The following is a 140,505-nucleotide window of genomic DNA, read 5'->3' as shown; positions in this document are numbered from 1 at the left end:
TTTTTTATTTAAAAAATAATGTACCTATTTACATAATATTCATGTGTTGTATATTAATAGGCTCACACTAATTCAGAAGTCTAGCAGATAAAATACGAAAGCTATATATAATCTGTAGTTTGGCTTTAATATTATGATCGACACGTCAGAGCGCAGTGTATGAAATGATGGAAGTGAGGATGGTATTGGAGATACGTACGTGAAAAAATCGATGACTGATATATTGGCCACAATAATAGAAATCATGCTGTTGATGAACGAAACTAATTCAATTATTCAAGTTTGAAAATCCTTAGAAACATACTTTAAACGTACGTAAAAAAACAAAGAAAAAATAGTGCATAAGTGGAATTCGTACTTCCATCTTTTTTTATTGATATCGTTATCGATCCGTTTTTTATTCAAATTTTATAATATTCAGAGATTTTTTAAAACAAAGAATATTTGGGGGAAATGTGTGTTGATGGATGATGATGCTGAGGAGATGAGTGAAATACTGACGACTGGTTGTTGAGAGCGCTTGCGTCTTTATTTGACGGATTGACACAATATGTACAGTGGTACAATGATACAATGATAAAAATAACAGCGAGGTAGATATTTTTTCCCGAGGCACGATGATAAAGAGTGACAGTTTTCTACCACGATAAAATGCGGAGTAAGATATTCAATCAATCGTGATAGCATATTTATTGAACTCCTCACAATTGAATAATGCTGATACTAAGTATCCCATGCCTTCGGTGAGAAATGCATTTTATTGAGGTGAAAGTTCTTATTTGTAATTGATAATTAGGTTTGTGTGACATTTGTATGCCAAAATGTATGTACTAAACAATTTTAATTTTCGCCGTCAGCGTTTCTTACTGAGTAAGCAATAAGCATTCTTCATTCTGTAGTAAAATTTATAATGAGTTTAACATTATAGTAAACATGTATGCAATTGAATCTAATCGCAACCACGATGGACATGTTGTAGAATATCCACTTCTGAAGCCGTGTGTAGTGGGTTAAAATTTCACGTCTGGATACTTTTTCAATGTGTATTTGGACCCAGACCAGGGACCTAATGTGATGAAAAATAGGTATTATCTAGGTAGATCGAATGGTTAATAATACTTAATACTTTTTCGTAAAAAAATCTGTTAAAAAATGTCTTTGGGAGGCGGCCAAGATCCACGTCGGCTTGTAGAGTCAGTGAGAAAATAATGTGTTGATTTTATTTATGTTAAATGTAGGTAGATAGTACTTATGTAGATTTCACCTAACATGAATGTGATGTTGGCGCCGAATGCTCGAATTTCTTGGACATAGTACAGGATGAAACAGTCAATCATCCAGAGACTGCAAATAAAGCAACGGCTCTCGACAATATGTCTGGGATGCATTCTGAAGTTTTTTGGACATTTTATTTGGCGCAGACTAGATAACCTGGAGAGACCGGTGGTTTTGGATAGCCTCCAGGGAAGCCAATGCAGAGGAAAAGCGTCGGCGCGCTGGACCAACCAAGTGAAGGAGCTGATTGGGGGAAGCATTCACTCTGGCCTGAGAGAAGCAGAAGATCGAAAGAGGTGGAAAGTCTTAGTCGCTCAAAAGATGAAAAAAAGGTGGTCACGATCCTCAGCCATAAAGAAACTACCAAGAAAAAGACCTAACATGAAACTCTAGTTTTTAAGCAGTCAAATGGATATAAATATATATTCAAAACAATCCAGTAGATAGTATCAAGAACTAGTAAGGACATTTCGTCCCCTTAGAACAGAACAAGCCTAACTGATTTTTTGTGAAAATATTTTTATTGTACTAAAAAAATCCTTTTTTGATTCTCTATATAGAGTCAGAACAAGCGTACATATCTGAATTATTATGGACATAAAAAAGGTTATCAGTTTAAATCATTCCAAGCTTAAGTTTAATCTTAAAAAAACATTTTCGAACAAAATTAACTTATCTGACGTTATCTGACGACATATTATATAACAGAATATACTTTTTAATGTTTTTTTTTATAAGCAATGCTTTTAACTAATGCATTATCGTATATTCAAATCAATATTCTTATATTTACAGTTTTCAAATTAATGACAAAAAAAAGTTTAAAAGTGCTCTCCTGTAAAATGTAAAAAAAATCAGTTAGGCTTGTTCTGTTCTAAGGGGACGATTTGTTTAATTAAATATTTATGTTTTATTGAACATCAAATCACAGGCACGCCACTGGCGAGTGGGGTGGTGCAAGGGCGGTGATGGGAGTTTGCGAAATGAGACCTCTAACATGGGTGGATTGAGATCGCCTATTACCACATTATGCGGCCTCCGACACAACAATCTGCGGACTCAGTACATTGCTATATGTAATATCGCCTAATTAGATTATCCATGGCTGCGAGTCTGGCGTCCGGGAAAGCTTCGTGAAAATTGCGGAACAATATATTAAAATAATGTAGTAAATAGTTACGTGCATGACTTACACGGAATAGGCGCATAAATAGTACATATACAACTATATAGATAGTTAAATATTGTTTAATTAACGCTTGAGCGAGAAAAAATATTCTAATATATCAAATGTTAAGATTTTTATACTAATAAATTCCAATAAAATCAAATTGAAATAATAATGGAATTTTATGCAATCAAGCAATACAAGTACGGCATTCGATATTTAGTTCATTTTACTAATTTTAAAACTAGACTTATAGATTTGATTACTTTAAAATTAATTTAATAACTTTACAAGAGTATTTATTATAAAATATAAATGGTATTTATACAGAAAAAAAATACTCTTTGACACACTGAATTTTCTCTGTTGGATTTTTTTAAAAAAATATATTGATTAGATTGCGACATTTAAAGTTTTTCTTTAGAAAGCTGCTTAAGTTATTATTTTTACCGAATGAATGAATAACATAAACTAATAAATGTATTAAAATAATATATTTACTGTAGATAGGAAAAAAGAGGTATCCTTCAGTTTTTTTAAAAATAGGTTTTATTGGATAATAACATTGAATACGCTGTGTCCAAATGATACTAGCTGTAAATGTCGAATTAATATCTAAATTTAGCTTATATTAAAAAAAAAGGAAGTGAAGTGGGGAAAAAGACTTAACCATCGTTTTATTGGATTTTATTTAATTAACTCAATAATTAATATCAGATTAGGAACATAAAACACAATAATAACTATGTTCATGCACTTAAGATTTATGTATATTATGACCGAAAACCATATATAACAAAAACGTTTTTGTGTCTCCTGTAAAATTTGATTTGTGTGGGTTACGTCTTTTTCTCTTTCTACAGTCGATATTTAATAGTGTGTTGAATTCGTGTTTGTGAAGTTTAGTTATGTGGCTCTTTGAAGCGTACGTACCTATTTAACAATATCTTATATAATTATATATATCACTGATACATGCATTTTTTTTGTTTTTGTTATATTTTAATATTGTATTATTGGCCCACTCGGCTGGGTTGGCAGATCGCCTGTTTCTTAAGACACTGGATGAAATTAGAATTCCGCGTCTGGAAAATATAATATAGGTACGTTGTTTTTTTCAATGTGTGTTTGATCCGATACAGATATCATTTCTCGTGAAAAAGATTGTTATGAGCCAAATGCTATTTTCAAAAAAATACGAGTATATTATCTTCTATATACTTATAAATCATAACTAAAAGAATCAGAATATAATACATTAAGTGAATATAGTTTGGGTCTATAATAATATGAGGTAATAAGTATATTTCCGATGCTGTCATAAATGTTGTATATTCAATTAAAATTTTTAGTTTATTTTAAATGTGTTGTTTTTAATAAAAAAAGACTTTCGTCTTTTAAATGTCTTTCGAGGAAAATGTTATCCAATAAATAATGCGTGCTAATAGAAATGATATGTAGCAATTTAATGAGAGTGTAGTGTTAATATCTTATAAATAAAATTGCTTCTAACTCCTAAACCAACGACCAATTGCCTCGATCAATAGCCATTTGAATTACGGAAAGCGTCGTAGCAACATATTATCTGTTCTCTATATGTCTAGTTCAGTGATTTCAAACTTTCACTTAAACAAAAGCATTTTTTTTTAAATTGATTATAATTACCCTCAAAGTTGATATTCTATTAAAAAATAGCAGGTTTTATAGGTTACACCCACGATGGGCGCACGGCTTAAGCGTCGGCATATAACGTCGTGGGTCCCAGGTTCGAATTCTGGGCATATTGTTTTTCAATTATTTGTGTATGAGTCAACGTATGGACCTAATAGGTTGAGCAAGTGGTTACATCCATTCATCGTAAAAACAAAATCTGTTAATACAAACCTCTATTCTGTGGAGGCCCGTGTGATCTTAGGTATTGGAATCGGACATGGTCGGCATTTATTAGACATTTTAATAAGGAAAGTATTTGCTTATTGATTTTTGTAGATGAAAAATTAATATGGAGTACAATACGTTTTAAATAATGTATCAATTATTAAACAGATGAATATATTTTTTACCGTAGAAAATAGTTTTAATTTATCGTTTATTGTCCAATTTAATCTCAAATTTTGGTGTATTCAATTTTAAAATAATCAATAAATTGTCTCATTGTTAGACTAGTTGAGATTGTTTGTTTAAGATAAGTGAATACGGTGTTAATATTTGTTAAATTGCATGAATCAAAATGATAATAATGTTGAATTATAATAATATGTATTTTACTGAACCCATTTGGGTGCTTTGCTTATCTGTCTAAATTAATAAAAAAATGCACGTTAAAATTTTATATCGGCATTTCATATCAGCAAGCACATGTAAATTTAAATGTGTGTCATTTGAATAACGTGATATGTAATAAAGGACCCTTATTTACAACTTTCCTGTATCCATATAAAGGTGAATTTGTCTGAGATTTCACACACAAAATTAATTACAGCACAACTCTATTACGTACTATATTTTAACACTCAGTGATCGATTGTGGTATAGAAAAAATATGTAAGGAGGCATCCAATCATAAAGTATAAACATAAATGTCAATATATTTACGAAATTGATTATAATTAAATGCAATAAAACACATTGAAAATTTTATACGAAAAATTAATAATCGTATATATTTACCAAAAGATGATTTGGTACTATAAATTATATAGTACCTAAAGGTCACGAAAATTAGTCAACGTTTTGTCACGTACGTGACCGTCAATACTCTACTCTCCAAAATGAGCCTCCACTGTTTCTCCTTAAGCTCCAGCACTTACTCTTAATTAAGTGTTTCATTTGCCCTGAATCAATCTTAATGAATTAATTACATCTCGAAGCAAATACACTGTGGCTTCGATGTACGTTAAACAATGGTGATAATAATAAAAAAAATGGTATATTTTTCTTCGTCGGGACATCGTTATCCAAATGATTTGACTGTCGGAAAGCTTTCTCAACGACTTAAGCACTTTCGAAATTCAAGGCATTTGTCAGTGTAAAACCTGATTGTTTTCTTGATTTGGTCTGTACATCTGAAGGAAGCTCTTCGTCGCCGTCTCCGACCTTCAACCTAATCCAACATTACAAGTTTTTCCTCTTCTCTGCAAGATTTTACCAAATAGTTAAAGAGTCTGTGCGATTGCAAACCATGCAGGGTCTGTCTTGAATCAAGAGTTTGTTGAAATAATCGGTAAAGCGTCAATTACATTGAGCTACTTTATGAGCTGTTTGTTGGCGAATTTATAATCTGCCTGTAAAGTCGCCTAGTGTAATCATCGAAATGTCAGCTTGTTCGATGATTACACTGGGCGACTTTACAGGCAGATTATAAATTCGCCAACAAACAGCTCGTAAAGAAGCTCAATGTAATTGACGCATAAGTTTGACCATCCACGCGAATCGCAGCATGCACCTCCAGCACTAAGTCAAACCTTTTTGCCTTTATCCTCTCGTTTTAATAATATTTTATCTCGTCTAAATTGGTTGTAGTTTTATATGGGATTGTCGCTGTGCTCACCTTTTTCAGATTGCTCGATCCTCGATAAATAAGTCGCTGACCATCTCTATAATATTATATCTTTCAGCACCAGACGCAGTTGTATTATATTATTATTACGATCAATGACCATCAATGAAAACATCATTTCACTTTTTCAACCAGGTGAAGCAAGGTAGCCATCTCTTCTTGTGATTTTCCAATGAGTAATGTGTCGCTCGCATATATTTAATTGGCGAGCATTTTACCTCAGATAGCAACGCCGTTGCGCAATTCTCAAGTGCTATCCCATAGTATCTTCATGTTTTTACTAAACACGACAAAAACAAAACTATTTCAGAATGAGAACACTTACTGAGAGTATTAATAACACACACAAAGAGTTTTTTGAAAGCAATAATATACTACCCATGAATTATTTACGATAAACGTTTCAAGGACGAAAACACCTGCCCTGATTCAAACTACTCTTTAATTATAATGAATTAACGTTAGACCTGGTTTGGTCACATTGTACAGATACTTTAAGAAAGTCTCATTCAGGTTAACCACTTTTCAAGCCAAGCCCGATTCCATTTCATTTACTCAGATATCTAAAATGTCGACAACTTTAGATACATACCTGAAATTTTCATGTGAAATGGCATATATGTTAGAGGCAAGGGAAATACATCTGTTCGAATCCAATTCGCTCCGACTGTTTCTTAAAAAGTTTTTCCAAGTATGTGAGTCGCCTAGAGTCATAACTCACATCTTGCAATTATGTAATTTTTTAGTTAAATATACCTACCAAGTGATTCTAAAGACAATCTATATAAAGAAAAATAGTTGGCTATCCAAAGTTACTTTTAATCATGTGAAAATCGTTGACAAATTGACTGTTGGTGTCATAACTCACATTTTTCAATCAATAATGAGTTCTGTCATCAAGGCCTTTTTAACCAATCAGGGAGCTATATGTCTCATAGTATGCTGTATGTCTGCAGCCTTAGGAATATTATATAATTAAAAAAAATAATACTTTTCTTCTAATTACACAAAAAAACAGTGCTCTGGTGGATTTTTGCGATTATCTCAAAAGTCGATTTTGGAATATGTGAGTTATGACTCTTACTCATAACAACTCATGTATGCTTTCGAGTGTTTTGTCATCATGTGTTTCGTCAAGAAAGTCATTCGTTTTTTGTGTTATATATCAGCGGGTTTCACTCCACGACCATAAAAAAGTTTTATTTCAATAAAATTATTAAAGCAATTGGTTACTTTTTGGAAGGGTGTATTTTTCTGTTCTATCCATGGCAAGCAGCTCACTAATTAATTGAGAAAGATATCGTTCTCCTTACTTTCCGACCCGATCCCTTCTCTACTATCCCCACATTTTGGATGCTTCAACCCCTCCTCCTACTCTAATGCACGATCTAACTGTATGCGGTCGTAAAGAAACACCTTTTTGCCACCCCATTGGGAAGGCTTAACGCCTGTTAGGGAAACAGGTATCGATTCAATCTAATTTAAAAACAATTAGGTACCTTCCAACTAATCGAGAATTGCCAAATACGACACGTATTACGGTTACTAATGTACCTGTCCCATAGCGTAGTTTTCTCTAATTTAATTTGGGGTAAAATATTGTCGGATAGAAAATGGACGGATACACTCTAGGACAACTAGGTACTCACAATATTTGATACAATAATTTGTACCTATGTATTTTTTAGATTGAAAACAAAAACAATTTATGGAAAACAGCCGTTTTAATAATTATTTTACGAAACTACAATAAGACCAGAGGTGGAGTTGTGGTAGGGTATCTACGCGAGCCACTAAAACCGTCAGTTGATGGTTCAAATCACACGTGTAGAATTTTTTGAAGTTATACTTCTTTTGGCGCGTTTGGGAAATTAGATCAGAGTGTATTTTTGGCGTGTGACATGTAACACATAATTTATTTTTCACACGAAAAAAAACGCACTCGATTGGATTCGAACCATCGATTGTTCGGTTATCAGCCGAACGCACTACCTTTGCGCCACAGTATGATACTGAAATCGTGACGATTATACAGTATAATATTATAGTTTAGAATTGTTCCGTTGCCTAGGCAGCGAATTTATTATTGTCGGCTATTTGCAATTCCTTACGTAGACAAACTATTAAACGTCAGAGTGACAGTTGGTACTTTCAAAATAAAAACAACGAGAAACCATTATATAATTTAGTAATATAAGTCAAAGTGTATAGAAATAAACCAACGGCATTCCAATAAGCGGTCCTTTTTCTTAAGTATGTAATTTAACAAAATAATTAAGAGCTAGTCAAAGAATCTAGTTTATCACAAGTTTTATTTTTGTTTTGTTACGCCAAAGAAGTATAACTTCTAACGCTTGAGACAAAGAAAGTGATTTGAGAGAATTTAAAAATTAGTCTTCGTAAAACGTTTGCTCTAATATAACTATAACCAGAGGGTTGAAGCAGACCCTTTTTTGAGTTTCTCCACTCCAGCTCCGCTCCGGGACCTAATACTTGCTCCAGCTCCGCTCCGGGTAAAAATTATTCATTATTAGGTATATGTATACAAATGTTAAAAAAATAAAAAACAAGTATTTTTAAAATAAGGTTTATTATTCGTCATTTTCATTATTAATTTTATTAAACAAATTTGTCGGCAGCAAATTGTCTTTCATTATCTGCCTCTTCTGTCAAAAAAAGTGAGGTTATTTATCACTTGGTAGTGTTGGCGATTTTAAATAATTCCAGTATTGCAAAGTGTCAAATATAATATTTTCATTGGATTTTAGGAAGAAAATTTAAGAATAATAAAAAAATATCCGGAGCAGTGAAGCATTACAAATTTTCGGCGCTTCAGCTCCGCTCCTGCTCCGCTCCTGCTCCGCTCCTGCTCCGGGTAAAACTACATTACTCCACTGCTCCGTAATCCAGCTCCAAGCTCCACTCCCACACTCTGACTATTAGGCATAAAGCCCATTGACGCAGCGAGTGCGGCGCTCGCGCAAAATTTCTACAAGTGGCGCGTAAATCATCAAAAATACAACGTAATCAAATACGCCAGCGCCCACTGGACTTAACGATGCCTTGCGCGCCTCCTGCCGCATGAGTCACCGTTTTTCGCTTCTCGGCGATACGATTTAATGAAAATACAAAGAAGTCCATTCATTGAACACGGCTACCAAAATTACGCTGCTTGAGGCGTTGTCGATCGACGGGCCAAAAGCAATTATTTAATAACAGAGAACCCATTGTTTTATTTTATTCCGTGTCATTATATCTCGCTGGTTGAATAATGTCGTCGTAAATATTTATTACAAGCCCCGAAATAATATAATATTTTTATTGCTTTGTTATGAGAGACGCTGTAAAACTAATTGTTTTGTGCTGCTTGGGCCGCTTATTACATAGGTGAAGGGTAATGCGCGGCGAGAGACGTGTGATTATGGTTATGAATACGCCGACTTCGCCCGCTCGACGCGTTCTGTGGGCACCATCGCTTACGCTTAGATTTTTACCTTAATTTAAATGATTAATACATAGGTACCTCTAATGATAATAAAATTGCAACATTCAATTTAAAATAATGTCTGTAAGTAGGCACTCTTCTTCCATGAAAGATCACCCAGTCATAGCATATGGACACCGTTTGATGTCTCTACAGTATGCAAAAGATGTTTAGCGGAATTCCGGAATTTGGTCGGCGTGATGAAAAGGTTGGTGTTGATGAGACTCTTGGGGCGTTCGCAGCACGTGGTCGATCCAGGTCCAACGTCACTTTTTTACATTAAATCGTAGCCTACCGCTCACCCAATATCTTTACGCAAGAATCTGCTCAGTATATGGTTGCTCCAACCCTTTGTAAGGTACTATAACAAGTATATAGTGATATTATATATGTTAATTAAATTTCATAATTTATTAGATCGTCCACACTTTAATACACCAATAGTCTATATCCATCAATAATAATCCATCAATCCATGAATAATCCATCAATCTTTTGGTGATGGTCAATTTTGAAAGACATCGCATACGTATTTCAAATAAGAAAAAGCATTTGCAATATTTTTTAATTGTGTAGTATTTTGTAATTTATATAGATTTGTTTCTATATTAATTACCAAGATACAGTTATGTCCCTTGGCAAAGTGCCACCCTTAAGCCATCCTCTTTCATATTTAGTATCGAGTTGTCTGCAAATTCGTTAGGTACCTACTTACATATTTTATTATTTATTTTCGGCTATCTTACACAAATAAATTCACCATTAATCTTAAAATTTATATACACTCTATTAGAGCATTTCTATAATACCTACTCTCAAACAGTGGTGGCTGTATGTACGCGGAGGTGTGTGACGCTGGCAAGTATGGAGGCACAGAAATTTTCCTCGCAACCACCCAGCGCTCGAAATGGAAAATTTTACGAACCGGAGCGCTCGATAATTTTCAGAAAGTATTAACATAGGTATTTACCTAATTTTACGTATAATATTATACACAAATAATTAAGGTAGATTTTTTTTGTTATATCACTACCTCTCACCTATCTCAGACAGTCAAATGGAATAACAGTCTTTAAACTTATCGAATGTACCTAAATGTTATCAGCACCGTAGGATTAAACGGGGTTTACGTCACGTCATTAATATTTTTTTTATCACAAAACCAAAAAGTTTCGTATTATACTTTAAATATCACAAAGTATGTGAATTTAATTACTTTTTAATAATTCACAAATCGGGATGCAATATTTAATTTGTCTACGAAATTTTGGGGATTTCACTAATCGGTGCTGTGTTCCGGTGCGCTCCGGTCCATTTCGAGCACTGCAGCCACCATTGAAATATATACTATAATACGATAATAGATATATTATCAGGATTTTTAATGCATCTTTTGTTTTTATACTAGTATGTCGATAGTAATGAAGCGACAACATCATCCACCTCTACTTCATCGCGACTGCTCTCAAAAGTTTTCATATTTGTATAAGTTCCTTCATTCGTCGCCCTTTATAATGTGCCGCCCCTTTGCAACGTATGACCTGCCTACCCCCACGGGACGGATAAAATTATTGTTTTCGCAGAATTATTTGTATCAGTGTTTTTACATTACCGTATCAGAATAGTATCACCACAGAACAGATAATAAATATAATACCGATAGGCAATATTCAATACTCCGCATGGTGAAGCAGGCTTTTGAATGTGTGAGTGTCCTACGAAAATGAAGCACGCATTATGCACGTGCAATAGTGTGTGTAATACACCAACATTAAATGAGCGTAAATGCATAAACCGAGAGCAGTTTTTAGTATTCGACGTAAAACGTATTCTTAACACGTGTGTAAGTTTAACCCGGATTCTTCCTTACTCGAGTCGGTTACCTGCTATCGCCTTACCCGTTGTGTATTTCAGTTCCCATTATTTCTGAGTTCCCTGAGTATCACGTTGGAAAAGTCATAGATGCTACAAGAACAAGCATAGATAAAATGTTTTGATACCAGTGACGTCCCGTGGGGGTAGGCAGATTGAGCGGGGCTTGGGGGGGCAGTTACTCGAAGGGCGGCAAATCGAGAAGAATCATTAGGTATATTATATAGAAATAGGTACCTAAACTTAGTAATCACGAAAATATCTCTCAATCAAAAAATTCAGGTCACTGATTGGAAACTTGTTGGTTATTAATTAACATTGACTGTTTAACCGGAGTGTATTTTTTTTGTCGGGTTTGCGAAGCCTAGTTTACTTCCGTTGTCCTTTGACGTCACATCCTTGATGGCCAGCAATGACACGTGCAGCTTTGAGAATTATATTTGAATTATAGGTAGTTACATACTTACCTAATTAATTTATCCAAATATTTTTGCCAGTCACTCGCGAGTTTTGAAAGTTGTCAAGTGTATATTTAAATGTATCTGAAAACTGTGGAGTCGCAATATTGTCTATTGAAGTATAGATGGCATTTAAATTAGATTTAGTGATATATAAATTTGTTAGTAATGTATCCATACAGCACATTTCTTAGATATTGGAGTCATGAAAGGATGATAAAAAATACTGTATAAAAAAATGGGTGGCATTTTGACACTGCCTAGGGGCGGCATTTTGTCTAGGGACGTCACTGTTTGATACCTACTATAGACTTTTGAATTAAGAAGATTTACCTATATATTTAAATAGTACAGTGGCGAAGGGTGGAGATAGGCTGTGGAAATCCAACATAAATAGTCAGACATAATTATTTGCTTTCATTGAACTACATAATGCAAATTACTGCAGATAGTATTGGTTAGTTTTCAAAATTCAATTAAACGCTGCGTAAAGGAAACATATATAATAGATATTAGATAAAAAATATTGTTCCATAAATAAAATATCTAAAATTATGCTATTATCGTATGTGTAGAAGAATATTGTTATCTATTCCGGTTTGCTTCGGCAGGGTTAAATGGAATTTTTATATACTTACCTACAGGTTGCAATTTGTATTGTTGGCAGCGCTCAAAATGGAAAAGTTTACGAACCGGAGCGCTCGAAAATTTTCTGAGGATGTTAACATGGTTATCAAATTTTATGGGTATTTTATATACATAAGTGTGCTAGATTTTTTTGTTATATGGCATATCTAGCTCAGATGGTCAAAACATTTTAACTACGAGACGGAGCGATATCTTTACAGATTCGAGATTTACGGAACGGCGCTCCGGTGCGCTCCGGTCCATTTCGAGCCCTGATTGTTGGTTCAATGAAAACAAAGTTTAATAGGCACTATTTATGTTGGATTTTCACAGCCTAACTCCACCCTTCGTCACTGCTATAGTAGTTTTCTTTGTAAGTTTTGTGCAATGCCTATCATTTACTACCTGCAATAAATATTTTTAACCGCCAAAATTGGTCTCGATATAAAATAAAATCCATGAAAGAAGTACAAAAGATATTTTATTACGTATCAAAATATATAATTTATAAACATAATCTCACAAGACTTAAAAACACGACAGAAATATTGTTTTTCAAGGATTTTATAGCCATATAGGTATTTAAATAATTAAAATTGTCCTTCGATACCAGCGCCGAGTAAAAAAGTATTATTTGGATGGTTAAAAATACTACATAGAGTAAAGGCAAACAGTTTATCTTCAGTTCGAACTATAGTTCGACGAAACGACGAAGATGCTAAACCATGTGTGGATATAGATGCTTTGGCTGTCAGACTTTCATGTTTCCAAGAACAGGCAATGGTTGCTGTTGGCGAGTTTTTGTTCCAATACAGGTCTACAGTTCCTGCTAGTTCAAAACGTGGCGTTAGTCTTCTGTGCCAAAAAACTTCAGCTCGATTGCTATCCAACATAATTCCTGTTTTACCGTGTGATGTTCGCTTACAGATGACCATTTTCAGATTATTATTAGACATCACATCACAGCCAATTGACCAAAAATTATTTATTTTATGAACATGTTCTATTCCCCAATTTCTGTAGTATTTTTTAAGATGCCGCAGGGATTGTATCCCAGAATCTCTCACGAGCAAGGCAGATTGTATACCAGGAATACCCATGGGTAAATAACAACCGGCATAATTAAATGCTGTCGTATGTCGCAAACCGACGTACGCTAGAGATACAAGAGCAACTGATATATGATTGGCGTGGATTTGTGAAGTGATATTAACAAAACTTCTTGTTGTCAGGTGATATTTAGATGCTGCAGCTATTGCTCCGTTTGGAGATATTGTTACAATTCCACTTCCTAATTCATTTTTATGGACTAGAGCAATTTGTCCACCACTTGGTGTTATTGTACTGAATACCACGTTGCATCCTAATTTCGATGTATCACTTATTTTGGTTCTTATTTTTATATGAAGTCCTTCAAAGCATGTCGGGAAGACTTCTCTTGTCGATAGAGTTAGATCTTCCGTTAGACCAGGCCCCCGACAGTGCGTTGATGTTGGCTGGGATACTGTAAAGTTTTTGGGAAATTCACGACGCTTCCCGAACGATTGCCCCATTATTAACAAACGTCAAAATAAATTGCATATTTGAATTGCTCGTAAACAATTGAGCATCAGAGGATTCGAAGCAGATTTGTATACAGCTATTATGTGAGAATTTATTCGCCAATAAAATAATGTAAGAACGGTGAAATATTTTACTACTTATTATATAATAAAAATGTACACGCAAAATACATTTTATTGGATATGGAATTATTATGGATATGGAATGGATTAAAATATTAAATAAATTCTCTTCATCTTTTTGGTGCTGCAACGCTATGTGGGTTCAGCTTCTGCCTCCCTAGTTTAAAACGTCAATTACATTGAGCTACTTTACAAGCTGCTTGTTGGCGAATTTAAAATCTGCCTGTAAAGTCGCGCAGTGTCACTCGTCATCGTGCGCAGTCATCGAACAAGCTAACAAGCAGATTGTAAACAATCTACTGAGAAAAGTTGAAAGCCGGTAGAGCGTAGTAGTGACCTCCCGGTAAAAAAGGTACTACGTTCCGTCAAAATAGTCGCTAGTTTGTTGGCTTATCAGCGAATGGAAAGTTTAGTGTGTCATCATCACAATCGCAGTAGCTGAATCGCCCGCTTTTAAATTCGCCAACAAACAGCTTGTAAAGTAGCTCAATGTAATTAACGCATAAGACACCCAATGTCATTAAATCCAATCAGACCTGTTCATATTATTGTACGAGAACGACAAGGTCATCGTTTGTTTTCCGGCTTCACGAAGCTCAGTTTATTTGTCATGTGTGACTCTTCCATCCTGTGACATGGCTCAGGCAACAATACAAAGCGTACAGCTCATTTCATTGCATCTCCGTATAAATTTCGATTGTGCATCAATGTAGGCCCGAAGACACCGCAGCACCCTCAATACTATTTACACGACAACTGGTCTTATTAGTTTTTTTTAGAAGATGCATTTCAAGTGTCATTTCAATACCCTGGAACGAAACTTTTTTATTAGACCGAATCAACATTTATCTTATTTGCTAGCACATTTACAAAAAAATATTTCTACACTATATTCACTGTTAAACGAAATCACCCAGGTATAAGCAATTGTTGATTCTTTTAGAATACTGTTGGGCGCCGTGAAAATATCACAAGATCTGTCAGACCCATAATGTGGCTGTAGCGTGTTACATTAGTCCTAATTGCATTTTCCTCAAACTTCACACATACTTATCAGATAAAATTTTCATTCCGCCGTATGATGTCAATGTTGTTTGCATATTTTTCGAATATTTGACGCGATTGTGAATGTGGCAATAACGATTTATTTGGAATTTACCATTTGACAATGTACCCCAATAAAAATATTCACATGGCATTCCAATAGTTAGTTGATTATAAATGATTCAAAATAAATCGGTTAATTTGGTTTCGGCCAGTTTGCGACCGGATACAGGATGTGAATGCTAATGCCACCATACGGCCGGGAGTCAGGGCAGTGTGCATCCACTAGTCGCCCGCGAGACATAGCCTACTCCACCAACCCCGCCCACCAGACCTATTCCGCCCTCGCGCAGCTGAAAGCGTAACTCATTCCAGCCCTGGCGGTAAATCATGACTGCCCGACGCGATCTACAACAGTGGCCAGCAACAAATGGCCAATAGACAGATAAAGGATTGCAGTATAAAAGTTTTGTAATACAACCAGTTTTTTCAAGCTAGGAACGTTAGAAAAAAATACGTACGCCTTTATTGTCGTTTTCGGAAAACTATAATTAAGGTCTTGTAAGCGGGCATGTATTTAATTACTAGGTAGCCACAGTGATGTCCCGTGGGGATAGGCAGATTGGGCGTCGCTTGGGGGCGGCAGTTACTCGAAGGGCGGCAAATCGAGGAAAATCTTTTGGAATATATAGAAATAGGTACCTAAACTTAATACTAACATAAATATCTTTCCATTTCAGATCACTGGTTTTGTCTGGTTTGCGATATCTAGTTTACTTCCGTTGCCCTTCGACGTCCTTGGTGACCAGAAACGACACGTGCAGATTTGCGAATAAGTCTGATATTTTGTTAGTAATGTATCCATACAACACATTTCTTAGATATTATGCCGTGTCCACACTGGCAACAAGTTGCTGTCAACATCATTAAATTTTACGATAATTATCAAAATTTGTTTGACCAAAAATTATTTTAATCGAAATTTAATGAGGTTGCCAGCAACTTGTTGCCAATGTGGACGGTCTCTTCGACTCATGAAAGGATGATAAAAATAATGTATTAAAAAATACGGCATTTTGTCGCTGACTAAGGGCGGAATTTGATCTAGGGACGTCACTGGGTAGCCAACATTTCTTCTCAACTCGATTGTCACCATTTCCAGGCGTTTGCACAATATTTAATTATTGATGTTAGCTACTATAACTATTACTATATGATAACAAAAAGCCGTTTCAGACGTGTCATAACTTTATTTGGTAGTGTAAAATTATTATTATAGAAAATATAAATTACTATAAAATTATTAGTAGTGTAGTATAGTATAGTAGTAGTGTAGTATTACGTTATAAAAACCTTACGAACTTATTTAATTAACTAACAATTAAACTTGGCTTTATATATGGCGAATAATTTATAATGGACATGAAATAGCTGATGCTCTTTTACATTCTGCGTTATTTGCATTTTAATATTGAAAACAAACGAATTTTTATAATAATTTTGTATTTGTTCGATATTTAAAATTTCCATATTATTAATAAAATTGAATTGACGTTTAGGTGGTATCAATTCGTTATAATGTACATAAATCTGTTGAAAATACCCCATATGTTATGTACCTACCTACTAGAAAAACTGTGAGGTGATTATAAATTATGTATGTTTTATCCTATCTCTAATCTTGTGAATTATTTGTTGAATGAAAAAAGTTTATTTAATTATAACGGCTTTAAAACATAGTATTGTTTATACATTATACGATGATCGAAAATAAAAAATGTTTTAAAACCATTACTTCCATAAAATTTCTATTTTAGACTGTGCTTTTAATCTTTTATGAAACCTCGAACATTCAATAATTGTTCTCTAAAAGTAAACATAATATAAATATATACAAATTAATAATTAACACATATATTTATATATATATATATATATATATATAATATATACAGATGATTTAAAAATACTTGTCATTAAATCGGTTACATATTATTATTATTTTGCTACGGCGTAGAAGCGTAGACACATAATATCTTTGTACGGGCTGTAAAGTTGGTGACCTCTGCTATAGGCGTCCGCGCCTCACTGGCATTAAAGTATTCATGTTAATAGCTTCTCTAATACGCTGATGTCTTTCTTATACTCGATTCTACAGCGTCTCGTGGAAGGCGAGAGAATTTTTCTGGTCAGAATGTTAAACCTAAACAAGACTATATTTTTGGAGAAAATCCACGGAATATTTAAAATGTTTCAGACGCGATTATTTGAAAAGAAATACGCATTTCTATATCGTGTATGTAGTAATGTATAATATATGCCGCGCCGTGTTACGTTCGATACAATATCATACCATTATTCAATGCATATTTATATCAATGCCTATTTCCAATAGAAAGAGATTTAGATTTTATTTTTTATTTAGATTTTAGATTTAGAAATAGATTTTTTTTTAAATTTCGGTCTCAAATAGGCATTGATATACTAATAGATGAGAAGTTCCCATACAACTGTCATTTTAAAAATGTACCACAAAAGATATTAAGAATATCGTCTTATAATATTTCCTTGTAGGTATAATGCGTTAAGACCGTTAACATGGATTCCCGAATTTCACCCGTATTGCCCTGGCTGTAAAACTAAATTTGCGTTCTTGGAATAGTGACCCTAATGGTGCTGCAACCCAAAGCTTGCAAGCTACCAAAAATTCAAGTCTGAGCGGACAGAGCAAGTCGTCATGCGCTGACTATTAGTTAGAGTAAGATGCAAGCTAGATCGGGCTTACTCATAATTATTGCCAGGTCGTTTTCGAGACAAATATTAAGTGAGCTTATATCGAGTTAAATCCACTGATATTAAAACAGTAAGTTTTAACACTGGCCGAGTCGCTGAAAATCGGGCGTCATTTTAAGAAGCATAATATGATTCATCCAGTAGTATATCGATGCAAATAGGTCGGTTTTTTAGTTTCACCAGAAGTTCGAGAATTTTTGTAATGTCTTCCGGAAGAAATCAAAACACAGGCTTCTAGATGTCATTTGAAAAATATCCTATCAGAATTAACTGTGTCACAATAGGTCACTGTTATTTTTATGATCGAGATCGGTTAATTTTTCACGTGGAACTTCATACATTTTATTAGTATTTTATAACTTTATTTTCTTCTCGATAAAAATTTCTGAAATTTTCGAGAATCTTCGATTTTTCACAATAAAAATAATATATTCTCGAGAAACGGAATAATCAGAATTATTATTCATAATTTGTTGATAATTCTCGATAACAATATGCGATTATTATGTCTGAGCTTTAAGATTATTAACGTTGTAAACATGGTTTTTTGTGAATAAAATATATATAAATATATTTTAAGTACTAAAGCCGGTTTAAAACATAATGCATGTAAATACTATTTGAGACCCACGACATGCAGGAGTATAAATAAATACCCTTTCATACTTGAGGGACTGATAATTATTCAAGGGATTTTAATTTTGATATATTGGAGCTCGGTTAGATGTAAATAAAAAGGATGTCAATTTATACATATTTTTATTTTTAATATAAGTACTTAAATCGATGTTTTTTAATATATACAAATAACAATAAATCTTAATAATTCGACAAAAATCGTATTAATATATTATTAGAGACAATTAAAGTTAATAATCTAAATTTTAGTGATAAATATTACCATAAAATAATGTGTTATACAAGATTGGACTCTTTACCGAATTCACATTTTACAATGTTTTTTTATAATTTTAAGTTTATTTTTGATGTTTAAGATACGTATATATTAATTAAAACACTCTAAAATGTAAATTATCAAAAAAATGTCTCAAATTGCAAGCGTCGTATTTTCTGCTAGGCGCATCGGGTAGGCGGCGCATTCACCTTAACACATTTCTTTACAATTATACGTAAACGTTTCATTTTTAATAACCGTTCTTCATCCAGTCTTTGTCACTGGTATTTTTAAGGTAAGTGCTAAATACTCGCTAGGTAGGTGGTTTTCGGAACGGTTATTTTCACAAAATACTAATAAACATAAAGAAATATCAATATAATATTTAATTGGAGCAATTGGAATTTTTTTCAAAAGCAAGACCTTATTTACACCATATTGAAAATATTTATGTAGTTATCTAGAAGTTATAATCGCAAATTGAACTTTAAAGCATCAATGATAATAAACTGATAGTACCTACTACACAATACGTCGGTGACTTGGATCATTTTAAATTCTCAGGCTCACCGCCAGAACTAATTTGATTAGTAGCAGTATTCTCTTTATCTAATTATGTATTGTATTCTTGAATATCAAATTGTTGTAGCAACCCATGCGTTACTTTCCGTTTTAACAACGATATAAAAAGGTTGAATTGTTTTCACTCAGTGTGTAATTAGGATTCTAGAAGAAACGTGATGCGGTGGGGTACATGTGGGCTGCATAAGTACATAATACGAGTATAATATGTAGATATATAGGTAAACATAATTATTATTATAAGGTTTTTATGTTAATTGTGTTCCCGCCTTTTTTATGAATTTGAAAATTTATTATATTGCGGGAAACTTAACAATTTATTTGTCAATCGATGCCTTAGCGTTATCAAACTAAGCTTCGGTTAGTTCAATAAAATAATGTATATTTTAATTAAATATTTAAATAACTTATGGACCTTTTGTGAACCCAGTTAGGAAGCTTTAAGTAGGACTCAGTGGTTTTCAAACTTGTTCATTTCACGGTACGTACGTATAAAGAATTTCTCGCCGCCAAAATTACTAATTAGTGGAATTTGTGATTCTGTTCTTCACAACACAGTTTTTCATATATATTATAATCAAACTAGAGACAGTTATCTTCATTTTCCATTGCACATTGAGATTTGAGCAATAGGTATTTGGTTTTTTATTACGGCTACCACCGAAAACCCAGTAATGTAGAAGTAAGCTGTCGCAAATGAAACCAGTGGGTCTATTCTATACTTATCGACCGCTAAACTGATAAAGTGATAAATATTATCAAACTTAGGGTAGGTTTGTATCAAAATATTAGCACTTATTGTAACAATTACACGAAGTTGGTTTTTATTGTTGCAATAAGTGTTATATTTTAACAGCACCTATCTTGCTGCTGTTAAAATATCGCACTTATTGCAACAATAAAAACCAACTTCGTGTAATTGTTACAATAAGTGCTAATATTTTGATACAAACCTACCCTAAGTTTGATACTATTTATCACTTTAGTGTTCGATAAGTATAGAATAGAACCACAGGTGACTCTCAACAATGAATGTTAATGTTTTATTAAACTCAATCAAAATCCAACCAGTTGACACATTTTGTTTTTAATGTCTGTAACAAGACAATTCAAATAGACTCCCTTCTGTTCATGCAAGTTCTATGCAAGTTCTGGTATGATATTTAAAAAAATAAAACAAAAATATCGTTAACTTTTTGCGAATATATTTATTTCAATCGATAGTTATTTGGTCTTTGCAATTACACATTATCATTAAAATGACCTCCCCGGGTCATCTTGCAGCCAGGGCTCGAAATGAACCGGAGCGCCGTTCCGGTTCATAAAATCTTCGCTCCGTCTCGTGGAAAAATTTGAAAATCGTCTGAGCTAGATATGCCATATTATATCAAAAAAATCTAATACTTATTTTTATAAAATACATATAAAATTAGAACAATGCATTAGAATTAAAGCTATGTTAATATTTTCGTAAAATTGTCGAGCGCTCCGGTTTTTCAAATTTTCCAATTAGAGCGCTGCGTGCAGCTCATGATCCACTTCCCTTTCACACATTTCGTGCTCTAGTAACCAGTAACTTTCGCAGCACGTAACGACCTCTCTTGAATCACTTGAGGGATTCCCGTTATTTTCTTGAAAGTATTTTTGAGGCTAATTTCTAAGCTGAAATGGGTGCAAAAGTATATGAATCTATTTGGGTAAAATTTTCGAATACCCTGGTCCGTGCGCCTCATCGGATAATTCACCGCAGCGTCCCACTTCTTATGCATAATTATTTGGAATTTATATTTGATAGGTATAACTACCTAACAATTAGTAAGTAACATTTGTTTTCCTTATTAGAATTTAAATAAAAGGTGTAATTCAATATTCTTTTAACGCAGTATGCAAAACATATTTATAAAGTAAACGAAATCCTGGCAAAGCACTCAATTGAAGAGATGTCATTTAACAGTGCCTCCATATTCCCCCACAGGAGGTCTGGAGAGTCAGTAATCTGAATTAGACACAAATCGCATTATGCACAGTTAGTTTAACTACAAACCTCGGCTAAATTTGTAGCGTATCTTCTCCCTTTATTTGATTTCCATTGCCACCCCCATGGCCCGACCCACCCCTGCTGTGTATACCAAATAAATTATTCAAAGTATGTTAAGACCGGGCTGATAATTCGATTATGACGTGCATTTTATAATGCCGGGCCATTCGCATATCGCAATGTTGTGGAATAGAGTGTATCATTGCAAAATAAGCGTGTGATCGTATATTCGTAAAAGAATACAATTTTTACAAAAAAATAGATAACTGTATTGCCTGCTACCTATTTGATACTCGAAATAGAAAAAAATGCGAAAATAGTAAAGTCTGCTCATTTTTTATAATATTATGCAAGTCTATTCTATACACAAGGCGGCAATCGACGGTAATTTATCATATTTATGTATTGACGTATTATAATTGTTACAATAAATTAGCCGTCTAAACTGTCTATCTCGCTCTAAAAGTTCACACAGCCAAGAGAGGGGCTGTTAAAACATACCTAGCACTTTTTGATAGTTTATAGTTTAGACGGTTAGCTTTTGTAACAATTAACCGCATCAATACATAAATATGATAAAATCCTGTTGATAGCCACCGATAGTCGCCTTGTGTATAGAATAGACCCACTGATAGGTACGCACACCCACCGAAGATTTGGTCAGGCAACTTTTTTCAGTGCCGCGGGTGAAAAAAATTATTTCTACGAACATTTGTATTATTATATTATTTTCTTCCTATATTATTTACGATTGTTTAATTTGTTAATTCAGTAATAACATTCAATATATCCACATAAATTGAAGATGTCGGCAGGCGAGACCTGTAATACTAAACCAAAATCGTCTGGGTGCTACAAATCTCTCTATTACTAACTTATTATCAATTAGGTATAGCAACTAATATTAAAGTACATACATTCATACCTACCTATATTAATATATATATATTTTTAATTACTGTTACTAGGCTATGTAACGCTTTAGTTAGCACACGTTGATAAAATAGATGTTGTGTATTATATGAAAGACACTAAAAAAAAAGAAATTAACTGGCGGTTCTTCCAATTCTCACTGAAACTTTTTCTAAATTGCGTTATTGTTTTGGCAATCGGTTTTTGTATTTTAAAGTATTAATACTTTGATTTAAAATACAAAAGTTGATTGTCAAAACAGTGAGAATTGTTAGAACCGCTAGTTATTTTTTTTCCACAATTAGATAGGACACACAAAGCTTATCGGTCAGAGCACATGGGCGCGGGTTCGAATCCCACCGTCGTATATCATCTTCTTCTTCATTGATAAAAGTCAATTTATGTTCTATTATTTTAGGTAATGCGTCCTTTTCGCATTCACGTGCATAATATGAATGTGTATTCAAATGTTGCCAAGTTGAAATTAAACTTACCGACTGGGTTCGGCGATTTATAACTACGTCCGCGGTCGCAAGCTGCGGGGGGCGGCGCGGCGCTTGTACTAGTATGATAATTTTGATATTTTAGTTAATATTTATCGTCTCAAAATAATGTTACGATTTGTATTAGAACTGTGTTCATTAAGCTTGAATAATTTTCAAATCGGATTACGAAATATTTGAACAATACCTATTACGTGATAGTAGGTACATAATTAGGTAGGTAGGTTGGTACATACCTACTAAATATTATATAGGTCTGCGGAAATCAGTGACGAACCTAAACAAAATGCCTCCCCTTGGTAGCTAATCATCCTTTTATGACTCCAATAACTAAGAAATATGTTGTATGGATACATTACTAACAAAATAAATACCACTGAAATATACAAAATTAAATTTAGATATAAAAAGCGAATAAATATAATATAGGTAATTATGTTAGACACTCAAATCAGCAGAAGTCTGAGGTTCTATTTGGTGAATATTTCTGACACATTTGGTTTGTACCATTTGGCAATACACATATGTATTATTTTCACATCATTTTTACTATATTATTCATGTACCTACAACATGTAAACAAAATAATGTTAAGGCTATACCTCAGTTGAGGCATGGTCTAAAAAGATCGTGGCTAGGTGATGCGCGGATTGCGGGTCGCGGGTGCAAATGACGCATGCCGAACGAAATATAATTTGTCATATAAATCCAAAATGCGTCCATTTAATGTTCTGTTTATTGTTCTATTAGTGACAATAATAATATATTCATTGACATGTTTTCTTTTTCAGGTAAATGGGTAACGTTTTTAGTCATCTTTACACGATTTAAGAATTAATACCCCCGTCGCCATTACGAAACAAATTGACGTATTCACACCTCGATGTTCGGTCTCCGAATGCCAGCGAGTCCAAAATTTCGTCGTGCCTATAGTTGAAAATTATTTGCCGTTTCACTGATGTATCGTCTTAAAGTATGTCTTTTGTAATAAGATCAGTAGCTATTTCTATATATACCAAATGATCCTCCTCAATTTGCCGCCCTTTGAGTAACTGCCGCCCCCAAGCGACGCTCAATCTGCCTACCCCCACGGGACGTCACTGGCGGAAATTATAAGCAAATGTGATGGAAGGATAGTAATAATCAGGGCTTTTTTTTTAAAAAAAAAGGTTCCGGAACTCACTTCATGTCAAGCTTTTTACTAAATAAAATTATATTCAAATGTCACTTAAATGAAATTTAAAGGAGCTATGCCACGAAGCGAACAAAAAAAGGTTGATTTTTACGATAATTTTTTATTTTAGTCAAAACAAAGCTACAGAAACAATAAAATACATACATTATATTTGAAATATATTGTACAAATAAGACTAAATAAGACTAACTTTAAAATATAATTGTAAATACATATGTAATGTATTTATTTATGAACTTGAATAAAAGTTTAGAGTGATTTCCAAAGTTTTTTCCAATTCTCGTCTGATACATCATCTCGATTCCTTTTCTTAGTGTTAGAGTCTAAGGCCGAATGTCTTCCTTTAAGTAACCACCTATCAACATATTTTGAAGGATCGAAAAGTGTCAAGGGTGGTCCCACGAGTTTGATGAACAAGAGTGCCGAAACTGTTTTAGTGTTTAACGAAGCTCTTGTTGGGGTAATAATAAGATTCATTTGCGAAAACCCCCGTTCACATTCACTTGAAGAAATGGGAATAGAATTCAGAGCATATACCAAACGCAAGAGTTTTTCAGAATATGTCTTTTCGAGAATGTATTCGCGAAATCCACGAATCATTTCTCGTTCATCTAGTTGTAGCCTGATCGAAATGTTTCTAATTTCCATCTCTCCAAATGTCAACCGATTATCAATGTCTTCAGGCCAATATTTTTGGTCAAGTACGCGAGCCCAAAGTGCAAACTCAACATCTTTATTATCTAGCAGCCTTTTTTCAATTGACGTTTTCAACGTGGAATAAAATATTTTCGGATCAATAGGAGGATCATTTTTAGAAACTTTTTCGTGAAGTAAAACTCCACGAAAATGCAGATTGCTTATAGCAGCTGCAGCACATTTATAATAGGGTCCAAAATTCTGTTTTCTTTCTTCAAAAACTTGAACGAGTTCATTTATTTTTCGATTTGCAATGTAAAGGTTCACATTGCGATTTTGTAGGTCCAAATTAAGTTCCGACAATTCTTGGAGAGCGTCGCACATCAATGCTAGATCCAATAAAAATGCTGTTGATGTTATTTTGTTCTTTAAGCCACTGTAAGTACACTTGTCATTTTTATCTCTTGTAGGGTCATTCATCGCTTCTTCAAAATGACGCACAAGGGATTCATAATTATTCCACACAGCCGAAACTGAACGAAAACTAGATGCCACCCATCGGGTACTTAAAACTCTTCCGATTTTCAGTACCTCAACGCCTAGTGATTCTGCACATAAATGCAACTCTCTATTATTTTTCGGCGACGCGTGGTATAAAACATAAAGTTTATCAATAAATGATTTGAATCTATTGATCCCTGAAATTTTTTTTACAACATCACTTACTGATCTGTGATTAGTACAATGCCAAACTATAATTGAAGGAAATTTTTCTGTCAGCAATTTTTTCACTCCATTTTTAGAACCTAACATCACAGCAGCGCCGTCGCATGCAACCGAAACTAAATATTTTTTTAAATATTCTTCTGTCATCCCATATAAATCAAGAGATTGGAGTAATGATTCAAATATTCCTTTTGCCGTTACGTCTTTAAGTTCAATCAAATCCAAAAACAAATTAATTGGTGAATTCATTCCAACACTTTCGACACAGCATCGAACATACACAATGAGGGTGGTTTTTTGGCTTATGGTGGTAGACTCATCAATTATCAAAGAAATTATATTTTTCGATTGAACAATTTCTTTGAAAACATTTTTTCTCATTTCATCACATATATGATTTACAATGTTAACACATGCGTTAGTGGAATGGAGAATATGACCCATTTCGATCCCATTTAGTTCTTGGAGATTAATTTCACTTTCAAACATATTGAATGATTGATTTTCCTTAGCTACTTTATATGCAGTTCGAAAAATGTTTGCTGTTATTACCTTTTCGCGAGATAACGATTTTAAAAAAGTATTTTCAATCTGCTTTTTTTTGGCTTCAGAAATGATTTTTAACGCTGCTTTGTGTGCAATAGATCCTCTGTGATCGAAATTTTTTTTTCGAAGTGACCCCAATTGTAGCTTCCTCTCTTTCCCAGAATACGTGATTTCATTATTGGCCCATTCTTTGGATATTTTCATTCCCATTGTCGTTTCAGTTCCAAGAGTTCCAACGTTTCTGCAAATTGTGCAGCCAAGTTTCATTTTGTGTACGTTCAACCATTCGTTTTTTGAGCAAAAATCGTTTTTTTGATCTAATGACCAGCAGTCTGGCCAATCGTTTTGAGTTCGACCTTGATCCCCGAGATCAGCTAGAGATGATTCAGGAACATCTACATGTACCGATATTTCCATATCTTCTGTCATCGTTTCTGTTTTGAGCTTTTTATTTGCGGAATCGGCGCCGCTGCCGGTGGTTGAGAAGTAACAGGAAATTTTTTTCATATTTAAACTTGGGGTTGCACTAAATAATATATAAAATAGTTGCACAACACGTAATCGTAACACAAACTGACTAAACAAACGTAAATAACAATATACGCAGATGCTGCCATGCGATAAACGTCAAACTGTCAAAATCATAATACGCAGCATACGTATGAAGCTAGTTACATACGCATGTTTGCTATTTAAACTATACGGTTACTTCACTAACACTAACACGCCAACATTCAAAATGGCTTCCACCTGTACCTTATTTTATCATTTTAACGAATTATTATTGTAATTACTTAAGCGCAAATATTTTTTCGTTTAATTGATTTTGAAATAAAACCGTGAAAAAAGGTGCCGGAACGCCGTTCCACCGCGTTAAATGGAAAAAAAAGCCCTGGAATAATAATAATCATAAAGGCCTTGCAGCCATAAGTACATAATATTATGTGCAATTAATTGAGCTTTGTTGTCAATTCTTTGTATGGTATGGATAATAGATGTATGAACAGAAAAACAAAGATCCGGCTCTATTAAACCGGTATACGCACAGTGGTATACACAGCACGCATGCGGGTGCGAGTCATGGACGCTAAATATGAAAGCAGCTGAAATGGTGGACTGCTTTGAGAGAAAGATCCTGAGGCGGATATACGGAGCCATGAATGATGGTGGGGAATGGAGAAATAGGTACAACACGGAACTATTATACCACTTATACCAAGATTCAACTCTCCACCTTCATAAAACTCCAGAGGCTAAACCGGGCAGGCCATGTCCAGCGCATGCCTGAGTCACGGATACCGAAGAAGATCCTTGAAGGAAACCCAGGGGGGAAAAGGCCAGTGGGAAAGCCACGCACACGATGGGGTGATAACATTACAAAAGATGCCAACCAGCTGTTAAAAATCAGGAACTGGAAAAGACGTGCGCAGGACCATTCCGGCTGGAGGACGGCGGTGGAGGAGGCCAGGGTTCGACTTGAGCTGTAGCACCATCGAAGAAGAAGAATGGATGTATGAATGCTAAACACATAATATCACGGAGATTTGAGACCGCCAGGACGTGGCTATACACGCCTGTAAAAATGCCCTGTACTGATAGGGTGACTAATGTTCCCTAAACCGAATAGGATGAGAAGTTCTACATACTGTCAAAATTAGAAAACTGTCATACATTAGGTACATTCATTCAGTAAGTGGTGTAGTGCGAAATAAAATAATGCCAGGTTAATGGTTTTTAAACATCCTAATAAAATCCTGACCCCCTACATTTTATATGGCACATATTTAAATATTTCGACCGACACGTCGGATTATCGATAGACGACAAAGCCAAAGCTTATGGGTTGCTAATGATCAACACATTTTTCCATAATTACTTAGGAATTTAACTGACTGATCGCTTCCCGTGGGTTTTACGCCAATTTTACTGGCTATCGATTGTTTGCATGTTCAAAATAGCTACACAATAATTACTCTCTATTTACGTGACTCTCAACTAATGCGAGTAACATAATATTGATGAAACTGTCTGATAATCCTGGGTCGCTGGTGTGAATCCTATTAAAAATTAAAAATGTGTTATTTCCACGTCTGGTTGAATCAACACTGAAATATCAAATTCTGACCTACTTGAATAAACAGATAACATACTTAATTAAATAAATTTATATTAAATCTTGTTAGAATTGCAAAGAATTATAATTTTAACAGTTCATATATTATACATATCTACAATATTGTACAGTACCTACTTCAAGTTTGTGCAGGGTTTATTACTTAGGTAATTGGAAAACTTCATAAAAAAGTCAATAATTGCAGTCAGCTTTCAGATTTTATTTGTTTTGTATAGAGAATTTATTATTCACATGGCTTAGTACCTACCTACTTATAATACCTACCTAAGTGTTTCTCAACCGGGGGTCATGTGGCCTTCTTAGGGCCGTAAAATAAGGATTCACATTCTATTATAAGCGTTATATAAATGCCGAAAAACCCGTTTCTTATGTTGGCGTCCTGTATCATAGGGTGTCACAGAGTGTAAATACGGTAGCATAGCTGTCATACAATAATATGTATGTATTAAAGGTTCAAATAGACTATATGACGACCGGGCACATATATATGCTAAGAGCGATTTAGTGTCTATGATCAAATCTATGCCATTCCGACATAATATACATACATATTGTATGACAGCTATGACATCGTATTTACACTCTGTGACACCCTGTGACACAGGACGCCAACATAAGAAACGGGTTTTTCGACATATATATGACCGATCGTCGTAGAGTGTATTTGAAGCATAATAATAATATGTCGGAATCATAGACTATAGATACATCTAGACGCCACCCGTTGCATTGCTAAATGAAGCTACGTGCCGTGCGTTTGGTTTGTGGGCGAGCGAACGCATTCGCCTACAAAATGTTCGAGACCATAGACCATTTCGCTAGTGCTCGCCCAAAGTGCTCGCACTAGACGCTCAGAATTAAAATATAATTTTCTATTTTTTTACGTTATATAGTATTTTTAAGCGGTCAAAATGCAACCATTAGGTAAAGATATCCATAATTTAAATTATTTTAAAGAAACACTAGGTCACTGATATTAAAATAAATAATAATATACAAATAAATTGTCACGAACATGTATCAACTTACCTATGAAACGTAATACCATCTTCTTGCTTATCAGTACGGCTACCATATTTTTATACAACACGCAGAACCACCTTTCCTACTTAATTAACTAAAAATATATACCACTGACTTTATGTTTAACACAAAAAATAGCAAATTTAGCAACGCGAACTCGCAGATTATCGATGCTACGTGAAGCGATTCACCAAGATTTGCCAGCGATACTTTTGGAAACTGACTCAAAAATATGTAGACCTTTTATCTTACTCTAGCGCGTGTCGCAGAGATTATAAGGATGCCGAATACTTTCTCACTCGCACTCATGCATCGTTTTTGTTCAGGCCTTGGTCGGAATGGCATAGATATGATCATAGACACTAAAACGCTCTTGGCACATATGTGCCCGATCGTCATGAGTCTATTTCAGGGGAGGGCAAACTGCGGCCCGCGGGCCGCATGTGGCCCGCCGGGTATTTTTTTGCGGCCCGCCATCATTAATTGTACTTCTGATTACGAATAACTTTTTTTATACTTTTTTAAAAAATATTGACAATAGATTAAAATTTGAAGAATTTGTTGTTTCGTTAATGTATTATCTCAGTACGTCTTCCTTGCGTCTCGTCTCACACTATGTTACTACTTACTATTTTCTATGTTGAACATCGTGACACATTTTAATTCTTTTAACTCTGCGTTGCAAGGAAAAAAAAATATATGCCCACGATATGGTGAAGAGTTTGAATGGATTTCAATTATTAAAACTCAAGTTGTTCCTTCGACAAATATCGAATAACAACGTGGACCACTTTCCAACTTTGAAGTTGCTGAATATACCAGAATATAAATTTGAAGAATATGGTAAAATTATTAAAGCTCTGAATGACGATTTTTTCAACCTATGTATGTGAACAAACATTTTCGATCATGAACCTCAATAAAAATTCTTTACGATCAAATATCTCCGATGCCCATTTACAAGCAGTTTTGAAAATATCAACCACAAAATTAACACCTGAATTTGAAAAAATGTTGAAAAATGTACAACACTTTCATTCTTCTCATTAATTTTTTTGTAATGTTTATTTTTCGTGATAATAAATAGTGTATATCTAAAAATGCTAATTTACTTGCGGCCCGCCGCTCATTTTGAATTCTTGAATTTGGCCCTCCATCCAAAAAGTTTGCCCTCCCCTGGTCTATTTGAACCTTAAAGTATATTATTAAATTTTCGTTTGACATAATATCACAGAACAGATAATGTGATAACGATAGGCCATATTCAATTCGCCGCAAGGTGAAGCAGGATTTTGAATGCGTGAGTGTCCTAGGAAAATGAAGCATGCATTATGCACGTGCAATGGTGTGTGTAATACATCAACATTACATGAGCGTAAATGCATAAACCGAGAGCAGTTTTCAGTATTCGACATAAAACGTATTATATTTACCTGCTATCGCCTTAACCGTTATGTATTTCAGTTTCCATTATTTCTGAGTTCCCTGCATAATATATATTATGACAGTCTATGACAATATGACGTCGTATTTACACTCTGTGACACAGGACGCCAACATAAGAAACGGGTTTTTCGTCATATATATGCCCGATCGTCATTGAGTCTATTTGAGCCATTGAATTTGAATTCGTAGATATTATTATTATTATGTTTTTATAGTATTTATATTATTATAGTAGGTACCTAGTCTGTTTATAGTATATTGGTCTATGGTACAATCGTACTCATAATATGCTCATATAGACATACTTTTATCGTACTCCATAGACTAATATTAATGTCGTACACGTTGGTAGCACTGAAAAATGAAGTTTAATGTTTAACCTCAAATATGCCATAAAACAAAAATGTATGTTAATAGATTGTTATAACGTCCGTTGAGTGTTTATTTATTTATAAACAATGCATAATTCTTAAAATTTATTACGTTGCAATTAAAATAGATAACTTAACATACCAGTAATGTTATTATAACGTGTAGTTTGTGAATTCAGTAAAGTCAAAAAGTTGTTTTTTTATTTGTATTACTGCTTTGTTTTGTTCCATTCATTGCTCGAGAATGATAAGAAAAATAATACCGCAAAAGTGAGTTATGTACATGTTTTCTTTTACCGAGTTGATTTATGAATGTCTGTTATTGTCGATTTTAATTGTTGTGTTTGTTTTTATTGTAGGTTTCCTGTTAAACGAGTGCAATGCAAAACAGTGACACACCTCAAGGAGACCCGTCGTGCTCCCTCGAAAATAAGAGACCAAACATCTTACGCCGCAAAACAGCATTCAAGTCTTCCGATTCAATATCTAACGGTGTAGAAATTACATCATTGTTGATTTCCGATGACGCCTATCAAACTTCAGAGACACAATCGGAGGCCGGCCGACAGGATCTTATTGTGTTGAAAAGCAGGGAAGGAAAAGTTTTTCCGCGCCGCAGGAAACCCGTCGAGAGAATCATTCTTGATACATATATATGCGACAAGTATCGCTCGGCACAGAAAGCAGCAGAACAGGAGAATGTTAAAATTCAAAGCAATTCATTGTTGTTTCATGAAAATCAGTTGTCCGGAGATATCTTCACCTTGGATATCAAAAATGGTAAGCTTTTAGTACAGTGCGATTTCTATATCATGTTTTGCGGAAGGACGGAAACGGGAGTTGGGGCAATATATCTATGTACATGCTCCAGCGGCGAGATTTTTAGGTAATTTTATAGCGCTCCATATCATCATTGTGGCTAAGGGAAGGTGTTTTGAGACCAAAAACTAAACTAAAACCTAACACAACCTACTTATATTTGGGTTACAGTGGGTTGTGTTAGGTTTTTGGTCCTCGGATCACAAAAACGATATGGAGTACTATAAAATTTTACCAGTAAATATTTTAGACTTACTGTTATTGTGACACCACAGAATATGTAAGTGATCCATACCTATCACTACTTATTCGCATATGCAAGAAGTAGGCAGGGTCAATTTATATATTGTCTTAAGCGCGAACCAAACTGAGCTGCATGTCACTTGTCGCCTACTGTCACGGGCTGCCGCAACGGGAAAAAAAGTGTGTAATATCGTTGTTCTTGGTGATTAAATTGTTATCAAACTGATGCTGCTATCCCGTAGAACATTTTGAACCTTTAAACGAACATTGTCAGTTGGCAAAATCTGCCGTAATCACCAAAACAACAATGAGGGTACTTCACGTTGAACTGCATTGCATCGGCACCTGTATGACGTTTGAACGTTTTTATCATATTCCACATGGCTGCACTTTTCGAATGTCATGTCAAAATGACGTTTTTTGTTTTTAGTGGTTGGCACTATGTATTTTCTATGAGAATGTTGTCTATTATCTATGGTCTGCAGGTTGAGTTCTATTATCTATGAATGTCATGCCGCATGTATTTTAACGTACGCACACGTAGAAACTGTTAAAATTATTTGAAATTAGCATGAATAATTAATAATAATTCAAATTACTACTACATTATAGTAGGCACTCTTCATCAGTGTCATTCTTCAGTGAATTTACGAGATGGTGCATGTTTAAAATATTCTGCAAAATGACGAAACCATAGACTAAATTTTCTACTAGGCACTTATTTTTTGAGATCACAATTTAAAATTTTTTCCTTGTAATTTTCAACATGACAAGATCGATAATGTACGAAATTTCCTTATACTTTATGATGTTACTATTCAAACTCCAGATTACAGTCATATCATGAAAATGCTAGCAATATAAGTTGCATAATTATATACCTATGCTTGGTACTTATAAGATAGATTTAAAAAAGAAATTGTCAGTTTTGCGGAATGAATTCCTTGTGCAGCCAACATTCATAACTTGGATGGATCAACTGGGTTGGTTTTGTTCAGCGGTAGTGTAATGTCACAAAGTTGAGATTAAACTGAAAGTACACATGCCACTACTGTGTCTGTATCAGTGAGGATATATACTTAAATGAATATTTAAAATTAATATTGCCAGATACCTATTGCTTATTTTTGATTATATTTATATTTTCACGAGAAATATTGTAGGCCCTAAAAGGTTTGCAGACCCTAGACACCAGTGGCGAAGGGTGGAGGTAGGCTGTTAAGATTCGCTATAAATAGTGCACATTAAACTTTGTTAGTCATATTTTTTTGTTTTTATTGAACTAAGACTACAATTTACAGATCGTGTTAGTTAGTTTTTAAAAATCAATTAAACCCTGCCTAAACGAAACCATAATAGTTTTGGTCTAATTTGGGCGATACGACAAAATTGTGCGCACTTTTTCATTCATAGTTATTTGTTTTCGTTGGATTAAAAATACATATTACACATATTGTTGGTTAATTTTTTTATTTCATTAAGCCCTGCCTAAACCAAACTATAATAAATAAAAAATATTTTTCTATCTATAAAATATTCAAAGTTATGTATGATTTAATTGCATAATTTTAGATATTTTATAGATAGATATGTATTTTTTGACTATTATCTATTATGGCTTGGTTTCTCAGGGTTTAATTGAATTTTAAAAACTAACCAACACTTTCTGTAAATTGTAGTTTTATTTCAATGAAAACAAATGTGTATGTATGAAAAAGTTTAATGTGCACTATTTATGGAGGATCTTAACAGCCTACCTCCACCCTTCGCCACTGCTAGATACTGCCTATTGTGCCTTATGGATAAGGCGGCTCTGCAAGTCAGTACCTACTTAAAGAAAGTTGGAATAATTTATTGTGTTATAGGTCCCCAATTGCTGATATTATTTGCTATCGTCTCATGTGTGATTAGATATCTTCTTTAGGATTGTACTGCAAATATTGTTTTCAAGTGTTCTACGAGGCGTCCTCAAAATGAATATTTTTTCTTTATAGTACTTTCCTATGTTGAGGCTTCAATCGGTTTATCATGTTATCGATGTGAGGTGTAGTGAAATTTTTATTTGAAAATATATATGTATAGACATTCTCCAAAGGGTGTCGCCCCCTAAGGATCTAATTCCACGACAACCCTAAAAAGCCGTGACCATTATCGGGTCGACTCATACTAATATGACCAACGTTGATTGCGATGCATTGTATTGCTAATCTAAAAATGTACCTAATTATTCATTATTAAATAATATAAAAGTTTGTTTCGCTCCAAATTCTGTTTGATTAATTATATTTTTGCCGCGATCTGAAGTGATCGACTGCAGTGAACAGCTTGGGTATTTTTAGATGTGTGCATTTCACACTCATACCTAGGTTGCGTCACTGACGTATTTGTTTAAAAACTCGACAGAATTCACCCCTACTTGAATCTGAAAACATCTCATTGTTTGGTCGCTCTGATAGCGGCCACCAAATCTTTATAATGTAAATTCAAATGTAAAACAATGTAATTATAATCTCTGTAATAAATATCTAGTCTCTTCACAAACATTCCGATGTTCTCACTTATCCACCCAAACACCAAATACTCCAGACGCCATCATTTCATCATTAACACTACATCAAAGTAGAAAGCGCGCCAATACGACCTTTCTCCGTCACCACTCCGGGGTGGTAGTAGGTAAATTTTCAGATGGACTCCTGATTCTTTATGTATATAATTGTTTAACTTGTTGCACGCGGAGCATTTAATTACTATTTCATTACCGCATTTAAATAACATGCTAATTATATCGAATGGCCAATTAATTAGTGTACAACTGGTGTACCGTCCGTGTGGAAAGGATTAGTACTTCTGAGTTATTTTTTTACTTTGTCATACACCAAATATTTATCGCTAAAAATGATATCTATGAATTCTCCAGGAAGTGATTTTCACACTACTGGTAAGACAGATGGTACCTATATTAATGTGAAGATATATATATTTTTTATGACAAGACGCAAACATAATATATTATTAGCATGTTTATCAAATTGTTGATAACATTCATCAAAATCTAACGGGTTTTTAAGACGTGTAGTAACATTATTTTACACTGTTCTAGATAGCTACAAAGCCAAGTATAAATTGCTATGCAGCTGGCTTTTGAATTGTAAATAAGCACTTATTTATTTTATTGCAGTTCTCATCGATTCCTTTTCATTGCTGCCTTAAGGGTGTGTGTACTTATGTATGCAGCATGTCGGCTTACGTATTACATTTCCGCATAGAGCACAAACACAAAAGCCATGGAATAACAATATCTTACACAATATTATTAGAATATTTTTTTGTTCAGGTATTTATTATTTAAACGAGAAGTCTTTTTTAGAACACTTAGCATATTTGACTGACACGAACACTTTGATGTTTTGAGGTATAAAATTTAAAAAACGGTAGTATTAATCATTAAATTGGTGATTTTAATGTAATCTTTCTGTGGTCCGTTCCCGGATAATAGAAGTTTAAGAAAATTGTAGGTTCTCTGATTTTTTTTATAATTCAAATGTTTTTTATCGATGGGGCTCTACAATCCAATGTGGATCCGGGCGACCAACTGAGGAGTTTTCTTAATAGATGTTTTTTACGATGAATTGTTGTAAGCTTTTTACTCAATCCATCATGGCCGTCTCTGCTCATAATAAATGTAGAATTTTGATTGCATATTTTGTTGCTCTGCTCATAATAAATGTAGAATTTTGATTGCATATTTTGTTGCCAGATTGCGGTATTCAAACGTGCTCCTCACAGCTTCAAAAACAGTCATTCTATCATTAAGCCAATGCAGGAACCTGTTGATTACCTATACAAAAAGATTGTTATTTTTTTCTTACGCTATCAATGGTTGCAATTTTTATGATCAATATTATGAACGTAATATGATGCAATTGAAAATGCCGTCTTGAAAGACACTAGACTTTTCTTCTCTTGTCTGTGAAAAGAAGGTAAATCGTCATTTCCTTTCCAGCACAAAGCATTTGGACCTTCTCAATGAGGAATTTTTTTTTTTATGTGGATTGGTAATTAATTGTCCATCTGCTAAGTCTCTTCGCTTCAAGTCTATAAATAGCATAGTCATTGAATAATAAATGACATGCAATTTTGCCCTATCGGAGGGATTCAAGCCCATGACACACCAGTCAGAAGAACAATACACTAACATTTGCTTACTGGTATGAATCTCTTTGTATTTATTCGGAATTATTTATTCCGGGTTTAATTAATAATGTGTACCTAATTTTCTCTAAAGAAAATAGTTACTAAAAATAGAATACAGCTGACATAAAGAAATAAAATGCTGTTTTTTTTATTGACCTGTTCTGTATTAGACAGTTACATAATAAAATGTGCATTAGGTGATTTTGCTGTGAGCCCTATTCATGTTTTGTAGAGAATGGCAATCAGGAAGGGTGGGGGTTGTGCTAAGAGCTGCAGGCATCCTTTGCTCAGCTGTGAGACAGTTGAGACGGTCCACTCAAAACCTGTTTGGCCCATTCATTCCCTTGCCTGCCCTTTGTGTTGCCTTCTATAAAAAAGGGAGGTCAGCAAGGGTACATTGTCCATACAAATTATACAACGAAAGCAAAACAAATTCACATCTCCTAGATTTATATCATTCCGGCTGCAGCTCTCCCCGCGCAAGCATTGTACATGTCAATTGGTCTTATAAAATATTTGTTGTAAAATATATATAAAATAACTTGTTCTGTATTTACATTTTTTTTTAATATTATGTAATTGTCAAAAAATAGCTTTTACATTGTTAGATAAGTTTACATTGAAAATCTGGATAAATATCAGTTGTCAGGTATGTTAGTGACCTCATATCAAAAGTCGAAAAGTCAATAAATTAATCATTAGGCACAAGATACAAACGATGGACTCTTTACTTTTTATCTGTCAATATTTGTGCCATTGTAATCTGTTAGAGTTGTACTTGTGTGTACACGTCTGAAGTGTATCATTATAGTTACAATTGACTCGATTTATCTCTAAATATATTCTCTGTCTGACACCGAAACCATGATCTCCCCCCTACTCGTCGTCAATCCTTCGGCCATTTAAAGTTTTTATGACACATGGATCATTGCAAAATTTCCTTTTTTGTAAAAAAAATGTGTATAATAATTATGAAATTTCAGAATTTTCAGGGCAGGGCAGTGTCCAGAATGAAGGTGCGCAGAATCCGTCGGAGATGGAAGGAGAAGCTCCCCAGCCAGAGATGTTGATAGATGCAAAGAGAGAGGAGGAAGGTGAGGGGGAGGTGAGCGAAGAGCAGATGGCCGAGTTGCTGCGGGCGGCTGGGCTCACGGAGGAGCGGCTGGTGGTGGTGGAAGGACCTCCCGCTCGGAAGCTGTGGCTCTGCCCCGTTAACGGATGCAACAATCTTTACGGAGACAGGCCGGCGTTACACTCCCATGTGCTCCTGCATTTTAATCTTAAGTCTTACACGGTAATGATATTCATGAACTCTATTGTTTATTTTGGAAGTATTTGTCACTTATTGGACATTAACTATATAATATGTGATTTAATTGATATTCACAAAACACAATATGTAGCTTGCAACAAAGTGCTTAGCATGCATGCCACTGAAAGGGTAGTTTAAATACTCACCACCATTGTTCTATCAAAAGTCATCAAATCCATCCTATTCAGTGCGCGAGTTGCTCTTAGTTCAAGTAGCCACCGCATCGACCTATAAGATTGCACAGAGCACGAAAACGACGATGGATGGGGATCGTGATGACATTTCAAGTATCCTTCCAGCAATTGAAACACTTCATTCATATGTTTCTAATTGATAATTGTACCCAATATTCCTGTATATTTGTTAATTTTCTTAAGCACTGATACAAAATCTTTTTTTTGTTTTGATGTACAATGATATCTGTTTTGAATATTTTGACAGTTGCCTTATTAGGATAAAATCGTGTTCATAATAAATGTGGAAGTGGGAATGCAATTTTGTCTGTGTTTCTGAATTCTGATTATGTTGGCGAGCATCAAGTTGCAACCAAATATGATTTCCGTCATTTTTATCACTTATAGTTATGATATTGTGTATATTTTCAGTGCAATAATGAAGACCAAAATGAAGTAGGTCTTCAGGAAGAAGTGAAGCAAGTAGAGCCGCCTTCCGTTTCGATCACCTCACTGGAGGCGGCCAATAGCGAAGTGTCGAAGGCGGGACTGCGGCATGTAGTGACAGCGGCCCTCGCCTCTGTGGGCATCTCCGAAGAGCAGATGTTCTCTGTTCTGCTACCTGATGGGGCTCGCTGCTGGCTCTGCCCTCGCACAGACTGCGAGCTCACGTTTAAGACGCAGTACCAGCTCAAGAATCACATCTTAGGACACTATGATCTTCGACCATTCAAGGTCAGCATTATTTATCTAATCTCAAATTTATGCAACTGTTGACGTGCGGTTAAATATACAGGGCGATACATTGTTGCATATCTATTTGTATTTGTGTAGATATCGTTATCGATGTCAACACAGATGTTTTTGCAATAAATTTGCATAAAAACCAATTTCTGTTTGGCAGTAATGTTCTTTGTATGTACATAGTACCTAATAATATTGTTTAAATTTTATGAATGAATCAATGTATAAATCCAAAGATGTTTAAAAAATATTCTATAGAAATGGAGCCTAAATGTACAGGGTGGGGCGTGGAAACTTCCTCTTTTGAAAATGAAATAAAAAACTGCATGTTTGAAATTTTTTTATTCTTATTTTTCGCCTATCACATGACACAGGAGATTTGATTTTAGACCGTTTTAAAAATAATATCTTGTAAATATCGCCCTACCCTGTCAATACACCGATTCAGTTGAATTCGGCAGTTTCTGTTCACTCTTTCAAGCATGCCGACTGGTACATTGGCATTTTCAGCTCGGATGTTGTTCTGTAGGTTTTCCAGGGTCCGTGGACGATCGTTATAAAACCAAGGATTTGAGATAACCTCACGGGAAATAATCACAGGGGGCTACATCAAGCGAGCGCACAGGCACAGTTTACATCGCCTCAAGGAGATCAGCCGCCTGTGGAAAGCTTGTCTCAAAAAATCCATTGAAATCCTGGCGGTGTGGGCTGTGGCCCCATCTTTCTGAAACCACACATTATTCAGTTCCTTTTCTTCGAGAGCAGGCAAAAAAACTCCTGGATCATTGTTAAATAACGTTCTGAATTTACGGTTACAACACAACCATTTTTTTGAAAAAAGTAAGGGCCGATGATCCCTACTCTTGAAATTGCACACCATACCATGACTCGATCCGAATGAAGGGGTCTCTCATGAAGTACCCTGAAATTTTTTTCACTCCAGTACCTGAATAGAAGCAAAACTTCTGGTCTACTTATTAAGTTAGCCACAAATGATTTTGCATTGCAGTTTCATTTGAAGAGAACTTCACACTTCTACTATGACTTCTTGTTTGCCAATTTGCAGGGCCGACCTCAGGCATAAAAACGCCTCGTAGAAAGATACTTCCTCGTCAATATTATGTCGGCAGCCAAAAGCAATACATTCATTTTTAAAATGAATAATCTTGTAGAACACCGAGAAATGTAAACAAAAATCAAAGAATTGAGAAATTTTCTATATTATGATAACATCTATAATTTTACAAACAATATGACTTACAGAAAAAATAACATGTACCCACAGAACGTATTAATAAGATAGAAATGTGAAAAGCCAGTTGCCATTGATCAGGGCTTTGAAACCATTTTTGGTTTATGACTGTCGGGTCATAAAATGCAAGAATACAAAGCCTACTGAATGTCCTCAAATATTAACAATATTGTATGCGCATTTCGTTTACATGCAAAACTTTAATGCATATTATGATACCAGTGGCGAAGGGTGGAGGTAGGCTGTTAAGATCCGCCATAAATAGTGCACACTAAACTATGTCAGTCCATACGTATTTGTTTTCATTGATATAAGACTACAATTTACAGCTGATATTGTTGGTTAGTTTTTAAAATTCAATTAAACCCTGCGTAACCAAGCCATAATAGATAATAGTGAACAAAATACTCGTCTATCTATAAAATATCTAAAATTATGTAATTAAATCATACATAACTTTAGATATCTTATCGATAGAATAATATTTTTTTTATCTATTATAGTTTGGTTAGGCAGGGTTGAACGAATTTAAAAAAATGAATATATGTACTCTTAATCCAACGAAAACAAATAAGTATGAATGAAAAAGTGTGCACAATTTTGTCGTATCGCCCAAAGTATACCAAAACTATTATGATGCGGTTTAGGCAGGGTTTGATTGATTTTTAAAAACTATCCAACACCATCTGTAAATTGTAGTATTGGTTAAATAAAAACAAGTACGTATGACTAATAAGTTTAATGAGTGCTATTTATGGCGGATCTTAACAGCCTACCTCCACCCTTCACCACTGTATGATACAGACGTCAATATTGAAAAATGACATCCTCACATTTGAAATATTTTACGGAAGTGTTCTTTGAAACATCATATTTAAGTTATTTATTATTTATATAGACACATGCATAATTTTTTTCATCAATAATCCTACTGAAATATGATGTATACATTTATCTATACAAATAATAAATAATTTAAATAGCTTGTTTCAAAGAACTCTCTTCTAAAATATTTCAAATATGAGAATAGTTCTGCATTCAGCTGACAGACAACTTGTTAATCCCATATTTCTCCGCACTCGAGAATTGTACCTTCTTACACCCACATCCAGAAGGTAACCGACTTGCCTTATTTTTGTGTCCCTGTGTGTAACTAGCTTGTGTATGAGGGACTGGCGATGGATGTAATCATCGAATGAATCCTATTTTGTGACAACATGGACCAACTGCGTGACATCAGTTATTATGTACTCTGTTTAAACTTCGGATATTATTTTCTTCTGTTTTACGACTGTTTCTATAACCTTCGTCTTATCCGTTGGAGTTTAGTATAACTCACCCTTGTTTTGTATTGTAATATTGAGTTTGTTTTATTTTTAGTGTGGCAATACTGGCTGCGGTTGGGCATTCTCTTCGTTGGGTAAACTTCGAGCTCACTTGTCTCATGTCCACAGTGGCTCCCTCGCCAGTAAACAACACGCTTGCACGCATCCCGGTTGTCGGAAAATATTCACCACTAAGTACAACCTGACTGCGCACTCTCGCCAACACGAAAAGGGTCGCGAACGCAAGTTGGAATGTCCAGCGCAAGGCTGTACCAGTATTTTTACGGCACGGCCGGCTTTGGAAGCACATCTGTCCGGCGATCATGCGCCTCATGATGCTGCATTCAGGTAACAATATGTATTCACGATGATTCACATAAAGCAAAAGTATATTACAAAATCGTTGCTGAGCCGAGAAAATACGCCTCCACAGGTTGAAGGTTATGTTAATAGACTCTTTTACCAAGCATATTGTTGGTCATGTGCCCAACCTATCGGGACCCGAAGCCAAGCCAAGAGAATTTATAGCTACCATCGAGTACAGAAAGGCCGCATATTTCGCCATATTCTCCACACTGATAAGATGATGTACTTCCGCTCATGATGCAGGATAGGTAGAGGGCAACAAAGGCGTAGGCATAAGGATTTTCTCTTGGCTATGCAACCTACATAATATGTGACTTAATGTCTAAGGCAATAAGGATCTGCAATTTGGTAGATAGCAGTAGCACTAAAAGAATGAGATTAGGTCCTTGGTTTGGATCAAACATACATTGAAAAAACAACACCCACTTTTTGCCAGACGCTGGGTGCAAGTTAACTTCATAGACGGGTGTTCTACAAGTGGATGTTTATGCTAAATCAATTATGTAGCCCTGTAAATATATAGAAATATTTGTGTATAACTTGTAGGTATATTATCCACGCTGGTCAAATAATGAATTCAATAAATGATTTCATGTTGCTGCTAAAATGAAGACATAACTTTATATGTGAACATTGCTATGGTACATTTAAGAAGGTTATCGTTGACTATTTGTTTTTGATTAAAACACTTTGAATTTGATGACAGGTGTGGCATTTGCGGCAAAGGTTTCTGGTGGATGGCGGGGCTGGCAGCACATGCTCGGGCACACGCGCACACTCCGGGAGAGTTGGCGTGCGCGTGGCCCGGCTGTGGACGGCGCTTCCCTCAACCCTGTCGACTCAGATACCATCTCAGGTCACATACTGGGGACAAGCCATACAGATGTGTTTTTCCTGTAAGTACTGTCATCAGCTGAAATATTATTTGTGGCCGCCTCTGCGTGGCTATTTTAACATATCACTTAAATCTCAAAAAGTGATAAATGTGATGAATATATCACATTTATCACTTTATGTATTCTGGCAGTTAATTATCACAAGAAGTTAACTATCAAAAATGCTATCTTTTAACACCCCCTCTCTTGGCTGTGATAACTTTTAGAGCGAGATAGAGTACGTCAATTACATATTCGAAATTGAGATGCGACATTCGATATAAGAAGTTAATAAGAACACGGATAATTCGAAATTCGCCGTAATTAGAAATTTTCGCAAAAAAAAAAGTCTGCAGTTTGCCGGCCATTGATCTAGTGGAAGGCATATCGTTTATTGTTTGAATATTTTTGTCTTGTTTTCAAAATTCTCAAAGAGATCGTGGAAGTATTTGTAACACTCTTCTTTCATATTATATTCTCCATCATTGAATGGTTTTCCATTTTTAGAGATTATGTTTGACTCAAAATAACAAGCTGTTATTATATTATTTGAATGACTGCCGATAATTAATTTCATAAGGTTTGTTGTTGAATATTTGTATTTTTAATTGGCCGATCCTAAGGACCAACCTATACAATAGTATGTTTACATTAAACGTAATGATTATCTTGTAAAAGATTTGCCTGCTATTTTTTATACAATGCGATTTGTCATTTATGCATGAATTTCGTCGTGTCCGTATGCGCATTGATTGGTAAACATAATATGAAAAACCGAAGAAAATAGACATGGCTATGTCATCATTACTTTTTAATATTATTATTATTATTATATAAGTAGGTACATGTACTTAAGTAAGTATATATTTATTTGTAAAACTTTTTTTAAATAGGTATAATATATATAGTAGTAATTTCGTTTCTTTTCAATATGAAACATTCGCGTGCCATGCAAAATCATCTTGCCGGAAAGGCCAAATCCGGATTGAAAAAATATTACTCAAATGAAATAGTGCAAAAGTTCAATCAATTAGAATTACAATTAAAACTTCATTAACTACCTACCCTCAGGCGATAGTATTAATTTTTTATAACATAATGATATTAGCATGCCTAAATAATAAATCACTTTGCAAGTAAAATGTCTGATAATTGTATTTAATAGAATAAATGTGTCAGCTCAGACAAAAATTTGTGCAAATCATGCGCATTCTTTAATTATTTGTCTTCCTTTGTGTCTACCCTCCCGGCAAAGAAAGACATGATCATCTGTCTCTCTCTCGTATATCAAATAATATAGCAGTAATTGATGTATTGGTTAATTTGACTATCTTGACTTAGGGATGCAATTGGGCATTTCCATCGGCAAGTAAACTCAGTCGTCATGCGAGAGCTCATGCCGGGGTAGGCGAGAGGCGTCACGTGTGCACAGCTTGCGGAAGGGCATTCCTGCGAGCTGAACATCTCAGGGAGCATTTGCCCAGACATCTTCCTCACAGGCACCATCGCTGCGACTATCCAGGTTTTAAACTTTCCCATTCAACCAAATGATAATACATATATCATAAAATCATAATTAAACCAGTAATATTTAGAATATTTCTAACAAGTATTTCATTGTCTTGACAGTATTCAATGTAATGTAATGAAAAAGTGAAAATATTTCAAAGAAAATGTATCTAGTAAAAAAAGATTTTGTATGAGTTTTCGATAATCTAAATGTATTGTTATCTGGACTATCATTTCCAATCAGTCCAGATAATCGAGATTCATTCGATGTTCACTGATATATTCACAAACATGAACTACTGAAAAACTTATGCATTTTATCAAGTGACATAATATTTATTTGTTACACCTGAGTTCTTAGTCACAAGTTTTCATTATTCTCCAGCATGATGAATGAACAAAAGTCTCTATCCAATATCGAAACATTTTTTAATAGTCATCATTCAAAGAATTATGCAGTAGTGAAAATATATTATGTACATATTATTATTAAGTCAATGATTTGGTTTTTCCCTTCAATAGAATGATACTTGTTACAGGATGTGAGGAGAAATTCTCCAATAAGAGTTCGGTGTATGTGCATAAGAAAAGAGAGCATGGTGCTAATGCGGGAACCAAGACGACCAGAAAACGAGCTGCTAAAGGAAAAGAAGTTCTACAGGAGGCATCGCCAATTTTATTGCCACAGGTATGGTCCTCATATTCATACTGCTTTCATATTCTTCACTCCATTACATCTATCTTAGAGGTTGTGATCGACAATTTCCGAGAAATACTAAGAACAGATGAATTCTTGAAAAAAAAATATTCTTGAGAATTCCCAAATCTAAATCTCAGCTCTAATCTAATTCATGTTATCTAAACAAAGTGTATGGATGAGAACTCTTTTGAAAATGATTCATATTTATTATGTTTAATTGTAAGAATAACATTTTTTTAAGTTTAGGTCTAAGAAATAAGAGACGAAGTACTCATATATTTTTATTACCTATATTATGCTAACAAGATATTGTAAAGTATGAATGCCAATATCTTTTTTTTTTTTTTTGATTTGTGTGAAAATGACTTGGTTGAGCGAGTTAACATTAATAATATGTATGTAAAAGCGCCATACAGTATGTGGCCACATTTTTGCTATTCCTTCATGTTGTTTTGCTACCTGGGGCGCAACTTATAGGATGGTTCACTCACTTACAATGCCATCTTGTTGAACAAAAAAAATGCATTCTTTATCATGTTTCCAGGATTGTGATGATGAGTTGTTATCTTTGCGAAGTGCCCGAACTCATGTCCCGTGGGCTCCGTGCTTGAATAGAGACCGAGATCAAGATCCTCACATCGCCCATCATCCCCATTTGCTTCAACATCATTCTGGGTAAATAGACGTCTAGCAATACATATTATGTACACGCCAATAAAATATTCTGGGTGTTTCATCTTATTCATTTAGATCGTTTCCTAAATAGTTTATCATTTAAATTTTTTTTTCATGCTCAGTATTCTTGTATTCAGTTACGAATAGCTCAGAGGAAGCTGAATCTCACACCGCGATTAGTCCTTTAGATTTTTTGATTTCATTTTGTTATATTATTAGGAGACATTTTTAGCTAATTTATTGGTTTCAAATATAATAGTATGTGACATTAAAGGCAGAGAGAGACTATCATCTCGTCATGACGTGAGCACACGCAGGTTCATGGTGAGTTCTTGCTGTGTGGAATGTTGCTTTACTTGGCATTTAAATATATCAAAACCACACTGAAGTCACCCCATTCGTATCACGTCACACCACCGGACCTCACGCATGATTGAACATTTTTATTTTCTGTAAATTTACATATTTTTCAGTAACATGATTTCACATATATTTGTTTTTAGTGGCTTGGAAGGAGGTTGCTATAAATGACAGGTGCTATTTTTGGCCTTTGTTTGAAGCCAATGAGGTTTTATATCGCTAAGTTGCTGACGGCGAGTCCACTGTGATTGGACTGTGTACGATTTTCGCCATGAATGCAAACATTGGTTTTGATAATAAGTTAGTTGGAATGATGTAATCATCATCACGGAAGTTGACTGCAATTGCTTGGATATTTAGTTTTTTTGTTGAATGAGATGTTTCTTTTAGGTGCGATGAGAAGCAAGGCAATCCCCTTGTATGTGGCATCCTGGTTCCTGAAACCGATAGTTCGGTCTCATCAGGCTTCGCTCTCGGAAGGCCAATGAGATTAGAAGTGGAGTCGGAAGTGGATGCTGCTGATGGAATTTCGAGTGGAAGTAATTGCTTGCCACAGCTTGGAGGTGATCTCCTCGCTGCTGATCATATCAATAGCCTTCTTCTCCAGGTAATTTATTAGTTTTCATTAATGGAATGGAATTATATATAATGGTATGTTTTGATTGTGAAAACTGCTCCAATCCTCAAGTATGTACCTCAATGTGTCGGCAATCTTTACTAATAAAATCTGCTTAGAAACCTCTTCGGGAGGGCCCTGTTAACCACACTGGATTGTTAAACCAATTGAAAACAAAAATATAATCACTCACTCAAAGGATGCTTTTTATGTTTTTGAATAAAATGTGGCTTTTTTTAGGAGGAATTATCGGATAGTATGCTGTACACTGCGGAAGATGAATCTGATCTCCAAATTTTGCTTCTCAATGAACATACGGATCCTTAATCAAGTTATCATAAATTTACTGATGGAATAAAATAATATTAACATTTAACATTTCTGCCATTAGACTTATAATATAATAACTGAACTATGTATTATGTTTCTAAATAATTATTGCTTTCATTTTATAGGCAATCATATTCTAAAGAAATATGTTATGTTTGGAAACTTCAGCTTTCTTTATCAGTTTTACAATAGATATTGCATATTTTTTGGAGTATGCGTCCCAAATTATATAATCATAATAGGTAATGATTGTCCATTAATATATTTTACTGTTGTAAAAAAATATTGCACACAGTATTTATACTATGGCAATAAATTCCTTCAGGGAGGTAGTCCTCGGTTGCAGTTCTTAGAAAATGAATGCAATATGAACATAAATTAATTAGCAAACAACAGGTGTTTAGAAAATAAAATGCACTATGTATTAATGTTTTAGAAATAGTAGAAATATCCATTTCTCAGTAGTGTTTTTTTTTTTTTTTTTTTTTTTAAAGAAAAGAGAATGTAAAATAATTTTCATATTTACATAGAAATACAGTCGAACTTGGTTATTATGAGGAATATGGGACCAACTGAATTTGCTCGTTATAAGCATTACTCATTATATCAGAGAATAGGTATTTTTAAATGAGCAGTCACATAACACAAAAAGTCACTATTCAAACAAAAATACACAATTAGAATTTTTCCCCGAAACAAGCATGGCATTCATAAACTACAAAAGAAGTTGTTTATTGTAATGAACGCTGGTAGGTACCTACTGACTTCAGCTTGGAATTTTTACATGAAATTTCAACCATATGCGTGGATACTTTTTCAATATTGTTGGCGAAAACACCAATTAGGTACTTAGATACTTAGTGTCATAAACGTAATCCGATCCCGGCGGCATCGGTCTACGGTCAAATTTTATTGCTTAGGGCCGAAAATGTTTTTAAACGATGACACATTAACAGTTTTAAGAAAAGTTTTGACGATATTTTTACTCAGTATATCTGATAATTAGCTCGTTATAAAAGTGAATAAATGTATGGAGAAAATCATAAACTAAAATTTCAACAAATGAAAATAATTCCTCATGACATCCCAGATCTTGCTATGTCCATGATCGTAATAACCGAGTTCGACTGTATTATTAAAATACATACATAGCAGAATGCTATAATTTATGTACATTCAGCATGTCTATTCCAACTTAACACTTAACTCTGAAATTATGAAAATTTGTGATAAAAAATACTTTGATTTATGACATGCATTCAGTTTGAAACGTCAACATACATGACACTTTTAACGGCGGTACCATCGGGCGCGTTACTTGGGTAACCCTTCAAACTGTTATTTATTATGACGTTGGTGCACTGCGAAGGCGTGACATCACACGACTTCGCCCAAAGCAGACACAAAACTCGCATGAGTTCAAACGATAGATAAAACATCGGTACCAACTCAAAGATTCGCCTTTAAGATACCCGGGTGTTTTTCATACAGAATACATCCATAACACGGATCTTGTAAATATAACGAAAGGCTGATTTAGGTGTTTTGGAGTTACATAGTTGGAATAGATCTGCAGGAATATTTAATTCATACCTAGATTGGTTGTAATTCATTTTGAAAAAAAAAATGTTCAGAGAAAAAAGAATGATTTTTTGCATAGATTTATGATAAATGAAATCTTTTAGTTGCAATTATAAATTTGTATTTGCGGAAATATAAGACTTTCGCACCTCTCATCGATAATTGATACAGCTATATGGGGATGGGGTAGAGACCAAATGGAATCATTGTGTTGCCTACTTAATTGTTGCATTTAAAAAAGCACATACATACATACTAATAAAACATGCTTTTGTTTATGTTTAAAAACTTCATCCATTCACATACGTATTGTTAAACAATTACACCTACCTATTATAATATTAGGACTGTATAACCTGTGCCTAGATAATATTTTTAATATTCAAATTCCATGAAGTGTTAATATTATGTTAAACATAAAACTTCTCTTGAGATTTAGCTTTTAAGATAATCAAAGAGCATCATTGATCTCCAGCAAATTACTGCTGAAATATTTATTATAATTTCTCATTTCTTTGATATAAAACTTACCCTAATTAGAGTTAACTAATAAGTTTTTCAATATCGGTTCAACGTATGGACTTTAATATTAACAATTTAATACCTAATTAAATTTAATTAAAGAATATTTTTATACACTAAAATATTAATGTAGGTACTCATCATTCACGACATAATAATTAATATTCACACTTAAAAACTATTTCTTTTATCAGCAAAATGACAATATAGATAAAATGGAAGTACTATGAAACCTTGTTAATTCGAAATTTATGTCATCAAAATTTCGAATTACGAATTACAAATAAAAAATGAAATTTCGAAGAATAGGAAAAAGTTGAGCTTTGTTATTCTAAAATCAACAATCAAGAGTAATAAAAAAATATATTTAAAGAAGTTGAATATTGACACGGCATTGTCTGATTGCATTAGATTTTCGTTATATTGAAATTATTGGTGCTCATTGGGTTAAAAACAATTTTGAATTACGAATGTTTAATTAAAGGTAAAAATATTGTATGAAATTATTTTGGGAGATTATAATTAGAATTAACAGGGCTTGAATTGTCCAAGCCTTTATTACTATATTGTTTTCCAATTCTATGTGCCACCTGTTATTTTCTTACGAGTGTCGGGTACCAAGATTTTGGTAAATTTCCCATTAATTAATTCACTTTTTTATTTTTGAGCGTAACTTGTTTTTTCAAGTTTATTTGATATCTTTTAATTTTGCTTAAATTCGTGGAGTTGTGTTTGTAATATAACATATTATTTTTTGTTTCAAGCTAACTTTACTGTGAATTTTTATTAATTCATTTGTCTACTTTTCACCACTGTTGAATCGAAAATGTTTATTTTAACTGAATTAAGTTTTTCAATGTCACATAAAAAAAAAATATTGTTTGTTTTTATTAACTCTCTTGATGTCAAATTGACTCAAATATATATAGTAGTGAAATGTGTTATCAGGTATATATTATTGTATTCATTTTTTGTGAAATGTTGGCTCATATCCTGCATTACTAATTGTAATAATCAACTTTTAGTCATTGATTCGTTATTATCTGCTATGTGCATATTTTGGCGGTTTGAAGATTTGATAGTCATCTGCGAGTGTGCATTTACCTATATTTTACTTTTACTGGATAATAATAATATGCATTTATTCACATAGCAAATATTTTAGAATCAACGTGATTTATAATATTATTTTTATCAGCAATAATAATTAATAACATGACTTGTACACGGGGAGAATTGTGAGTTAGATTAAGTTAAGAATGGTGAGCGAGATGTTTGTGATGTGATCACGCACATTTTCTTTGGCACTCGCGTGCATTCCACGTATTTTTAATTTTTTTAACGCTTTCATCGCTGCAATATTACTTCGCTTTATTTAGCCAAATATATTTAGAATTTTAAGGTTTTTGCATAATAGTTTATTAAGAGCTAGAACTAGGCGAGCTATTTTGGTTTAGTGTCGAGTAGCATAAACTGACATTTTTGTATTAATTCCGTTATCTTTAATAAACAAACAATGGTAAAACTTACCATTACTTGAATGCAAGCGCTTACCTTTTTTAAATTAAACTATCCATACTGCATGGTTACTTTTCACATTCATGTATCGAATATTTTATCTGAATTTGGCATTCAATATTTCCATATTATTTTTTTGTGTAAAATTTTGATAATGCTAATAATCTTTTTTTATGTATTGGAAACGTGCAGTAGTAAGTGCCTTATTTGAAAAAAACTCTTTTATAGTTACCATCTTATTAGATCGGTTATAATGATTGTTTAATAAACTTGTATTCAAAACAAATGCTATTTTTTACATGAAATGTTATTTTTGGTTCTTTAGACATCAATTTAGTCAATAGTCCTTTGTAGATGGATAATAATGCCCCCCACCTAGTTCTGCTCTGTCTGTTTTCTTTATTATCTTCGGACTGTTGCTATAATGTACATTTTTTATTTATTTAATTACTTATCAATATTGAATTTGACTGCTTAATAAATCAAATAACTTGTTTTGTTAATCTATAATAATTTAGTTTTTGTCTTATCATTATTGTAATATTAGATCTGCAAAATAATAATAATTACTGCGTGTGTTATAATACGATTATTTCTATCACAATATTAACGTATCAAGGAGGATACATTTTTGTTTTATGTTACTTTATGTCTTAATATTTTTGCCATTTCGTAAATTTAAATGACAAGGTGCCATTTTATGTTTATTCCGTTCTGATAATCTGAGCACAGAATTGATATGCGAAATCATATAAAAATAAATAAAATTATGTTTTGTCTGGAAATAAATAAAATTTGTGATTATATTTTTTTTTCATTAATATTCGTTTCTGAAGAATATTGATTAATAAGACAATCGACTCAACGAACGGAAATTATTTGTTGAAACGTGTTTTATTGTACTACATAATTATAAGGAATTCTTTATGTTTTTTTCAACATATCTTTTGGTCCATCCATCCATTTAATCTATGTATATCAAAAAAATATTAAATCATTGTTGTACACAAAAAAATGTGTTTTTTTATTTATTAATCATTTACACTTCTAAATATTGTCATAAACTAATGGAAACTTGTCTAAGTGGGAGGGAGGCCAAAGCTCGATTCCAGATGTTATGGGATAAAACATATCATCTTAGGAAATTTTTTGTGATAGAAAAGTGTCTTGGATGGCAAATGAAAAAACAACTCAAAATACAATTATCAATATGTAAAATAATTTAATTCAATTGTTTTAAAACATAATACCTACCATCTAGTTTACATAGCAGGTATGTATATCATACTTATAAATAATATAATACATATTTCTTAATATGGAATTTCTACATTATAATAATATTGTACAAAAACTTATTTTTTAACCTTCGTCATAGCTAGCCTTCCTTGATCATTTTATTTTGTGATGATCGATAAAAAATTTTAGTTTTTGTTCCACTTAGGAGTGATTGTAACATTTTCAGGATCAGAATACATTTATGAGATTATGTACTAGTTGTCTAAATGAAAATGGCAAGAAAATTAATATAAGACAAGATTTAAATATATACATGATTAATAGTGAAAAACATAATATTGCCATTATTCATTTAATACCTAGTCCTTCTTCTTTCGACCACATCCGATCCTAATAGGATCATATGGGCCTACACAGAGTGGAGGTTTGTATTAACAGATTTTGTTTTTACGAGAAATGGATGTCAGCCACTTGCTCAACCTATTAGGTCCATACTCTGACCCGTACACAAATTGAAAAACAATATGTGTACTTGCCAGACCCAGGATTCGAACCTGGGACTCACGACGCTATAGTCCGAAGCTTAAGCCGCGCGGCCATCGTGGGAGTACCTAGTCCAGGCCAACAAAAATTTGTTCGTAAACAAATTACACAGTGGCTTGTAAATTTTTGCTTCTACACGCACATAATTATTCGCTCGAAGTCAATGCATGCATACCTGCAAATATTGCTATTAAATTGGATGTAGTTTGGGCAGTTCACATTCTACAAAGATGTGCAATTTAATTAAAACAATATGCCGCGAGTTTGCATTTATTTACATGGTCATTTGAATAAAAAAAATCATTGGTCTGGGACTAGGTGTTAAGTTTTGTTACGAAATAAATATAAACATTTAGATATTTTTACTTAATTAAGTGAAAACATACAAACATTTTAAAGGAGGTACTATGTAATATATATTATAGCTTCTAAGTTTTAGTGTCAACTGGATTCCTGTTATGTTATTATTGAAATTTCTATTACGAGAGATTTACACAGTTACCCGAGAGACGTATTCCACCTCATCCAATCCATCTACCTTGTTCCACCTTATCGAGTGTATTCATAGGAAAGGTACTACATGTTCTCAAAAATGTTCACAATTCCCACGGCCTCAATTATTGCATTTGGTTGTCCGAGGATGACTGTCGGCTATGATTATTTTTCATTACACATCAGCCAAACTAGTGAACCAAACATAGTAAATATTTACATGATTAGGCGTCAGGGTATCTTCTCTTCTTTAATTTATTTTCGTATAACATGTTTTATGGTTAGTTTTATTTTATAGACCTTTAATAGTGGTTGTCAATGAGGCAAGTAAAAATATTAGTTTCTAGTTAATTAAATATTTACATTTGTTTCATACTTAATAACGGTTCATAACACTATTAAATCACCTTCTAAGAAAATATAATTTTAAAACTATGAAATAAAGATTAATGTTCAATTATCTTGATCTTTTTGATTTGTCACACTGTCGCTTTCAGGTAGTGAAAATGTAGTATATTATCATAAAAATTGAATTACAGTCAAACTCGGTTATTACGATCACGGATATAGCGAGATCTCGGATGTAATGAGGAAACATTCGTTGACATTTTAGTTTATGATTTTCTCCATACATTTTTATAACAAGCTAATTATTGGATATACCGAGTAAACATATTGTTAAAATTTTTCTTAAAACTGTTAAATGTGTCGATCGTTTAAAAATATTTTCGACCCTAAGCAATAAAATTTGACCGTACCGATGCCGCCGGGATCGGATTACGTTTATGACACTAGTTAAGTGTCTAAGTACCTAATTGGTGTTTTCACCGACAAAATTGAAAAAGTATGTACATATGGTTGAAATTTCATGTAAAAAATTCAAGCTGCAGTCAGTAGTTACCTACCAGCGTTCATTACAACCAACAACTTCTTTTTTAGTTTATGAATGCCATGCTTGTTTCGGGGAAAAATTCTAATTGTAGGTATATTTTTGTTTGAATTGTGACTTTTTGTGTCATGTGACCGCTCATTAAAAAATAGCTATTCTCTGATATAACGAGTAATGCTTATAACGAAAAATTCAGTCAGTCCCATCTTCGTCGTAATAACCAAGTTCGACTGTATGTTTATAATACAATATGCATATTATAAATTCATTTAATATTTCATACAAAAACAATGATAATCGTGGCGCTAGAAGTTTCTATAAAGTCAGTTTGAATTTTAATAGTAGACATATATAGTACATAAATTATAATACTATTAATTAAATCTTACAACGAATTCCTGAATATTTTAAAACATCACAATGAGAGAATATTAAATTAATATGGATAGAATACATATCCATTTATGTTCATAGGCCAGTCCCTTCCAGTTACACTGAACTCACCATTTACACGGTAGATACGTTCCACGCTATACCGTGCTAAAAAAAAACGTGTAAAAAAAATATACACTAAAATACTTAATCAATAATATCTAAATAAAAAATCAAAGGTTACAAAAATTATTCACTATGTTTTAACACATTCTGCCCAAATTGGTCTCCAACATGCATTCAGAGTTGATGGCTTTGCACTATGCTATTTCGAAATCGTGTAAAAAAAAACCATGTAAAAAGGGAGTTCAGTGTACGTATTAAGTATATGGGTCGATTATGGATTTGGAAAAATGCAGTCTGTATGTATAAAACTTAGTTTACGAAATAAATTTTAATATGATGTAATAATTTAACCCACCTGCGCATCCATTAAATACACAAGGCTGCTCGCGGCGGCTATCGAGGGTAATTTATCATATGTATGTATCGAGGCGGTTAATTGTTACAATAAGTTAACCGTCTGAACTGTCAAAAAGTGCTATGTTTTAAGAGCACATCTCTGGGCTGTGTTAACTTTTAGAGCGAGATAAGACAGTTTAGAAGGATAACTTATTGTAACAATAAATTTTATTGTAATACCGCAATACATAAATATGATAAACTATCTTTGATAGCCACCCATAGCAGTCTTGTGTATTGAATAGGTGTGCTGTTCTCGACCACAGTTTACAGTTGTATATAAAATTACCATTCAAAATTAGTGCTTATTTTCGATATACAATTTAAATAACATAATTAAGTGTTATAGTCTTTTTTTGTTAGTGGTGCAGAAATTTTCAATTTTGTATTGGTGTTACGCATTTAGGTTCATCAAATATTTATCAGCAACCAATAGTTATTTTAATATTATTTTGACTAGCATCGGCTAATGAAACTGTTGTTTCGGGTAAGTTTACAACCGTGCAGATATTAATAGCATCAGAATAGATGTTAAATAGATAATTAATATATTGGATGTCCACCGATAGGCATGTGTCTCCATTAAAGTATAGTAAATTCGACATAGGAATCAAAGATAGCCAAAGACACTTAACCCAATGCTTACGGGCCACACAAAATTGTGTTTTTGCTAATTGCTTTTCAAATGCAAATTAACACGTTAATTACAAAATTAATTAAAAGGGCCCGTAAGCATTATGTCATATGTTGATACACAGAAGATACCAAAGTCTTTGTTACTACAACCATTTTATTTATGCTTATTCCACTAAAACAGTTGTTTATGAAACCAAAAGCTCACTATTCTCTGTGTACACTCATAAATCACATGATTTGCTAGCAGCACAAAGCGAGGTGAGTATTGATAAAGTGATCCTAAGTCAGTATAATATTATGTCTAATCTCAGTGTTGCCGCATACTGAATTTATCATGCTATGGGCAATGACATTAATATGGACGAAGCATCTGGAAAAAAAAATGACACTCACTTTTTTGTTGGGTCTGCCGAATGGCATAATCTGTTCTAACGCCATTACAATAAAGGTAATATTGCTATAAATTCTCGATGCTTTTTGTCGAGTCTGCCGAATGGTTCAGTTCGAACGGGTTCGCTCAAATGAACATTGACACTAGATATATATCGCATAATGGAAATTTTGTGATGTCTACCTATACATGTGCGAATGTTGCTATACACGAATTTACTTGCTAGCTACTGTATTGAGTGCATTGTCCATTAATAATGTCATTGGCTATGGGTATATAATTAAATACGTACTTAATATATTATGTAGTATATATATTTTAAAACATAATTTATCAGTCAATTTAAAACGAAGACACAACTCTTATTTAGGTGTTAGAAGCTTATAATTTTAAGTAGTGAGAGCCTGTGGTCCGACCAAGGAATAAAAACAGGGACCGGCCTATATTTTTATTTGAACGTATAAATATATTTAAATCTAATCTAAGTATCTATAAATTTATATAGTACGCTTCACTGGCTGTGCCTTTAACATCTTCCCGGGCAAGTTCGCAGCATTATTTTAATTAGAATCGTACAATGGTAAATGTCTGTCATCTTCACGCCGCGTCTCCAACAAAAGCCTTGTTGAATTTGCCGACTGTCAATGTGGGCGGTTGAGTGGTGGCTAGGGTTTTTCTGCGGTGCACTTTGTGGGCAGCGTGGCTGCGAGCAGCCGCCAGTAGGCAACTGAAAGTGTGGAGTATTATAATGAGGAAGGCGCTTCCAACGACGATACCAGCAGCGGATGAGGGTTTATCTTGCCAATTCAGCACTGGGTATACCCACGGGTTGCCTTTGCTGGAAAAAATAAATCACCAATATTGTTAGCTTAGGTATACCTTTTCAAAACATGTTCCTGACATGGAAAATTAATGAATGATCTGCTTATTAGATCTTATTATAGATGGCACTTAGTGGCAGAATGCAAAACATACAATAACTATTTAATATCATTTATTGATAATTTTCATTTTCAAGAAATCAATATTTTAGTTAAAGATAAACTATAAAAAAATCACTATAAAATTTGATTTTATTATTAATTATTGTATGGTTGTATTTATCATTAAAATGTGGTTTATTAAGTTTTCTCAATGGTTTCTAAATTTTTAAATGCTCATACTTTTAATGAATTTGATTATGACCATACTGAAACTAAACTCGATGATTTTTTTAACAACTGATAAAAACGAGACAAGTAATATTAAAGGTACAAAGAAATGCAAAGAAGCATTGGTCTAATTTCAACTGATTTCACCATATACATATTTTAATATTATCTATGATACACACTTACTTCATTATGCATTCAAAAATTGTTCGTGTTACTCATCACATATCGTGGGGTCAGATGTTTTTGAGACATCAACAACTGTCAATAATAATTAACTTAAACCAGTGTATTTATAGATCGATATATTATTTATGATATATATTGGCTAACAACAATAAAGAATATTAAAATGAAACACTTTATTTTGTATATATAATATATGCTCCATCTGTGGCAAAAATGTCAAAAAGTTTACGCTGGCAACAATGGCTAAAATATTGCAAATATTTCAATGCTAGGTAGTCACCATTCGGTATTTAAATATTCCAACTATAAATAAAATATCGAGTGATCCGATTCTCCAATAATAACAAAAAAAAAAATAGGGATTGATAATTTTTTGATGGTCCTAGTTTCTTATACAATTGGATTTTGCTTGTGGAGTGGAACGAAAATGAGAGCATCCAAAATTAATGACCAGTAAATTGTGTAAATTTAAGAAGACTTAAAATAATATACCTACCATTGCAAATAATTTGTTGCTTGGGTTAGAAATCCAAAAAAATAACCTAAAACCCTTAGAGCGCGATGCAGAACCGTTGACCGTTCTAACATGAATGTTACATGTTCTTTCTCTCTTCCACTTAGGCGTTCTAATAAGAATTATATATTATGTTTTTCGCACTGAACTTAGGTCGTCGAAATATGATCCTTAAAGTTAGGCATGTATCTTAGGGACTTAGTATGGTTCTGCATCGCGCTCTTAAACAGTCGGACACATAGCTCGTAGATAGGATGGCTGTTGGATGAATGCGACAATCTAGTGGTACCTGAGAGATATAAGGCGGTGAACAACAAGGAATTGGAAGGAGTGGAGATAGTTTGAGGAGTCATTCGTATAGCAGTGAATTGAAACATGCTGATGGTGATGATGATTATGATGAAGCTTAAATTGAAATACATTGACTTTATCAGCATATTTTCACTTAACTCATAAAAGGGGGCAACCAATTCTCAGATATAGACAGTATGACTATCGGCAAACATGCAAAATGGTGGTAGGTACAATTCTGGTAACTGTAGCAGTAGAGAAATGTCAATAGAGACGGCTTTCAATCATAAAAAGGTTAATCACTATTTCCTTTCCATGATGCACCACAGCGTGGAGGCACATCAAACACGTATAATGAGAAATCTTTTGTATCCATATTATGGATTTTTGACTTACGGATCTGTCCCTCCGGCTGCCCAGTAGATGAGATTAAAAGCAATGTAGATCGCGGCGAATATGAGAGGTTGAATGAAGTGCAAGAACTTGGATGGAGGTCCACCGATCAACAGTTCCAATAAGCTCAATATCGAGTTTAATCCATGCGTTATGATGTTCAAGGCGAATGGGGCGTCATTGCTTTCTGGGTTGGCTGCAAAAAATATCAAACAATTATGGTTTAATATAAATAATTTATTGATTTGTGAGTAACAGTTTACTCATTGTTGCACATATTTATATTTGAGGGTTCCTTATTTATTAGTCGGTAAGCATTTGGGGCGGTAAAAAGTATTGATATAATCATTAGGTACACATACAGTATATACCTAAGGGGCGTCCACATATGATGTCACGCTCTAGGGCGGGGGGGGTCTAATATAATGTGGTGATTTGTAACAATGGGGGGGGGGGGGGCAGAGAAAATGTGACGTCACAAAGTAAACAAAAACCTTAAGGAAATTAAAGGATAAATATAGAATATGTGATGTCAAGCTTAGTGTTACGAATTCCTTCAGTGGAATGCAGCGGCGATCGATTCATCAGAAGATTTCAAAGAGAAAAAAACTTTGACATGTTACGTATTTCTACGTAACCAATACCGGTATTTCTAAACCAGTATTCCAGTATTTTTCGATACCGAAATACCGGTTGTAAAAATCAGAGAATACCGATATATTCGGTATTGAAAGTGGAGACTAAATGCATTAATTAACATAAAAGGTTTAACATGATTGTATTTTTGTCGGGTTACGCGATGTCTGGCTTACTTCCGTTACCCTTCAACACCCTTGGATACCTGCAATGGGCACATGCTATAACATATTAATATTTTAAAGATAATTATATATAATCTGTACCTCAGAGGCAGACGGATGCAACTCCGTTTTTGCGGAAAATGAGTTTTTTTAAGAATCGTCATGCTAAAGGCTTTATCTATTAGTGGCAGAGAGATGAAAGTCCTAGTCCAAGATATGCATAGAATAAAGATGCAAGTGCCATACCTACCTTAGAGGCAGAAGGATGCAAATCCAATAATACACTAAGATAAAATTCTCTCAAACCGTCTGCAATATGTACTAGACGAGAACCAGCCAGGAGAACGAGCTTTAGAGGAGGATACAGCACTATGGACCATATTATCTAAGTCATCAGAGAAATCAGAGCGGTAACAGGAATACAATCTGCCGCTATCCATGGGTTTTATAGACTATGAGAAAGCGTTCGATTCCATAAAGAAATTTTCAATACTCGATGCACTCAGAAATCGAGGAATCCCCAGGCGCTATATAAATATTTTCAATAATATATACAGTAGCGCAACAACAACTCCATAAACCATCGCGCATTTCCTATCAGCAAAGGAGTCCGGCAAGGTGATACAATCTCACCTAAACTATTTACAGCTACATTTGAAGACTTATTTAGACAACTTGACTGGAATGACACGGGTCCCCATAAATGGAGAATACGTGAGTCATCTACGCTTTGCCGATAACAATAAATAGTAGTTTGCAAGACTCAGAAGGCCTCCAAAGCAGAATGCAGTAACTCGCTGGTGTAAGCAACAAAATAGGCTTGCAAATAAATGTATCAAAGAATAAAGTCATGTTAAACTGCTTTGCGGGCCAAGAAGAGATCCTCATCAATGGCATTCAGCTCGAACAGGTGAAAAACTACATCTATCTGGCACAATAAGTATCTAAGGATGGATATATATTTGATGAAATTGTTCGCAGAGTAAAGCTAGGCTGGAGTGCTTTTGGCCGCCTGAATAATTTCTTCGAAAATGCCTAAAGTGCAAAGTGTTCAACCAGTGTGTACTTCCCGTAACCACATGCGTGTGAAACATTGAGCCTAAGTAAAAGAGAGATCCAGAAACTTAGAGTAGCACAACGTGGTATGGAAAGGTGCATGCTGGGCATAACGCAAAAGGACAAAAAAGGAATGAGTGGATAAGGGAACAGACAAGGATTAATGATGTGATAGAGTTTGCTAAAAGCCTCAAATGGAAATGGGCTGGAACATGGCTCGAAGAAAGGACAATCGTTGGACAAATTTAGTCATCCAGTGGTATATCCAAGAGGTAAAAAACATCCGCAAGGTAGACCTAGAGGCCGCTGGATCGATGAAATGATAAAGTTCTGCGGAAAAACTTGGCAACGCAACGCACAGGAACGAGAGAAGTGGAATCAGCTTGGAGATTAGCGAGGCCTTCATCCAGCAGTGAATAGATTCAGGCTGGTGAGGATGATGATGACATAATAAAAATTTAAAAAAAAATGTGTTTTGCTTTGTTATATTTATACCTATAAATTTTTTTAACTTATAAATTGTTTTATTTTGGCTAGGTAAATAAGATGCAAATCCACATTAACAAAATATCTTTAGAGGCAGAAGGATACAAATCCACACTACTATTTTTATTTTATTTTTATTAGATATAAAATTGTATTATATTTATTTCTTTCTTACATATTCCTGAAGTACTTTAATTGAATTAGAATAAAAAAAATAATGATCATTATATGTATATTTTCTTAGAAGTTTCGTTTAAAATAAAAATTGTTTTTTGGCTCTCCTGAACAATTGGGTATTTGGATTTGCATCCGTCTGCCTCTGAGGTACAGATATTATATTGGTAGATACTTCTGTTTTTTTCTATATTATATTTCACAAATACCGATATTAATACTGGTAGTCAATAAGAAATACCGGTATTAGTATTTTTCTTACTCTTTACTCTTTATTGTGTTACTATTTTTGTGAACGTCTTGAAGTTTTGTTTTGATCACTCATGTAAATAAATAAATATGAATTTGAATATGTAAACTATTGCTTAGAGCTTAGAGGTATACCCAGTGGCGGCTTGTGGATAAGATATCTGGGGGTGCAGCGGGTGATTAAAAATAAAAAAATGTTTATTTTTTATTATATTTTACTATTAACATCAAAATTAAATATAAATTATTATTAAGTAATTAAAATAAAGAACTTTGCATAAATTGTTTGCGGAAATAAATTTTAACAATGTTAATAAATCATTAAAGTTATATTTCTTTCCTCCGCTGTTCCCATGCTCACGTAAAAACGCAGAAACAGCGATATTGGGCGATATACTGTCGGGCCCGCGCCCCGCAGTACCGATCAAGCTCCCATCTGCGTACCCCGCTCCCCGCACCCCTCCTCCGCTCATTCGAGCATATTCGTTTGAAAACAGTACTGCAGTACCGCGGTGTATGATAATTATTGGATATATCGGTGTACGAGCAAGCTTAATTCACGCTTAAATAATATTGATATTTTCATATAATATACATAAATATATATTATAATATTCCATTTTCTCAATTTGATTGGGGGTGCTGCAGTTCCGCAGTGCATATGGACGAGCCGCCACTGGGTATACCTAAACAGATATTAGCAACGTTTTGTGTGTTCATAAATCAAATAAATGTCACCAATTAAATACATTTCAATATATTATATTATTGTAGTCATCGCATCGGCATATAAAAACATTTGCAAAATGTCAAGGATGCTTATTATTTAGAGGTCGTCGATCTCTTTCAGGTCAACGTTTTGCAAAATCGATTTTATGAGAATCTGTCCAAATATTGTTACAAAATGGTGCATAATTTAACATTCATGCAGCCGCGAATTTTGCTTTCACTGGTTGGCAGATTTTTGAACTTATTATGATATGATTGTCGGAACATTAATAATAATTATTAATTAATATACTATAGATCATGGCCCCCACATCAGGGGGGCTGACAGGGCTCTAGCTTGGGGGCCCAGGCTCTGGGGGGGGCCGCGTGGCGGGTCTACCTTATATAAGTGAAATAAACACACATCACAGATTTGCTCTAATGGTAAAAAGTCGCCTGCGGCGCTATTTTTCTTTTAGATTATAAACATAAAATATGTGATTGTATGATGCAAATTTTGATTATTGTATGTTAATATTCGAAAACTTCATAACTCAAGTGGATTTGTTGAAAAAAAAGAAAAAAATCGCTGAAAATACACTGAATACCCTTAATTTTACCTGGAACACAATTAGGAAAACGTTTCTGTAGTGTATAGAGCGTCACGCTACTTTTAACCATAGCGATAGGTAATGGGGGCCGGCAAAGATCCTGGCCTATGCCATGCCATGCTATAGATATACCGCAGCAAGTGGATTCAAAAAAAAATAAGCCGGAGTGCAGTGCTACACTGAAGGTATGTTGCGACAAAAAATATGAATGATAGAATTTAATACATTTGTATGATAATTTAGATTTTAAATTATCAAAACATATCTAAAACCAGAGTTTTTGTTTTAAAAAAAACAAATGTGCCGGAACTGAATTTTTGCCAAACTTCTTACCTACTAAAGAAAATTATATTCAAATATCATTTAAAGCAACTTTTCATATGCCATGAAGCGCGTGAAAAATAAACAAACAAACAAATACAAATAAACAACTAAAGTTGTAAAAAATAAAATTGTATAAACATCATATCATATTTGAATAGAAGTATATAAGTAGTGATTTCCATGGCCCCCACATCCTGAAGCGGGCCCCCAGTCCAGGATCTTTGGCGGCCTCCCTACCTATCACTAAGGTTAAAGGCAGTGTGATGCTCTATAGTATCTAGCGTTTTTAAAATGGTGTTATAAGGGTATTCAGTGTATCAACAAACATTAACCAAAAAATGCAATTACACAACCACATATTTTAAAATGATTACGATTAGGGAAAATTTGTGATGTGCGTTTATCTCACTTATCTGGTCGATCCCACAGGCTAGAGTCCTGTCAGCTCCCCCTTTGTGGGGGCCATGGTGATTTCCAAAGTTCAGTCCAATTCTCGCCTGGAAAATCGTCTCGATTCCTTTTCTTAGTATTAGAGTCTATTATAGCCGAATGCCTTTCATTGAGTAACCACCGATCAACGTATTTTGAAGGATCGAAAAGTGTCAAAGGTGGTCCGACGAGTTTGATGAATAAAAGTCCCGAAACTGTTTTGGTCTTTAACGAAGCTCTAATTGGAGTTATAAATAAAATATTTACACCCATAATAATATGCATTTAAATATTTAAAATAACCAAGAGACAGTGACGTCCCGTAGGGGTAGACAGATTGAACGTCGCTTGGGGGCGGCAGTTACTCGAAGGGCGGCAAATAGAATAAATATAAATAGCTACTAAAACTTAGTAACAAAGAAAATATATTTTCATTAAAAAAATCAGTTCACTGGTTGGAAACAAAGTGTATTAATTAACATAAAAGTTTTAACAGGACTGTATTTTTTTCTGGTTCGTGATGTGTAAGACTGTATTACCAAGGTAACAAAACCCACTTTTGGTAAAAAATAATTTTGTATATTTTAGTGGTAAGTATCTATATATTTTGTTAGTACCTATCTAAAATGTATCCATACAACATCTAAGATATTGGCGTTATGAAAGGATGATATTGTATAAAAATACTGTATAACAAAATGGAGCGGCATTTTGGCGCTGCCTAGGGGCGGCATTTTGTCTAGGGACGTCACTGCCAAGAAATCATTATTTCATAAAAAATAGAACTAGAAAAAACTATCTATGTGTCACTAATGCATATTGAAATATTGTCAAAATGCGTTAAATTATTTAAATCGTCAAATGTTGACCATGACGGTTTCTCAACATCCTCCGTGGTTTCCCAACTATAAAACAAAATAAAAATAATCACCTGTTGAAATTGCGCTACCTTTATGAAAAGTGCAAGATGAATGTGAATTAGTAGTAATATGTAAGTATGTAGGTAGATTGTAGGTCAATTTACTTTGTGGGGGCGAAAAGATCACGTCGCATAATATGGAAAAAAAGATACTGCTCTAGGTTGACCGGTTACATGTAAGTTGTACGTATGCAGTTCATCGTGGGACACTTATTCGTGCGCCGCAGTACGTGAAACATATAACATTTTATCAAATGACGAGTTCTTCGTTGAACATTTCACCGTGGAATACATTTGTACGTATCTTACAAAATGCGGCGATAGTTTGCAAATAGTACTGTTCCAATTAGATTAACCCTAACCTAACCTAACCTTACCTAGTAAAGACATCTCATAAAATTTGCCACATGTTGTAGCATACGTACAAATATACTCCACGGTGAAATGTTCAACGAAGAAGTCGTCGTGTGATTAAATGTTACACGAACTCATGTTTCACGTACTGCGAGGCACGAATAAGTGTCATGCGGTGAACTGTTTACGTACAAATTTCCGGATATGAGATTGACCACGTACGAATCTTGGAAGAGTAGTTACCGGCGAGAATATCTTGACGGTTGAAACTGATATAGCTGGACTGCATCACGAAGTCCGGATGATTTAAGAATGCTTGGCCAAAGTGATCGAAAAGCGGCGACAGTGGATAATTTGGGATAGAGAAGACCACTACCCTCCAAAAACACGATGATGAAGTATCCAAGTAAGTATTTAATTTGATACTAATTATTACTGAATAGGTAAGCCGGTCAAACGATTTATGATATGAGAAATGTATACATACAATAAAACTGCGCTATTTACTCACTCATGACCTCATGACTGAGGATCGTGGCCCGGATGATTTGGCTGTCGAACTGCCTTCTTAAGCCGCATTTAGACCAAGCGAGTGAATGTTTGCTCTTCCCCCACTCCAGCGAAATTATTATGCTCGCTCAACAAAAAGCGTTTAAATCAAAAGAATTTCGCTGGAATGGGGGAAGAACAAACATTCGCTCGTTTGGTCTAATGCGGCTTTAGTGGAAGTGGATTAGCCTCAATCCTCTGCATATTTTTTCTATGACTATCTACAAAATTACAAATAATAATGTGGGATTAAATGTAATTGTATAACAGATATGAACATAGCCCCCACATCCTGAAGCGGGCCCCCAGGCTAAGATCTTTGGCGGGCCCCCCTATCTATCGCTAAGGGTAAATCGGTGTGACGCTTCACAGTAGTGTTTTCTAAATGGTGTATTTTCAATACATCCATTTGAATTATGGAGTTGCCGAGTATCGACACACAATGAAAAATTGTATCACACAACCATATATTTTAATATAATAACACTATTGAAGTAAAATAGTGCCGCAGGCGACTTTTTTCACTATTAAAGCAAATTAATGTGTGTTCATCTCACACATCTGGTCGACTCGCCACGCCGGGCCCCCAGGCTAGAGCCCTGTCAGCCCCCCCCTTGTGGGGGCCATGGATATGACACGTGAAAAGAGTACTAAAACAGATGTTATGTTATTTTTAATCGCCATAGCTTTCCACCAAAGATTAGTAAGTAACAAAAAAAATATTATTTTTGATGAATTTTTCGATTCTTGATTTATAATTTATTCTAATATGCAATGCGGTCAAAATTTGATTCACTTAGCGGGATTTTAAAGTATCGCGTTTGACACTATTTTATTTAAATTCACGGTCAGATGTTAAATTCAAATTTTGCATAGGTACTTTTATTTGAAAATGAATTAGATGAGTAAAAAATAGTATTTTTAAATTATATCAATGATCCCAGTCCCAGCAGGATATCTAGTTCATAATCAGGATGTAGTATTTAAAATCAAGTGAACTGTTAATATTCACCAAGTGATCGCAAGTATTACAACGAATAATGGCTTAAATTTATTTAAATTTAATTTACATTATCACACTTACTCATAGAAATTGATGGCCGCGCGGTTTAATATAGCGTCGTGGGTCCTAGGTTCAAATCCTGGTTCCGGCAAGTTCACATAATATTGTTTTTCAATTTGTGTATGAGTCAGAGTATGCACCTAATAGGTTGAGCAAGTGGCTGACATCCATTTCTCGTAAAAACTTAAATCTGTTAATACAAGCCTCTAATATGTGGAGGCCCATATTATGATCTTATGAGATCGGACATGGTCAACGAAGAAACAAGAAGAATAGAATTTACTTGAGAAACAAAATATTAGTTTAGCATTGTTTTTACAAAAAAGTTGAATATTTAATTATTAGGTAATTATTATCATAATGTATTTTACCATCGAACTTATTATTAGCAGTTGGGTGTTATTTTGAGATTTATTTTGTCGGTTGCCGTGTTTACGTTAACTTTAATAAATGCGTGTGCATTTTAGACACTGTTTTACCCGCATTCCTGCATATTCCCACGGTACGGTACAGTGTTACCATCTTTTCTTAAAGAAACAATAGTAATTTTCATAACAAATTATAGTATTTACAAAAAATCATAGTTCCTACGTGTTGTTTGCGTCGGTATAATTTTTGTTGTCGTTTTGAATGCATTTTCCTGGTTCCGCCGTAGTACTCGAAGTACAATAGCGAGTCTGGAGTGAAAACCGGACGACTGTTCGAGGTATTGTGATTTAATGTTCGACGTATTTTCCTCATTCTGACTGAGTACATATTCACCGTACTACAGTGAGGTATGTGACACCGGACTGTATAACGAATGATTCGTCTTCCTTTTATACATTGCTTCAAATATTCAAAACTGTTTTTATCTTTCTATTGTATTAAATAACTAATAAATACAAATGAACTATGTCCGTTGTCAATGTGTATTTCCCATTGGTGAGTGCGCATAATTCCTGAAGATGTCGAAAGGCGAATAGTACAAAACTTAAATCAATTGGAATTTAAGTACCCTCAGTCGATAGTATTAATTAGTTTGATGATTGACAAATTAATAATATGGCGGAGACAACTTATTGCTACATTTTATTGATAAACGAATGAACATTCATTTTATACCGTTTTTAAATATTTACAATGGATTATTGATGTTTACTCATATTTTTCTGAATGTTTCTTGGTCCCTGTTGAATTTAATTGTACATCAGATAATTCCATCACTAGATGGCCTCTAATACATATAACACTCTCCCTTAATGCATGCAGTTTATCTAATTACATGATTAAGTAATGTACCTAATAAAACTTCATTGGCAGGTACATTGAGTCTAAGCTTTCAATTACATAGTTTGTTTGAAGACAGTGTCAGGGATGGTTTTTCATGGAGCTGATGAGGCGGTCGCTTCGTCAGAAAGTACTAAAACCTCAATTGGAGTGTAAACAATCAATCAAAACGTAAAAATTACGTTTTATCGCATATTGTACAACATTTTCGCAAGGTGAACTTAAGCCCTTTCAGTTCCTTAGGGTGGCCTTGTCGCTGAAAGTTGTCGGAGCTTTGGGGACCTTCACGTACCCAAAACAGTCAATGGATAATCTTCCCAATCAATGTTTTATGATTCAAATATAATCTATGCAATAAATGAGATATTTTTGTGATAGGTACATGTGGCGTAAGTTTGCTCGTGTTACATGCAGAATTTTATTGATAGACCGATAAGTACAATAAAATGTGTTAAACATTAATTGGCTATTTAAATAATTGCGTTTATAATATTGTTATTCTACTTTTTTGTTATTATTTCTACATATTGTGTTTTTACTGAGGGCAATAAATTAATCAATGCTTTGGTTATACTTCTATATTATATTCTATCCTGTTACAGATTACTGCAATCGTTACCTACCAGTTTTCTACTGTACAAGCTTTAATTTTTATAATATAACAATATGTAGGTCGTAGGATCGAATTATTTATGACATTAATAGATCAATATGTCCGAATCTAATATTATATTATGTTGTATGTTACATTATACAAACTAAGTAGCAATAGTACCAAATTCAAACACGAATTTCATAATATCTCGACAAAACGTCTTGTATAATTTAGCGAATTTCGTAGGAAACCTTGTACTTAATACAAAAGATGACTGGGTTGCTTTGTGGTTTGCTGTTTACCTGAAACGTTGTCTGAATACAAAACAGTATAAAATGAATAAAAACAAACTGCCGATTAGTGCTGCATTCCATTTTATGCAGGGGCGGCTCTTCCTTTGGGTACCTAGGGGACAGACCCCGGTCCCCTCATCATTCTATAGTCAATATTCAATTGAATATTCATGTTATACGTTCCTACCATAATACATTGATTTTGTATAAATTAATTAAGTATATATTTTATTTGTACTGTTTGCCCATCCTTGATTCTTGTTTCTTGGCCCATCTCTAATGCTCTATGTGAGTTTTGGCACCACCTACATAGTACAATACAACGATACTGCCGGGGTCGAAATTCGGTGGTCCCTTTAAAATCAAAGCAATGTTATTCTCAAAATTCATAAGGAAGCTGAACAATGCGTACATCTGTAGGCCGTTCTGCACGTGCTATGCACGTGCTATGCACATTTTATCCGCATGTGCCGATGCTGGACCGGGGACACTGTAGTAAATACCTGGTCTTGCATAAGTGTGAGTTTATAATATATTATCAAGTTATCTTGTCGGTCGGCTGTAAATTCATATCCCATGACCCATCGGTTTAGTTTATTAGTTAGTTTGCCAGTAAGTGATCAAATATGTCATCTATCTCCTTAAGTTTTAAAATATATTTGTTAATACATACTATAATAATTTATAATATTATCTTGAATGCTTAGATTATATTGAATGATAATAAAAAAGAGTAGGTAGGTATGTGCTATTTCAGTTAATTAAATCAATATTAATTTGTATTACCTACCTACCTAAATATTAATAATTGTAATGTACTAGTTGTGGATAGATGAATTTCACGTTAGTAAAATAATTTTGATTAATAATATTAGGTATTATGATGAATGAGGTGGTTCATTTATTGAAATATAAGTTCAGTACATTGACATTTGAAGACAAACTAGAAGTGAAACAATTAGGACCTCATCAACCAGTCACCAACAGATTTAGTTATTGTGTATGAACTAATCAAAACAAAAAAAGCATTAACCTCCGAACAGTTTACCAAAAAACATGGTTGACGGCAAGTGTATCCTTCAAAAAACTATGTTGTTTTTCTTGTAGCAATAAGATTCTTTCGAACGCAGGAGGCATATGACGATGAAGTAATAGCTAAAAAAGATATGTTTTTTACGCTTTGATTAATATTGATTAGGTAGGTACTTATTAGATATTTCACGCCATCTGACCCCACTTACTAAAAGATGCTAGAGCCGCCACTGATTTTATGTATGTATCTACCTGCTTAGAAGCTAATTATAAATTCATGAACTTGTTTAAATTCCATGTACCGATTTACGACGAATCGATATTACTTTCACAAGTCCCTTGCACTTGCAGATTAGCAATATTAATCTGTTCTGTGTCAGAAAAAATAGGGGAGTTTTCCGATAGTAATTAAATTTCCGAGTCCGGCTTTAGCGAGACCTACCTCGATAAACCGTAACGCGGCGGTGTGACTTATCTTTTTTGTCTACAATAGTGTGCTTTGCAACGGATAGTATGAATAAAGAATAGACCAATATGATTCCATATTTCAAAAGATAGAAATATTTTTGTGAATGTATTCAGTTATTTTATAACCTAACGTAAACAAAAAAGTTTGCTTTGAAATATCGAAGAAATAAAAGCGGTAATCGTGAGGTTCTTTTTATATCTTTCATATTGTAATAATCAGAGCGTTGGAGCAGGAGCACGGAGCAGTGGAGTAATGGCATTCTACCCGGATCACCGAAAATTTGTAGTGCTCCACTGCTCTGGATGTTTTTTTTTTATTATTGTTAAATTTTCGCCCTAAAACTAATTCTAAGTAAGAAGAGGTAGATAACAAAAGACGATTTGCTGTCGGTTTTTTTAAAACAGGATTAACAATGAAAATGATGAATAATAAACTTCATTTTAATACTACTTATTTTTTAATATATACCTATTTTATAATACATATTAAGACATTTTACCCGGAGCGGATCAGACCTTGGAGCGGAGCGGAGCTGGAGTAAGTAATAGGTCCCGGAGTGGAGCAACCCAAAAAAGGGTCCGCTCCAACCCTCTGGTAATAATATTTAAATACCTACTGATAAGCTGATAAGCTATTTTGTTTTTTTCATTTACCACGAAGTTTGATCTTTAAAATATAAATAAATAATTTCAGATAATATCGGGATATTTTACAATAAAAATATTAATCCGCGAGAAGTCCCTCAGAAAATAAATCAATCCAGGGAATTTTATCCTAAAGCGAAAATAGTTACAGAAAACCACAATACGAATCTATTTATTTTAATCAATGAAAATTCAAGACGTTTGGGAAATCACACAATATTGTGTCTGTTCTTACGTTTGCACCGCCGCGCCGAATTACTGCAAGTAGTAATATTATATAGCCTGTATTATGTGAATGTAGTATAGTGTACAAATTGAATAGAACATCGAGAAAATATATGTAAACACTTGGTAAGTTACAAATTTAATTACTAACGGCTGGATGATGTTAGTTGATACCCATTAGAAAATTACGATAGTGTGGTATTACGGTACGATCGGCTACAATCTACCGTGTTTAGAAATAATAATTAGAGAGTGTGCAATAATGCACGCATGTTGGTTCGCTCTGATAATTTGGCCTAGGCGCCCGTTCGCTCTGGTAACGGAAGACATTAGGTTCGGTGCTATTTAAGTCTGCTTTCAACAACTGGGACATCATAAAGAATTAATAATTTATAAATTATTCCACTGTAAGTTTATCTATTATGATCAACTTGGGTCTAACTACTCCTGCGCATATATTGTATACACAAGGCTGCGATCAGCGGCTATTGAAGGTATTTTATCATATTTATGTATTGAGACGGTTAATTGTTACAATAAGCTAACCATATAAACCAGAGTTAGTCAACCTGGCTCTACCGACCACTAGTGAGCGTTCCAGCTTTCATGGTGGGCGGTAGAGGTTTTAAAAACATATTCATTATGTTTTATGAAAACCTATGGCAAAATAAAAAAAATGCCTGTCTTATATCCAAATATGTGGAAATTCAGTTTATTGATACCTTTCCCTATATCGTAGCTTGTGGAATCAGGCTTTAGTGCTGTTAATCATATTATGACCAAAGAAAGTTTTACTACTAACAGAGATACAAAAGTGGGCGGTAGGTATAAAAAGGTTGACCACCCCTGATTTAAACTTTCAAAAAGTGCTATGATTTAAGAGCACCCCTCTCTCGCGAGATAGACAGTTTTGACCGTTTAGATGGCTAATTTATTGTAACAATAAATTATAATCTGAATTCATAGATACGATAAACTACTCTCGATAGCCGCCGATAGCAGCGTTGTGTATAGAATATATGCGCTGAAGACCTATCCATAGCTTTATTCAATCTTCTCGATATCTAGATAAGAGTAATGATGCATCCGGTTAATTTTTAGAGTTCGAAAGCTGATCAGGTAAAGTAATGGAAAAAGGCTAAAATTTGGAAAACGCGTTTTAAAATAAGCTTGTTTAAATTTATGTGTTTTATAAAATAAAATATAATAAAAATACGAATGTTTTTATCTTCTATTCATAATTTACAGATAAAAGAAATGATTTTTTTATTCATGACTATGTAAGTATGTCGTTTGATCTGAAGGTAGATACATAATATAGCAATTATTTTTATGCATTATCATGGTTTAATTGAACATTTTCTACTTACGTGTGTACAGTATTGCCCAGTAGAGAAGTGAAATGAAGAAAGCCAACGGGATGGAGATGTTGTAAATGAGCCAATATATTTTGTAGCTCGTGGGCATTCGACCTCCGCTCCCCAGGGTGTCTGCAAAACAAAAGAATACGCGATTACTGACATGGTTCAACCAACGAGTTACTTCACTATCATCTGATAGTCACAGTTATGATCAACAATCTTTGAGGAGAGAGGAAGAAAAAAATATAGATGTGGTGATAACGAAGCTTATAACAATAATATATTATATTAGTTACAAACGCAACATCAGCAACTTTTATCAATAATATTGTCGTATGTACGTGTTGAGGTCCATGCAGTGGTGTCCTGGGTAAAGTAGCGTCTTGAGATTTAAAAAAGTGGTTGTACGGGGTAAGAAGGGATCAATATTCGTCGAAAACGTCTGGTGGTTGGCCCACCCACAGGCCGTTACGACGCGTTTCAGTGGTTGATCGTCGTAGTGGGCGCAAGCTTTTACGCTGATTCTTGGAAAGCGGTAAAGTACCTAACGGCAGCGGTAATATAACCACCATAAAGGACTGCGGTTACTAATATTTGACAATTCTAATACATATCGAAGTAACTACTTAAAATTATATGTAGGTTTCTTGGATATTGCAATGAATTTTTTTGTACTGTTCGGTTATCAGGAATACAGCGGAAAATACATTTTGAAAATAGCCGATAAACTGGATTATTTGTTAGGTTAATCTAACCAAACCGAACCTAACCTCACCCAACTTAACCTAACCTAAACTAACCCAAACTAACAAATAATCCAGTATATCGGGTATTTTCAAAATGTGTTTTCCGCTGTATTCCTGATAACCTAACAGTACCAAATTTTTAAATATGTAGCTACTTAGTTTAAAAACATAGATTTTTGTAAAAAAAATGGGATTAACTTGAAATCCTTTTCATTTATATAAGATTGAACTTCAGTGTTGTCGAGCCGAGATTCGGTAATCATTGTCAATTTCGAGGTCTTAATGTCAAACAACACTATCTACAAAAGTGCAACATTACAGGAGAGCCAAAAAACGTTTTTTTAGTTTTTTGTAACTCAGCAAGTATTTATCTTGCTTACGGTAATGTTAAATTTTATAGATATGGTTTAAAAAAAATATGAAAACAAGGGTAACTTTATCTAGTTAACGTTAAACACTTATATGACTTACTGACGATTTAAGAAGAAACTAGAAAAGATTGACGTAAAGTTGTTCGACTATCATGTAGCCGAGAATGTAAAATAACGTTACATAAAAAAAACACTTTTTTGTACATAACGTTGTTTGACTTATGGTCTAATATACAGAGTTTACCAAATGTTTTCGCACTAACGTCCTCTTTTAGAGTATGTATTTAATCGTCGGATTTAATCGACATACAGTCAATCAATATTTTAAAAGTAAGTGTATAATTACATATTATTATAATAGTTGATATTATGAACTATTTGTTTTATTCAAGTTATAGCAATAAACTATCACTACCCAAAAATGGATAATGTTAGTGAAAAGCTATTTCAATGCGATGTTTATTCTTATGTAAGCAGAATGTTTGAGGAAGTTAGCATTATCGATCGCAATCTGGAAAAAGTTTACCCCCGTGGCAATTATTTTAAGGACCCTGCAAATTTGGGGTCCTGGATTATAACACCTTTACCCTGATATAAATCCAGGCCTATTTAACTATTTATATGAGTGTTTCACAAGCATAGTGAACCAAGTCCAATCTGGTTATTTTTGAGTAAGCTAGGTTCAAACATAATTTTTGAGTATTTATTATTCTGTAAGGGTATGATATCCGATAAGTTAAATGTACTCTAAATAACACTTCAGAATTGCAATCACACCCTTACAGGTTCAGAAATACTCAAATATTATGTTTGAACCTAGCTTACCCAAAAATAATCAGAATGGACTTGGTTCACTATGCATGTGAAACACTCATATAACGCATTTATATAAAAATATGAGCTTCGTAAAGTGAGTTATATTTATTTTAAATTTGAATTGCTGATTCTGTGATTGATGTTTTTCTATGATCGTTATTTGAATATGTGATAAGTTTAAAAAAGATAGTTTATATATTATTATCTAATAAACATTCGTGTTTTGTAGGTACCTATATATCTTTATCAATTGTTTTGTTGTAAGTGATTAAAATGTATAATAATCATTTTTTTTAATGGAAAAGGTTAGTTTATCACGTTATCAGAATACAATTAAAGTAAATTGGAAGATAAAAAGAGGCGTATGATATTGTCAAAATAATCGCCCTCATTCATTAATTAGATGGCAATATGAATTGGATTATGAATTATGAATTATAGGTACGTTTCCGATTCAGACGAACCAAAAAAGTAATCTATCACTATCATCGATCAGTCAATAATAATTAATCAAAATAATAGTTTTGAAAGTGTGGCAATCGATTACATACAGTGGCGTGCGTAGGATTTCCAACCGGGAGGATAAAAATATGGCAAACTAGCGGCAGGTAAAGTTTCCTCGCCATATTGAGTATTATTTGTTTGGTCAATATTACCAAAATTATACATTGTATAACAAGCTTTAAACTTATATTATAATTTATATATTTAGACCCATCGTTCAACGGGTCTATATTACAAATTCATAAAAGCAAGGGGGGTGTCTATTACTTTATTATAACGTGTATCTACCGAGGTGATTTTATATGATTTTCAACAAAAAAACTTAATATGTATCTTTTTTAATATGATATTATGTTCTCCAATGTTTTTTCATCATATACTCAGAATATTTTAGATATATTAAGTAAGTAAGTACCTATACAATATTGAATATACCTATACACAAATTATTACATACAATTATTTGTGTGGATTGATAAAAACATTATCGATATAAATGTGGCCCGCCAAGTATTCCTGTAGGGACCGCGAGCTTTAATCGTATTTCTGAAAAAAGTTTACTTTTTTATACTTTTTAACGCCTTTTTAAAAATAAAATTTGAATATACATGAATTGCTCCATCGAGAAGAAATCTGCAAATTTGACAACACTCTTAATTCGGAAGAATTCGGGAAACTTAAAGATTCTGCTCGAAAAATATTAGTTATTTTTGGATCAACCTACAAGTTAGTGCACAAACATTTTCAATTATGAATATCAATAAAAAAAAACTCTTTACGATCAAGCATCACCGATGAACATTTACAAGTAGTTTTAAGAATCTCAACTACAAAATTAACCTGAAATTTAAAAAAATGTAAAACAGTTTCATTCTTCTCATTAAATTGTTGGCTATTGGAGAATCATTTACTTATTTTTTTATCTTGAAATTGCCTTTTCATGATAATTATTAATGTATTATGTATGTCTAAAAATAGTAACCTATTTTACTTGCGGCCTGCCGTTAATTTTATGTTCATAATGTGGGCCTTCATCCAAAAAGTTTTCCCAGACCTGATATACATTAATTATTAGGAATTAATACCAACGACTGAGTTTGATTGGTGAAATAATAAATTTAAATTCTAATGGGAATCGATTTGTATATTAGCGGAAAACAAAAACATATAACATAGCTACATATTATTATATCGAAACAATTGGCACTTTTTCTTCCGATATGGCACAACGAAATAATATATTATAATAATATGTTTACAAAATGAAAATTTAAATACTCCACAGTAATCACACTGAACACGTAAGAATGTACCATTAAACATTAAACTATGCTGTGTTTTAAAATTGGTGCCAAGTATGTTGAAGCACTGGCAGAGAAATCGAAGTAAAACCACAATATACTAATAATGTATCAAGCCGAGTGCAATTTTTCAAACCGTTTACTAATGTAAGTTGATTTTTATACATTGCAAAAATAATATGAAGCTATTAAAGTTTGACACACCGGAAATCAATTTTTGAATATAAACCAGGCGTTTAATAAATAAAATACGATATAACGCGTATGACTTCATATCAAATCATTTTGTTACATTATATAATCGACCGCAGTACATACAACAATGACACACTTTTTAGACATTTTATTGATCCGTTATCATTTTTGTTAATTATTCTTTACAACTCGTGGCTGAATTCGCCGGCATAACGTAATCGCCTCGCACATAACATAACATAAAATAAAATAACATTACCGAGGTTGTTAAGCCAACGGGCATATGCAAGATTTTGGCGAAGATGAGTTACTTACGAGATTAAATTGTTTAGTAAATATTAGTACGACCAATGTAAAATAGTCGTAACGCGGGGGTGTCACGATTTTGGTTAACATCTACCTACAAACGATATTATTTTTTGGTGCTGTCGCAGGGTTTCAAAACGGTGTTCACAGAAAGCCACCAGCGTCGAAATCGGTCGCTCTTCCTTTAGACTAGCGGCGTAGTTGGGTACAGAAAAAAATTAACAAAGTTATAATAATATATAGCCCGGAAAAAACAAAATATTTTTAAGGCTCTTGACGGTTTAAGGGAAGCCAGTAGCAAACAAATTTTGAAAATAGCTGATAATATACTGGATCATTTGTTAGGTTAGGTTAGGTTTTCATTCTTGAATTCATAAATTTTGCCAAAATCGGCTATGAAAATTAGCGCGGTTCTTGCCTGGCTTCCCGTAAACCAACTTGAACCATCTATAATAATATACTTAGGTTTTTTTCGTGAACCTTGGTGGTAAGATTAGTGAAAAAAAATGTACTTAGAACTACTAGAAACCAATCAAATTAGTATTACCGCATTTTACTCTTTGTAAAGTTGTCAACAATAATAACGTCTTTGGTATTAGCACACTCATTAGATTTAATCTAGTGTTTAACGGTCTGTTAGACAGACTACGGATTAACCGTGTTGTAAAAAAGATAAAATACATTTGCCATCACAATTAATTTATTACTTACCGATGTAACTGCCCAAGTAAATAATTTGAAGGGTCACTCGGTTGAACGTTTTTTTTCGAAATACTATTTATATGGAATGGTACAAAACTTAAATCTGTTAGAATTGAAATACTATTTGATTTATTGGTTGTTTGAGCAGTATTTCCAACCGTTAAAATGGACTCATAATACGTTGTCAAAGTGGGAATTCCGAGATATTATCGTGTAAGTTTAAAAAACACTGTACCAAAGTATATCTAGTTAAAGTATGTCTTTTGTAATAATGTATACATATCAAATGATATCATACGTTTCATACAATTTGCGTGGTACTTACTTAATTAGATTTTATCCCGAGAAAACCAATATTGATCGGCTTCATTCTAGCTTCATAAAGTCGATTATTCATAATTTTTCTTCTATCTTACAACGCATATTGCGGAGATCATAACATGCGAGCTGAATTCTTTTCGTTTCGCATTAAAATTTAAGGTTAGTTTTTGCTCAGACCTTGGTTTACACCAGGGCTCGAAATGGACTGGAGCGCACCGGAGCGCCGTTCCGGTTCGTGAACTCGGTAAAATTATCGCTCCGTCTCGTGGAAAAAATAATTTGACCGTTTGAGCTAGATAGGCTATACAACAAAAAATCTAACACACATATTTTTATAAAATACACATACAATTTGATACTTATGTAAATATTTTCAGAAAATTGTCGAGCTCTCCGATTCGTAAACTTTTCCATTTCGAGCGCTGCTTTACACACAAAAATGCTAATTATTGTCATCAATCTCATTTTTAATGCATGTTTTCTGTGCTGTGCGGCGTAGTTCTTATTTTTTCCGACAGTTTTGCCAATATCGTTGTACTGCGCATGTCCAGATGTCGCGCAAGTTGCAACTAGCCGCTTAACTTTTTTTATATGCATGAAATCTTAACTTGTATTATTTTATTGTTATGGTCCCGGCAATACGTACTGCCAACAATAAATCCATACATTTGTAAACGGGCTATAACTCTATGTAGGTAGTATAATACTAATAATAATAATAATATACTGTAATTATTTTAATAACATGTGTTTAAATTGTCAAAAACTATTTGTTGGTAATTATGTATCATTAGGATGTTTCAAAGTCGTTTTCGTACTCCATAATGAGATGGGGAGGCCCACGAGAATGAATTATACACACATTTTAAATCATTGAGGTTTTTTTTCTGCATGCCTTGGATACTTCGCATTTACTATCAGGGTTTCTTTAAGGAGTTCGGCACGCAAACTACTCTACTTGTCGTTAATACAAAAGGAAAATTTACTGGCTATGAAAAATGTCTTATTAAAAACAATTATTACCCGTTGATTAATAAAATTGCTGATTTGACTTTGGCCGTGGGCCATGGCATATGAAACTGCCTTGCAAAAATACTACTGGAAAGGCGGTGGTGATTCTAATGAATGTTTTGTCGTATTGATTGGGAAACGAAAACTGTTTCCTTCAAACTACGATTTATAGCCGGATATGTTAGGTTAGGTTAGGTAGGTTGCACATAGGAGTGCCATCTATCAAAAGATGATCAGTGAAAGTCTCAAACACCTTTTGAAAACAACGGAAGTAGTTACAGCATAAAGTGCGCGAACGATAATATTTCAAAAAGATTGGGTGATGATTTTAGTTATGTTGTATATTTTACATAATATTTAGTATGTCCCATATCGTGATATTTAATACCGGTCGGTATGCGATATCTAGTAATTGGGTATGCGAAATCTGTCTCCATTAATTAAAAAATAATTACAAGATGAAAAGAACTTTTTCTATACTTACAACGTTTTTAAATTTTCTGTTGAATCATATAAATTTGACTACGATCAAAAAAATTTGTACTTGATAGAAATAATACTGAAATGTCATTTTGACATGTAATATTGATTTCCATAGTAACGCATGTATATATTAATAATTTAGTTACTAGGACCCGAGACACCTAGAAACCAATAATGGTGTCGAAATAACTTTTCATACAAAACAGAATTAACTGAAAATTAATTCAATTATACTTAAAGATGGCTAAAAGTATTAAAAATGCATTGGCATCGTGTTCTGATATATTCTAAAAGTTTTAAATGTCTAGCTAGTCGGGAAGTTAGTTAAAAATCGATTGCAAGATTTGTACCGGACAAAGAACCACCGGACAAATACGAATACGAGCTAAGAAAAACGTTGTAAAATAGTCTGTAGTACATGTTTAATTAGTATATTATGGCTCTGTGCCATAAAGTATTTGAATGTAAACTCAAGCAGCACGTACTTGACGAGTTTACGAGTCAACTTCATGTATTTTGCTACTATCACGCTATTAAAGATATAATATACCAATTACATGGCTAGTTTGCCAGTAACTCCATATTTAATGAAAAACCTGCTCATTAAAAATACAACATCAATTTAAATCTTGTATTTATAATCGCTTCCAATATAATCAACGTGAAAATTATTCAATAATTTCAATTCAGCAAATAATTTTAATAAAATTATAATCATTATCAGTCGGAGTCAGAAAGAAAAGAAGACGATTCGCTGATGGACGATAGCCTTCTTTAGTTTGATATTCGGTATATTTTTAACGATATCTTTCAGATTGTCGTTTTTGGATGACCTTATAGCTGATTGATTATGTACTACCAGGGATTGAAATACCGGTATTAAATTATTTATCGATATCGAGAGACCGGTTTCAAAAATCTAAAATACCAGTATTTTCGGTATTAAGAAAGTATACACGTACCTATATGTAATTTTTTAATTACTTACTACTGTATTGAATATAAAATTTATTGTGTAAGTTTTCTGATGCACAAAACGCAGATATATTGACTGAAACCAACAAAAGTTCTTCTTCTTATTGTGCCGTCCCCTAGCGGAGGTCGGCCACCATCAAGGCGATTTTATCTTTGTCATCTGCTACCCGGAACAGTTCAGTGGAGCTGCACTCGTACCAATCACGGAGGTTCTTAAGCCACGAAATGCGGCGCCGTCCTCTGCTACGCTTACCGTTGATCTTTCCTTGAATAACAAGTTGGGGAACGCTGTACTTTTGTCCTCAACAAAAGTTAAATAATATTAAAACAAAATCCCTCAAATATACCTACTTGGCGGTAAATATTGAAGGTATGCGAATTGGCCTGGATCATCAATTTGGTGCTCTCCGACTTTACAATCTTCTGGGTATATAATATAATTATCTTCTCAACTACCAATGATATTTTATAGGCTAGCCAGAGCACGAGCAAATTTGATTTCATATTTTAATACTATCTTTATCATTATATAACACCATGTTTCTATATACTTCGTGATAAATGTGGTTATTTATGTTGAAATAGTTATCATGCAATTTGAGAAAACTGTTCGCATGGCAAAATAAAAATCGCCAAACTAATCTTACCGTACAAGAGTCTATGTAGGTAGGTCTTTAACAAATCCAGTTTTTTAACGCATGAAAATAATAATATTTTTATCATTCACGCCTAGTGCAATACGGTTGAATGGTTATTTATTAGAGATTTCCGGGTTCGAGTCCTAGTTTATTTTTTCGCAATATGTACGAAATTTATTGTTACTACGCTTTAAACTTATTGTCTTGAAATATGTCGAGACCTCTCGAAGTAAATTGCTAAACATCTGTGTATGCTGTATATTTATATTGATGTGTTAGATTTATGTGAAGTTTGATTGAATGTATGCAAACAAGTGATTATTATAATTGCTTAGTAGCGAATACTACCAATATACATTTGGAAAGTGAATCACGGTGCCATACCTATACCAGTGGGTTTATTCTATACTTATCGACCGCTAAAGTGATAAAGTGATAGATATTACCAAACTTAGGGTAGGTTTGTATCAAAGTATTAGCACTTATTGTAACAATTACAATACGCTAACAGCGCCTCTCTTACTGCTGTTAAAATAGAGCACTTAATGCAACAATTACAAACATCTTATTGTAATTGTTACAATAAGTGCTAATACTTTGATACAAACCTACCCTAAGTTTGATAATATTTATCACTTTATCATTTTAGTGGTCGATAAGTACAGAATAGACCCGCGCATCGCGAATCTATAACCACCCGCATATCACCGTTGTGTATCACGCGGGCAATGTTCGAATTTTTAATGCACCCTTTAAAGTTGTGCTTGGAGCACCCCACAAAACCTTGGCTATGAATGGCGTGCATGTCATTTCTTTAACTCGCATACGGAAGCATTATACCTAGTTAAATATTATACGGTAAAAATCGAGAACTTTTCCCCCATAGAGGGCACAACACAACATTTGAAAATTTTATACTATTAGGATCGGACATGGTCAAAAGAAGTTTCGATTCACGTTGTCCTCAAAAATTCTTCCGAGGAAAAAGTGCTGTGGTACCCAAAAAAATATTTATAGATTCCCTTTAAAATTATATCCGACAGTTTTTCCAACTTTTCTTATAATGGATATATTCTCTCCAGATTTAGATTTGTACCTTTTTTGTTAGATTATAAATATTACTAAAAAGAACTGTTCTCTAAAAAAGGACTAATGATTACCATAGCATTAAGGGAAGAGCAGTATATATTTTGTTTTCGCTTGGAAAAAATGCTATATGCTTACTATAATTATTAATCATCACTGTGATCGTATATCGGCTTATTGAATTAATACTGTTTGGATTTATTTCCCGGCACGCTGTTTGAATAAATAACTAGGGGCTAACTGTGATGCAAATGATGCTCCCGATTCATCAGAAGATTGGAAAGAGGGTCTCGAAACAGTTTAAATCAGTCGTGTAATTATTAAATTATTCCGAAATCTTAAAAAAACGTATTTGTTTGTCATAAATCGAGAATAAAATATTACCCAAAGGATAACTAAACTTAAAGAGCTTATACTCTATAATATAGATACTCAAACAGATACGTAGATATACACAAAAAATAAACCACTTATAGCAGTGACGAAGGGTGAAAGTAGGCTGTTAAGGTCCGACATAACTAGTGCACACTAAGCTTCGTGTAGATAGTGTTTGTTAGTTTTTAATATATAATATCCAAAATTATGCCATTAAACCAAACATAGTTTTAGATATTGTATAGATAGAAGAATATTTTCTTTCAATTATGGTTTCGTTTATGCAAGGCTTAATGAATTTAAAAAAACTAACCAACATAATCTGTAAATTATTGTATTCTTAGTTCAATGAAAATATGACTGACAAATTTTAGTGTGTACTATTTATGTCGAATCTTAACTGCGTACCTTCACCCTTCGCCACTGACTTATATTATTATGTGCCATCTATAATAATAATTAATTTAGGAAGGAAGTGCATTGATAGTTTTACTAGGTAGGTTCGTAGATAAAATTGATGGTTTTTATTTTAGTTTATATCGTGAGGGGTCCCAAAATCAATCAGTTCCTCTGGATTCCACGTGTCAAAATCCGCCACTGATAATAACTGTATTACATCATTGTATGCCTATAAATACTAAGAACAGTTAAGTACTGATAACATAATATCGTCGCCCCAAAAGCAATAGGGCACATGTGCAATTTTGACGGCTTTGAGTTATGAATGCAGTTTTCTTCGTAATTTTTTCTCTACATTATGGGCAAAACGGCATTTGTGAAGCAAAACCCATGAATTCACAATTGAGCAAAGAAAATAAAGGTTACTTGTGTATTTGAAAACTGATCTTCATTTAATGTATAGGAAAAGGGTAACATGTACACGATTTTAGGAACTATCTGCAATGTTTACAAAAATAATATAGGAAAAAGGTAAAAGTGTAATTATTTAAAAGTGAGTAAAGGTTTTTGTACAAAAAAACTATTTCATTGCAGAAAAAGGGCACTTGTGAAATTTGTGAAAATTTTTAAACATGTTGGCAGCGGACAAAGAGGCCCAAATAAGCATTTTGAAAGATCACAATAAGCGTAAAGTGGACGCTCGCAAATCGAAAGATGAAGATAAAGCTATTCATAAATGTATATAGGAAAAAGGTAACATGTGACTTAAAACCTCTTAAAAATCAAAAATTGACAAATTATAAAAAAGATAAAAATTGAATTGTAAATGTAATTAGGTCATAGGTGTTCCAAATTTAATTTCAAAATATTAAGTAATAACCTCTCCACGATTTTTTTTTCACTCCAAAAACACTTAAAATGCGTTTTTCTCAAAACTCAATTTATGCACAAGTGCCCTTTTGCTTTTGGGGAGACGATTATGCATAAGATGACCTGTTAATACTTTATGAGATTGTTTCACGGATCATTGACCATCCAATTTATTATTCAATTGAATATAATAAAATCTAACTGCTCGAAGAGTTCTGTGACTCCCCATTTTCTATCTGCATTATGCAACTAAACTCTATTCTAACTGGGGTGAATGGTAAGAGAAATTTAAATTTTATAACGGTGTTGACGATTGAATTGCAGATAATAATATGCACTTACATCATCCGTGGCGCAATAAATTGACTGGGGTGGGCCTGGCCTCTTCTGGTTGCCGCCGCCATTACTATCTATTTTCCGCTATTGAAACAATTGACACTTTCACCGCCCAACTCCCAACTAGTGGCGAATTTGAGGAAGTGGATGCCCGAAGAACTGACTGATTTCGACCCCCCACGATAAAAAATAAAATATCAACTGCATTTTTTGCATTTTTCATAAACATTGTATAATTTTTTTTTTTTTACATATCAACGCAAATAATATTCTTAACGTATTATTGCCTATTGAATTTGTAATAAATACATTCTGTGATATTATGTTTAAGATTTTAGAATAATCTAATAATTTAATGACTTGAATTGGTTGGAACTGTTTCGAGCCCCTTGATTTTTTTGACGAATCGATTGCATCAGAAAAAATCGCCACTGCCCGCTATTAAAAACTTTGACCGTCTGAGCTAGATAGGTCATATAACAAAAATCTAACACACTAATTATTGTTATAAAATACATATAAAATTTGATAACCACGATATTCAGAAAATAATATAGACGGAATAGAGGAAGAAATCGCCACAGGTCGACGAGTTTCAAATGCATTTTTGCAAATTCTGAATCACGAATAAATTAAATAACATAATAATATAGATTGAAGATTCTAAATTCAACATCGCAAAAATTATAAACTATTGAATTATTGTCGTGTTATGTTTAGTACATTTTTATGATCCTCTCAGCTGTTCTGTTTTCAACAATACGGTTCATTCAGTATAATGTCAAGATTATTTTGATAAACATATTGTATTTTCAATGGTCATTTCAGTGTTGTCTGCTGATGTTTTGAAGTGGCCTAGTAGGCCCTAGTAGACGTCGTATCTGAGGTTTTCAGTCGTAGGTTCGACACTGTTGTCAAAAAATGCATGTTGTTTTCTAACGAATCAAGGAATAATTAATGGTTGGGAGAATTATTTGTTGGCAGGTATACATTGGCAGCATTGATTTGTTTGTGTATGTGTATGCAAAGAAGAACATCTTGCCTCCAGGATCTTCTATACTGATTGGAACTCTACACTCTATCTTAGTTTAGGGCAGCGACAGGTAGGGAACATTATAGATAGCCAATATCACCAGTATAACAGATATATCACATAATGAAGAGTAGATATACATTATTATGTTGAATTGAAAGTTGGGTCGATTGACTAGAAAATATCCTGGGGCTCTTAATCTGCTCCGTGTAAGGACGTACAGTAGAAGTACCGTCAACGCGCAATTTAAGATTTAAGAAATAGCAGATAATTAATAATCATCAAAATATTCTTCTCTGGTTGAAATTTTTGAGTGGGTTATTGTAAATATGTATCTGACAAAATAACTGTCAGTTTTCAATCAAAAAACCTATCATGTATGCCGTGATATACGGCTTACATAATTGCGTCAACACGTATATTGTAGGTAAGCAATAATTGCAAAAATAAATCGTGTCCAATTTAGATTCTTGGTTAAGAAGAAAATAACAAGGAAGAGAAATAATGTTATTTTTTTTTGTTGTTTAAAATTGCGTAACTATTTTGATGAATCATTACTGGTATTCAAATATTTTATTCTTGAAGGCGAGGCCTAGATTACCGGCGAAAGTGGTCAAGCTATGTTTCAATACTAAATAATAGTATTTTTAAAAAACTAGTTCAGTTGTATTCTTTATCACTGTTGAGGACGTGGTAGTTTCGCTGGCAGACTCTATGACAGTCTATGAGCTTGGTCTTGTTACCCGTTCAACATGTCCGTGTTACGGAGAAATACAGTATGCAAACCACATCTTCTAGGAATGGCTTAAAATGTGTACGAAAATGGAAGTCGGTTCAAACAGCAAGTGATTTTATGCTTCTCGCACCGCGTGCGTATCGCACGGCCACTCGCAGTGTGCTTGGTTGCTTAGGCTCATCGAACCATCCGATCTATCGCCACCAAGGCCATATTTGTTGCATTAAAAAAAGATATAGCGTCATACTAATAACGTGAAGATCTCTTTACTTAGATTGTTCGGCAGTTGTGTATTAGCTTTTGTCATATACCAAATTTTTAATTTTGCTTTTATATGCTTCTATTTTCAGTGGGCACTTATAACTTAACGTCATGTTGATTCAGTCAAAGCACACTGGAGAGTATCGCGACCTCAGTATTGGGTAGCTGCTCCTGAGACATTACCAATCATAGAAAATACTGATACTTCACATCCAAATGTAGGGTCCTTTGAAACGTATCCGTGGCTCAATATTCAAAATCTTCTCACAACGATCACTGTCTACTGTAGTATCCCAAGGGCTGGCGATATCGATGCCCAGCTACGATACATATAAAGAAAAACAATCGTTATTGTAGGTAACTGACTTCTTAAAAATCTCAAAAATTATTTTAGTTTGACCAATGATCGTTTGGTGGCGAAGACTGAAGGAAAGCAAATTGTTTTTCAACGAAAAATCAGTACATAAAATACACTATTGACAAATTATTCATAGAACGTAACACAATATAATATTATGACATGACACACGAAACCGGCAAAGTTTTAAAAGCTATCCGTTTGTATAGTTTATATAAACAGATACATACATGTGACACACACCTGAAATCAAGGCGATGTTGGCTTTGAAAAATTCAAATAGTCTAAATATTTCGTGAGTACTCTTATTTTCAGGAAACTATTAGTCAATGTACTGCGAACACGTGCTCTCTCATTTCTCATGCTTACAAAAATATAATCTCGTACAAAGTCCTCATCATTATGCTTACGTAGTACCTGTGGGTCTATTCTATGCTTATCGACCGCTAAAGTGATAAAGTGAAAAATATTATCAAACTTAGGGTAGGTTTGTATCAAAATATTAGCACTTATTGTAACAATTACACGAAGCCGGTTTTTATTGTTGCAATAAGTGCTATATTTTAACAGCACCTATCTTGCTGCTGTTAAAATATGGCACTTATTGCAACAATAAAAACCGGCTTCGTGTAATTGTTACAATAAGTGCTAATATTTTGATACAAACCTACCCTAAGTTTGATACTATTTATCAATTTAGTGTTCGATAAGTATAGAATAGACCCACTGATAAGGACACATTTAGTGGCCAAATTATATTTCATTATTTCTGGAATTAATTGCAGTGTTGTGGTTAATAAATGGTCGCAATTAAATTATTTCTTCGACGATAAATGATAAATAATCTCATTTATCGTCGAAGAAATAATCTTAATTGCGACCATTTACTTAACCACAACACTGCAAATAATTCCAGAAATAATGACATATAATTTGGCCACTAATCGTGTCCTTATCAGTGGGTCTATTCATATACTTATCGAACACTAAATTGATCAATAGTATCAACTTTGGGTAGGTTTCTGTATTTTGGGATGAAGGTGGATAATTATGACACCGGAATTGTTATGGAAAACGGCGAGTTTATTTAAGTTTATTAAACTATATGGTTACATTTTTTAATAATTTAATTCTACGGAGGGCGAAATGTACGCGTTCGCGATTTTGCTGCTTGTCGCGATCTCCGCGCCATATTGTGATTTTTTCCAACGAAACCGTCGTCGAAAAAAAGCGACGTTGCAAATCGTCAACGGTTATATTATGGCATTGTTGCCATTCAACATATTATAATCTACTCTAAGGCATTACCGGCTCGGCTCTGTTATTATTATTTAATTTCGTAATCAGCGCTTTATTATTTGTTGGCTTCGATACCGATTCGGGCGTCTCCAGATACACAAAGACATCCCCAAATGGGGACCATACGGGGGTGTCACAGAGCGCACCGGAGAGCAGTTCCCGTTCATGAGATCCCTGAGATTATCACTCCGAAAAAAAATTGACCATCGGAGTTAGATATGCCACCATATAGAAAAAATCTTTATAAAATATACCAACATAAAATTAGAAAAATATGTAAATAATTTCGGAAACTTATCTAGCGCTGCAAAGCGCTGTAGTTTTCTTTTACCACGCCATTGACTTGTGGTCGTTTGTGTGTAAGGAATTTTAGAATATTTAATTAGTCGCACCATTGTCAATTTGAAATTAATTTAGTGTCACCAAAAAGCCTTACAGTAGTGGTACACTTCACCTGTGTATTTAACGCATTTTGTGACAAGTAGCTACCCACAGTAAGTGTTGCCAACTGCAATCTAGTTCGCAAAAAAAAAAAATGCTTGATTTCACAAAATTAAAAAGAAACTCACATTTCAAAAAGTAATTCATAATTATATGGATATTGTTATCACGAGACCAAACATATTGAAGAAGTTAGGTCAGCATGTTAATTTTTAAACAGATATAGTGTAAAATTCCAGCCTTTTATAAGAATTTTCAAGCTGTTATCGGTGTCGAAAAACACTAAATTTAACGCTATATGTCAGATAAATATTTTAAAAACTACTGTTTGTAAAATATGTTAGATATGGCAAGAAAAAACTCTTAAAAGAAATACTATTACATATTTGTTAGAACATCTTTCTATATCTAGTACCGGTCTAAGGTAAATAAATAAAATTATCGCATGACAGAGCCTAATTATGAAACTCGAAAGTGCGGGAATCTTAACAGACTGCTATATTTGACTGGCACCTGACAGTCAAATGATAAATCTATTGGATTCAAGATCTGAAATCAAATTTGTAAATTAGCCGCAAACACATAATGTTATTGTTATATAATTATTATATAATATATACTTCTAGCCTCCGAATTCCAGTCATGAGCCTATCGTTCTAACCTTTGCTCTACTAATGGTCTACTTACATTATAACGTCAAATACCTACTGGTTATATATAGTTTGATAGATGTGACGTAAATTCGTTTGTATTATATGAATATATTTTTGCAGAAATGGAATCGATGATATTACTATTACCTGTCTTGTTCTTTAACTTCAACTACGTAAGAGAAAGAAATAGTAATCGAGTAAGTATTATTGATTCATAGCTTTGTGATACCTACATAAAGATGGAAATACTATGATTGTTTAAGATTCCAACTGGGCATACAAAATACATGTAGAAAAAATAGCTTAAAGATAGAGGGATATAATCACCCTCTAAATTGTTTTAATGTGATATACGTACAGTGTAGGTACTTGTAGGTTATTTGCTCAGTTTATGAAATTGAATGCAGATATTTAAAAAAAGAACGACATTATTTAAAAAAAATAACACATGACATTTAGTAGCTGAACTGTTTTAATCTATTTTTAATATAAAAAAAATGTCTATAATGCCAAGATAATAATTAAGTTTTTGTTTAAATATTTGGCACCAATTATTATTATTATTGCATTTTTTGTTATGCAAAAGTACGGCGCAGGTAGGGATTGCAATATCGGTATTTCAAAATCGGTATCCCAGTATTTTTAGATACCGAAATACCTGTTTTAAATATCAGACAATACTGATATATCCTTAATTGAAAGTGGGAACAAAACTTATTAATTAAAATAAAAGATTTAGGAGGACAAACATCAGCATCTTTACCATAATATCTTACCTTAGGTTTACATAATATATGTAGGTACTTATATATTTTTGCTATAAAACAATAATATTTTAAAGAGATTTTTATATCTATGTTTATTTGTAGGTATAATATACTTCACGAATACTGGTTTTAATACCGGTATTCAATAGAAAATACCGAAATACCGGTATTGATATTTTCATTCGGTATTGCAATCCATAGGCCCACGTAATGATGTAACACTAGGGTGCAGAACATGCAAAATGTATATCGAGTGGCCTCACTCAACTGATAACTATAGTGTGATGTCAAAAATTCAAGAGTAAAATTTACATGGTTAGTGTATTTTTTGTATTAAATATAATATAAAATCCGTTTTAAAGATTTTAAACAAAATTAAATAAAAAAGATTTTATCATTCATATAACAATACAAGGCCAAATCTAATTGACAACTTTATTGTCTCGCGTAAATGAGGTGCTGAGGATTGAAGGAATATAAGTGCACTGCTGACCAATTTGAGTAATCGTGGTGCAGTGGGTAAGGCGCTGGCCTTCCACCCGAGAGTTCTGGGTTCGATTCTCGGTCATGTCAAAAACACTTATGTGTTTTTCTCAAAGCCTGGGTGTTTGTGATTGTTCAAAATTACTAACAACCACCTTGTACGAAAAAGCAAGGACATGGTTATTAATAATTCAAAAAAAAAAAAAAATTAACTTACATTGACGTACAAAACTATATTCAAACTATGGTTTGTTTTCAAATATTTATGCTATTATATGAAAAAAAAATATTGATATTTATTTGTGTGGACACGCCAGTATAATATTATGTAGTTATAAAACGTTTTTTGGTTACACGAAAGTCAATGTAGTATAAATCTGGTAGGTAATAGGAATAAAATACTAATAATTATGCATTATTAATAGATAAAAATCATCATTGATAATGTACAAAACATTAATCAGTAAGATAGATACAGCTTTGAAACAACATTAAACTTCAAGTCCCTTAAGTATGGTTGTCCAAGTGTGCAGTTGGTTTTTTGTTACCCATCGTTTAACTACATTCAACTTGTCACTGGAAAATGAAGTCAATGGAGTGTACCTAATCAGCGCCATCTTTAGATTAATAAAGCCTGAGCATATCTTTTTGCACAAGTAACGAGTGGTCCACTGTTCAGCTGTCAAAATCAGATCCCAGATTGCTTTACATATTGATTCGCCCTTTCTCGTTTCAAATTGAATTATAAAAAATTCTCAAATCAAATATACTAACTATCAGTGTTTATAAACAATATACATTCCTGTTATTCATCAGCTGTCAAAGTCAGACTAGTTCTTTACACAAAAACTGGTGGTAATATCGATTTCCAAAAAATATGTACCATTGATCTATGCATTACATTTGTAGAAGGTGTGTTAATGCTAGTGTATTATCTATCATGTAACTCATGTATCCAAATCAAACCATTTCCTGTGTGAACACGACAGACGCGTCAGTATGAGCACTCTATAGAACAATGACAGACAATGACAGGTCATCCATAGACAACAACGGGAGGGGCGGAAAAAGTAAGACCAGTCGTTGTGAATGTATCGGCTTTCTATTTGAGTCGGTAATGACCTAATCCAAAGTTAGATATTCAATCCATATATTTATTCTACAAAGCAATTAAATATTTGAATCTTATTTCACACGTATATATTTTTGTGAAATCTGATTTTTCAATTATATGTCACTTGAACTCATGTAATCTTTAGCGTCTCAAATATTTCAATAATCATTTATTCAATAGAGTAATTTAATGTAATTACGGTTGACTTAATGACACATACTATGAATTTATCTGTTATTTAGATTTTAGATTATCTCTGTAATTGTATGTCACGGCATTTTCTGAAACAGAATGAAATTCGCAACGCTGTATTACTTGTTTCCCATACATATTATTATAAGTATGTAAGTAACTATGTTAAAAATGGTATTGATGTTCAATAATCATTACATACTGTACGATTTCCGCAGTTTCCGCGGAATCCTAGTGTTCCCAGAGCTCATGTCCTGGGTTCCACGACATTTTGCAGGAGCTTTCAAAAAAAGATACCACTTACTTCCAAAAACATGTAATAAAATATTATAATCGAGAATCGCGAGTGATCTAGTGTTAGAGCAACATTTTGAAAGTTTGACTTGATTAGATGTTCGCGTGACGCATTAAAAACGAGTTGTACTTGATATTATAATATATGCTATAAAAATAAATAATGAAAATCTAAACATTCACATAATATATAAATCCACCTTTCGCCGAGAGCCTGTTGAATGAAGCTAAATGTTGCCGATTTCAGACAATATATTTTAGAAGAATAATAAACTTAAAAGCTAATTATCAAAATTTTGCAAAAACACGATCAATAAATGCAATTCTTGATTGCGAAAAATAAATGTTTTAAATTCTTGAAAAAGTAATAATTATTACAAAACGAATAGGTATTGATTTTTCTATCATTAAAGAATATTAATTAATAGCCGAGTTATTAATTATTCATGATGATATGATTTATTTTATTATTGAATTATTTGTATATTCTGATTATGGAATAGATAATATGATAGAATCCTTGTATTTTTATCAAATTTCCACTCTAAGAATGTCATTGTTGTAATAGTGGAAAGTACTATTTTATAGAGAAAATCCTCTAAAACCATTGCATGTTAAAAATTATATTGCATAATACCTATGCAGTTAAGTTTAAAATGATTGCAATTATTATTATTAACACATTTCATACTTGCGGAGTAATGATTATAACTATAACAAACCTCAATTAAAATAATTATCGCTGTCTGATCACAAAATAATCACAATGATACGTTCTCTGAAAATTATTGATAACGGCAGGGTTCGAAATGGACCGGGGCGCAGCGGAGCAGTTCCGGTTCGTTCGATTCCCAAGATTATCGCTCCGCCTCGTTTAAAAAATAATTTGACAGTCTGACGAGCTTCACCATATAACACAACATCGAACACACTTATTTTTATAAAATATACTTACATTACATTGAATAAATACCTATGTTAAGATCGTCGGTGTTTTGTAAAAGGGGCGAATCAACCATTTTGGCGAAATCGAGATTTTAATAAAAATACAATATGTACCCAACTAGGTATGTTTTGTAAAAACGGCGAATTTGTATCTCCACAGGAAAGTACTTAAAAACGATAATCGACTATAAGTAAATTAATTAAAATTACGAATAAAAAGCGAATGTGACATATTAGGCCTTTTAAAATATTATATAATAATGCCTATTATAATGACAGTATTCTTTCTAAGCTTTATTATAAACTTGTTAGATATTTATAATCATCCACATGTCGTAAACAAATAAATGTCAATAGTTAAAAATCCTCCTCCTGTAAAATAGCATTTTGGTTAATTCGCCCCTTTTACAAAACACCGACGATATTTTCGGAAACTTATTGAGCGCTCCGGTTCGCAAATTTTCCATTTTTCGAGCGCTGGAATAAGAACGAATGATTTCTGACTCTACTAGATACTTGAGTAAATTTCTTTATATATAATTAATGGAGCATTTTTTTCGATTCCTTCTCAGAAATTATCAGAATTACAAATGTAGGTACCCTTTTTATGTAATAGGTACAAACATTTGTCACTTTCAACATAAATTTCGGCAAACTCTCATAAGACGATGTGTGAATATTTTAGATATTTAGACATATCGTTGTTCATAAATAACAGTGAGAAATGCTTATAATAGTCGTTGTTTGGCGTAAATAATGGTAAATTATTCGTATAAATTAATTAGTCGGTAAAATATTGTTCCTACTGCTCCACTATTAAACCGGTAGTAAATTTGTTCGTTTTACACATTGAATTACTTTTTTAACATTTAGTTTGTAAGTCAGCTGCTTCAGTAGACATTAAAGTTATCTAGATTATCAGCAATAATATAATTAATATAATGGGCGAAATTATATTTTTTCCGACAATGTCCGATCCTGATAGGATTATATGGGCCTCCACAGAGTGGAGGTTAGTATTGACAGATTTTGTTTTTTTTTTTACGAGAAATGGATGTCAGCCACTTGCTCAACCTATTAGGTCCATACCCTGACACGCATAAATTGAAAAACAATAAGTGTACTTGCCAGACCCAGGATTCGAACCTGGGACCCACGGCTTTATAGTCCAACGCTTATGCCGCGCGGCCACCGTGGGCAAATGAAATTGGCAAGTGAAATTATATTACTGGGGATTTATTTTCAATTTTATTTGGTTCCGCTGACAAAACCATTATAATAATATAACTTTGTAAGTCGAGCAAACAAAAAAAAAAGTGTGGGACAAATTATTTAAACAGCGTATGTATAGAGTTAGTTATCTACCCTCAATTTGCAAATTTTCTGACTATTATGCAACCTTTATTCAATGTACTAGTTCTAAAAGTTCTAATTCGATTTTGAAGCAATATTTCAGTATCGCAAATGCTATTGTGACAACTGTTCATCGAGTGATAATTATTGTTATGGTTCATAAATTAATAAAAACTATGGGCTGAAATACTTTGAAATGGTTTGTATTTTTTATTACTAGTGTTGTCGTTATTAGTCTCCCGCACGCAACGCGATATCGCACAATCAATAAAAAGGTAGGGTGATTATAAAATATTACCGTATTTTTTATCAACTATAATTAGGATAGATGGTAGGAATATCTCACAGGGAATTTGAAAAACATGGCATGTAAAGGGTAATTAAAAAGTCACCCATACAGGTTTATATAACCATAGTTCTGTCACGGTTTTGAAAAAAATTGGTATGTTTACTTATGTACGCGCGTTAGAAGTTATAATTCTTTGGCGTAACAAAACGAAAACAAAACTTGTAACAAACTAGATTCTTTGACTAGCTCTTAATTATCTTATTAAATTACACACTCAAGAAAAAAGACCGCTTATTGGAACGCCGTTGGTTTATTTCTATACACTTTAACTTATATTACTAAATTATATAATTGTTTCTGGTTGTTTTTATTTTTAAAGTACCAACTGACGTTTAATCATTTGTTTACGTACGGAATTGCAAATGGCCGACAATAATAAATTCGCTGCCTAGGAACGGAACGATTCTAAACAATAATATTATTATACTGTATAATCGTCACGATTGCAGTATTATACTGTGGCGTAAAGGTAGTGCGTTCGGCTGATAACCGAACAATTCGTGGTTCGAATCCAATCGAGTGCGTTTTTTTTCGTGTGAAAAAATAAATTATGTGTTACATCTCACACGCCAAAAGTACACTCTGATCTGATTTCTCAAACGCGCCAAAAGAAGTATACCTTCAATAATAATACAATTTAAAGGAATGGGTTTCTATCCCATTCTTTTGTTATTCTGTGATATTGAAGAATGCAAATGGAGACATTTAAAACTATATTATTAAAAAAAACGTGATAAAATAAAAATATTTCTGTTTTTTCATTAAAATTGGTTTTTGTTGTAATTTAAAATTATTCTGCGTGTGCACTCTAAAGTTACTCAGTCAATTATAATTTCGTCATGTCAAGCAGCGTAATATTATAATAATACGTTGCCACAGCAGAACAATTAAGGGTAAACACAAAAATAGCAAGGGATATAATATAGTAGGTAATTAGTAGTTACGAAATTTTTACATATTAATAATATTATGAATGCAATTATGCGTTCACTCACACAAAAAATAATCGTGTAAATTTTTTATACCGAGCTAAAAAAGAATCAATGAATTGAATTTATCAGATCAAGGTGACGGCAAGTGAGGTGCCAATCACTTCTGTAGTACACAAATAAAATTACGAAATTCGTGCTCCAACAGCTCTGGGAAAGTCAAGATCAATCAATTTGTATTTTTGTAAAATAGTTTTTACATACAATTATGTGTACACATGAGTGTTTTAGCGTAGGTATTTTGAAATTAAGACGCGGGGCATGGTTAGATTAATCGTTGATTTATAATTTTTTTATCGTTAAGGTTAACATCGTCGTTACTATAATATTCCAGTACTAGATATAAGACAAGGAAAACTGGTGATATAGAAGGCCGGTGATAGTAAAACATAACAAAATTTACTGTACGAAAAACGAAATTTACTTTACCAATAAACCATCGATGTATGCCAGATCAACAAAAGTGTTTTCGATATTTTAAATTCAGTAGTCAATATAAAATAAATACAAGATAAAAAGAACTTTTTATATACAACGTTTTTAAATTATCTGTTGAATTATTATGCTCAATATGCTCAAACTTGTACTTGATATGAAGTAAATAAAAAACAAACAAATATAGAAATATTGAATACTGAAATGTCATTTTGATTTCCATAGTAACGCACGTATATATTATTAATTAAGTTGCTAGGACCACCCACTTAGCAACCAATAATAGTGGATTGGATTACGGATTTCTTCCGAAATAACTTTTCATACAAAACAGAATTAACTGAAAATGAATTAAATTCTATTCTATTATTATATATGAAATATATTCTATTATTATATATGAAATATATTCTATTATTATATATGAAATATATTCTATTATAAGATGGCTAAAAGTATTAAAAGAATGCATTGGCATCGTGTTATGATATATTCTAAAAGTTTCAAATGTCTAGCTAGTCGGAAAGTTAGTTAAAAATCGATTGCAAGATTTGTACCCGATAAACAAGCACCGGACAAAAAAGAATACGAGCTAATAAAAAAGTTGTAAAATATATAATATGACACTAATTTTTTTCTAATAATAAAAAGTTTACTATTTGAAAAAAAATAATGTCTTGGATATATTTTATGTTGTGATATACCAATACAACAACTATCTGGACTTACTATCGAGTATTCGCAGAAAATCCAGGAAAGAATGTACATACAGAGTCATCAGTGGAAAATTACAGGCCAGTAGCTGTTCTCTCTGCACCAGCAAAAGTTCTTGAGATGATCATGCACAAACTGATTTCTCCAAAAATTGAGTCATTTATAATAAATGAACAGCATGGATTTAGAGCAGGCCGATCAACGGAAACTAACCTGATGGTATTTACCAATTATGTGTCATTGGCTCTGGATAGAGGTCACCAGGTTGACTGTTCTTACAATGACTTCTCGAAAGCATTTGACAAAGTCGATCATGATGTCCTGGTGGAAAAACTCCAACTTATTGGATTGTCTGATCGATTTTTGAAGCTATTCGGGAGTTATTTTAGGAACCGTCAACAATACGTATCGTACGGCCTTTATCAGTCACAGACCTTTAACACATTTTCTGGTGTCCCTCAGGGCTCAAACTTAGGGCCGTTGCTGTTCACGATTTTCATAAATGACATAGCATTGGTAATAAAAAATGCTATGTTTTTGTTGTTCGCTGATGACTTGAAACTCTTTTTGGAAGTTGTCACCTTGGACGATTGTCGTCAGCTCCAACTTGATATAGATAATATATTAGATTGGGGCAGGCGTAACAAACTAGAATTCAATATTGATAAATGCAATCTTTTGTCGTTTACCAGAGCCTCAAAAGTGTTGTTTTTCCAATACTCGATGCATGGCAGAGTTCTGTCACGAATATCATCTGTAAGGGATCTTGGCATTACGTTTGAGAGTAAACTGACATTTATTAGCCATATAGTTACCATTTGTAACAAGGCGCTTAAAATGTTGGGCTTCGTCATGCGTACTTCCCGGGTCTTTTCGGATGTTACGGTATTAAAACTTTTATTTAATTCTTTAGTTCGAAGCAGACTTGAGAGTGGGTCTATTGTTTGGGCACCGCATCAGTTGAAGTATGGCCTTATGGTGGAGAGGGTTCAGAAGAAATTCTTGAGACTCCTTTATTTGAGGTTGTACGGATACTATCCGTGGCTTTATCCAACTGACTTTCTCTTAGGCATGCTTACATACTGCAGTTTGCAATTTAGAAGAAATCTTTATTTAGCTATGTATTTTTTTCGACTTATACGAGGTATAAATGAGAACTCTGCCATTCTGGGCAGTGTTGACCTGTGTGTCCCTGATAACTATCTTAGAAATAGAGAACATCAGTTGTTTATTCTCCCAAGGTGCAGAACCAACCTGCCACTGGTAATGCCAATTGGGAGGGCGATAACTATGTTCAACGAAATTGCTTCGGGTGTTGATATATTCCACCTACGTGAGGATGAGTATAGGTGGACGTTATTTTATAAATTTTTAAAATAGGGTCTGCTTAACTCATCCGGTGTATCTCCATGTACCTATATAATTAATATTTTTGTATGTACATATTTGTTTAATACCATATTATCTATCTCTTTTTTATGTCATGTTGTGAACGTCTTAAACTTATAATTTGTAATGTCCACAATATGTAAAAATAAATAAATTGAAATTGAAATTGAAATACGGTGTATTTATTTGTATTTGATACTAACTAATATTAAATACCTACTACTTATTATAGACACAATAATAAAGTATGGTCTTTATACCCACCGTGGAGCAGAGTCATGAATGCTGCGGGCCTGATCGGCAGGTTACTTAGTTAATTATATAATAAATTAATACGTTTTGAATATATTATATAGTATTCAACAAACACTTAAGAATGTAGCATTATTTTATGGAACATACATTATTCGTCGCAGTTAGGTAGGATACTTATAGCTTAGTGGTCATAGAACGTGTGCGCGAATCCCGAGGGATGCAGGATCGAATTCTGTTGTGTGTCGTATTTTTTTCAAAAAAGGTTGTTTCTGGAGGATAACTTAGTGTTTTTAAATAATTATGTAGGTATATATAATTTTGAAAAATCTGTAAAATATCTAGGTACTAGGAAACTCACATTTCCACTCCCTGGTTGGATGTTATTAGGCATTAATCTATCGATTTTTGGGTATTATTAATAATAACTACTTTATCTGAGATGTTATAAATTCCGCCAAAAATGATATCGACTGATTAAAATAAAGATAAATTATATTATTAACACAATTAATTATATTTGGCATCAGTAGTACTCCAAAATTTTAATTGCTTATAATAAACATTATTAAGTATTTGTTTTGGTAAATTCAGTGGTCGGCAAACTCATTAGTCAACAGAGCCAAATATCGATTGAGATTTCTTTTGATAGCCAAATTTCTTAAACTTACTATATATGTAGGCTGTCGACGTGATATCATTCTTAATAATGATCTTATTTATTGATAAAAATTAAATTGTAAGTAAGGTATCCATAAAATTATTATTATTATCATGACAATGACTGACAAACACTTAATGTGAACAATGGCCTTGCATCTCCTTGAAAAGTTTGGATAAGTCAGGTTTGTATGCTGTTGTTTTTAATTGTAGGCACGATTCCAGGTTATCATCAATAAGACGACTTCTCAATTTACTCTTGATAAGGGTCATGCTTGAAAAAGATTGTTCGCATGAATATGTAGAACCGGAAAGGGAAAGAATAGCAAACGCTAGTAGACGAATGATTCTTATATTTCTTTCAAAATAGAAACAACCCCTCTTCTTACGCCGGTCATACTTAACGCCCCGCCCCGCCCCGTCTGTTGAAATTGATATAATTTTATCGAATAGAATATGATGTTTTTCCATACACTCAATTACAGCATTTGCAATATCCTCTCTACGTGTTTTGAGTGGCAATAATCCTACAAGTTCTTCTTTAGGACCTGTAGGTAGATGAAATAAATCGTACAAAAGGTTGACTGAACACAGTGACAAATTAATTTCAGAAATATGTTAAGGCTACTAAAGTACTGATTAAATCAGGGGTAGTCAAAATGGTCCCTACAACCCACTAGTGGGCGTTTCAGCTTTCATGGTGGGCGGTAGGGGTTTTAAAATCATTTTGTTCCTCACAAAAATTGAGCCAGATATCCAGTATTTAGTTTCGCAACATCAGCCTTAGGGATCTCATTAATATTTAATTAATTAAATGTAATGTCATCAGACTTCATGCTTCTATGTATGCAAAGTATGAATAAAGAGATAGATTTAACTACAGTAAGTTGTTTTGTAAAGATTTATTCTGCCAAACTTAGCGAAAGTATGACATAAAGTATTTGGTAAGTAATTATTATTATTATTATTATATGCTTTAACTGCTGTAACTCTGCTTTATAATTTTTATAAAGTAAAGTTACTTCCCTAATTTACAAAACAATATTAATGTGGAACCGATGGGCGGTTAAATTTTATTACTACTAACAGAAATATAAAAGTGGGCGGTAGGTATAAAAAGTTTGACAACACCTGGATTAAATGATAGAAAAATAATGACGTACTCTTTATTCAATTACACATTGCAAATAATATAATGCAGTCATATAAAATAAAACTCACCGAATGATGATAAACTTTGTTCAGCAGATCGTTGCTGAAGAAATGCCATGACCACCAATACTAATCCAAAGGTCGCTTGGATAGATGCCAGCAAGAATCCCCAATGCGTCATGTAGATGAACCACTTTCCTTCGCTCCAATACTCAACCAGAGACCATACGAGAGGTCCGAGGAAGAGAAGCATCAAAGCTATCCGGTAGAAGAGGAATACCACTGATATACGAGATCCGGTTGCTGGATGCCATGGTCCCCTGACAAATCTACCTGGGTCATGATGTTCAAGACTAAATTCCGTTGCCTTGAAGTGACGCTTCCACCCTTTTCCCATGGCTATTTTTCGATAACCTGTATCTTAGTTTAGCGTATATGACGTGTCGTATAGCTTACTCTTTATTACAATATAGCTATAGTCTCCAGTTCTGTCTTTGTCTTAATTATACTGATTCACTTTGTGTATATTTAATATTTAATGACTTATAGGTAAGTTAACTTAGGGAGTATGATGAAAATAATGTAAATAGCATTTATGGAAATTATCACACTTCACTTATTATTCACTTTTTGGAAATTAAATTGTTATTTTATTTACACATAATCTGAAAACCAGAAGAAAAGCATAAAATTGGATGTAGATAAAATGTTTCATTACCTATGACTTTACAAACTTTATGATACTCCTACCCCATATTAAGAAAAATCCCTTGTCGCCCGCCTATTTTAAATGTTTAAAAAATTCGTTTAAAGAATGCATTTTTACACAAAATTTAATACAAGAAGCAATCAAGGATTACAGATTAAACTTTTCACGCCATCTTTAAACTAGTACGACCCCCTTAGGAGAGTGCGACTCCCAGTTTGAAATCCGCTGATCTACGTATTTATAAAATCACTTTAAGGGCGGACATTCTCAACGTAGGTCAAAATGGAGCTTTTATTGTATTTTCAAAGCATGATCCTGGACATTCCTTAAACGTTGTAGATAATCTATTAATATAATTTTGAAGCCTTATTATCCTTTATATTTATTTTAAACATTTGATGACTGCATAAAGTGTTTTTATTACATAAAATAGTATTCTTTTAAGCTTCTCGCTCTAATGTTTTAGAATATAGTCATATTTCAGTACATAAATGTGCAGTGGTGTTAAGATTTAAAAAAAAAAACTGTTTTTTTAAACGGTACATGTTCAAACACGCCCGTTATCATGATCTTACTCCCTACTTCAGTTTTAGTTTGTCAATTTATGGCTACGGCCGTATGTTGTAGCTTAACCACTGGGGAATGCCAAAAGAAATGGCGTATTTCAAAAAAACACTACCTCATTCTTAGGTCAATAATTATTATAAAGCAATGATTATTCGTAAGATGTTTATCACATTTGAATGGTCAAAAACATAGTTTATAATCAGTATCTTTAGAATTATCTTCAAATGCCCAAATGTCAAATTTGGAATCACAGAGATTATCAATATATTTTTTTATCGTAAATATTTCACTATAATAATGTCGACATAAATTATATTGATGGTTTTATAAATGCGTTTAAAAACTAATAAATGTAAAAAATTTAACACCACTGCAGATTTATGTACTGAAATATGACTATATTCTAAAACATTAGAGCGAGAGGTTTAAAAGAATACTATTTTATGTAATAAAAATACTTTATGCAGTCATCAAATGTTTGAAATAAATATAAAGGATAATAAGGCTTCAAAATTATATAAATAGATTATCTACAACGTTTAAGGAATGTCCAGGATTATGCTTTGAAAATGCAATAAAAGTTCCATTTTGACGTACGCTGAGCATGTCCCCTCTTAACTTCGCGTAGAACAAAGTATAATTTACTGTCCTAGGTGACCTAGGTCACAGAAAATATAATCTAGTTACAAGTTGAGCCCTATTAGGAATTGCAATCTCGGCATGTTGGGAATAGCATTCTCGATCCTAATCCAGGTCCTATGGTCGGGGAATTAATAAAAAATAATAATATACTAGCAGAATTACCCGGATTCGCCGAGGTGGCTTAATTGATGGAATAGCAGGTGGAAGAGATAATAGTACATTTATGGTTATCAAGGGTAGTGGTATATTAGTTTTATTGTTTCTTTTAATAACACGATAAACAAAATAATAGTTTGCTACATTACATAGAGCTACGCATCTATTCTATACACAAGACTGCTTTTGGTCGCTACAACAGCTACAACATGTATAGGGTAGGAAAGTATCGAACTATTAGCACTTATTGTAACAATTACAATACGTTAGTTGTCATTGTTGCAATAAGTGCTATGTTTAAACAGCACCTCTCCAGCGGGTCTATTCTATACTTATCGACCGCTAACGTGATAAAGTGATAAATATTATCAAACTTAGGGTAGGTTTGTATTAGCACGTATTGTAACAATTTCAATACGTTGTTTCTAATTGTAATTGGTACAGTAAGTGCTAATACTTTGATACAAAACTACCTTAAGTTTGATAATATTTATCACTTTATCACTTTAGCGGTCGATAAGTATAGAATATACCCACTGGCTATGATAAATTTCAGAGCGAGATAGTCAGTTTTGACTGTTTAGACGGCTAACTTAGTGTAATTACTGTTATATAATAAGTGGTAATAGTTCGATACTTTCCTACCCTATATAGTTGCCGTAGCAGACCGAAAGCAGTTTTGTGTATAATAATAGATGCGCTGGTCCACGTGACATTATATTTTTGCACGATGCACAATTTTACATTATTTATTTTATTTAATATTAATAAAATTATAGACAATTGTAATAATATTGCTAATCAAAAATTATATAATGGGTATAATAGGTAATATTAGGTAGATATTTTGTGATTTGTCAGTTTATTAGTATTTTCTATTTATATAAACCACAAATTTAGCAACGATACCGTGATAAGGATACCTACTTACACATTATTAAATTTGTGAGACAACCATTTCTTGACTTTTATAATTCCGAGTCATAAAATTTGGTAACTAGGCATTACACAATTTCACACATCCGAACCTAACCCAAACAAACATATTATTATTGGTATAACGTGTTCTTATGTAAGGACGAATCGGTAATGGTGCACAAAAAAACATAAATCAACAAGATTTCAAACTTTGCGATTAGTTTATGTGACTTTCATAAGGAACTAATTTTATTGACCGATCAATAATTATTGAACCGTGAGAATCATAGTTTTTTTCAATATGTAGATAAATAATAGGTATTTATCACAGGTAGGTAATTCAAAAGGTTCCTTCCTTTCTTCCTTTTAAAGCATACATTTAATAAAAATATTCACACGGAATAATTTGCAAACTGCAATTTCATATTAAACAATAAAGTACCGCTATTTCGTAATACATTCATATAATCATAGAGTAGAAATACATTAGTATAATTTAAATACAATTAGGGATGAATTTACCAGTGAAGAACAATGGATTAATACGCATTTTCTTCGAAAAATCAAATAAATTTAACATCAAATGCTAAGTACTAGCTACTACTTGTTAGGACAATATCCGTAATCTTGGGGTACTATCAAGGAAAACAGAATTAATGACAACTGAAATATCTAACGGGTGTGGAGTAACAGGCAACCGATATGGATTGTGGAAGAATATGGGAAAAACGTAAACACGTGTCAAGAATATGTCATATTGCACGTCTTATAATGTATGTTTAATTTTCGTAGGACAAGCAGACATTCAAAACCCCGCTTCAAAATGTATTGTATTTGGGGTATAGCCTATCTGAATTATATTTATTAATCTGTTCTGTGGGTACTATCTTGGCATTGCTCGCTCGTTTATTTAGTATTTTTTTTTTTAATAAATTATATTATTGCTCTAATCTTAGGGCACAGGTATTTTATTCGAGCCATGAAACACCGAAATATGTTCGATGGTTTTTGATATTGGTTTATGATATAATCGATGTTTAATTGCGTAAATATTTTTAATTTTTGACAATTATTTGAAAAAAATCCTTTCAGCAATTAATTAATTTTTTAGCACCCTGTCAGTTTGCATCAGTCCACTTAATTGAGATTAGACAACTGCGCCGATTAGTTCCAAGTGCACTGTTTGAACGACAATGAACCTGAAACGAGAGCTATGCCAAGCAATCCATTAGGAAATGGAAGAAGAACCAGCCAAAAAATCGATGGTTTAACTATAAATTTGTTTAGCATGTCACTTGCCAAAACAATGTTTTTATCTCTGGTTCATGATGAGAGCATCTATAAATAATAAAATACTATAGATGTTTTTAAATAATGTAGAACCCATTTTTTGTCTATAAAATATTATATTAAACAATCTGTGGAGGGAAGGCGACAATGACATTCGTGTCCACGAAGTGACTAGCTAGGCTGTGAGAACTATAATGCCGTACACTTGTGGCATCAAATTGGAAAGATGACACTACGGATAGGGGCAGATGGGTCAGATAGAGAGATTTGTTGGAGGAACATTTATGAGTGGAAGCATAGTGAACCAAATACATTCTGAATTTTTTTGAGTAAGCTAGGTTCAAACATAATATTCGAGTATTTCTAATTGTGTAAGGATATGATTACAATTATCAAATGTTATTTTGAGTATATTTAAGTTATTATGTAATAGAAATCCCCTTATAGAATAATAAATACTCCAATATTATCTTTGAACCTAGCTTACTCAAAAATAAACAGAATGGACTTGGTTCACTATGCTTGTGAACCACTCATATGACCCACCCCAGGTTGTTCTGCACCTCATGACGTTGATAATCTGTCAATTTGGAGGGCACGATGACAGTAAATCAATTCTATTTATTTAAAAATATATATCTTCACTCAATTTTATATTACTTATAGATTTCAAGACTGTATTTTTTAGTGACAACTCATAAGACTCCTAAGTAGTTACTTTTATGTGTATGAATTCATCATCCGCTATGTTATTTATAGCTTATCGTAGGGCGACAGTTAATCTTGATTGTAACGATTATAATATCAATATAATATGTAAGGATTAAACGAAACGAGTGGTATTCAATTTATCCTAGAAAAACGCTACTTCATTATGTATTTAAAATATATTTAAATGCACTTGTTGGATTTTATATGCTCCGCCTGAATGCGATAATGGTAAACAAATATTGCTTTCAGTTCTTAGATTAAAAACGAACTTGAAAAATAATATTTATGTATCTCAGCGTTAGTTAATATATTTATAGGAATGAATTTATGTTGTTTACACTGAAAACCGAAATTCACATGAAAATGCAATTATCGTAACTACTTGACAAGATACTAAGTTAATAATATTATTTAAAATTCTAAAATATGATAATATTATGTTATCGGTTTCAAGTATTACTTTAAATCGAAATATTGAATAAGATAACGCACTTTCAAGACCACTTCGGAAATATTAATTTATCCAGAATAATAACATACCAATGTGTTCATTTGCAGATAATAAAATCAGTCTGTTTAATTATTCAGTGATTATTAAAGTTTCCCGAGAAGTCGTAAACGTTTGCGAAAAAAGGACAATCTATGTCTTGGGCACATGTTTATGTTTAGATAATTCACGTCAAAATATTATTTTAATATTTGTTTCTAACGTGACTGTATGAAATTAATTAGCATAATTATACTAATTCTACTAACAGTGACGCCTCGTACAAGTAAGTAGGTTATGTGTTGCTTGAGGGCGGCATATTAAAGGAGGAAAGTGAATAGTATCACATTCGAAAGTCATGGAGATGGCAAATTTTGCCTACAAATTTACTCGTATATACCTACTCATTTTGTCACTTGCCCCACTGGCCCATTGGAGGACAGGGTGAATTTTTCAGGATCACTTAAAAAGGCACACTGATTACTAAAATTGATATAACTTATTTATTACTAATTTAATTCAAATATTTTTTTTAAATATTTATAGGTATTAAATTTTTCTATTATTCATTTATATTATAAGTTAATTTTACGTATCAGTGAAATCAAGAAAACATGTCAAATATAGGGTATTGTGTTTCTTTATGCCTTTTTTATACAAAATGACGTAGGTGAAATGTCTATGGTAGAAGTAAATGATTAAATAAAGATATACTAAAACTGGAGCTAAATATATTACTTTTCAAGATGTTTAGAAGATTGAGGGCCATTATATGTTTTTTACTCATGCAAACACTTCATACCTACCAAACTGATCATTATTTTGACAAATTTAAATAAGAATAGATTTTATAAATCAAATAATTCTTAAAAAATATATCGGACTCTATATAACTAAAACCATAATATATATATAGGTACATATGTTATTAAGTAATTTCAACTTAAATTAAAATATGATTAAAAATGTTAGATTTTCACTATGTACTGCACCCAGTAACAGCGGCCCCGATTGTCTCCAATGGGTTAATCGAGTAACACAATATGTTAACCGGGATTTAAAAAAATGGCTGTAAGGTTTCAAATTGAAAAAGGTAGAGAATCACTGGCATCTATAAATAGGTAGGTAATAATATATTTATATTGATAACGTATCAAAGAAAAATGATACTTTCATGGAATAGGTACGTGAATTATTAAAGTACACTGAAGTCAGGTCTGATGGATATAACAACTTTAATGTTAATCGGTTTACTGATTAAATATAAATTACATTAAATATTGACTGATAACTATTTTCGATATACGTAATGTGATCTAAAGGAAAAACAAGTTATTTAAATGGAATATAAAATTGTTAGTGTCAAACTTGCATTTTAAAAAAAACTATGAATTATTACCAACCTATTTCAAAATAATATCGGATTTTCGTTTACAGTTTTCATCATTTTTTAGTATATGCCACTATTAAAAAATAAGAATTGACGTGTTGCAAGCGTACGTCGCAGGATACTCCTTGGATCCTATGACCCTGGTATAATATGTCTAAACTATTGATATTTCATCATATTGCATGGATTTTTATATCAAGTATGAAAATACGTATATTTATTTAATTTGCTAATCTTTTCGAAGCGTTTCAAAAGCTTTCTGTATCTGGTATTTCTACATAAATATATATTACATATGTGTAAATGTATCGTAATAGGTATTGATGATTAATTTGACGTGGGTATGAAAGTAAATTTCTACAATGTGTCTTCTAGTGTATTTCGAGTATGATTCATCCATGTGTTAAAAATATAAATAAAATATAGAATATACTAATGAGTAATGTATGCTATCAACGCATAATAAATATTAAATAATTATAAACAATCATTATTAATAATTGTAGGTATACATAATATCAGTCAGCCTAATTTTAACCTTTTGTGATGTAGTTTTAGTCTCTCTTCAGTAGGTTTGCCTGCAGCTTTCGGAGTCCTCAATAAATTTCCGAAAATATTAACACAGTTATTTAATCATATGAACCATATTTTATAAAAATAGTGTGTTAGATTTATTGTTATATATATAGCCTATCTAGATCAGATGGTCAAATATTTTTTTTCACGAAACGGAGCAATAATTTTGGGTATTTCATGTACCGGAACCGGTCCATTTCGAGCCCTGTTTGCCTATAAATTTTATAAATTCGCTCAAGTCTTTGTAACCCGGAATTCTACCGCATATATACTAACATTGTATATTCGTATACAATTTAAAATCAATAAATCGTACAGTTACCAGGGGTGTGATCCAGCTGTACCATCGAAAAATTATGAAAAACGTGATTCTCTTTTCTTCTGTTTAATTGTATTTTTTGAAGATTTTTTCTAGATTATTTCTCGAGAAAGTGTAAACATGATTTTGTGAGAATTGCCCAACACACGAATAAAATGAAAATAAAAAAAAAACAAAAAAAATATAGTAGGTACTACATATTATAAGAGAGTTCCTCATTTCAGAACGGTTATTTTAGTAATCACGGTTATCTGTCTTAATCAACATTTAAAATTCATGAGAATGAAATAATCTATATTGCCCGACTTAGATAATCTAATCGTAACTACAACTACCAAACTGTGGTTAAAAAGTACCGTATACGTAGTACAGATATTAATTTTCCAAATAAATTGCGAAAATATCCACAAAGAAAAAATTCTCGACTGAACCACAGCGCCAACACTTCACGGAAGCTTGTGATGGCCGTATAATATAATTGATTTAATTAATAACTTGTCAAATACTTCCTAGTTTCCTTCATTTATATCGCGAGAAAAGCTGTTTTTTGTAAACAAGACGGTTATTAATAATCATAGAATATTGTTTATATATGGGGAATTAATTATACGGGGTTTAAATGTAATACCAAGCCACACATGAAAATAGTTTTTTTTTATTACGGTTGTTGTTTTCCTTGTGACATTTACAAATTGATATTATCAGTCAGGAATTAACGCATTATCAGTTAGATCCGTTATATTGACCGTATAAACAGGAAAATATTTGTTTATAACGTATTGTTTAACTGCAATATTATGTAGATAAAATTTTAACAACATAAAAAATGAAACCGGATTCAAACTCTACGAAATAATTATTTTTTAGGATATTAATGCAGTTGTACCTATAGGCTGACAACCAATGCTTGTAAAAGCCTATTGAGATCTGAAATGTAGATTTTTGTTTTTATGTCGTTATAAACTTGATTTGAAGTAATACTATAATATAAATCCAAAGATGTAATGCAGTCACTGTTTTGGATATTTTTGAGGTATCCAGGGGACTGGAGGAGATATTTTATATACTAGGGAAAACCTTGGATATCAAAGATTTTATAAATATTAGTTTATATATTACATATGTATGTTAATATCATTTAATTTTACACTTTTTAACTGTTATTTTGTTATACTCATTTATTATTATTATTGTGTATCTATTATATTAATTCCCCATGTAGGTATCTAATTCTCTATGCAATATATGATTTTAATAAACTTTACCGTTGTTCTATAATCATAACAGTGGATAATAATCCAAAATATGAAAATCATCAGAATGATTTTACACATTGAAATCGAAAGCCAATAAACTATATCTTGGGCTTAGACAAACAACACGGAAAAAATGATTTGTAATTCTCCAGCACCCTTTTTAGTAAATTTTTTTTTCGTTCCCTAATGACCCTAATCAACCCGTTCCCTAATGAAATTCTCGGTGTCCATCCGAATTCCGGAGTGGTATAGGTCATGGCTGGGGAGTGTTGACAGGGCTCTAGCCTGGGGGCCCGGGCTGTGGGGGGCCTGGCGTGTTGGGTTGACCAGATAAGTGAGATAAACACACATCATAAATTAGCTTTAATAGTAAAAAAAGTTGCCTGCGGCGCTAATATACTTCATGACTGTGAACATTTTAATTTATATAATTGTCCAATATATTTTCTGATTATTATGTGTCGATACTCGACAGCTCCATTATTAAAGTAGATGTATTGAAAATCGCCAATAATTCACTGTACAAGTACCCTCGATTTGAACTAAAACACAATTTGAAAAACGTTAATGTAGTATTTCACACTGCCTTTAATCTAAGCGGTGAATAGGGGGCCCGTCAAATACCCTAGCCCAGTGGTCGGCAAACTCATTAGTCAATAGAGCCAAATATCAACAGTACAACGATTGAGATTTCTTTTGAGAGCCAAATTTCTTAAACTTAAATTATATACGTAGGTAGTAAGTAGGTACACTGTTAATTTACTTAATAAACTTTAGTTAAAGTTTTAAGTCCTAATTAAATTATAGGTAGGTACACTGAATAAAACTGAATATCATACGTAATAATGATCTTATTTATTAATGAAAATTAAATTGTAAGTCAGGTATCCATAAAATTGAATCATGGCAATGACTGACAAACTCAATGTGAATAATGGCCTTGCATCTCCTTGTAAAGTTTGGGTAAGTCAGGTTCGTATGTTGTTGATTTAATTTTAAGCACGATTTCAGGTTGTCATCAATAAATCGATTTCTTAATTTACTCTTGATTTCCTCTCTTGGAAATCTTTTTACTAACCACAAAACTTGCAATATTAACATTGTTGACAGATTTTATTCAGTACCTAATTTATTAAATACAGAACTTTATTTTTATTGACTCTTCTCCTCAGCTACTTTCTTCCTTGCATCATCGACAGAATATTTAGTGCAAAATTATGAGTTTTTAGTTGTATCTTTCTAAATTTCAATGCGCCAATTTTTCCCGACACATAACTACAGGTCGGTAAGCCATTTAAGTTTTGAATAAACGCGAAGTCTCGGTCTATTCAACATTACATTTACGGTTATCCTCTTCCATTTTCTTTGCTTCTTCTTTGTAGCCATGTCAAATATGGCAGAGAGCATCTGTGGCAGAGCCGCACTCAAGAGGCCAAAGAGCCGCAGTTTGCCGACCACTGCCCTAGCCTGAGGGCCCGTTTCAGGATGTGGGGGCCATGGTGTAGATACACCGAGTGCAATAGACAAAAGACCGATAAACGAGATATTAGGCTGTGTTGTATTGAGTAGGTTGTGTATAATTTAAATGCAATAATACTTTTTTGTCCATTTTCGATTAATATCTTGGAACCTCAATATTGAAAAACCAAAAATCTACGATAAACATTCGGCGAAAAGAACGACTACACCCACTACGGTGGTGGTGTAAATCAAAAGAACATTTTTTTCGGTGGAATTCGGCATAAATATTGTAGCTCTCTAGACCAGTGTTCCCCAAACTTTCTATAATTTTCGTAACACTGAGTACTCCCCGTCAAAGAAAAATGCATATAAGTACTTTAATAACAATCAAAATATATTTATATATTCCTTTTGTAGTACATAAACAAAATAATAATAAACGAAAAATAAAATTCATTCATAATAAAATATAAATAAAAGTTATATTATAAAAAATAACATTCATTGGTTATTAATTTTAATCTGAGGTGCGGTTCCACACCCAAAAGGCTGTTTCTTTTTCTTTACGTAATATCTACAAATGCTGAAAAAGCAACTTCACATAGATATGAAGTTGGAAAAGGCAAGATGTATTTCAGGAATGTCTCTGTTAAAACTGGATACACATGTTGCATTTGCAACCTAAATGATGTTTAAGTACACTCCTTATATTTATTTTGCAAGAATCCGTCTGAAGCTAATAATTCCAACAATTGCTCTTCTTCCGCATGCGATAAACCTTCTAGCATGGATATTGTATTAATGCTTGTTGCACCAGGCGTAGCCATAACCCGGTGCAGCGCATACCCCCACCAAACTCACCCCGTACCCCAGTGGGTACGCGTACCACACTTTGGGAAACACTGCTCTAGACCAAGCGGGTAGCACAGCCGATATTATTTAAGTAATCTTTTAGCATACTAGGTACACATGTCCAGCATGGTCGCTGTTCACTTCCAATCCGCCAGTCGCTGATGACACGCTCAACGGTTACCGCCACTATGCCTCCAATTTAATAAAAACTAGGAGAAACTGTACAAATATATCGCCGTGTGTTGTGAAAATATGTAAAAATATTTATATGAAGAAAAAAAAGAGCCTATCGGACTAATTTACATTCTCCTCCTTGCCCCCCCCAATAATAAATCCTGGGTGCGCCACTGAATCTTAATAATAGTATATTTATATTTAGATAATAATTTCTATCATAAAAGGTTTTATTATCATAAAACACTGAAACTAAAGTAAGAAGTATGTAAACACTGAATAAATGGACAACAGGAGACAATACTATTACTTTAATGGAAAAAAACTTTTATTATATTGTCAATGTAAATACCACGTATTATATTATGTATTGTGAGAGTTTATAGTTTAAATACACTGCACAGATTTTAATTTTAAATTTAAATTTCAACCGCACTCTACCGATGATATATTCAAAATAAAGCGAAGTGATTTTGTGTTTGTTAGTAATCGTCTTTGGTTTCTTAATATCATAATAATATATGAATGTAATACTACATTTTAAAATAACAGAAATACTATACCAACCGAATGCTGAAAAAAAGGTGCTAACCGTGAAAACTAATGTGATTTTTATGTTAAAATTGCCATATTGTCAAATTACAAAATTTACATCATTTGATTCGCTGCACGGATGAGAGACATGAGAGAGATGAAATTTGCCATTTAATTATTCATAGAATTTATTGCAGTCCATGCTATTATATTATAGTATAAACAATTCGTGACAATTATTGTAATGGGAAAATATATTACAATAATTAAAGTATTAGTCTCGTGCAGTTACGATGGATGAATGTGATGACAATTATTTAAATGCAGTTGGCAATATTATCGTTTATTTATTTGCGTACCAAGAAGGAAGGAAAATAAAAAATTAAAACACTTGTACACATTGCTACATATGAAAAAAAATATTACTTAATTTTATTTAAGGGTAAAGGTGTTGTGTGAAAAGTCTAAAATGAAGACACAAGGATTATATTTTCATACAATATATTATATACTTAGTAAAATATAATCAGTATTTTTTTCAATGGAGTTTGTAATCGACTCGTAATTTGGGATAAATTGAAACATTTTGCGTTCTGTATTTACCATGATTTATTATCTTAAAAATATTATTATTTGAAGGTGGGTACATTCTTTTCCATTCTAAAAGTGATAAAATAATTAGTAGAAAGAATAATTTTCATTCTAAAATATAATTTTAAACTAGTTTTCTTATAAAAAATAATATAGAGTAAGTTGGCGAATTGAAAGATGGCGTCTAGAATATTTTGCTTGTAGTGGAAATGTTTTATGCAGCTAATAATAATTATAATCCATTCCACCGAAATCGTTTTACCTGATAAATTAAATAAAAATGAAAACATTTTATATTATGATAGAATTAATGAATATTTCAAATAAATACGTAGAAATTGAACGGGATTTTTATGGGCAAATTTTTGTATGTTTTAAATTTAACACAACAGTAAAAAGGCGGAAAAAGTTGAATTTGAATTTTATATGAAATCGTTGTATTTCATATGAATATTAAATTTGTGAAATATTAAATATTAATAATATGTAAATGACTCTCAAGGTCTCTGTTATATGTTATTTATCAATATTCAGACTACCGCTGATGGAGGTGGTAACTAAACATGATTTTCACAAGGATAGTGGCTTAAAGATTATACGTAAATGGTAGATATTTCACAATTTTAATGATAGCTACGATTACAGAAGATAACCTGGTCTAGAACAGTGAAATTAATTGCATATTTAGATTAATATAAACACATGTGCGATAGTAGATTATAAGATGGATAGATAATATTATTAAATATTTGATATACCTACCTACCAATAGCAACACTGTAAATATGAATTTATTGCACACAAGTATGTATATAATATACTAAAGGGATAAAATTATATAAAAAGAGTATAATTATATCATAAGTATATTATTTTATTACAATAGTTCTTTTAATGTACTTTTTAATTAAACGGGTTTTCCTGTAATTTGATAAGTAGTAGACAGTTATATTATAATATCTGTAAAGATAAATGTGCCTACACACTCAAACTGCGTTAATTTGATTTATTACGTTATTAATAGGTCATAAACGTGACCTCGAGCCATTGACTTATTAATGGACATAGCATATAAAAAAATAAAAGGGCCCTCGTAGCCTTTTCCAACTTTGAGCGGATACTATTTAGATTAGAGGTTAGACGAAAACAAAAAAAAATAATTAATATAGTAGTAATGTCTCATAAAATAATATAAAACAACTAATGAACACAATAATGTAATAGATTTTTATTATTTATTTATATTTTATTCAAAATGAACTATATATTATATCTTGTAATAAGAGTCGTTATTACACACTTACACCCATGTCTTTACAGCATGGTTATTCTATTATGATATGGCATCCGAATAATGTATTCTATATATTAGCCGTCAACGATGGGTGGTTCATGATGCAAGGATACTCAGCCCTCAATAATTCTAATAACAACAAACCTAGAGAGGAAGGAAGACACGACCTGGGATGGCTTGACTGTGTTAATTAAAATGCAATCAAACTGGATCAACTACAGCTCAGGATATTAAGGCATTCTGCAAACGTGTCGACTTAAGTACTGCGATTATTTTGTGGCAGTGACCTGGTGCATGTGTCGCCAAGATGCACGAGATATTCCCCGAGATTATCTAAGTTAAAACTTTTTAAAACCGTGTACAGAGAAAAGTTGACATCATCACTTTTTATTATACTTTTAAATATTGCTCACTCACAGAACAGACTAATAAGATAGAAATGTGAAAGTTTGTCGTAGAAGTCGAATGAGACTTTGAAGCCAGCGTCGGTTTATGACTTAAGGGGGGACATGCTCAGCGTAGGTCAAAATGGAGCTTTTGTTCTATTTTCAAAGCATGATCCTGGACATACCTTAAACGTTGTAGATAATCTATTTATATAATTTTGAAGTCTTATTATCCTTTATATTTATTTTAAACTGATGTTAACGCGCGTGTTTGAACATGTACCTAACCGATTTTTTTTTAAACGGTACATGTTCAAACACGCGCGTTAACATCATTTTACTCCCCACTTCAATTATAGTTTGTCAATTTATGGCTACCGCCGTATGTTGTAGCTTAACCACTGGGGAATGCCAAAAGAAATGGCGTATTTCAAAAAAACACTACCTTATTCTTAGGTCAATAATTATTATAAAGCAATCATTATTCGTAGAATGTTTATCACACTTGAATGGTCAAAGACATAGCTTATAATTAATATCTTTAGAATTATCTTAAAATCTGTTAATGTTGCCCATTTTTTGAATAATAAAATGCCTAATTCTTGTCAAATTTGAGATCACAGAGATTATCAATATAATTTTTAATCGTAAATATTTCACTATAATAATGTCAATATAAATTATACTGATGTTTTTATAAATGCGTTAAAAAATTAATAAATGTAAAAAATCTTAACACCACTGCACATTTATGTACTGAAATATGACTATATTCTAAAACATTAGAGCGAGAGGTTTAAAAGAATACTATTTTATGTAATAAAAATACTTTATGCAGTCATCAAATGTTTAAAATAAATATAACGGATAATAAGGCTTCAAAATTATATAAATAGATTATCTACAACGTTTAAGGTATGTACAGGATCATGCTTTGAAAATAGAAAAAAAAATCCATTTTGACCCGTGCTGAGCACGTCCGCCTTTAATTAGACAGTCAGGTAATTAAACGCATGAAATAAAAAGCCCACTGAGTGACTTTAAATATAACAAATATTGAATCCGCATTCCGTTTACATGGAAAACTTTAATGTACATTGTGATACAGGCGTAACAATTGAAAACAACATATTCTTTAAGGGGGGACATGCTCGTCGAAGGTCAAAATTGAGTTTTTATTGTATTTTCAAACCATGATCCTGGACACTCCTTAAACGTTGTAGATAATCTATTTATATAATTATGAAGCCTTATTATCCTTTATAGTTATTTTAAACATTTGATGACTGCATAAAGTATTTTTGTTACATAAAATAGTATTCTTTTAAACCTCTCGCTCTAATGTTTTAGAATATAGTCATATTTCGGTACATAACTGTGCAGTGGTGTTAAGATTTTTTACATTTATTAATTTTTAAACGCATTTATAAAACCATTAGCATAATTTATTACGAGATAATTTTTGTAAAATATTGACGATAAAAAATTATATTGATAATCTCTGTGATCCCAAATTTGACAAGAATTAGGCATTTTATTATTCAAAAAATCGGCAAGATTAACACATTTGAAGATGATTCTAAAGATATTTATTATAAGCTATGTCTTTGACTATTCAAGTATGATAAACATCTTATGAATAATGATTGCTTTATAATAATTATTGACCTAAGAATAAGGTAGTGTTTTTTTGAAATACGCCATTTCTTTTGTCATTCCCCAGTGGTTAAGCTACAATATACGACCGTAGCCATAAATTGACAAACTATAATTGAAGTAGTGAGTAAAATGATATTGACGCGCATGTTTGAACATGTACCGTTTAAAAAAAATAAAAAATAAAATCGGTTAAGTACATGTTCAAACACGCGCGTTAACATAATTTTACTCCCTACTTTAATTATAGTTTGTCAATTTATGGCTACGGCCGTATGTTGTAGCTTAACCACTAGGGAATGACAAAAGAAATAGCGTATTTCAAAAAAACACTACCTTATTCTTAGGTCAATAATTATTATAAAGCAATCATTATTCATAAGATGTTTATCACAATTGAATGGTCGAAGACATAGCTTATAATAAGTATCTTTAGAATCATCTTCGAATGTGTTAATCTTGCCGATTTTTTGAATAATAAAATGCCTAATTCTTGTCAAATTTGGGATCACAGAGATTATCAATATAATTTTTTATCGTCAATATTTTACAAAAATTATCTCGTAATAAATTATACCAATGGTTTTATAAATGCGTTTAAAAATTAATAAATGTAAAAAATCTTAACACCACTGCACAGTTATGTACCGAAATATCACTATATTCTAAAACATTAGAGCGAGAGGTTTAAAAGAATACTATTTTACGTAACAAAAATACTTTATGCAGTCATCAAATGTTTAAAATAACTATAAAGGATAATAAGGCTTCAAAATTATATAATTAGATTATCTACAACGTTTAAGGAGTGTCCAGGATCATGGTTTGAAAATACAATAAAAACTCAATTTTGACCTCCGACGAGCATGTCCCCCCTTTCGTATTCATCCATATTCAAGAATTGTACCTTCTTACTCTCCACCACTCTTTACCACTCCCATATTTTTGTGTTAACTGATATTGCTTTATTCTGTGATTTTATCGGCGTATCGAGTCGAGTTGCCGTTCTTTTATGATGTTGCCAACTCCAGTGACTACACGACTTAATACATCAATGTGAAGTGCATTCCAAATAAAATATTAATATTGATTCAGATTTTATATAGGTACACACACATAAATATACATTAAAATCCACGTATTATACAGTTGCCGATATATTTAATTTTATAAATGAGTAATGAATAGTTTTTAGATTAAATAGTAATTAGCAATCTACGTGATCTGCCAAGAAATAATAAAAGCAAAAGCATTTTGCTTTAGAAATACTATGTGGTAATTATATTTTTTATGTCATTGTTAATAAACAGGTGCAGAAATCGTGCAGATATACAATACATTGTGCTCATAAGAAAACGATAATTACAGGTGTAATTATTAGTTTTATAAATAAATAAGATCAGAGACATAGGTTGATAATATTTGACTATATTACATTGTGTTACTAAGAATTTGGGAGTAATCACAAAGTGACCATCAAATATAAAATCGATAAAAATTAAAAAAAAAACACGTATTATCTTAACATACTGTTTTCATGGGTTAATAATTAATAAAAAAAGATATAATTAGGTAACCTATAATATCAGATTAATGCTATAACTATTAGTATTAATGTTATCACCAAATTAACTTGTGATTTTCTTTATAATTTTCCAAGTAAAGTTTTTTTGATGTATTGTTTGTTATCTTGCTATGTATGTACTTGAATTTTTTTATGTGTTCAATTAAAAAAACGTTGTTTTGGGTTAAAACGGAAATTTAAATAAAATATCACAACACATATTTAACTATTATGTCATAATGTTAATACTATCGACCGAAGGTACTTGATGGAATTTGAAATTAAATTCTAATGTGTTTAAGTTTTGTACTATTCCATTTGAATAGTTTTTTGCGATCCGGGTTTCGCCTTTCGGCATCTTCAGTCAATATGTACACTCCCCAAAAGGCAAATATACACTGACAACGAATACAATTAACTCTAACTTATATAACAAAGCAACACAATAAAAAAGGTAAAAACTTTATCACCTACTTATTAAGCCAATAAAAATAATACTTATAAAAAACAAATTATGAATAGTTGAAATGTTTGTAAAAAAAACCACTAAATTTGGTTATGAAGTTTGAGACGTTCGGTCTATACCTATAAATATACAGCCAGAAATATATAGAGATACTTCTCACAGTAGAAATATAATAAAACAGGTTTTAATCAGGAAATCTATATTTGTATTGTATTAATATATTCGTACGTCAAGAATTAATAAATAATATACGTAGGTAACTAAGTCATACATACAAGTCATAATGACAAGCAATTATTTTAGTATTGGCTGGTGTCAAAGAAAATGAAATGAAGTACTATTTTACAATATAATCATTGGTGTGGCATTTACAAGGGATTTGCGAGAATGGCATACACCTGGAGAGCAGCCTAAGTATATATAATATCTATGTAGCGTTCCTTTGATTAATTTAACCTTTTTAAATGCTTCGCAGGCTATACAAAAACATCTCTATATTTTATTCGTCGACATAAAAGTAATTTCATTCATATTGCTACATATTAAATCTAGCATATATTTTCTACAACACCTTTCCTACAGCAGGCTTAGTATTATGGGACGAATGATCACAGATGCCCCATGATTCATTCGCAATACCACTATTCATAAAGACTTGAACGTGGAAACCTTCTACGGCCACGTCTTGAAACTGTCTAAAAATTCTACAGCTACGTGACAGCAGACTTTCCAAACTAGTCGATCAAAGATTTTAACAATATGTCATTACGATCTAGCCATACACAACAAATTTTCGTGACCACAAGCAGTATTGCTCTTAAAGCCTCATTAGTCTATATTTTTCTACAGTTGGAGATAAAAGAGAGGCCAATTTAATTCTCTCTCCATCTTGCGTAGATATATTTTTTTTCAGTGCTGATTCCGTCAATTATTTATTTTATTATTAGTTTTTTCTTTCCCTCCTCAGACCCACGATGAAGGGTAATGAGCTCTTTGTTAATATGTATACAAACGCGAGAACTAAAGATGACGAGAATAAAAGGCCGCCTGGCCTTGGTGCCTCATATTATACCTTTATAATATAATAGAATCGTTTAATTGTCCAAAATAAAAAAATACGTCTTCTTTTGTCGTAAGCCAGTGACAATTATTTAGTGTTCAGGACCACCGGATTACGAAACAGTTTCAGTAGATTAGGCTGGACGCAGCTTTATCAAATTAAATTCATTAATAAGTTTCATAGGTCATCAACGAAACAAGAGCGTGTAAGTAAATTGGCGTAACCGATAAAAATATTGAAGCGTTTGCGAATTAAAAGCTCGTAAAGTGTAGTTGTGAAATAAATTAATAAGTATGGCTAGGTCATATGTACTTCAATATAACATCAATAAAATATATATCTAGCAGTGTATCGGGATTTAGGAGCAAAAAGCGGGACAACCCAAAAAACGCATAGTTCAATATCTAATGTTACTTCTATAATAATATTAATCATAAATGACACAAAACAAACTACAAAACTCTTAAACTATCAAAATAATAATATTAAACAATATTTTCCCGTCACTCGCCTATTTTGTACTTGGCTAAAATTCAGTACATGCGTATAGTAATTTCGATTTTATTAACTCAATAGAACATCAGAATTGTGATTCTTGCAGCTGACCATTTTAAATTCATTTGAGAAAATACCCGTTCGGTATAGAAATTAGATTAAAATGAATGAAATTAGCTTAAAAATTTCAATTAGTCTTTTTTTCGGGAATAACTTAATAACTTGAATAACTGGTGCCATTTCTGTGCACCTCTACTGATTCATTCGAATTTTTAGGAATCACATCAATAGAATGTTTCAGTGCCAAGTACCCGCACGGTGCACGTATTTATTCACCAAGTTCTTTTGTCTTAACCTAAAATTATTATTTATATTTGTTCAATAGTCATGAATTTAGCTGTCCCGCTCGGGACAATCTATTTTTGATTAAAAAGCGAGACGTTTGGCAACGCTGATACCTAGATATAGATGGAATCGTTGGTAAATAAATATATTCAGTTTATGTATATTATTATTATCAGGTAGATATTTAAATATCACTCTTGATTCTAATATGCATAGGACCAAACCATAATAGTATAAGTGTGCTATGAGCGATCCGACAAAAATGGTGCACACCTTTTCAGTCATAGGTACGCATTTGTTTTCGTTGAATTAGGAATACATATTTATTACGGATGTTGTTGGTTAGTTTTTTTAAAATTCATTAATCCCTGCCTGCCCTACCTCAAACCATAATCGATAAAAAATATTCTTCTATCTATAAAATACCTAAAATTATGTATGGTTTAATGGAATATTTTAGATATTTTATAGATAAACGAATATTTTTGACTGTTATCTACTATGGGTTTGATTAGGCAGGGTTTAATTGAATTTTGAAAATTAACGAACACTATCTCTACATTGTAGTATTAGTTCAATGAAAACAAATACGTTTGAATGACAATGTTTAGTGTGCTATATTTATGTCTTAACAGCCTACCTCAACCCTTCGTCACTATTAGGTAGTATAAGTAAATTTATGAAAAAAATCTCATGTTTAGAAAGTTCTGACTTCGAATTTATAGTTGTATAGCTAGAGCAATTCATTTTTTTATCATGTTCGATTCTAAAAAGGCAGAGTGGAGTTGAAACTGTTATTATACACTACTTTTTCAATCTATTAGTTTCTACTCTGGGTCCAAATTTTCCGACCTGAGATTCGAGCCTGGAACCCACGACTTTACAGGCCATCGTGTGTATCAAAATGTCATTGATCAAAACCATTTAATTAGTAAAAAAAAAATACAGACTAGACATGTTTAATCGTGTCCGGAAACTTTTGCGTATGCAGTTCGCTGTAGCACACTTCACCATGATAAATGTTTATCGGAAATATATGGCCGTATATAAAAAACAGTCCAACCTCTTTGGGTCGTATAGTACCTACTGACATAAAATTCTTGTCTAAATAAAGCACGATTCATGTCGGTTTTTGAAAATAACACTAATTAACACTTTTTGAAAATAACCAATATACTGGATTATTTGTTAGGTTAGGTTATGTTAAATTTTCATTCTTGAATTTATGAATTTTACCAAAATCAGTTATGAAAATTAAATTAATGTTCATAGTGAATTGGAGACCGTATAGTATACGGTCTTCTCTTTCCGATAAGAAAGCTCACGGCGAACTGTGCCACGGTGAAATATTTTACGCACAATTTACATGTAACCATGTTTAATAATATGCAGCGGGTTCATTTTCACCGCAAAGAAAACGTTACTAATGACATGCTCTTTGTCTCTCCTGAGAGTCATGAGTTTATACTTTCAGAGATGTCAATAGTATCATAATAATTATGTATAATGTTATGGTCTCTGTACTCGGATTTGAATTGTCTAACGGTTTATCCAAACAGTATCTAAGACTGTAAAGTAAAAGTTGTAGCGGTAGAATAACTCCGCTCTGACGACTGTGACCTCTAAAAGAAAGTATCACAAGTTGAAATTGAAAATAAAATAAGAAATTTGCTGGTTGAATCAACCTAACAGTTAGTTAGCTCCGTAAAGTAAGAGATTTTGATAGTAAATGTTGCGTTTTGTATTTTTAAAGACTTTCCTTTTCCTTCTACTTCCTTTGGTGCCGTCTTCTATTGAAGGTTGGCGATCATATTGCAGTAGGCCTTCTCCCTAACCTAGGTATTGATTGACGCCCCACCAAAAAATGAATCAGTATATTATATCTCAGGACCAGTTACCCAATACTGAGGCAGCCATGTACTGAGGTGTGTTTTTACTGAATTTATATGACTTTAAGTTGACAGTCTACATAGGAGAGAAGAGCACGTAAAGGCTAAGGCACACTCGGTCTTAACCGAGCGTATCACGAAACCCTATGTTTAGTGAGAAGCATCTGCAGTTTTTTTAAACCTGGGAATGTCTCAGGAGCAGATACCCAAGACTTAGGTATCCATTTATCAAATTGTGCTTTGACTGTCTTAACTTGTCAGATCACCAACGCCTCGAATATAGAGCCACTTACATGGGTTACGTAACTAAAAGAAATTCCTTCTGCTTACACATCTGCTGCTCTCAACCTTCCCTGAATTATGAGCTGGAGTAAATCATAATTCTCGGCTTATTGCAGAAAATAAGGCCGAAGTATGCAGCTTTTTTACGTTTGATAGAAAGGATATTATGTATTATATTATATTATATAAGGGCTTGCGCAGACAGAGCGCGGTCAGGCGGTCTGCGTTCCGCGTTCGGAGTTCGGCGTTCTTTGTACTGTATGGACTTCATACTGTATGGGTACACAGCCGGCGGTCAGACCGCGCCGGTCAATTGGAACGCTAGAGTTCTAGAGTTCTATGCCCGGAATTACAAAGAACGCCGTACCTCCCGTCCAGTCCCGTCATAGGAATTTGAGCAGTCACACAACATAGAGCGAAACCACACGGGGGAGTGAGTACGCAACAGCGGTGCTTTCTCACTTCCACTCGCAGTCGGAATATAGCGGTCTTGCATTATGCAGCGCTTGTGTCAGTACAACGTTTGTAAACAAATGGAACGCTTATTGTCGACCGCCACCTGTCTGCTGTCCCTGAACGCTAGCGGTCAACGGTCGGTTGAACGCAGAACTCCGACCGCTCTCTGTCTGCGCAAGCCCTTAAATATATATTATGTTTGGGAAGTATATTTTGTCAAGGTTTTTGATGGTGATACTACAGACTTTTAGCTATGGATGTATGTATAGTAAGCAGAATTATTGTTTTTAATGCCGGAGAGTCGTAAATTGTGGTAAATTTAAATGCGTCTGTACGTCTTTCCAAAAGCATATAGGTATACCTATGAATAGGGTTGATTTACTATTATTGTTGTATACTAAAAAATGGTTGTGTAGTTAGACATATTTCGACAATTGATATATGGAAACATGGAGGAAGAACACAAAGTGATTACCTAAAAACCAAATACATAACGAACAACCGTGAAAAACTAAGGCAATATTCATATAATTTGTTGTATACGTAACGTGCCTATTTTCAAAAATCGATTTCATTACATATGCTATAAAGATGCCGAACCAATGACCTATGTTATATTTCTCTAAGGTTTTTGAAAACTATAAAAATGTGATTGCAACTTATCATTATAATCAACATTTCAGTTGTTCAAAGTTAATAATATTTACAAGTACGAAAATAAATATTTTTTAACCGCATAGATTCAAAGTTAATTACTAATTATTTATTTCGATATTACGCATTTCTGTTCTGTGCACTCACGCAAATTTATTCTAATAAAAATTTTCCTTGTGGTTTTTTTTGAGATTCGATTAAAAACCCTATTAATTTATATTGGGTTGTTGATGGTTTCGTATATATTTTTTATGGAATTAAAATAGGCGTGGTTCCGTGTTAATATATAATATTATCATCACGAATTAAATGAATTCTCAATTTATACGAGACATTACTACTTGCAAACAAGCACTGCCATACATAAGAAACAATATTGTTATATAATTTTTAAAATATTAAATTTAGTTCAAATAATTCCTAACGATTAGAATAATCCTTAAATTGAATAATTCTACAATGAATGTTTGAAGGCTAGACATAGTAAATACAAGACATATATTATTTGCTTAACTTACTGCGATTAGTTTGTATTGGCGTCTTTATAATACAATTAAATGTTATCTTGGTCAGTTTACGCCAATGTTTTCCAAACTTTATGGTAGTACATTTAAAAAATAAATCTCGGCGCCCCCCAGTTTGGAAAATGCTAATTAAGTCAAGTATAAACCTTCTCAAAAAAAAACTATGTAGTCTGTAAACTACGTAAATGCACTGGAAAAAGCATTTGTTTCAAACTCAATGTGTGCACAAAACATTTATGGCAATGTAGTTTGGACATTCTACATCATAAAAATGTACGCGCTTTAATCAAAACAACATCACGCGTAAATTATTATGATGAAAAAGTAAAATGAAACTCGTGGACGTGGTCCATTAAAATATTGCACATGTGACGCGACGGGATGCAAACAAATACTCGGAATTTATAAATAAAAATATTTTTATAAAAGTTTGTTTGCGGGCAGATGTATAATACACTATAATACTAGGCTTTAGCAATTATATTTTTGTATTCTTCTTCACATTTGAAATATCACTACCATTTCATTAATTGTTTTATACCAACTTAGGATGATACAATGCTACTAATCAATAATTATTCTTTATTGTGATAAAATGTATTGACCCTGAACGGCCTGAACTCACCACTTATAATAAATTGCAGGAAGTAAATAATAAAACTACCTGTATTCATATATCTGTGAGTCATATTAATTTTGTGTTTACATATGTATATTATAATATATTGAATTGTATTGTATTACAAAGAAAACTCAATCCGGTAAGGTAAAGGTGACTGAATTGAATGCTACATATATGTAGTTGTATAATGTGACTCGCCTTCGTGGAAACAGGATAAATTGCTATCAATGAGTCCAAGACAAAAAACTGCAAAACCACTCTGAGTGTGTACTTATGTAGTTTCTTGTTTAAAACAAGTATTAAGCACTTGTGACTATTACACATATGAATCATCGTATATATAGATACATTTTACTAGTAATTTAATGCGGTTGGTTAGCTATCAATGCTTGGTGGATAATCAAACATATGAAAATAATGTATCTTTAAAAACAGTATTGATAATAATAATTCAATAAATGATAATAAAAAAAATCGGTGTGTGTACTTATGTACGCGCGTTAGAAGTTATACTTCTTTGGCGTAACAAAATAAAAACAAAACTTGTGATAAACTAGATTCTTCGACTAGCTCTTAATTATCTCGTTAAATTACACACTAAAGAAAAAGGACCGCTTATTGGAACGCTGTTGGTTTATTTCTATACACTTTAACTTATATTACTAAATTATATAATTATTTATCGTTGTTTTTATTTTTAAAGTAACACGACGTTTAATAGTTTGTTGACGTAATGAATTGCAAATGGCCGACAATAATAAATTCGCTGCCTAGGCAACGGAAAAATTCTAAACTATAATATTATACTGTATAATCGTCACGATTGAAGTATCTTACTGTGGCGTAATGGTAGTGCGTTCGGCTGATAACCGAACAATCGGTGGTTCGAATCCAATCGAGTGCGTTTATTTTTGTGTGAAAAAATAAATTATGTGTTACATGTCACACGCCAAAAATACATTCTGATCTGATTTTCCAAACGCGCCTAAAGAAGTATAAATTCAAAATCAGAGGTCTCAGAAGAGTGAATGTTTAGATAAGCATTCAAATGAATGAGCAAGATTTAAGCATATACTAACCATAATGGTAATTTATTATGGAATCATAGGTAAGTACTTAAAAAAGTGGCTAAAAAATATTTTGATAATAGTTGATATACACAGCCTCAAGGGTTCCGTCGCCGTGGCCGGCCCTCCCTCACCCTGCAGCGGTGCTACAAAAGCGATCTACGTGCTGCAGGTCTGACATTGTGGGAGGCGCAAGAGTTGGCAATGGACTGAGAGAGTGCTTGCCCTATGCCTCAATGCTGGGTCGTGACAGGGTGGAAGAAGAAGGTACTATACGATGATTTCAGATTTTAGTTAAATATATTTTAACAGTTAGTTTAATATATTATAGTGTTTTAATATTATATTTTAATATGGATTGTAATTATATAAAACTTAACCACAGGATGGACGGTTTTGGTTGAGCTACTCATTATTTTTTTTATAAGGAAGAGACTAAACCGAATTATATTCACTTTACTAATTAAGCAAAATATTTTTATACCTACTGTTTGATGCAAACGGAAATATACTGCATTTAGCATTTTATGTAAGTAAGTATATTAATTTTTTTATTCTAATATTTATACTAATATTTACCATTGACTAAAGTGATTTTAAAATATTGAAATATTAAAATGTATACTGTAAAATAATATATTACATTTAAAGTTTAATAATCTGTAAAAATAATTTGTATAATACTATATGGGAGTGATAATAGGAAAATTTAATATGACAATATATGAAAATGTAGTGTGAAAATACAGTGCCTACTACATATAGTTTTTGGGGATTGTTTTCTTTTGAGACCTAAAAATATACAACTAACACAACCTACTGTAACCTAAAAATAAGTAGGTTGTGTTTTGGTTTGGTTTTTGGTCTCAAAAAACCTCGATCACATAAACGATATGGAGTATTAATTATTGTATCTTTACCAAATAGGGAAATAAATTTACCAATTTTCATCTGATGGATTTTAAAAACAATTACCTAATTATCAATCAATTACCAATATATATATATATAAAATTAAAAATATGTTTGTTTGATTTCCTTTCCCTACTTGGCTCCACATATAAAATAAAAATTACAAGATTAAATGAACTTTTTATATACAACGTTTTTAAATTTTCTGTTCAATTATTACGCTCAATATGCTCAAACTTTTACTTAATATGAAGTAAATAAAAAACAAACAAACAAACAAACGAATATAAAATACTGATGTGTCATTTTGATTTCCATAGTAACGCACGTATATATTAATAATTTAGTGGCTAGGACCACCCACTTAGCAACCAATTATAGTGGATTGGATTACGGATTTCTTCCGAAATAATTTTTCATACAAAACAGAATTAACTGAAAATTAATTCAATTCTACTTAAAGATGGCTAAAAGTATTAAAAGACTGTATTGGCATCGTGTTCTGATATATTCTAAAAGTTTCGAATGTGTAGCTAGTCGGGAAGTTAGTTAAAAATCGATTGCAAGATTTGTACTGGATAAACAACCAACGGACAAATAAGAATACGAGCTAATAAAAACGTTGTAAAATACAAAGTTTGTTTGTTAAAATTACCTATCCTGCCAATTCGAATTTCGAATTTTCACGACAGATCAAGATAAAGTTTGCATATTTTTTTGAATTCGATTTTTCGAAATTTGATGTTTTTTTATTTGACTTGGCTGTTATTAATTAAATTACTTCTACTTCAGACTGCTATGCCTAGATATAGTTATTTTAATTTTGTATAACGTAATTAGTAAGTAAATAAGATACATGTATATAGATCAATGAAGCGTTTAGTTTATGTTATTAGCATTTAAAAATGTTATTGTTATGTTTATTATAATATGCCAGCTAATTCTTAAAAAAAAACAATTTAAAACACTACATAACTAGGGATATTAAAATAAATAATAAAATACCACAAAAATTATTCACTAAATTAATTTTAACACATGTGAGTTATTATCACGTTTAGAACTATTATAATATAATTTAGTATTGTTTATATTTCACTTAAATTAAAAAAAAATCGCACGTGGTAATATATTTTCGTATTTCGCGGTAGTTTTTTTAACATACCGACGTTTATGCACGGCGAGGTGTGCAAGTCGACTGGTTTGGTTTTAAGCTGGCTTAGTATCAGATAGATATTGCTTTGATATGAGATTAAGTAGGCGTCCGTGCCAATGTTGGAAAAATATGAAAAACACATGTATTTTTAATATATTATATAGATACCCATGTCATGTATATGTTGAAATAAGCACCAAATTTAATGATGTTACTGATAACGATAAGACTGCATCGCACGTAGTAACATATTTTTAGTTATAATATTATAATAAAATTAGGATTATGTAAATACACTGATGTCACGAAATCATAATAAATATAGGTAGGTATTAACAGTGATATGTATTATCTAGTTTTCATGATAATCATTCCTTCTGTTTTTCATATATATAATACGTCGAACTTGGTTATTACGAGGAAGATGGGACCGACTGAATTTGCTCGTTATAAGCATTACTTGTTTATATTGTTATATAAAATTATTCGCGCCACGTTATATTTAAGCATAGAACATAAAAAATCTAAAAACCATAGTGAAAATCCCCGAAACAAGCATGGCATTCATAAAATACAAAAAAAGTTGTTTATTGTAATGAAGTGCTGAGCCGCCGGCGCTGGTAGGTACCTACTGACTTCACAAAGCTTGGATTTTTACATGCAATTTCAACCATATGCGTGGATAATTTTTCAATGTTGTCGGCAAAAATACCAATTAGGTACTTAGACATCTGTCTTAACTAGTGTCATAAACGTAATCCGATCCCGGTGGCATCGGTCTAGTTAACTGCCCGGTCGGATTTTATTGCTTAGGGTCGAAAATGTTGTTTTTAAACGATCGACACATTAACAGTTTTGCTCGTAGAAGTAGGTCGTTATAAAAGTGAATATGTATGGAGAAAATCATAAAGTAAAATGTCAACGAATTTTTTCTCATTACATCCGAGATCTCGCTATTTCTGTAATCGTAATAACCAAGTTCGACTGTAGTGCAAAGTAATAATTTGAAAACCTCCCTCAAAAATGTTCAATTGATTTAACATTTCCCATAAAGAACTTCAGGTTTAACGTCTCAATGTAATATTGATTTTTTATGTATTTTCTACATTCCTAGGCAGAGTTTGAACTAATTTGATATTTATCTTTCAAACATATCTTTAGCGTTTTTAAAATGAATGGAGAATAGAAAATTTTCAGTTCTTCGACATCAATCGTATTTGTTTCCTAAATATTTTTTTAGAATGACTGTTAAAAATGAATAGTAAATCAGAATAATTAGTCAAAGACATAAATGAATTCGGTCTTGAATTAACCTTATTTAAATGAAGGTAGAATAAATTTTTAATCTATATAAATATATATATATTATATTGTATAGACAATAGTTAAGTGGGCAGGTTCGCAGAATAAGAAAATAATGCAGTTAATACACACATACGGAATTTCAATACATTGTTTGTTTTTCAATCACATTAATCAGCATTCTTCTTTTATGTGAAATAATGAAATTCGTATTAGTAGACATATGTGTATATAAGTAGGATCGTTGATGAGCGACATTTTATTTTTCAGTTGCAGTGTCCACCGGTAAGTCAATGATTGTAATATGCAGTGGCAGGTTTATGGACTTTTGGGCCTGAGGCACTGACCGATTTTGAGTCCCCCACAATAAAAAATAAAATAAAAACCAAATTACAAAAAGCAACGCATTTAGTAAACATCAACGTATCTCTTTTCTAGTATAATAACATCTGTAACTAAATATAATTACTATTGAAGGCGATAGTGATGATACATAATAATACTAGTGGTTTATGTTTTGTGTACACGGACGTATCTGTTTGAGTAGTCTTATGGGGGGGGGGGGCTATAGGCCACAATGATTTTAGTTGCAAAGGTTTCGTTATTATATATAAATATTTTATTCTCGATTTGTGAGAAAATACATTTTTTAAAGATATTGGTATAATTTAATATGTGTATGACTTCTTTGGACTGTTTCGAGACCCCCTTTAAATTTGTATGGCGAATCGATTATGTCTTTTGCGTCAAAGAAAATAGCCGTTGGGAATATAATTATCTTCAAGCGTCAAGTATTTATTGAAAAGCTTATTTTACGTCTAGATTTTAATCAAACAATGTGAACGTGTTTAGTTATCTTAAAGCTAACATAATCCAGTATTTATCATAATTCGTCATCTGTTTATTCATACAATGGCATGAACTGGTAATAAGAATTTGTGAGGCATAGATTGTACAAGGATTACATACAATATTTCGGTTGGTCTACTTCGATATGTAAGGTATATGCAACGCATAGATACTACGAGCAGTGTAAACAGGTGTTCTGCCAAAGTCATACGAGGCAACGGAAGAACTTAGTGCATGTGTCATTCAATATACGCCAGTAGAGGTTTCTACCTGGCCACTTGCCAATACTTTTGCCATTGGTCCTTTCGTAATCCATTCTTCGTGGTCGGTTTCTAGATAAAAATATGACGTCGATCTTCTTTCCGAGATAATGAAAAACGAACAATTTCACGTTACTATGTGCAGTGAGGTGTGCACTAAGCATACTCGCGAATTACATACCTCGTCAGGGCGTCTTATGAGTCTTACTAAAAGATGAAGAAGTGTTAGGCGTTCGAGAAATGGGTGGACTGGTGGTGTCACGCTTTGCAACGAATGAATGTGCCTTGCTTGGTGGCTATGTGATAGGTGACATATAGTAGTGAACGAACGCACACTATTCTATCGCAATGGACACACTGCACGCTTCGCGCCACGCTACGTGATTATGAGTTACCTCGTGAGTCTCCCGGCGAACAGACGTGTTGGTTTTTTTATTGTGTCACCTAGTGATTTTACCATTGTCTATGGATTTTGCAAGATGGCGGATGTTTCTTCAGTATGACAAACGTCAAACACCGTATATTTTGAGGTTATGAATAATGACGCATGGGATGAATTGACATTATGCACCCAACAAGTTCAAATTTGAGACTCTTTGAGAAGTAGCTTTCTGGTTAGTTTTGAGAGTGACATATCGTTGTTGACTTGAGCGCTCTCAAACGTATTGTTCCTAAGCACGTAGCGTGCAATGTGGCAGTAGTATTTTTAGTAGACAAGCATAGTATCTAGCTCAGGACTAGCAAAGCACCTAGCTATGTGGCCGAAGCCTAAAGGTTGAAAGCTACTTGACGAAGTTGGGATTCTTCCAGAGTTGTGGAGTCAAACATGAAGCATTATATTGATTATAATAATAATGCATTTCAATTGTATATTATAGAACATACAAATCCGACAAGGTGAACCTTCCATTATTATAGTGGAATCAGTAAGTAAGGAACGATGATTTATTTTGTCTTAATTAATTTTAAATATCAAAAAAATAAAAGCATGTTGATATAAATCAAAAATAGATAAAAAAATTAACAATTGTTAATAACTACTTTGATCATACATAATTTGAAAATACTTCTGAGAAATATATAACCAATAAAAAAAATACGACACTCAGCAGAAATTGAACCGTCACTCGGGATTCGTACCCACGCGCATTGACCACAATGCTATAGGCATCTTATCTAATTGCAACGAATTTTAAACTAAATGGTTCTTTCAATGCTCTTTGAAGCGCTTTCTAATATTAATTATTACTTACGTGTGTTCAATAAAAATAATGTTACCTACATTCTTAAATCTTATGAATTATTCGTTGAATAAAAAAATAGTTAATCTACTTTAATATTTTTCCCGACCAACGTACTCCAAAAATTCTCTTCAAACACCCTCGCCTAAACGCCCAACGCGTCTTTTAATATTAAATATATGATTATGTAATAATTTGATACCCTTTCTACCCAGTTTTTCTTATATGCAAATAGATATTGAACAATGTCTGATTCTGAGAGCAGAGTACGTATTCCATCTACAATTTCGAATACCGGCGCAAAAATTATGAAAACGACCGCGATCTACCTGGGCATGGCCCCCATATCTTAAAATGGGCCCCCAGGCTAGGATTTTTGGCGGATGCCTCTACCTATCGCTAGAATTAAAGGCAGTATGACGCTCTACAGAAGCGTTTTCCAAATGGTGATCTAGGTAACTGACACAGTGTAATTTTTAGCGATTTTTTGAATAAATCCACTTGAATTATATAGTTTTAAAATATCGACACACAATAATCAAAATTTGCATCACATAAACACATATTTTAAAATGTTAATATTTTTAAAGTTAAATAGCTTCGCAGGCGACTTTTTTACCATTAGAGAAAATTTGTGATGTGTATTTATCTCACTTGTTAGGTCGACCCGCCACGACGGGCCTCTCAGACCCCAAGCTAGAACCCTGTCAGCCCCACACTTGTGGGGGCTATGTACCTGAGACATATATACCTACAGTATGTAATAAAATTAACTAATAAACCGATAAATAAATTCCGAGGGCTTATGTGAAGCTATAACATAAAATACTTCAAACTTATTCACTGCTATAATATATAAATTAAATATATGTACAAATAGTCTGTAAATATTGTGTTATGTTCTTTATAGTTTTCATCTTTTTGAATAATATAATTAGGTAAATATGTGATATATATTTATATACACCCGTGGTTAAAATGATTTCACCAGAAAAAACTGTAGTTTATAAAAATATTTCAATATAATTAAGATGGAAATCGAAAACTCAAATATATTACAATACATCCTGTGGAAAATTGTTATTACTTAAAGCATAATATCATGGAATTTGAATCAAATAGCAGGATGTTTCATTAAAACGTTTCTAAATGGTCCTAGTTCACTTAAAAATAATTTAAACGGAGATTTCACAATGATTGAATATTAAAGGAAGTATACAAAAGAAAATCGTTTTATTACCAACATTTAAAGTGAGTGACGTTACAATATTCATATCCAATACCTACGATCATAATTATTTAATATATCCAATTTGAAACACCGTTCGATAGTTATTTAATTTTGAAATAACGTTTTCACAATTTTAATTATTTACCTACATGTCCTACATAATGGTTTTAATAATAGTTCTAACAGTAAATACATATTTTTTTAATGCTGAGACGTCTACTAATACGTCACATAATAATATACAATATTTGTGAAGATATTGGGAAAGTATTATCAGTCAAAAAAATATGATATTGTCACGTTGTAGATATACCTAGCTAACCTAAAACCAGGTATAAGAATGAGCAATTAGAAAAAGACACAATATTGGTTTTCTCTTTTACACCAACTGCAACGCTACGGCAGAAGAAAAGGGTTTGATATTCCTTTGACTCGGCAACTTTTACCTTGACTTCAAAGATGAACGGATCTCCTTGAAAAACCTTGATGGTTACCGCTCGGACGGCATCCAATTTTTAATTCAGTATGACAAGTAACGTCATTTAAAATCTTAAGTAGCCGCTAGATTAATAACATTTAATTTTACGATAAAATTAAGGTAACATGGATGAATATTATGTAGTAGATAGGTAGGAACTTTATAGTGTTTATATTCCTTCTGAATATTTCAAATGTGTAAAACTGTAAAATATAAAATTTATCATTCCAAGTTTTATTATTTTTAGTCATGTAAAAACTGAAACTATAACAAATTTTATTGTTACTTCACGAATAAATTAAAACTTTCATTACACATAATTAACTTTTATAACTTTCCATTCCATATTTATTAAAGTCCTAGTCTATACCAATTATTCATATATTCTATACACAAGACTGCTTTCGGCCTTTACGGCAGCTAACTAGGGTAGGAAAGTATCAAAATATTAACACTTATTGTAATTGTTACAATAAGTGCTAATACTCGGATACCTACTTTCCTATCCTAGACAGCGGCCGAAAGCAGTCTTGTATATAGAATATATGCGCTGATTATGAATAATTACAAGATAAAAAGAACTTTTTATATTCTTACTTTATTCTTATTTCCTGTTGAATCATATAAACTTGACTTGACTAGCTTAAATGATCAAAAAAAAATTGTACTGGGTAGAAATAATACTAAAATGTCATTTTGACATTTCATATTGATTTCCATAGTAACGCACGTATATATTAATAATTTAGTTACTAGAACCCCAGACCCCCTAGCAGCCAATAATAGTGGATTGGATTACGGATTTCTTCCGAAATAACTTTTCATACAAAACAGAATTAACTCAAAATGAATTCAATTCTACTTAAAGATGGCTGAAAGTATTTAAAAAATGCATTGGCATCGTGTTCTGATATATTATAAAATGTCTAGCTAGTTGGGAAGTTAGTTAAAAATCGATTGCAAGATTTATACTGGATAAACAACCACCGGACAAATAAGAATACGGCCTAATAAAAACGTTGTAAAATAACTTGATAATAATATTATTATGTCAGCCAAGTGCTCGAATTTCATTTAGGAGAAAAGGTATAAGTATGTATTTTTTAGACAAATTACATAAACATTATTTTTATGTTATATGAATATATTATCTGTCTAAGCAAACAGGATAAAAAGTTTTGTGTAGGATGACTACGCTATATACTTTCCTCATTAATATGTATATAGGTAACTACTACCTACATATATTATATTCTTCTTCTTCTTCCACGGCGCTACATCCCGGGGTGGGATTTGGCCTCCTCCACAACCGCTCTCCACTCACTCCGGTCTCTCGCCACAATTCTCCAGTTACCGGGTCTTCCTATATGAAGCCAGTCCACTTCTACGGCGTCAGCACATCTCCTTCTTGGACGGCCTCTGGGTCTCTTCCGTTGGGGTAGCCACTTCGTCATGATCCTTGGCGCTCTAACTTCAGGCATTCTCTCCACATGTCCCGCCCATCGTAGTCTTTGGGACTTACAGTATCTTATGATTGTTTGCTGTTCAATCAGCTCTTCCAACTCGTGGTTCATTTTTATTCTGTCGTTCCCATTTTCCAACGTGGGTCCAAAGATTTTGCGGTTTTGCGCTCGAAGACAGCTAATTTGTTTTCCTATTCTATTATATTACACTGTCGCATAATACGTATATTGTGATATTGATAAACAATCAGGAATTGTATTGAATTTAAGAATGCTGGCATTGTTTTATAAAATACCACACATTGTCGTACATTTTCAGCATAATAACAAATTAATAACGAAGTGCATGTCGTGTTTTTTCCGCCAAAAAATAGTCGATCGTTATAGTATGTGGCATAATAGTAATATTTAAAAAAATATGAAACTGAATACGTACCTACTAGATAAACTTGTACTTGCGTAGCTACTCTACGTTCCGTAGTGGAGACCGCCTCTATTTCATCATGTTTTGTGTGCGTAACTATATTATAATGTTTGCACAAATTTTGTTATCTAATATAATATAATGTGGAAACAACGTCATTAGAGGTGAAGCATAATCATAAAAATAAGAGATCTAAGAATTTCGGGTCCGGCCCCCCAAGATAGATATAATATAAATTATTTAAGGTAATGGAATATTACACCTTCTTCGTCATGACCTGATGACTGAGGTCCGTGACCCGGAGGATTTGGCTGTCGAACAGCCTTAAAAGGCTCACACATCTACTCTCGGTATCTTACGGCACGCAAACGCCGTGTCAGTGGAAGACCCGTGGCTTTCATGAATTGGAGCAATCAATGTTTGATTTAATATTCTGACATGGCATAAGCAACAAGATAGCATGGATGATACAAACGGACACTAACGGTATTAATAATTATAGCCGACAGGTTACGCGTATTCAGTAATCATTTGTGGATACGATAAGTCGCAATAATTCGTAGGTGAGCACTGGTAGTTATAGCTGCAGGCCTAGTGCTTGTTGCTAGAGCCAAAGTGTAGTGTGTCTAGGTATGGGGTATGTACCAGGAAAAGTGCGAGGCCCTGTATGGTAAGTGTGGTTCAGTGGCACCTGCTAGATTTTGTTACCCCCCCCCCGCCACCTTAAAAAATCAATAATAAATTAAAATGATGTATTGATCCATCTATTACGACGAAACTTTACAGTTTCTATATTTTCTTTGTTTAGTCCACTTTGGGGAACATTGACGAGGATTAGCTATGTAGACCATGTACTGATTATGGGTGATAAAGTAAGAAAAGGTAATATTACAATATATTAATAACAGTATATTATGTCGTAGAACCGAGATTTTTGCATGCCTGGTGTTTAGTAGATATGTAAGTTAGAAGTTTAAATAGTGTGCTTACATACGTACGTTACGTACGTTCAAAATTTAAAAAAAATCGAACACACTTTATATTTCCTAAAAATTATCCGGTTCATACAATTTTACATTTCGAGCGCTGGATATCAATACTCGAAGTGAGTCGGTCTACAATTGTCGCTACTATTGGCATAGGTACATATTGTAAGAATGAAAAAGACGTCATGGTCCAGACTTCTTATATTATAGTATAGTTATATAGAGATATAGAATTACAAATTAAATATCTATTTTCCGTTTTGTCAATAAGGAGCTGACCGCAATAATAAATTCCGCATATCCGTTTTTCACTTAGTCAGTCATCCATTGACGCAAACGCCAGATAATAGCTGACTCGATTGTTTTTTATACGCTCGATTCCCGCGATACGCTCGATTAAGACTGAGCGTGATGCGGGACGGGCTTCGGTGGAGGGCACTTAACTTCAATGTTTCAATAAAAATAATATTATTTTGATTGTACGAGTATAAATAGCGAATAATAATAATTCATCGGAAATGTCACACGAATATACGTTTCCGGTCTGTTACTATCTCAATCTCCGTATCGTCCCGCACAACATCTCATTGTACCGAGATGCGGACCTCGGATCGGTATCATAAGTTTATTATTGTAACATAACTATAGTAACATACTATTGTACCGGCCGTTACACCGCAAATAAAACTCACCCCTGCATCCATCTTCGACTTCTTCATCATCATCCTCAACACCATGACCTACGACACGTCGACGACTTCTACAGTGGTAACGCACATCGAACCCCACAGTTATAAAGCAGGAACACACTGGTCAACACTTGAAAGAATGGCAGGTATCACAATATATCCAACAAATACGTAGTTATATCAAAATCATACTCTTGATCTTATAGTTATTATTTTCATTTTAAGTAAACATTGATTTAATTTAAAGTTTCAAGGAAGGTCGCGCTTTTCATGTTTTTTTGTTCAATGTTGTCAGATGCTGGACAAAAATGTATTAATAATTAATTTGACACACAAATAAATAACGTGCAAATAAATTGGTTAGCGGACGTTGAACGATACAAGCATTGAATAGAGAAAAGATACAAACAACACTATAAAGAATCTGCATTCGTGTTATGACCTCCCGAAAATGGAAACAGAAGGCCGAACAATAGCATTTGTTATTTTTTAGTGTGAGTAACCACATAATATACCTATTTAATAATTCTTATCGCCACGGTTATCTCCCCATGGTGAATATAAAATATGATGGCATCTACATTTTCAATTGCCTTCGCGTTGGATGTGTGGCAAAATATCCGCTTCTGATACAATGAGTCCATACTTGCTTGAGACCTGCGTCTGGAAATTTTTTTTTGTTTTCAAAAGCAGGCAAAAAAAATATTTTAAAAATATCCCCGGGACATGATAGGATTGTAGAATTGTTACACTATATACATTGCCGCCCCATTTAAATGTGCGAAATGTATATTTCACAAGGGTGGCTTAATTTCGAGGGGAGTCAAAAATCCTTTCGGTTTTATTTCCATTTATATGTTCAGTATATATAGGAATTGCAATACCGGTATTTCAAAACCGGTATTCCAGTATTTATCAATACTGAAATACCGGTTTTAAAAATCCAAAATACTGGAATTTTCAGTATTAAGAAAGCACCTCGTTTACGTTTTTGAAAATGAATTATAAGTTATGTGCTGCTAAAATGCAAAAATATTGAGTGAATCCAACAGAGGTGAAAAAATAATAAAACAAATTTCATCAAATATATATATTAGTAATTGTCGCGATGAATTATCACAATATTATTTCGAAATAGAAAACATCCATGACAAAAATGTTCAATTATTCCATAATTATTGATGACTGTACAAGCGTTGAATTTAAGAAGCTTTTCCTGCAGCCGGACTTATTTGCACTTGATGAACTCTTTCTTGATGGCTTCGTTAAAATTATCAATATATTCAAATTATTTGTAAAAAATCACTAGTTCTACAATTATGATCAATACATATTTTTAAATGTCAACATAATAAATGTAGGTATGTAGGTATTTGCTAAAAAATAATATTAATAAATATTTTTAAAAGATTTTAATAGCTATTTTTTTTATTGAAATACCGAAAAGCCGGTATTGACATTTTCATTCGGTATTGCAATCCCTAAGTATACATATATTATTAAAACGTTAGTGCTTTTCGCTCTTCCCCAAACACCAACAAAAACAATCATAATAGTATTTATAGAAAGAAATGCACAAAATTTAAAACGTCTGTTTTAATGTAGTAATTTCATAGTATATTAGATTCCTTGTATATTTGAAATAAAAAGGGTTTTAGGTGAGTATTTCGGCTAAGTAATTTTCGCCGTCACATATACCATCAAATCTGCATTTTAGTTTGAAATAAATTACAATGCATAATACCATACTACCATTCATAATCATTTATGCTCAGAAATAATAATTACAGGAAAATTTAGTTATAATTTATAATACTTATCTAGGGAATTAAATTTAAAAAAATCTATTTTCTGTTCGAAACTTAGGCATGTGTTTTTTAAAGAATGTGTGAGTAAGGGGGCTTTTTGGATTTCGAAAAGGGTCTATTTAGTAGTGCCTGACTGTTCGTAAGTTTTACCGAATATACACAAGATTTAAGAATGATAAATTCTTTTTATTGAAATTACTTTTTTTTTTAAATTGGTAATCCGATAGCGCGGCGCGGATGAGCGGACCGTGAAAAAAATGTGAGGTTCAAGTCGCACTTAGTCTATATTTTTCTAATAGGAATGTTTTCTGAGATAGGTATTTCAACATGCTATATATTTTTATAACTACTGTGTTCAGTGACGTCCCGTGGGGGTAGGCAGATTGAGCGTCGCTTGGGGGCGGCAGTTATCCGAAAGGCGGCAAATCGAGGAGAATCATTATTTATATATAGACATAGCTACCTTAACTTAGTAATAACGGAAATATCTTTCCATTAAAAAATTGTTGGTGAACAGCAATAACACGAGCAGATTTGCAAATAATATTTTAATTATGTATATGTAGGTACCTACATACTTACATAATTTAAAATTTAACCAAATATGTTTGCTAGTTACTCGCGAGTTTTGGAAGTTGTCAGGCGTATTTTACCACGTTTTTATTAGCTCGTATTCTTGTTTGTCCGGTACAGATTTTTTCGTGTGTGTACAGTACAATTTTTTTCTCATTTGTCCAAGATTTGTATTGGACGATTGAAGAATTGAATTAATTTTCAGTTAATTCTGTTTTGTTTCGGAAAAAAATTGTTGAAAGTAATATTTACTACTGTACGAAAACATTTTCTTGGCTACGTGTTAAAACTGTGAACTAACATGCTCCGCCCATTTTTAACCGCACTTCCATTACAAACTAATAAGCTCCTCCCATTTAGTAAACAATAGCGCCTGGAAGCGTAGCCAAGAAGATGTTTTCGTACAGTACTCACTATTATTGGTTGCTAAGGGGGTCCTAGCAACTAAATTATTAATAAATACGTGCGTTTCTATGGAAATCAATATGAAATGTCAAGATGATATTTAAGTATTGTATATTTATTCAGTATTTCTATCAAGTACAAAAAAAGTATTTATTAATAAATAGAATTGTCAAGTTTATATTATGACTCAACAGAAAATTTAAAAACGTGGTATATATAAAGTTCTTTTTATCTTGTAATTATTTAAATGTAGGTACCTACCTATCTGAAATCGTTGTCTATTGAAGCAGATATGGCATTTAAATTAGATTTACTGGTATATATCATGTTAGTAATGTATCCATACAACACATTTCTTAGATATTGGAGGCATGAAATGATGATAAAAGTACTGTAAGTATAAAAAAATGTGGCGGCATTTTGTCTTAGGACGTCACTGCTTCTGTTTACCCATATTCAGAATCTATATAAGTAAGGTAAAGTAATATTAATATTATATAATACGACTTCAATCATTTCTGTGTTACCCGATTTAAGATAAGATAAGTAGGTATTTATATTTAATTATAAATCGAAGCTAGTTTGACTGGAATGTTTTAATCAGAAGTATAATTTATTTATTATGGTATCTATAATAATGAATAATTCTTCTTATTATTGTGCCATCCCCTAGCGGAGGTCGGCCACCATCGAGGCGATCTTATATTTGTCGTCTGCTACCCGGAACAGTTCGGTGGAGCTGCACTCGTACCAATCACGGAGGTTCTTAAGCCACGAAATGCGGCGCCGTCCTCTGCTACGCTTCCCATTGATTTTTCCTTGAATGACAAGTTGGGGAATGCTGTATTTTTGTCCACTCATAATGTGGCCGAGGTATTGTAGTTTCCTGGTTTTGATACTACGTAGAACTTCTCGGTCCTTCCCCATTCGATTGAGAACTGATGAATAATTAAGACCTAGTAATTAGTAGTCTTTGAATATCAATGAATTGCGTAGTTATAATTTTCACAGACATAAACCATTGAAAAAGGGTACGTATGCTTATTAATTAGCCTACAATTAATTTTTAAAAAATCAGATCAAGTATTTAATATGCACGGTGAATGTGAAATATCTACACGTCAAAGAAGTTTGATGAATGATCTGATTGATGATTCATTAATGATTAAAAAAAAAATCATTATCATCGATCGACCTCATTGGAATACTAATTTTGTTTTCGTTGCATTGCTTTGATGTTACAAAGTGCTGTATTTTCATATTCAAATTGTAGATATTATAATAATTTGCATGCGACATGATTTTACACATAACAAAATGAATTTTCATACAAATCAACGCTTTAACAATAAGTTTGTGAAGTTATTATAAAAAATGGCTTCAATTTAATGTACATACTTTGCCAATATGCCTAATAGATAAATGCTACTCGTAAAATAACATTCTATATATTGAACAGACATAACATGAAAACACCTCAGATATTTATGTAAGAACTACCAGTTACAATTGTACAAAAGAGATTTTTTCTAGTAGATGTTTTCAAGTTATGTATGTTCAATAAGTATATAGAATGTCAATGAGAATTATTCGTTGAACAAAATAAATAGTTTATTAAAATTCATTGTAAATTAGTAGACACAAAAAATATTGTTACTGGCTTTATATTATCTATTTGTGAAGTTGATATACCTAATATATTTTAATGTCTAGTCCAGACCACGATACATTATTTGTCAGTGAAAAAAATGACATTGTACCAAACCTGTTTAAAATCATTAGTATACAAACATTCAAAATGATCGGATGCAAATGTCCATATTTTTTTTAAATTCCGCCGCGGATGGAAAAAAATATATATACAAATAAGTAAGTATTGTTTGAGTTTTATCTCATAAAATGTTATTTTTATTAAATATTGCAAATTCTTATAATGTAGGTTGCTTAAACTACATTCAATCTGTTTGGAATGTTTGCATGTGTGGACGTATGTTAGTTTCAACTAAATGATTGTGCACGGATATTTATGTTGGGACCGGTGTTTATAGATATTTGTGTAAAATGTTCACGGACAGATGTATCAATGTACACTATACGCAGTACGCACATTTATTACATATCCCGTCTTTTATCAGTTTTTGCGTGTCTCATTAATACCTACTAGCGAAATTTGCCCTTAAGGATTCACATAGCGTATAACGCTCTCTGCATACGACTACTAGACATTACCATAAATATCAGGAAGTTAGGTTTGGTGTTTAATGCAAGGATGATTAGGGTATGAGGATATAATACTGGAGTGAATGTCGCACCAAACCGCCAGTCTGACAGAGAAAAGACGGACATGAAATGGGATGTGTAGCTGACTGAGCTGACCAGACATCGCGGTACACGTGCATAGACGGAACGTGTAGTCGGCCTTTTTTGCCTACATATGGAAGAAAGCAGCTTTTCGACAAAAATCATAAAAAGAGTTTAGGTACGGATAATGCTCTCTACGTAAAATTCTGAATCAAAAGTCAAAAGCAGTATAAAATTTATTTCAGTATAAAAATCGACATATTGTTTTTATTTTTTTTCGCGAAAACGATAGTTATTCTATATAAGAAGACCATTTATAAAGAGATTCATAAGCAAAAACACAGCATTCATTGAAAATATATTTGTTTTTGCTTATACGGCTTATACCATAAATCAAAAGATTCATCCACAT

The 140,505-nt window shown here is 32.9% G+C and overlaps 2 protein-coding genes across 3 annotated transcripts; one reads left to right on the top strand and one right to left on the bottom strand.

Annotated features, from left to right (window-relative positions):
• Nucleotides 1–30,978: 30,978 nt before the first annotated feature.
• LOC147072020 (uncharacterized) lies at nucleotides 30,979–48,099 on the top strand. Of its 2 annotated transcripts, none has more exons than XM_085946515.1 (11): nucleotides 30,979–31,242; nucleotides 31,332–31,752; nucleotides 37,221–37,522; nucleotides 38,146–38,448; nucleotides 41,090–41,382; nucleotides 42,107–42,296; nucleotides 43,617–43,797; nucleotides 44,324–44,472; nucleotides 45,029–45,159; nucleotides 45,910–46,126; nucleotides 46,376–48,099. In XM_085946515.1, the coding sequence occupies exons 2-11, from the start codon at nucleotides 31,353–31,355 to the stop codon at nucleotides 46,460–46,462; spliced, it is 2,253 nt and encodes a 750-aa protein (XP_085802641.1). In that variant the 5' UTR covers nucleotides 30,979–31,242; nucleotides 31,332–31,352; the 3' UTR covers nucleotides 46,463–48,099. The 2 variants fall into 2 exon arrangements, with proteins under 2 accessions (XP_085802641.1, XP_085802640.1); XM_085946514.1 differs by having other exon boundaries at nucleotides 37,212–37,522.
• Nucleotides 48,100–55,759: 7,660 nt separating this feature from the next.
• LOC147072019 (protein rolling stone-like) lies at nucleotides 55,760–126,109 on the bottom strand. Its single transcript, XM_085946542.1, has 5 exons — nucleotides 125,933–126,109; nucleotides 98,692–99,287; nucleotides 71,328–71,447; nucleotides 57,712–57,904; nucleotides 55,760–56,008 (listed from the first exon to the last, which is right to left on the bottom strand). Exons 2-5 carry the CDS (start codon nucleotides 99,017–99,019, stop codon nucleotides 55,768–55,770), a joined length of 882 nt encoding a protein of 293 aa, XP_085802668.1. The 5' UTR covers nucleotides 99,020–99,287; nucleotides 125,933–126,109; the 3' UTR covers nucleotides 55,760–55,767.
• Between the last annotated feature and the right edge of the window lie 14,396 nt (nucleotides 126,110–140,505).

Source organism: Rhyacophila brunnea, unplaced genomic scaffold, assembly GCF_057557595.1.
Source record: "Rhyacophila brunnea isolate RB1 unplaced genomic scaffold, BYU_Rbru_1.0 scaffold_2, whole genome shotgun sequence".
NCBI classification, from domain to species: domain Eukaryota; kingdom Metazoa; phylum Arthropoda; class Insecta; order Trichoptera; family Rhyacophilidae; genus Rhyacophila; species Rhyacophila brunnea.
This window is presented reverse-complemented; position numbering and strand designations above follow the sequence as displayed.

Coding starts and splice junctions, on each gene's coding strand:
- LOC147072020 (XM_085946514.1), top strand. CDS start 31,353: ATGCAAAACAGTGACACACCTCAAGGAGACCCGTCGTGCTCCCTCGAA. Junction 31,753..37,211: donor CACCTTGGATATCAAAAATG/GTAAGCTTTTAG, acceptor ATGAAATTTCAG/AATTTTCAGGGCAGGGCAGT. Junction 38,449..41,089: donor ATGATCTTCGACCATTCAAG/GTCAGCATTATT, acceptor TTTTATTTTTAG/TGTGGCAATACTGGCTGCGG.
- LOC147072019 (XM_085946542.1), bottom strand. CDS start 99,019: ATGGGAAAAGGGTGGAAGCGTCACTTCAAGGCAACGGAATTTAGTCTT. Junction 57,905..71,327: donor CTGGGCAATACTGTACACAC/GTAAGTAGAAAA, acceptor TATTTTTTGCAG/CCAACCCAGAAAGCAATGAC. Junction 56,009..57,711: donor GCAGCCGGAGGGACAGATCC/GTAAGTCAAAAA, acceptor TATTTTTTCCAG/CAAAGGCAACCCGTGGGTAT.